The following is a 120378-nucleotide window of genomic DNA, read 5'->3' as shown; positions in this document are numbered from 1 at the left end:
GGTAAGCTTTGTTACTTTGGTCCCAGCTCTCTGCAGGTCATTCACTAGGTCCCCCCATGTGGTTCTGGGATTTTTGCTCACCGTTCTTGTGATCATTTTGACCCCACGGGGTGAGATCTTGCGTGGAGCCCCAGATCGAGGGAGATTATCAGTGGTCTTGTATGTCTTCCATTTCCTAATAATTGCTCCCACAGTTGATTTCTTCAAACCAAAATGCTTACCTATTGCAGATTCAGTCTTCCCAGCCTGGTGCAGGTCTACAATTTTGTTTCTGGTGTCCTTTGACAGCTCTTTGGTCTTGGCCATAGTGGAGTTTGGAGTGTGACTGTTTGAGGTTGTGGACAGGTGTCTTTTATACTGATAACAAGTTCAAACAGGTGCCATTAATACAGGTAATGAGTGGAGGACAGAGGAGCCTCTTAAATAAGAAGTTACAGGTCTGTGAGAGCCAGAAATCTTGCTTGTTTGTAGGTGACCAAATACTTATTTTCCACCATAATTTCAAATAAATTCATTAAAAATCCTACGATGTGATTTTCAGGATTTTTTCCCCTAATTTTGTCTGCCATAGTTGAGGTGTACCTATGAGGAAAATTACAGGCCTCTCTCATCTTTTAAGTGGGAGAACTTGCACAATTGGTGGCTGACTAAATACTTTTTTGCCCGACTGTATATATATATATAAGGATATATCTGTCTGTGGTAGAGTGGATGCTGAGAGATGTGAATGATGGAGCCAATCAACCACAACTTGTTTTCCAAGCACAAGTCAAGAATAATGAATACAGCATCTTACAAGCCAGGGGGGCTCCCCCCCCCCTACCATTACCTCAACAGTCACCATGTTCTTGGATATGGATCCTCCAAACCCTATTGCGTGTTTATATCCAACTCCCACCCCTCACACACCTCTTGGTCCTCTAAATAGACCAGAACAGACCCCAGGGACTGGCCTCTGGACCCACTATGTCGGTTATTAGTTCATTGTATGCAGTGCCCTGTATGCTCCATACCAGACTTACCAGTGCCTTTTGATTTTAGGCACTAGCTAGCCTGTCACAGTCCAAGCTGTTCTCATGTTCTGCTGCAACGCCTCAGTCCTCATCACCAACAACAACAACAACCGCAGCATCTGTTCTCTTCATGCATTAGCATTTTTGCTGAACTAACATCAAGATGATGCCATTGGGACTGAAACCATGCAGCATGTTAAAGTACCTTCTCTCTTACCTACCCAGACCTTCCAGTGAAGTGGAAGAAACCGTTTTACCAATGCTCTGCTTTGGCTGCATTTCCACCGTGCATCTTATGTTGTGAATGCCTGCATGGAGCCCTGCAACAGGAGTGGCTGAAAAGCTGTTTAAAGTGAGATGTAACGTGAAAAAGCAACACATGAGAATCCAAGTAAGCTGAACGACTGTCATGTATGAATGATTGTTGTTAGTTTGTGTTCTGCAAAACAAGCTTGTCATCCCTATGGCAATGCTCAAACCGTGCAGGGACACGTTTGCGTGGTTGTCATCGGGAACAAATGAGCTCATCCCCACCACCATGGTTGTCATGGTCACCAAAACAAGTACACACCTATCCCCATTATCTTGCCCAAAGACAAAGAGCCTCTTATATGTCCAATTCAAACTGTGGCAATTCATCTTGGATATTGTTATAACTGTTCTAATTGTACACTCCTATTACATGCCAAGACTGTTCCAGTTGAATAAGTGGGCCCAAATTGTAAATGTTCACCATGCATTGCATACTATATCTACCAGGCCATTTAAAAAACTTAAGATCGAAGCGTGATATATACAGTAAGGCCTAGATTCAAGCAGATCAAGTGTTAACCGGCGACAGCCGACACCCACATAGCTGATGTTTTGGCATCAGAAGTGGAACTGCGTTGGAGCTGTCAAATCGGTGAGCAGCTGCTCTTTATCATTGTCACGAAGCCACACCCGTCCCACTCTCGTTAAGTTCAGAACGAGAAAGTGTAGTCTATATAGAAATATTGACGCACAAATAGAAAATCATCATCAAGGTGTAGATTACATCTCACATCCCAGTGTTCTAACTTATAAACAAGGCTGCATGGGATTTCTCTTAATGTGACTCCGTGCAGCCAATGGCAATGTCCGCTTTAGCAATAATGCCAAGAGCCGCTTGTGGATTTGACAGCTCTAACGCAGTTCCGACACCGGTCAAACAACAGCTATGCGGATGTCGGCTAAAGCGGTTCTGATTGAATAGACCCTAAATATTTGAGAAACCAGATATTTTAGGAGACATTGTATGCATTAATCTCAATCCTGGGATGCTGATCTGTAGCTCCTCAATAGTGAGGTGTTTCACTGTGAAGGGGTGGCATGTGTTGGACATAGGGTGAGCCTCAGAGTTGAATTTAATATATAAAGTGTATTTTTCTTAAAGGCTATAGAGATAAACTGTTTATATAAAGAGTATATCAATATTTAGATTGCAAACTTTGTTTCGTTGCTGTAGATCACTATAAACTGGGGTTATTAAAGCTGAAAGATTTATTTTGTTATCATAATTATTGGCCTTGACTTTCACAGAATTTTACAATTGGACTTTTATCCAAAGTGACTTACATTTGACATATGTGTGGTCACAGGAATCAGACCCACTACCTTGGCCTTACAAGCGCCATTCTCTACCAACTGAGCTACAAAGAACCATGTATATTCTTTTCTTATTTGATATTTTCATTGTTTGTTTTTCTGATTGATTGTTGTGTTAGGACTGTTGAACTCGGTTTAATTTAGCATGTAGCTCTCTCAATAGAGTATCGAGTGAAGGTGATCAAGTTAACCAGGGTAATTTGGAAGGGTCTTCAGAAATGGTAGTACCAAGAGCCATATTGGGTATCCATCCCTGCCATTTATCTCAACCAGAGCTGCCTATGTAATCTGGCTATACATTGCCACCAAAACACCCACTCAGACATTGTAATCCTTCCCACAAACATACAGCCATAGACTGGACCGTTGTTACTCTTTGATTGATACAAACAAGGCTTTTAAAACCGCAACAACCATTTACTATAGCTTTTGATTTGATTCTTGAAATAGTATTTTGCAGGGAATTAGAGGATGCATGTATAATTTAAGGGTTTATGTCTCCGTGTGTAGAGTAGGATGTGTGTAATTGTTGATAGGGATCAGACATCCATTTTTTTTTGATAGGGATCAGACATCCATAGGGATCAGACATCCATTTTCATGTCCAGGTATGGCTCACTAAGAGACTCAACGGCACAGTTTCCAGTTCAGTTGACCTTACCTTTTCATTTCCATCCATCCATTAAAGATTGTCCATCAGAGTTCACATATCTGTTCTGTCAAACCTCACCAACTCCTGTTGTTTGTCTCATTCTGTACAATCAGTTTAGTTCCTTTGTTTGTTTATAAAATACAATGCTAGGGAACCTATTGGTTTTACTGTAGCATACCATAACTCAGAGACCATACGTTGTATTCTCAAACTTCACTAAAGACAGAAATATGTCATTCTGTCCCAATCGAAAGAGCACACAAAGTTCAATGCTGTTTTGAGTCCAAAATGCTGTTCTCTTGCGACGGGTTTCAGTAGTGCAAAGAGTCTTGGGTAATAGTAATAGACACTGTGTTGTCATCACAGAACACAAACCAGTTAATCAGTCAATCATCATACTGCAAGTTTAGTTCTTTGTTCAATCGATTTTCTCATTGAAGAATTGCCCAGTATTCTTTTCACTTCATAATGTTGAATTCAAACAAATAGATTTACACTTGTGATTATTTTGTGCTCAATTCATGTTTTCCTTATTAGACATTTTCATGTTTTTACATGAAAGGTTCTCTGCACGTTTTTTATATTGACATGGTTTTCATTGTCTTTTTAATTGTTGGATTTAGGGCTCTGTTCAATCTGTATTGCTGAAGTGTTACAGATTGCGTGATAGCAATTTAAAGGTCATTTCCAGATTGAGCTGACATATGCAGTGTTTACTGTGAATGCAGCCTCCGCTTACGCAGGAACATTAACTTTACATTTCAATCACGCTGTAACGCTGAACTTCTGCAACGTGGATTGAATAGAGCCCTTAGTGTACTGTAGTCACTATCATGGCTTTAAATTAATTCCAATGTTTTACAGACTATGGTATAATGTCTGATGATTGAAATAAAGCATGTTTATTCATCTAATGTGTTGTCTGGTGTCATACATTTTTTTCTTTAAGGAGTCAGCTTATTGACTCATTTAGTCAACTAATATAGTTGAGTTACAGTCAAAAGTTTGGACACCTACTCATACAAGGGTTTTTTGTTTATTTTTACTATGTTCTACATTGTTGAATAATAAGACATCAAAACGATGAAATAACACATATGGAATCATGTAGCAACCTAAAAAAGTGTTAAACAAATCAAAATATATTTTAGATTCTTCAAAGTAGCTACCCTTTGCCTTGATGACAGCTTTGCATACTTTTGAAATTGTCTCAACCAGCTTCATAAGGAATGCTTTTCCAACAGTCTTGAAGGAGTTCCCACATATGCTGAGCACTTGTTGGCTGCTTATCCTTCACTCTGCGGTCCAACTCATCCCAAACCATTTCAATTGGGTTGAGGTCGGGTGATTGTGGAGGCCAAGTTATCTAATGCAGCACTCCATCACTATCCTTGGTCAAATAGCCCTTACACAGCCTGGAGGTGTGTTGGGTCATTGTCCTGTTGAAAAACAAATGATAGTCCCACTAAGCGCAAACCAGATGGGATGCCGTATCGCTGCAGAATGCTGTGGTAGCCATGCTGGTTAAATGTGCCTTGAATTCTAAATAAATCACAGACAGTCACCAGTAAAGCACTCCCACGCCATCACACCTCCTCCATGCTTCATGGTGGGAACCACACATGCAGAGATCATCTGTTCACCTACTCTGCGTCTCGTAAATACACAGTGGTTGGAACCAAAAATCTCAAATGTGGACTAGTCTAATGTCCATTGCTCATGTTTCTCGGCCTAAGCAATTCTTCTTATTATTGGTGTCCTTTAGTAGTGGTTTCTTTGCAGCAATTTGACCATGAAGGCCTGATTCAATCAGTCTCCTCTCAACAGCTGATGTTGAGATGTGTCTGTTACTTGCACTCTGTGAAGCATTTATTTGGACTGCAATCTGAGGTGCAGTTAATTCTAATGAAGGTATCCTCTGCAGCAGAAGTAATTCTGGGTCTTCTTTTCCTGTGGCGGTCCTCTTGATAGCCAATTTCATCATAGCGCTTGATGGATTTTGCTACTGCCCTTTATGTCTTAAAGTAACGATGGACTGTCATTTCTCTTTGCTTATTTGAGCTGTTCTTGCCATAATATGTACTTGGTCTTTTACCAAATAGGGTTATGGTCTGTATATCTACCCTACCTTGCTCAAACACATGAAGAAGGAAAGAAATTCCACAAACTCACTTTTGAACATATTTTGATTTGTTTAACACTTTTTTGGTTACTACATGATTCCATATGTGTTATTTAATAGTTTTGTGTCTTCACTGTTATTCTACAATGTAGAAAATGGTAAAAACAAAGAAAAACCCTGGAATGACTCGGTGTGTCCAAACCTTTGACTGGTACTGTACTGTATGTGGATAGACAGTTCCAACATTGAGATACATGCTTAGATTATAGAGACTGACTTGATTTGATATAATGTGATTTACTCATTGAAGTGTACATACATAGCACTACCGAAGTAAATATATGTCAATTGATTACATTACATCAACAACACAATACTATACAGAAAAAGTATTGTAACACTTAACATTAATTTATGCATGTAGAAATGGTGACTTTAATAAAATCCTCAAGATCAATCATAGAATCAAGTGGCATCAACACTGGTTTTATAGAATACATATGGTTAAATATAGTACTGAAGTTAACAGCTGACACAGAATATATATATATATAGAGACTCTTTCTTTAAATATTGGATTATTAAATGGAACAAAAAAATATAGAGTTTTGAGACTTCCACGCTACATACTTTTAAATAAACTCAGCTTACTCAGTGTTTTCAGTAGTTATAATCAGGATTTTTCTATTGCACAGCGAAAAGGGATAAAACTTAAAAGTCCCGACACATTTGTGACTCCCTGGTCCTCCCATCTCCTCCCCTCCTAAGGCTCTATGGACCTTACCTCACTGGCAAGCTGGAGTGGAAAGAAAAAAACAAAGGTCAGGAATAGGACTAGTATTTAGAAATCAGCTTATTACCTGTCATGTACAATAATATAAATCAACAGTTAAAGCCAGGGTGGTGTGGGACCTACAGCCATAGCAGACTTGATGTTCTGGAGCTGGAAGAAGACCCGCCCCCCTCCTCAGGACACACTATCTTCAGCTCTTCTCTCGTCATCCCCAGGAGCATAGAGCCACTCAGCACACCCAGACAGCGCACCGTGCTGATAGACAGAGAGAGGGAGGGAAGGAGAGAAAGTGAAGGAGACATTTTTACAAATCTGGGAAAAGAGAATACTTATCCTGTCATTTCTCATACTCATTTGTGGTTGACGACAGTCGTTGTAAATTACATGTATGCCTACACTGATCACTAAGCTATAACTATTGTGATTGGGAGTTTGAGTGCTCTTACATTTTACTGAAGTCCTTATACTCCAGCCAGGCCTTCACTTGGTCAGGCTTGGACCTCTTGGTTAGGGAGGGAGGACCACTGGTTTCCTGACAGGGGGATAAGGTCTCTATAATGACATACTCATACAGTAAACACCATACACATGGAGCATACACAGCAGGCTTTCCAGTAGGAAGTTTTGCTGAGTGTTGTGGTATCTTGCCTGCTTTTCCTGCTCCTTGTCCTGTGACTCCAGTACATTGTTGGGTATGAAGCCCTCCTCTCCTCTGTCGCTCCTTACTCGCCACCATTTCTTTGACATGTCCAGTAGCTGTGGATGCACAGAGGACATACTGTACACACTCTTGTGTCAAAACCTCCTATTGGGCGGGTGGGCAGACAGACTTCAGAGTGCTGTTTTTAACATGTAGTAGTGTTGAGTAGGCTCACCTGAACCACCTCTCCCTTGGAGATGCTCAGCTCTCTGTTGTTCCTTGCCGTGAAGTCATACATCACACGCATGTAACTGGGGTTTGGCTCATCTGGACTGAAAACACATACATAGATCTATAGACGCACACAGACCAGCATGTATCCATAATCATTTCATGGCTTTTAAATTGTACATACTATTTTGATAATGCATACCGTGATGGTGGAGGCTTGAATGGGGCCGACCTCTACAGGGGAAAAGTTTGGAAGAACTTATTGAAAAAAAACTTATTGGAATTACCCAGCCGGTACAGAACTATAAGATGCAGCTCACTGGGCAAATACCTTTTCAGGGGTGGAGCGCGGACTCTGACTCTGACTCTGTTTCTGACTCTGCTGCCTTCTCTCAGGCTCTCTCCCTGGGAGAGAGTGGGTCAACTCCAGGGGCTGCCAACCATCATAGAACTCCAGAGTGTAGGTAGGGATGTCCTCATCATCCTCAAGCCATTTTGTACTGTTAAGACATCAGGGATACAGGGAGCCCTTGTCAAAATGTATGGAAGTACACAGAGCACCACTGACTGACAGTAACTCCCCATTCCCAGATACCCATTGGTGAGAGGTGTGATGCATGTGTCCCACCTGGGGACGTTCCAGGCGTCTCCCAGCGACTGCCACAGCTGGTCCTCCTCAGGAGTGGCCTCCTCACTCAGCAGACGGATACACTCAGGCTTCAGCAGGGGCGCCACGATGGTGGGGGGCAGCTCCTCAGGGCTGTGGGACAACACCTGGAGAAGGGAGGGGGTAGTGGTAGGCGGTCAGGTAACTGGGCTTGAACTGTTTTAGCAGTTGATTCTACAGCAGCACTTGCCACTAAAAGGGTGGAAACAAGTCTTCTGAACTCATTGATAGGAAGATGTATCCTGTACTGTCAATTATTTTAGGCTGGTTCAAAACACTACTTTGAAAATGGTTCATGGGTGGGTCAAGAGCTGCGTAGAAAACAAATATGGAGTAAGCAGTAGGAGTAACTTACAAATGCCAGGGTGGAGAAGAGGCAGTGGACAAATTCCGGAGCACTGGGATGACTAATCTTTCCATTGAGCTCCCCCTGTCACAGTGAACAGACCAAAGGTACTTGATTAAGCTCTCAGATTAAATGACTAGCATGTATTACATCATGAGTGTGCAACACAACAAGCAAAATAGCTGAGATATTTTGATACACACCAGAAGGTTGAACCCGCATTTGATTTTCTGGAGACAGGTTTTAAATTCCTCTGCTGGTGGCATGCCTTTAATGCCTTGGAAATTAAACAAAAAAACAAATGGCATCAAAATACAAAAACCTCAGATCAGTTTCCCCACTGCCACTGCCATGTTGCACCTGAATATGGGGTATCCCCAGGGGTTCAGGTGGGGGAGCCAAGATAAATGTTAAGGTTATTCCAAATTAAAGGCTCTGCATGGTCAATCCGGTGTCTGCAGAAATCAGTGTATTCATACCTCTTGTGCTTCACAGAGCAGAGCAGTTGAGTTTGTGTTTATACAGGACCTCCCGCCCCCAACATACTGCCCCCACCTACCGTCAACCAATCATGTCATTGCAGAGCTATACTGAGCCCTCTGCTTTGTTACAAAATGTGGGAGATCCTTACTTTGGTTTATCATACCTTTAAATGTATACCCACACGGTAGCTCTGGCTCCACTGGTGTAGCCTTCTTTGGAATAAGGAGAAACACACACCTTTATCCTTATTCTTCTTCTTTCTCTTTTTCTTCTTCTCGGCTTTGGCTGCTGCAGCAGCGACTTGGCCCATAAAGATCTCAATGTCATTGAAAATATGATTCACGATGTCCTGTAGAAAAACAAAGAACATGTTATACAATATCCATATGCAAACCACTACATTCACCTTAAAGGGCAAATCTGCAGTTGCTACATCAATTTCTGGACTTATGATATACATATCTATTGATTCTTGAAGAATATAATTTACAAATGCCTCATGAGCTTAGTTCAACTGCCGCACCCCTTCAGGACCCACAATATAAGCTTGTTACGCCAATGTTTTTAAACAAAATAAATGTAAACAAACACTGTATAGCCTCAAAACATGCTTAAAACTATTATTTTGATATCACGGATGGACAGTCCTTGCATCCATAGCTCTGTCTATGAATTTGAGAGTGGTTACTTTTCTCCCACCCCATCCATCAGCTTTTTACAGGAACAGTGGCAGGACAAATGCATTGTTATTGTTTCAACTGCTGATTGCCCCTTTAAGCTATCATCCACAGTACTGCTAACATTAATAATATAATGATAGAGGCAGAGCACTGACCACATTCCTATTAGTCTCTGTGTATGGGCGTGGAGGAGAGACAAGGCCTGGCTCAGGCTCAGGCTCCTCCTCCATAAAAAGGTTTCCTGGGGTTTCCTTCCTGTGAGGGAGGGGCTCTTCTCTGGGCATGGGCGGTGTAGGCGTAGGTACAGGTGTAGGATCTTCATCTATTGAACACATAGAAGTGAAACAGGTTGGTTTCCCACTTCCCATAGATTTAGAAATACAGTATTTATTGTTTTCAAGATATTTGACCAAACCTTGACTAAAGCTATTTATCTGTCATTAACACAGGAAACAAACCCTTGAGCTAATAGTCTCAGTTTTTTTACAGTGATCTAGGCAAGCCCTTCTGACCTCACAAGTTACAACCTTAGTCCTCTTGATCAATGGTTTCCTATAACTACTTTGGGTTGGAGTATGCCATTGATTTACCATAGTCTGGAGCGCTCCATTGAGCTGAGGGATCTTCGGGAGGAGTCCATTCTCTCTGCTCAGTTGGTGGGTCAGCATTCTGAAGATTCCTAACAATTTGATGGCCAGCCATAACTTCCAGATTGCTCCTGCTATAGATAAAAAAGAGGGTTACCCAAAGAAAATGAGCACATACTAAGGTAAGCTACACCGTTTTAAACGCACTGTTGTTGTTTTGGACTGTTTTGTTGTTACCTGTTGTTGCTGTGATTGTTAACGTCATCTCTCTGGTGAGGGAGCACTCTCTCTAGGTCCCGTTTTATGAAATCGGCCTGAAATAAATCACTAACATCCATTTGCACAGCCATTTTGAAACATGAGAGAAACATAATGGTCCTAATACCGTCTGGAGACAGGTTCAGGGATGCATAACATTCTCCTCACCCTGAGGTCTTCACACTGGAAAATGAAGACACTGGTGGTCCTCTTGCTGCGGTCCTTGACGGTCGCAGTCAGCAGGGAGTTGTACACACAGCTGTCCATCACAGCCTTTAGCTCCATGATGCTGCTCAGAGCCAGGGACTCCAGGTCCTCCTGAACCCCACACAGGAAGAGGGGAGAGGGAGAGAAAATAGTAGGTCAGGAATCAAAAAACCCTTGGATTTCTTCACGTTTTGTTGCGTTATAAAGTGGGATTGAAATAGATTTGTTGTGATTTTTTTGTCATTGATCTACGCAAATTACTCCATAATGTCCAAGTGGAAAGCAAGTTACACATACTTGTACAAATGTACAATAACTAAATAGCTCAAATATAGTAGTTGCATAAGCATTCCCCCCTTTGTTTAGGCAAGACTAAATTAGGGCTTTATTCAATACACATCGCGGAAGTTCAGCGTTACAGCGTGAGTGAAATTTAAATGCTTTAGAGTAGACTACATTTACAGTAAAAGCTGCATGTCGGCTCAAAACTAAAATTACCTGATCATATCTATTGCGGAATCTGTAATGGTTCAGCATTACAGATTAAATACAGCGCTTAGTTCAGGAATAAAATGTTCCTTAACAAATCACATAATAAGTTACATGGAGTCACTGTTTGAAATAATAGGGGTTGACATGATTTTTTGAATGACTACCGCTGCCTCTGTCCCCCATACATACAACATCTGTAAGGTCCCTCATTCAATTATTGAATTTAAAGCACAGATTCAACTACAAAGACCAGGGTGATTTTCAAAGCCTCATAAAGAAGGGCAGTGATTGGTAGATGGGTAACAATAAATATATCAAACATTGAATATCACTTTAAGCATTGGTCAAGTTAATAATTATGCTGTGAAGGATGTATTAAACCCCCCAGACACATCAAAGATACATTCAACCTTCTGAACTGAGCTGCAGGACTAGAAGGAACCTGTTCAGGGATGTCACCATTAGGCCATTGGTGATTCTAAAACAGCTACAGAGTTCATTGGCTGTAATGGGAGGAAATTATGACCTAAATGGCAGAGTGGAAAGATTCAAGAATAATGCAAATATACAGAATAAAACTGTTCCAAAATATGCCACAAGGCACAAGAGTAATACTGCAACAAAAAGAAATTGGTGCAAATCCAACTCAACAAACACATCACTGAGTAACGGCCTCAGTGATGGTGGCTACATCATGGTATGGCTATGCTTGACATTGGCAAAGACTGGGGATAAAAAATAAATGGGAAAAATAAATGGCATGGAGTGAAATGTAAAGGGCTTAATATGGTTTTATTCCAGCCACTAGGGGGTACTCGGATGAAGCCCATGGGGAAATAAAGAAGAAAATATTATAATCCCATAGAAAGGGAATACATTTGGAGGCACTGCTGAGATTTATTTTCATGTTAGCACCGGCCCATATTCTTTGAACGGACAACGAGTGAGAGACGTTGGGAGAGTAGCTATCCAGCTAACGTTAGCGGGCTGACCACCAAACGGATTGGAGCTATCTTGCCATTGCCTGCATTGTTGTTGTTGCCACGTGAGTAGGACAATATGAGTTGAGAGGGAAATGTTGTTGGATAAAATCGAACAGAGTTTATGGACTTTAAGTGAAGACAATTGTTGTTGTCGAATAGGAGGTGTAGATGACTCTGAAGTAAAAGGAAAGAGCCATTGCACATTACTGCGCAAACTGATTGAGGATTACTGTGAGAATGAGGATTTAATGGAATCAGAGGAGGAGGGAATGTCTTGGTAGCTTCAACCGAAAGAATAAATCAAATGAATATCGGACTCGGAGGATGCTGCGAAAGGTCTGCCGACAAGTTCCAGCCATTCAGTGCCAATGACGCACATGGACAGTGAACCCAGCGGAGTGAAAGGAGCTGCGGCAGGAGGAAAAGAGGTGGGAGGGCCTCCTCAACTCAGCTTCAACAGCCTAGAACATCAGATTGAACATGGACTGAGAAAAGGATACAGTGAATTAGAAATGATAGAAGCAGTAATCAAAGCTGTGAGCCCAGGGCTTAAGATGAGGAGTTATCTGGAGGGAAAAACAGACATGACACTCTACACTCTAGGGCACATCTTGAGGACACATTACACAGAGAAGGATGCTACTCAAATGTATCACAAGTTGACAAAAGCAACACAAGAGCCGGGAGAGTCTGCCCTGGACTTCCTAGTCCGAGTCTTCGACAGGAGACAGAAAGTGTTATTAGCCTCAGCTCGTGCCCAGTTAATTATGGCACAGTTAGTCAAGAGCCAATGCCTGCAGGCCATTGTTATTGGATTAACAAATGGTAACATCAGGGCAGAGATGAGCATCTCCAGAATATTAACACCAGTGATGAACTGTTGCTTGAGAAAATGCAAATGGCCAAGGGCAATGAAACCGAACGCATGCAAAAGGCCAGGATTTCACGTAAGTTCACACCCATATGAGTTAATGCAGTACAGAGTGAGGATAACGGGGAGGAATGTGCACAGGCAGAGCCCCCACAGACCACTGTCCGAAAACAACATAAATACAATCCCCTCCTGAGTAAAATTGATGCGAGCAATGAAGCAATCAAAGAACTGACCTGTCAGGTAGCATCATTAGCACAGTCAGAACAGGGACAGGGTTACAGTTCAACAGAAATCGCTCCAATAGAAAATCAAATACAACCAACAGAGAGAAAAAAAAAATGCAAAAGTTGTTATGGACTGGTCAACAGACTTGCCAGCATTGCTACAAAGACTCTATTCAATCTGCATCAGAACTCAGAGTACACAGAGGAATGCTTGCTTACAGCATGCAGACGTGACATTGTCAAACAAAATGGATTCATCCCTGTATCCCAAGAGAGGCCCCCTTCAATGATGAAATTGTGTTATTTGAACCGGACGTGAGAGTGATCTGGGGCCTGGACCTACAAAGTCAAGTCATGAAAACATCAAATTGCCCATCTTGAAAAGTTGACATTGCAGTAGTGAATACTACCAAACATGACAAACAGGGATAGGAACATTACAGAGAGTGGTAGCGTGTCACCCAGTTCCTGTGCCCAGTGGAGAAAGGGTTAATGTAGCACAGACTCATTACAGATCCCCACTGGAGCCTGGCACTGACACCAGTCACATAGAGTGGTGGGACACACAGCACTTGAGCCAAGAACAACAAGAATTATTCAGACAGATGCTCAGATAGGAATCAGCCATTTTTGCCTAAAATGACATGGACATAGGGTGCATTGAAAATCTCCAAATGCCGATAACCTTTACTGATAACATACCAGTGGCAGAGGTTCAATGGTGTGCCACGCCCCTTGAATGCTGAGGTGAAAAGCCAACTCCAGGGGCTCCTGAATAAAAACTTCATCAGGATGTCAACATCATCATTACCATCACCTCTGGTCTGTGTACGGAAAAGGATGGGTGTTTAAGACTTTGTGTTGATAACAGGGGATTGAAAAAGAAGACTGTTCTAGACAGGCATTCCATACCCCATATACAGGAAATACTTGATGGTTTAGGAGGAAACTCATGGTTTACAGTTTTAAAGGAGGAGGCTGCAAGGTGGGCCAAGGCAGTCTCTCCTGCCAAACAGGGACAGTGGACTTGATGGGACAGTGTGGAGAAGAGGAAGATCAGCTGGAAGGATCTGTGGGCCATGGAAGCGAGGCGGTTGAGCTTTTCAATCAGAGCAACATATGACGTCCTTCCAACACCAGTTAATCTTCACCAATGGTATGGTGAAGATCCGGACTGTGCCCTCTGTTCCATGCCAGCCAACCTCAGGCATATTCTCACAGGGTGTAAAACAAGCCTCATCCAAGGACGCTACACTTGGCGTCACAACCAAGTCCTTAAAAACCTTGCGTCCGCCCTGGAGGACAAGCGAGCTGCCACCAACTCCCTACCACCCACAGCAGCATCACACTCCTTACGGACAAACTTTGTCCGCGAAGGGGCTAAACCACCGAAGAGCGGCTCTACACCATTAGAGCGAGACCAGCTGCGCTTGGCCCGCGACTGGAAAATGCTAGCTGACATTGGCCGGCAACTTGATTTTCCTCCAGAGATCGCAACCACCACCCTAAGACCTGACATGGTGCTCTGGTCCCGTTCACTCAATAAGGTCTTCATCATTGAGCTCACAGTACCCTGGGAAAACTCAGTAGATGAGGCTTATGAGCGAAAACATCTGCGCTATGCTGATCTAGCTGCCGAAGCACGGCATCATGGCTGGAACACAGAAGTCCGACCAGTGGAGGTGGGCTGCAGAGGTTTTGTGGCAACATCTACAACCAGACTGCTTAGAGACCTGGGAATTAAGGGCCAGAGCCAGCGTTCGGCAATCAAAGCTGTATCAGAAGCGGCAGAAGGCAGCAGTCAGTGGCTCTGGATGAAGAGGAAAGACCCCAGCTGGGCCCCGAATTGAGAGGGCCAGGAGGTATGCGGTCAACAATGCTTGACTCAGGGAGGAGGACGCCCCTGCCATGCATAGTCCCATGGGATGTTGGCTATCAACAACAAGGCAACTCCTATGACTAATTGGGAATGGGACGCAAGCGTAGGATTGATCACCCTGTCGCTGGCCGCCTTTGGGGAGGGTGTATAGTGTGAAAGGCCGAAACACCCTAGGAACCAAAGGTACACTACTGACGATGCGCTCCCCAAATTTCACCACGCTCACTGTTCATTAACTCTTGGAAGTGCTTGCACAAAAGATAGTAACATCTCATCCTGTGTTCTTGGAATCAGCATACCACCAAGGCCTTAAGGGAGAGGAGTCCAGAAGATACACTGCTCCTTGGGCCTTATGTCAATGGAACAGAATTCCCTTTGGCTTATCAAACAGTCCCTCTGTCTTCCAACGAAGCATGGAGGAAAGTTTAGAGGGTATAAGAGATCTGTATACCATATTTGGATGATGTGCTTATTTTTAGTTATTTTCTTCAACATTTGGAAGATTTTCCTTTACGTACTCAGGCAGCAAAATCAATGGGGTATAAAACTCAGGGCTGATAAGTGTGACCTATTCAAGAATGAGGTCCATTATTTAGGAAAAATAATTTATACTAATGGTTACAGAATGGATACTAAATCAATTGTAGCAGTGCAAGAACTGGGAAACATGTGAGAGAGCTGGGGAAACTACAGGGGTTTCTAGGGTACTACATGGGCTAAAAGTAAGAACTTCTCACAACATGCAAAATGTCTCTATGACTTACTAGCAGTGAAGTTGGAGACCCCAGCATCTGGGAAGTGAAGGACCTAGATAGCTATGCAGTCGGGACAGGCTCTGCCCCCACCAGAAAGTTATATGGGAAGATGCCCACCTGGTGAGCACTTGGTGAGTGTGTTGACTAATCCATCTGCTTACCCAGATTTCAAGGACCCTTTTATCCTGCACTTTGATGCCTCTGAAGAGGGATTGGGAGGTGTGTTATACCAATGATAAAGTGGCAAACTGATTCATTGGATATTGCTCCTGCACTATCACACAAGCAGAGAGAAACCATCACCTTCACTGGAATTCTTGGCCCTAAAATGGGCAGCGACTGACAACAAGACAACAAGAGTGATGCGAAATCACAGTTACTGCAAGAGTGGAACAGGCTCCATATCTCACCAGAGGGATTACTACAAAGCACAACAACAAAAAGGACACAAATTGTTGTACCAAGTCAATACATAACACTAATTTAACGAATTTTACTTTCACACTAAAATGGCCCATCTAGGAACAGAAAGAGTGTTGAACTTAGCACGAGTACGCTTTTATTGGCCATGTGTTCAACATGACATTGAACACTTTATCACAAGTGTGTAAATGTATCAAACACAAGAAACCCAGTGTAATAACTAGGGCCCCAATGTAACATGTACAGTCTACAGCTCCTTTCCAGATGACTTCAATTGACTGTGAGCACGAGGAGAAAAGTAGAGAGGGCTATGAGTACATTTGAGTTATTTTAGATAACTTTACAAAATGTGCACAAGCCTACCCCACCAGAAATAAGTCAGGGAAAACTGCACCAAAAAACCTTGAGAACTTTTCGCCACAGTTTGGCTTCAGAATTTTGAAAAGAATAATGGGCAAATGTTGCACAATCCAGGTGTGTAAAGCGCTTAGATTTACCCAAGAAGACTCACAGCTGTTATCGCTGCCAAAGGTGATTCTAACATGTATTGACTCGGGGGTGAATCCTTAATTCATTTTCTTTTTTATATATATAGAATATTTCTTCCACTTTGACATTACAGAGTGTTTTAGGTAAAAAATGAAAATTAAATCCATTTTAATCCCACTTCGTAACACAATCAAATGTAATGAAATCCAAGGGTAGTAAATACCTGTGACACCTCCTGTATGATCTTTCTCTAATCTACAACACTCAATGTCTGTTAGTAAATTGTGGGTATAGCTATGCTCACCCAATGTTTCATTGTCAAGTATAAAGTGTGTGCACCAACCTTAGTCTCGATGTCTGTTAGCAGCAGGTTCCCATCCCGCACCTCCAGGACCATGTCCTGCCCCCAGACCCGGCCCATCCCATCCAGCAGCTTTAGCCTCTCAACACAGTCATTCACATCACGCACCTCCCTACCATCCAGGTCACAGGTGAACAGATGCTGGAGAACAGACACACGAAGGGGTTATACATGCATTTGGAATCACAGAAATAGCTGCATAGCTATTGTGATCAAATGCAGACCATTATCAATGCTAAATGATTAGCATAGTACAATCATTACATTGGATTAACCAAAACAATACCTCTACTCTGTACTGGAATTTGTTCATCATCTTGGTGATAGAGTCCGCATACTCCTTTCTCTGCACTGATGGGGCACATGGGATGATTACCATCTTATGCATAGTTACGTTTCACAAAACATTCACCTATAAAAAACAATGCTTTAGGTAATCAGTTTCAACTGCTCCAGGTCAATATTATGGTTTTCTCTTTACTTACTGTATATTGACTTGGCACTTGGTCTGGACAAATTTGATATCTGTGATAACCGATCATCCACTGAATCACCACTGCCACAAGAAAATTGAGAAAATAGCATAATAGAGATTTGATTTCAGAGGCTAAATATTCAAGAGTAAACAAGAAATAAACACATAAAAATAGGTTATAACTACAGTGCAAGCTCCAGAGAACACCTACTTGGACTGGACGGACTGGACAGATCCTGCGTAACTGCTAGTGTCCAAGCCATAGGGACGGTACATCCTGGAACCCCTGGATCACACACCTGTAACATGAGGAGACAGAGATACAGAAAACACACACAAACATTTCGGCACAAATATCAACCACAAGAGCATAATACAGTGATAACTACTGCTGCCAACATAACTGGTACATCACCTACCTTATTGGCCAGTGATACAGTAACATAATAACAATCACCTACCATTATTGTTATTATCATGAGTTATTATACAGGATGTGTTATGAATAGGGTTGCAAAGCTACCGTTTAATTGACAGGAATCTTCAGTTATTTTAGCAAATAACAGGTAATATATGGCAATCGATGGTAACTTTGGTCATTTATACTTGAATAACTTTTTAAAAATCTATTCATACATAGTATTATTTTATTTATATCTGTGTCCATACTGTCCTAGAGTTTCTAGTGGATAGACCATATGGTTAAAGAGGAAATTAGGAACCCTAATTAATGAAAAAAACATCTAATCAACAATGGCATTATTAACTCTCCAATGATTGACTTTTTTTCACAACTGCCATCAGTTTGGTGCTAAAATATTTACAACAAAGACATACTAATGTAGCAACAACAAAAAAAAGTGTGGAAAAATATATATAATGAATATTTCATGCTGAAACCCTCATATTAAACACCAATGGTATTCACTAATTTGATGGTTTATATTTTGGATGTTTGACAGCTTTCTCATTCTATTGTTATACCTTTATCATATTATTTGATTATTTGATATATTTTACATGTGATGAGACCACACCGAGGGCCAGAGATAATTGCAGACACCTGTAATAATCTGAAGTACCCAAAAAGGCCACTAGATGTCATCTGATAAAATAAGAACCTTTAAAGTTACCAAAGTTTGGTAACAAAGGTCTCCAGTAATATACCCTCCCTTTGCAACCCTAGCTATGAATGAGTAACATTAGTGTCCAGAGCTGAGCTGAACCATGACGACAAACCTCTTCGTCATCACACCTCAGAAACCATGTGCTTAGTCAGTCATTATGTTATAAAAGGCTGTATAGTGGACTGGAGTCAAACACAATGCAAAAAGCCCGGGTAGTGTTGGGGTTCGTTCCTTGTTCCTTGTCAATCATTGGCTCATAAGGAAATTAGCATTCAGTCAATATCTTTAATTAAACCAATCAAAAACCTTTATTAATGCAATTGCAAACAGAAGTTGAAAACAGGAACATAGCACGCATGTTTCCGAGTAAGTTCTGCAAAATAGTTAAAGGTCCAAGTTATTTTATTAAGCCCGAAGTCCAGCCTTAGTGATGTCACGGCCTACGTCATTACCTTCTACTCATGAGGCCAAGCCCATGCATATACACAGCAATACAAACAAGAGTTTCAGTGCTATCTAAAGGCTCAGCAGTAAATGTCCATTCTCCAAGTTGATTTATAGTGGAATGTCTGACTAGTCTCTTAACTCTTTCACTCCCCTGCAGGGTTCTTTCTCAGTCACACATCTCTCAGTTTATTTATAAGAGGCAGAGACTAGAAAAGGCTGTGGAACAATATTAAACCTTATAATGAATATATATATATATTGTTAATCTGTAGTCTAGGACCCTATAAATGTAAGGAGGGAGGGGTCTTATGACCCTTCCCCTTCTATTAATACAACATAAGCATAACCAATTATTATAATACATCAAACATTCGGTACAGCCCCTATCATGACCTCAAGGTGAACCCGACAGTAGCCATTTGACTACCTGTTCAGGAGTCTTATGGCTTGAGGGTAAAAGCTGTTGTGGTAGCAGAGAGGACAGTCTGTGACTGGGGTGACTGGGGTCTTTGACAATTTTTAGTGCCTTCCTCTGACACCGCCTGGTATAGAGGTCCTGAATGGCAGGCAGTTTAGCCCCAGTGATGTACTGGGCCATACGCACAACCTCTGTAGCACCTTGCGGTCGGAGGTCGAGCAGTTGCCGTTCCAGGCAGTGATGCAACCAGTCAGGATGCTCTCAATGTTGCAGCTGTAGAACCTTCTGAGGATCCGAGGACCCATGCCAAATATTTTCAGTCTCCTGAGGGGGAATAGGTTTGGACGTGTGATGAGAATGGGGGTGAGAATGGGGGCGTGGTCAGTCCTCCTTTTCCTGTAGTCCACAATCATCTCCTTTGTCTTGATTACGTTGAGGGATAGGTTGTTATTCTGGCACCACCCGGCCAGGTCCCTGACCTCCTCCCTATAGGCTGTCTTGTCGTTGATCAGGCCTACCACTGTTGTGTTGTCTGCAAACTTAATGATGGTGTTGGAGTCGTCACTGGCCATGCAGTCGTGGGTGAACAGGGAGTACACGAGGGGACAGAGCACGTACCCCTGAGGGGCTCCATTGTTGAGGATCAGAGTGGCAGATGTGTTGTTACCTACCCTCATCACTTGGGGGCAGCCCGTCAGGATGTCCAGGATCCAGTTGCAGAGGGAGGTGTTCAGTCCCAGGATCTATAGCTTAGTGATGAGCTTTTAGGGCACTATGGTGTTGAACACTGAGCCGTAGTCAATGAATAGCATTCTCACATAGCTGTTCCTTTTGTCCAGGTGGGAAAGGGCAGTGTACAGTGCAATAGAGATTGCATCATCTGTGGATCTGTTTGAGCTGTATGCAAATTGGAGTGGGTCTAGGGTTTCTGGGATAATGGTGTTGAAGTGAGCCATGACCAGCCTTTCAAAGCACTTTATGGCTACGGGTCTGTAGTCATTTAGGCAGGTTAACTTAGTGTTCTTGGGTACAGGGACTATGGTGGTCTGCTTAAAACATGTTGGTATTACAGACTCAATCAGGGACATGTTGAAAATGTCAGTGAAGACACCAGCCAGTTGGTCAGCACATGCCTGGAGTACACGTCCTGGTAATCCGCCTGGCCCAGCGGTCTTGTGAATGTTGACCTGTTTAAAGGTCTTACTCACATCGGCTACAGAGAGCGTGATCACACAGTCATACAGATCAGCTGATGCTCTCATGTATGCCTCAGTGTTGCTTGCCTCAAAGCGAGCATAGAAGTGATTTAGCACATCTGGTAGGCTCGTGTCACTGGGCATCTCGGGACTGTGCTTCCCTTTGTAGTCTGTAATAGTTTGCAGGCCCTTCCATATCCGACGAGTGTCGGAGCCGGTGTAGAATCTTAGTCCTGTATTGATGCTTTGCCGGTTTGATGGTTCGTCGGAGGGCATAACAGGATTTGTTATAAGCTTCCGGGTTAGAGTCCCGCACCTTAAAGGGGGCAGCTCTACCCATTAGCTCAGTGCGAATGTTGCCTGTAATCCATGGCTTCTGGTTGGGGTATGTACGTACAGTCACTGTGGGGACAACATCCTTGATGCCCTTATTGATAAAGCCAGTGACTGATGTGGTTTACTCCTCAGTGCCATCGGAAGAATCCCGGAACATATTCCAGTCTGTGCTAGCAAAACAATCCTGTAGTTTAGCATCTGCTCCATCTGACCACTTTTTTTATAGACCGAGTCACTGGTGCTTCCTGCTTTAATTTTAGCTTGTAAGCAGGAATCGGGAGGATAGAATTATGGTCAGATTTGCCCAATTGAGGGCGAGGGAGAGCTTTGTAAGCGTCTCTGTGTGTGGAGTAAAGGTGCGCATTTAACATGCTGATAGAAATTAGGATAAAACTGATTTAAGTTTCCCTGCATTAAAGTCCGACGGCCTCTAGGAGCGCTGCCTATGGGTGAGCAGTTTCCTGTTTGCTTATTTCCTTAGTCATAGCCTAAATCATGTTTAGTCATTTACAGTATATTAGTTGTGCCCTATTGCAATTTTTCCCAATGGACAACAACTTGAAACCAAAAACATCAATGCTCTTTGAACTTCTGTGATACCTTCATTTATATGATTGAGATGTGCAAACACACATGAACAGTGTAAACAACAAAACTCCATTACATTTCCCATCTGCCCCACCGGTTGAAACAAGAGCAACGCAAGCAGGTGAAAATGTTGCAAATTTGTTTTAAGTAAAGTCAATGATTGAACACTTAATCCGTGACAAATGTCAGAGGATGGTTTATCATGGTTAAACTATGGATTGACTGGAAGCAACACATCATATTTTTCAGTCATCAATTTCAATCTTTATTAGGGCAAGCTACATAGTTTCGAAATAATTCAACTTACAGCAGGGGAAAGGACCCTATAAGCAGTAGAAATAAGTATTTGAGATACTCATACCCTAGTTCAGCTAAAATAAAACAAAATGTTTCAATCAGGACCACATATTTAATCAAACTGTCCAGCTCTGCATCCTATTTGTCGGGTTAACCAGGGTCTCCCTCTAATGAATTACACACAATAATATCAAGTCAGTCTTGTAATAAAGTCGGTAATAGAATTCTAAATTCAGCTCAAAGACTTTACTTTTCAGACTAATTGCTTTTGTGTAACACTGAAAAACACTCATTGCCCTTTTCTCATGTAAACATTAGCCGATCAACCCCTCAACAGGAAGTACACTGAAAAAAACATAGGCCTACCTATGGTTTATCGATGTTCGAGGTACCTCACCTGTTGTGTCCGGCAATGTATTTTCTGTGTTATTTATGGATAAATCTATTTCTCTCTTCTCCAGATACCGTTCATATTCCAGGCCTGGGGTTGATATTGCGGAACTCTGAACAAATACTACCAAGACTTCGTCATAAAAGACAGGGGCAAAGTCCAGATTCAAAAGTGCATTGATCCATAGAACTGAAAGCATCCAATAAGGGTGTTACTGTTCAACTGAGTGTCAAATTCTTTATGGGAGAAGATGCCAAAATCGTAGTCATTTATACTCAGGTCCAGGGCAAGGGTTGTGGGTGTGCCTGGTACTCAGGACAGCATCCCCACAGAGCAAAGGACTCTGTCAAGGAGGGATCCTGGACCCTCCCATACAAAGTCCTGTAAATCACTCCTGTTATCAATCTGTTGTCAGTATGATAGCTACAAGTTATTCAGACCCATTCACTTTTTCCACATTTTGTTACGTTACAGCCTTATTCTAAAATGTATTTAAAAAAAATTTGCCTCGTCAATCTACGCACAATACCCCATAATGACAAAGCAAAAACAGGTTTGTATGACTGTTTACATATTTATTACAAATAAAAAACTGAAATACCTTATTTACATAAGTATTCAGACCCTTTGCTATGAGACTGGAAATTGAGGTCAGGAGAATCCTGTTTCCATTGATCATCCTTGAGATGTTTCTACAACTTGATTGGAGTCCACCTGCGACACATTCAATTGATTGGACATGATTTGGAAAGGCACACATTTGTCTATATAAGGTCCCACGGTTGACATGACATGTCAGAGCAAAAACCAAGCCATGAAGTCAAGGGAATTGTCCGTAGAGCTCTGAGAAAGGATTGTGTCAAGCAACAGATCTGGGGAAGGGTAACAAAATATTTCTGCAGCATTGAAGGTCCCCAAGAACACAGTGGCCTCCAACATTCTTAAATGGAAGAAGTTTGGAACCATCAAAACTCTTCCTGGAGCAGGCCGCCCATCCAAACTGAGCAATCGGACAGAGCTCCAGAGTTCCTCTGTGGAGAAGGGAGAACCTTTCAAAAGGACAACCATCTCTGCAGCACTCTACCAATCAGGCCTTTATGGTAGTGGCCAGACGGAAGTCACTCCTCAGTAAAAGGCACATGACAGCCCACTTGGAGTATGACAAAAGGCACCTAAAGAAATCAGACCATGAAAAACAAGATGAAACCAAGATTGAACGCCTGAATGCCAATTGTCATGTCTAGAGGAAACCTGGCACCATCCCTACGGTGAAGTATGGTGTTGGCAGAATCATGCTGTGGGGATGTTTTTCAGCGGCAGGGACCGAGAGACTAGTCAGGATCGAGGGAAAGATGAACAGAGCAAAGTACAGAGAGATCCTTGATGAAAACCTGCCCCAGAGCACTGAGGACCTCAGACTGGGACATCAGACTGAGGGGAAGGTTCACCTTCCAACAGGACCCTAACCATAAGCACACAGCCAAGACAACACAGGAGTGGCTTCGGGACAGATTTCAGTTTTCAATGTTTAATCTATTTGCAAAAATTTCTAAAAACCTATTTTTGCTTTGCCATTATGGGGTAATGAGGATTATTTAGTTTTTTAAATTAATTTTACAATAAATAATAATAATAAATGTGGAAAAAGTCAAGGGGTCTGAATACTTTCCAAATGCACTGTACATCAGTGTCAGTTGAGAACAATCTGGAATTGGGAAGTGTGACTCAAAGTCTGTATATATTCTAAACAAATACCTTCAAATGAAATTTTATTTGTCACATACACATGGTTAGCAGATGTTAATGCGAGTGTAGCGAAATGCTTGTGCTTCTAGTTCCGACAATGCAGTAATAACCAACGAGTAATCTAACCTAACAATTTCACAACAACTACCTTATACACACAAGTGTAAAGGGATGAAGAATATGTACATAAAAATATGTGAATGAGTGATGGTACAGAACGGCATAGGCAAGATGCAGTAGATGGTATCGAGTACAGTATATACATATGAGATGAGTAATGTAGGGTATGTAAACATATAAAGTGGCATTGTTTAAAGTGGCTAGTGATACATGTATTACATAAAGATGGCAAGATGCAGTAGATGGTATAGAGTACAGTATATACATATGATATGAGTAATGTAGGGTATGTAAACATTGTATTAAGTGGCTTTGTTTAAAGTGGCTAGTGATACATTTTCTACATACATTTTTCAATTATTAAAAGTGGCTGGATTTGAGTCAGTATGTTGGCATGTTGATGCACCTGTACTGACCTCGCCTTCTGGATGATAGCGGGTTGAACAGGCAGTGGCTCGGGTGGTTGTTGTCCTTGATGATCTTTATGGCCTTTCTGTGACATCGGGTGGTGTAGGTGTCCTGGAGGGCAGGTAGTTTGCCCCCGGTGATCCATTGTGCAGACCTCACTACCCTCTGGAGAGCCTTACGGTTGTGGGCAGAGCAGTTGCCATACCAGGCAGTGATACAGCCCGACAGGATGCTCTCGATTGTGCATCTGTAAAGGTTTGTGAGTGCATTTGGTGACAAGCCAAATTTCTTCAGCCTCCTGAGGTTGAAGAGGCGCTGCTGCGCCTTCTTCACCACGCTGTCTGTGTGGGTGGACCAATTCAGTTTGTCCGTGATGTGTACGCCGAGGAACTTAAAACTTACTACCCTCTCCACTACTGTCCCGTCGATGTGGATAGGGGGGGTGCTCCCTCTGCTGTTTCCTGAAGTCCACGATCATCTCCTTTGTTTTGTTGACGTTGAGTGTGAGGTTATTTTCCTGACACCACACTCCGAGGGCCCTCACCTCCTACCTGTAGGCCGTCTCGTCGTTGTTGGTAATCAAGCCTACCACTGTAGTCTCGTCTGCAAACTTGATGATTGAGTTGGAGGCGTGCATGGCCACGCAGTCGTGGGTGAACAGGGAGTACAGGAGAGGGCTCAGAATGCACCCCTGTGGGGCCCTAGTGTTGAGGATCAGCGGGGTGGAGATGTGGTTACCTACCCTCACCACCTGGGGGCGGCCCGTCAGGAAGTCCAGTACCCAGTTGCACAGGGCGGGGTTGAGACCCAGGGTCTCGAGCTTGATGACGAGTTTGGAGAGTGCTATATGGTTAAATGCTGAGCTGTAATCAATGAACATCATTCTCACATAGGTATTCCTCTTGTCCAGATGGGTTAGGGCAGTGTGCAGCGTGGTTGCGATTGCGTCGTCTGTGGACCTATTGGGGCGGTAAGCAAATTGGAGTGGGTCTAGGGTGTCAGGTAGGGTGGAGGTGATGTGGTCCTTGACTAGTCTCTCAAAGCACTTCATGATGATGGAAGTGAGTGCTACGGGGCGGTAGTCGTTTAGCTCAGTTACCTTAGCTTTCTTGGGAACAGGAACAATGGTGGCCCTCTTGAAGCATGTGGGGACAGCAGACTGAGATAAGGATTGATTGAATATGTCCGTAAACACACCAGCCAGCTGGTCTGCGCATGCTCTGAGGACGCGGTTGGGGATGCCGTCTGCGAGGGTTAACACGTTTAAATGTTTTCCTCATGTCGGCTGCAGTGAAGGAGAGTCCGCAGGTTTTGGTAGCGGGCTGTGTCAGTGGCACTGTATTGTCCTCAAAGCGAGCAAAGAAGTTGTTTAGTCTGTCTGGGAGCAAGACATCCTGGTCCGCAACGGGGCTGGTTTTCTTTTTGTAATCCGTGACTGTAGACCCTGCCACATACCTCTTGTGTCTGAGCCGTTGTATTGCGACTCTACTTTGTCTCTATACTGACGCTTAGCTTGTTTGATTGCCTTGCGGAGGGAATCGCTACATTGTTTGTATTCGGCCATGTTTCTGGTCACTTTGCCCTGGTTAAATGCAGTGGTTCGTGCTTTCAGTTTTGCGCGAATGCTGCCATCAATCCACGGTTTCTGGTTTGGGAATGTTTTAAGAGTTGCTGTGGGTACGACATCGCCGATGCACTTGCTAATAAACTCGCTCACCGAATCAGCGTATTCGTCAATGTTGTTGTTTTCGACGCAGTGCGGAACACATTCCAATCCACGTGATCGAAGCAATCTTGAAGCGTGGAATCAGATTGGTCGGACCAGCGTTGAACAGACCTGAGCGCGGGAGCTTCCTGTTTTAGTTTCTGTCTATAGGCAGGGAGCAACAAAATGGAGTCATGGTCAGCTTTTCCGAAAGGAGGGCGGGGGAGGGCCTTATATGCGTTGCGGAAGTTAGAATAACAATGATCCAGTGTTTTACCAGCCCTGGTAGCACAATCGATATGGTGATAGATTTAGGGAGTATTGTTTTCAGATTAGCCTTGTTAAAATTCCCAGCTACAATGAATGCAGCCTCAGGATATGTGGTTTCCAGTTTGCATAGAGTCAAATAAAGTTTGTTCAGGGCCATCAATGTGTCTGCTTGGGGGGGAATATATGCGGCTGTGATTATAATCGAAGAGAATTCTCTTGGTAGATAATGCGGTTGACATTTGATAGTGAGGAATTCTAGGTCAGGTGAACAGAAGGACTTGAGTTCCTGTATGTTGTTATGATCACACCACGTCCCGTTAATCATAAGGCATACACCCCCCCCCCCCGCCCCTTTTCTTAAGCTTGGGCTTATCACTTGCCACAGTACCACTACATTCTGCAGACCTACAACTCTCCCACACCACATCTCAAAATATGAGTTTCCTACCACTGTCACTTCTCTTATGCTTTTCCCATTTGTGATGCCAGTGTGAGGATGCAATGTGGGGGGTCATTATAGAGGAACAGCAGTGTGGTTTCTCTCATTTCCTGTCATGAAAGAGAGTCAGAAGTAACAGTTAGTGAATTCAAAGAAGACAGACGTTGAGACGATAGAGAGACAATAGGCTGTTAGCTTCATTGAATGTGTTCAGGTTTGTTTTTGCTACTCCTGTGATCACACTCACAAGGCTTCATGTTTTGTGATTTTGGTCATGTATCTGCCTCCTGGTGTTTCTTATGTTGTTAGTGATCCGTCTCTCAGCTTTGAGTCAGCAGGCTTCTCAGCAGCCTTCTCGTACACTTCAGCTAGTTTCTGATTATGGCGAAGCTTCACATACATAAAGTAGGACTTTATACCGCAGGTGTTTGAATGTCACGCTTCATTTCTTTAATTTAATTCATACTGAAAGTCATGCTTTCTTTCTTAATTTATCTCAGCTCAAAGCTGAATGCACTGCAAATATGAGAACCATATATACACATTAGCCATGTGACATAATAATACACATGACCTGTATGACATAATAATACACATGACCTGTATGACATAATAATGCACATTACCTGTATGACATAATAATACACATGACCTGTATGACATAATAATACACATTACCTGTATGACATAATAATACACATGACCTGTCTGACATAATAATACACATGACCTGTATGACATAATAATACACATGACCTGTATGACATAATAATACACATGACCTGTCTGACATAATAATACACATTACCTGTCTGACAAAGTAATACACATGACCTGTATGACATAATAATGCACATTACCTGTATGACATAATAATACACATGACCTGTCTGACATAATAATACACATTACCTGTCTAACAAAGTAATACACATTACCTGTATGACATAATAATAATACACATTACCTGTATGACATTGTGTTATTATTTGTCAAACACAAAAAAGGTGTGTCACAGTTGGAAAACTGTTTCATCAGGCATCGTGGATCACCTCACCACCACAAGGGAGAGGAGGGCAAAACAAAACAGGGCATCATCACTCTGGCTTCTCACAGACATTCTCTCACACTTCACAGAAACCAACACTAAGGAAGTGTATGGATATCAGAGATAGAGGTCAAATATAGAACTCTTATTTTGGTATTTCAATTTCAACATACGCTTTTGGCTTTGAGTTTGTTGGTGAACTTCATCGTCTTCCTCTCTCCCTGTCAGTAGTTCAACAGGAGAAGAGTGGCCTAGTAAGCAATCAGCTCCACCAAAGGAATGCTTTCTGTCAGAGTGAGCACAGTAAGCGACTGACCTTTACATGAAGGCACTAATCTGTTGAACTGCTTATCTGTCATGTATAACACTTTGACCTCTGACCCCAACTCCCTATCATTCACAGGCATGGCTATATCACAGTGAATGGGGCAGTAAGTAACTCTGATGTACTAGATCTCTGTACTAGATTTCAATGTATTTTTCTCATTCAAATATGAGCCACAGCAATGAGTCACAGTTTCCATCTACATTATATCATTCATCTTTCTGACAAAACACATCACTATCAGTTGTGTTGCATAGCAACGTACAGTTGATGTTATGATATTTGAACTCTTGTGGGTGTATGAGACATACATGGTTCACCACCCATAATAACAATATACTGTATATGATCTCCCTCCTTGCTCCACGTTGGGAATATACTTTATGAATATTGTTAAAACGCCCTCAATCTCTCTGTCCTCTATCTAGGACCTCCTTCAACTTGCAGAGTATGTACAGGTGTGGAATCCTGCTCTGCTGACTCCTTACTAATGCAAAGAAGCTAACATATTTGAATCTAGAATTGAGACATACCTTTTAGTCCGAACTTCAACCTCACTTGTATTATGGTGTATCTCTTTCCATAGGAGGCTCTGTGGCAAGAGGATTCTCTGAAACAGAAGCTGTCTCTACTGCAGCACACCACCTCTACTATACTGCTCTCACAGGACAATGTCTGGAAGGTTAGGACCTGGATCTCTTATACACTGATGTGATGTCCACAAATGTCCCTCTACCTTTGCCCATGTCACAATCATACTCATGTGTGCACATTGAATTACTGTATTTCTGTACCATATTCTGTTTCATGAAGGGACTGCCATAAAGTTTGGACAGTAGGTTAATGTTCTGGGCAACTGTTGTGTTGTAACATAGGGTCCTTAAGGTGTCTGATCCATCACTTCTCTAAATTAGGTAATACTGTGTTTGGTTCAGTGATCTAGTTTAAGACAGGCTGTGGTTTCAGAGACGAGTTCACAGCGTTTCCACCATTATTCTACTGGAGGAGCTGTGGTCTACCCTGCATCGTGTCACTGAGAAGCTGATAGAGAAACACGAGACATGTACAGAGAGAAATGAAATGTATTTTTACCACCGTCTACTAGTTGTTATCTGTTTTTCGGTCTTTCTACCTGACTGTCAGTATGTTTCATCTCTCTCACACGTCTCATCTTTCTCTACCCTCACAGATCTGTTGTAAAGAGGACAAGATGAAGGGAAAGATTTGGGCACTAGAGTCACCGCTGAGGATCTGTGGACAGGTGTGTTCAGGAACACCGTCTGTACCTATGACTTACAGTATATGGATGCTCATACAAAATCACCACCAGGCTGAAATCACAAAGAGCAATCATCATTTTGCTGACTCGTCCTCTGTTTCTCTCAGAGGCTGTCTAGGGATGGAGCCAAGATGCTGCTGCTACAGTCAGAGCAGCAGAGGCAGGAGGTGGAGGAGATGGCTGTAGCCGCGCTCCAGAGGGTCACTGACCAGACGAACAAGGCCCAGGACAGGGCTCACAGCCTGGAGGTAAGGGGTCAGACAGGGCTGCATTCTGGATCACGCAAAATAGCATAGTGTTCTACTACAGTCAATGATTAATTACATTTTTGTGACTCAATTTGAGAAATAAGAGATTCTTAGAGTTTCGAATTAATAAGAAGGGACATCTTAGGACAGTTTCACCGCATGTGTATTTTGTGTGTCCCCAGATGGCACTGCAGACAGCACAGGTTCAGTCATCACAGTGAGCAAGTCTCTGGTGCAGAACATAGACAATATAAACATATTACAGAGCCAGCTCAAGGTACACACACACACATATACAGTGCCTTGCGAAAGTATTCGGCCCCCTTGAACTTTGCGAGCTTTTGCCACATTTCAGGCTTCAAACATAAAGATATAAAACTGTATTTTTTTTGTGAAGAATCAACAACAAGTGGGACACAATCATGAAGTGGAACGACATTTATTGGATATTTCAAACTTTTTTAACAAATCAAAAACTGAAAAATTGGGCGTGCAAGAACCTCATTCTGAATGCATATAAGGGAATATATTAAATTATCTTGTGCTCATCTAATAACTACTCCTCTAGATCAGTGGTACCCAAACTGTGGGATGCGCCATGTTGTATTAGCAAAAAGGCACAAGCCCATAGTTTGTGTTACAATGTTTGAGTCACTCAAATATCACATAAATACACATTAAACATGGCAAAAGGCATGGCAAAATGTATAGAATTGCAAAATGTTCTCATAACAAAATATGGAGAATTGCAGGAAATAAGCTTTAAAACCTGGAAAAAATTTGCTTGTGCCCATGGAAATAGACGTGGGGGGTGCGGGATGTTCCCATTGCCTGATTGAAAATGTTTGGGAACTCCATGGGTGAATTTTTATTTATAGTTTTTTACAGGAACTTGAAAAAGTGTTATGGTGATGACAAATGTTCACAAACACTGTGTTTTTACATAATAAATATTCCAGTTTAATGTTATTATAGTTAAAACTACTATATAATAGTTTAATATTAAAGTTAAATTAGTATAGCCTTATTATGATTTATGGACACACTTTTTGTGTTTTATTCAAATAAGCTGGGTTTCTCTAAAGTAAAATTGCATAAAATTACACGAGAATTGAATCCAGACGCATTTTGGTAATGGTAATTTGGAGTGAAAATGTACAAACTTTAGGCAAAAATGTACCACATATTTAAAATAAGACACCGTGCCATAAACTAGGCATCTTAGTCTTTGGAATGTTAGTCTCTTTTTGCAGATGCATCATTGTTTTGTAACTCAATTTGCTACTGACATGGTTAAAACTGGTTTCATGAGAATCCCCCCCCCCCCCACACACACACACAGCACTCACCTGTTGTTAGAGTGACATAAGATATCTACATACAGTAGCATCATGTATTTCCCTGTGCATCCATCCAGGGAGTGATAGGACAGGAGGCCCCTGGAGAGCCAGCTGCTGCAGCACCAACACATCCATCTCAACATCAAATCAAATCAAAATCAAATCATCAGCTTTCTAGAGCACAACCTGCACATCTGCAGGACACAAGACACTTGGAAGACAGAAGCAGGAAGACACCAAGAAACAGCAGGAGATTGTCAAAGGACGGCAACAGAACTCCATAGGTGTAGTATATTACACACCCACTTGCAGAAAAAAACAGTTGGATTGTGTTACTGTAGTAGTAGGTAAAGGAGTTTCAACTTCTATTTTAACCATGATATTTATTGGTCCATAAATGTGTTATAAACTCATCACTAGAGCATCCCTTAGATGAGCAGATTCATCCAGCTATGTCACACCACAGCAACATAAAGCAAAGTATGATGGAAACCAACATCCATAGGAGAGGTCCGAATATGTCTACAATTCACTTTCTCATCTTAGTCATATCAAACCCAGAGCACCAGCATAGCAAATCAAATCAATTTATATAGCCCTTCTTACATCAGCTGATATCTCAAAGTGCTGTACAGAAACCCAGCCTAAAACCCCAAACAGCAAGCAATGCAGGTGTAGAAGCAAGGTGGCTAGGAAAAACTCCCTTGAAAGGCCAAAACCTAGGAAGAAACATTTATGTCCATGTTTGTCCCCACTGTCTTCATGCTGTATGTCTCCAACATGTTTATTGGCTCTGCTTGCTTTTAGTCCTATATTATCTTGATACTGATTGAATTGCTGTTGTCCCTGGTTTATCCTGAGGTCTCCGTTCCTGGTAGTCACTTGGCAGCCATTTTGACGTTGTTATTGGCCGATATCCACACAAGAAGGAAACAGCTGTGGGACCTTTATCAAGTACTACAAGAACGCACAGATAAGTATCTCTATGACATTACCTCAGCATTGCTATAGGCCCATATGACAAGACCTGGGAACTGGACAAAACTGAGGGTTTTGGGAAATATGTTTATTGCATTTTACTTTTAAATGTTTTCTGTATAGCTCAGTCAACATTATAGCAAAGGATATTTATCATCCATTGAACATGTAATCTTGAAGTAAATTTGTATTTCTAATGCATTTTATGGTTACTGCATCATGTTCATGCATACGTGTTTCATCCTTTTATAATAATCAAATACATATGGTGTCAGTATATTTGACACACAACCACTTTAATAACTAGACAGTAAAACTGACATAAAATACCAGTGAATAAAACACTTGCAGGTATAACTGTCAATTTGAGTTAAACCCTTTTTCATTACTGAATACATTTCATTGCGGATTCCCTTCATTTAAAAAAAAAATAATAATTATAACTTGCCTAGTTATGGCCGTTTTTTCAACAAAAACAATACAAATCATTAGGATAAAAGTTATTGAAAGCATTTAATTTATCTAAGCATAAGACTCCATTTAATCTCAAAAGTGCAGCGACACCACTTATATTAATTTCATGGACCAAAACAAATGGTTTAAATTCCATAAAATTATAAATGGAGGCTATACATGGTGATACGGTCTATCAGAAAATAAACAATCCATTTGGTTCACCGAATCCTCTACCTTGACCTGATCTTATCTACTAGTATTAGCATAAACAAACCAGTAAAGGGTATAGGATATATCTTGCAGGAACAGTTAGAATGGATCTCAGCAGTCATGATGAGATACAAATGTATAATAACCAATAGAAAGGAAAGATAACTATTAAAGTGTGTATCATAAAAGTTCACATAATGGATTAACCACTTGAATGTTTTTTCTCCAAAAGAAAAAATATATATAAATATCTAGCTTTAGCACTCAAACATATTCTTCATGGGTTAAAAACAGGTAGTAGACAAAATGACATGACCAACAAGGACCAGGACACAGCTTGATAACTGACTGGTATTTTGTAACATGGGGTCAAGGGTTATGCCTGTAACTCATTGACTATGTTCAATGTTGCCTTGCAGCTAACAGGACTTTTGCCCATCATGCCATCCAATGCTCCTCCAGTTCTGCCCATATTGAGTACAAGGCCACGGGGCTTTACAACTGCAGACAGACACTATCCATGTTTCACAGACTGCCACAGTAGTAGTCTTACAGTGCCTGTTTAGCAGCATTTACTTATATATATACACATGGCTCCTCTCAGAGAACATAATAGCAAAAGAAAGGGAAAAGGCTAAATTGAAGCAATCCCTCTCCCTTTTCCTATTCGGATTAACACGCCTCTACAAACATAAGTACTAGCTTGCTGACTACAGGTCTCCACATAACCCAGCAGTAGAGACAGCAGTAAGGAGACAGTGTCCAGACAGAGCTGTGTATGAGACTGACTGGCCTGGTAGGGCCATGGTGGACTGGGTAGCTTCACTGGGCGTGCAGGGCCTGGGGCAGGCTCATGCCAGCCCCCAGGGGCAGAGCCTGAGGCCAGCCCTCCTGGCCCTGGTGGGTCTGCAGCAGGCGGTACAGCTGCTTCAGGTGGGTAACGATGTTGTCCTTGATGTCCGGGATGGAGATCTGCAGGCGCACACTGCCGCTGTCGAAGGAGCGCATGCAGTCACCTGAGAACATCTCAGTGATCATACGTGCTACCACAGGGATGATCTGGGTGGGAACAGAGGGCCAAAGACGAGTCAGTTACAGTGAAGGGACTCAACAACAAAACACAAATTTTAAAATAATGAAAAACAAATGTTTCATTAGTTTTCTATGAATCATTGCCTGCACCGTCTCATACCTGCACCATGATGAGCTTCCTCTCCCTGGGTCTGCTGTCAGGCCACTCCTCTCCAAAGCACAGGTTGATGTCGAACTGAGGAAGGCTGGCAGACTGGCCCCTCTGATGGGCTATTACACCTGCACACATCAAACAATCACAATCATATCACATAGCAAATCAGTCTCATGGCATACACTGAGTGTGCAAAACTTTAAGAACACCTTCCTAATATTGAGTTGCATCCCCTTTTGCCCCCAGAACATCCTCAATTCATCAGGGCATGGACTCTACAAGGTGTCGAAAGCATTCCACAGGGATGCTGGCCCTTGTTGACTCCAATGCTTCCCACAGTTGTGTCAAGTTGGCTGGATGTCCTTTAGATGGTGGACCATTCTTGATGCACACAGGAAACTGTTGAGCATGAAAAAACCAGCAGCGTTGCAGTTCTTGACATACTCCAACCATTGTGCCTGGCACCTAATACCATACCCTGTTCAAAGGCACTTCAATATAGTGTCTTGCCCATTTACCCTCTAAATGACACACATACACAATCTTTGTCTCAATTGTCTCAAGGCTTAAAAATACTTCTTTAACCTGTCTCCTCCCCTTCATCTACACTGATTGACATGGTTTTAACAAGTGACATCAATAAGGGATCATAGCTTTCACCTGGTAAGTCTGTCAGGGAAAGTACAGGTGTTCTTAATGTTTTTTCCACTCAGTGTATGCCCTACTACCTCCTAAGGGCCCAGCCTAATAGCATATATAAATATTGATAAGCAAGAAGCTTTGAGAAGAGTGGTATAAAACATTGTTGCTGTAGGAAGGTTAGAGTCCATCTATGCTAAAATGGTCAGTAGGATCGGAGTCAGTACTTACCGCTGAGAAACGACTCCAGACAGAACATCTTAACCTTCCTCTGCCTCTCTATGAGGTTGGGTGCATTGGGGTTGGGTGCACAGGGGCCTGACCAGTACACCTTGCACTGGCAGAGGCGGACGGCATAGATGTCATGGCCACTGACCTCCAGGATGAGGCCTCGGTCCATGACGTCCAGCAGGCGGTTGGTGAAGACCCTCTGCTTGTCGTTGGCGATGTGCTCGGTAGAGGGGAACCTCAGCTGCTCCAGGCTGATAGGGCCAAACAGCTCTTCCTGGTTGACCATGGGGCCCAGGTCCCCGTAAAACAGCCTGCAGCCCTGGGGATTACTGACTGTCATGGCTGGACACACCTCCTTACCCCGGTACTGGAACTGCACCTCCAGGTCTGTCACTTAGGGAAAAAGAGACAAAAAACACATGAAGATTCAATAAGAGAGGTACTCTTATTAGTTGGTCTGTATTGGTAAACTCCTGTGATACTATATACAATCAATGTTTGCAGTCCTATATTTATCTAATGGAGGAGTTTGTGTGTAGTAGTGTACTCACTGGGCAAGGAGCTGATCCACATCTCTGGGGAGGCAAACATCATGTCAGGCATGGAAGGGGAAGGCATGTCAAGTGGAGGAGGGGGCGCCATCTCCTCAGGGGAGGGCTGCATCTCCACATCCAAAGGCTCCTCTTTTGGCCACGGCTTAACCTCCTCTTTGGGCCACACTTCAACTGATGGGGGGCAGCTGGGGGGGTGGAGGGGCGATACTGACCCCGGAGGAGACCACATTAGAGTGGGGCTGGTACCTGGTCGTTACAGGGGAAAACAAAGCATGATTAGATAACATGCCTAAAAACAATACAGGGATATTGATATCAAAACAGGGGGTAAGACAGACAAAAGGGCACTAGGCAGTTGTTTTTGGACCAAGCAAACTGGAAAACATTATCTGGATGCTAGATCTGAACTGTTGTGTGGTTTAGGACAAATGACATGGTAAACATCACAGAAAAAACAGTATTAGTGAGGGACAAATAAGAGAGATAAGGAAAAATTGACATGACTAACCATTGGATGTTGGATAAGGAGGAAGGGGCTCTGGAGTATCTGGTTCATCTTCATCACAGTCATTCAGCGTCCAGGACCCAGAGTCTGAGGATCCTGATGTGAGAGAGATGAAGAGAAAATGAAGAGAGAGCAAGGGATTCCAAATCCCAAACTAAGCTTCAAAGCTGCTACCATTGGCCATCATTTTAAATAATAATTTGTTCTTAACTGACTTGCCTAGTTAAATAAAATGTTTTTTAAAAATACATACAATTTACTAACATTATTGTTGTTAAACTGTACTTAAAAAAGTAAATTAAAGTCCAAGAAACTTTCAAATGTTTTTGACATTTTCCAGCTTGTTACCTTCATGTCTTAAAGTAATAATGGACTGTGGTTTTTATTTGCTTATTTGAGCTGTTCTAACCATAATATGGACTTGGTATTTTACCAAATAGGGCTATCTTCTATATAACAACCCTACCTTGTCACAACACAACTGATTGGCTCAAATGCATTAAGAAGGAAATAAATTCCACAAATGAACTTTTAAGAAGACACACCTGTTAATTTAAATGCATTCCAGGTGACTACCTCATGAATTTGGTTGAGAGAATGCCATGAGTGTGCAAAGCTGTCATCAAGGCAAAGGGTTGGCTACTTTGAAGAATGTCAAATCTAAAATATATTTTGATTTGTTTTTTAGGTTACTACATGATTCCATGCGTGTTACTTCATAGTTTTGATGTCTTCACTATTATTGTACAATGTAGAAAATAGTACAAATAAAGAAAAACCCTGGAATGAGTCTGTGTGTCCAAACTTTTGACTGCTACTGTATTTGTATGTCACCCATGGACATTTACCTGGGTTACTGAGGGGCTGTGGGATGTCACAGACATCGTAGATCTTCAGGGGGTTCATGGGGACTTCTTTGGTGCCATCGTAGACAAGGTTGAACTCTCTGCTCTTGTTGAGGGCACAGCGGAGCTGGGCTTTCCACTTGGCAGGGTCAGGGTCATCAATACCCTCCTGGAACTTTCCTGTCTCCACTGCCCAGGCCTGATACAAGGAGAGAAGGGACAGATGAAGAATACATTTTTTAAGCAATGTTTTACATTTTTTATTATTCTGAGCAGTAGATCTCAGCCTGCATTTTGACTCAGAAAGTGATCTCAGCTCAGAAAAGGTTGGTGACCACTGACCTACATGTATTGTTTCACAAGCTGTAACAGATATCTGCTTTACTAACCTTAAAGATTGTGTTCTCTTCCTCATGCTGGGGGGTGTGGCGCGTAGCGTGTTTCCAGGGGACCCTGAAGCGCTTGTTGTCTCGATCGATCCACACCAGACCTGGGTAGAGCCCACTGTCCACCTGGGCCACTAGCCAGGGCTTTAGCCGAACACGCCGTGGGGTCACCGCCATGCTTTCAATCTGGGGAGGAGGCCACCATGGGAGGGTTAGAGATCTACTATCCATATGGTATACTTATATGGATATCCTGACCAAGATATTTAAAAACGTAAACAGTTCTAATAAAAGCACTGTACTAAGAAGACAGTGAGCTGTACGGTCATAATTTAGCTGGCACATCTTGATTGAGGCAGGCACTCACATGATGACCAAGATTACATGGCTATCAAGATTCCAAACAGACTTGGGCCACTAAGTACATAATTATGGTTGGTTTTATGATACTCCTGGTGTGTCTGCAGGACATGTTTCACAGGTCTGTTGAGTATGGAAATAAAGCCATGTCCAATGTTGCTACATTAATTTACCCCAAAATCATAACCATAAAATGACATTTTCCCCACCAAGCAATGACTTTACTGGCTTTTGTTGTGATAAACCTTTGACTTTTGTTGATGCTTAGTTGCAACCCCTCGCTCGCTCTTACTGTAAATTTGAGCACCATATGAAAGACCAGTAAATAGGCTACTTTTCACGGATAAATTGTTAGTAATGATTTCTAATAACCATCTAGTTACGAACTTTAAACTATTTCAAGGTTGCAAACTAACTAAATGTAGGCGACCGCTGCGAAAAGTACCTGCAGTTGAATGTGACCAGGAAGTAGGCTACTTTCTATCCGGAAAAAATTAGAACCTCAATCAATTTCAGGGAAATATTATTCTCCAAAACGTTGGAATTTGTATGTCCTTAGCAATCCAGGTAAAAGTAGACTGTATGACTCACGTATACTTCTTATCATGCGAGAACAATTCTGATAATCTTGTCCCCATTAGTTCAGGCCACCCCTTTTCGACTCCCTTCCCGAAACTCAGGTAGAGCTGTGACATCACAGACGTTTCATTCCTGGCACCCGGCACACCTTTCCAGCTGGTGAAAAAACCCAGCTTACTTTCGGTGGAGCCTTCTTGTGACCAAATGACTCACAATATTTGTTATAATGTTGTTGCCATAGGTTCTTTAAATTAGCCATATAAAATCCATTAAGACTATTATGCTGTAAAATTATTTAATTATATTTGTTGTTTTCAAAAGCAATTTGAAATAAGCAGTTTGGAGCGCAGTCATTTTATTATAGCCTAATTAAAATATGTTAATTTAGCACACGCCGTGTGTGTTTTACGCATTTACACTGTCGTTGTAACAAGTACATTATGATAATTTCTACGATACACACTCGTTAATGGTGCAGTCACACCCAGAAACTGCCCACGGGCCTTTTCCCAATGTGTGCGTGCGAGCAGTCTTCACCGCACGAGGCGCTCTTGTCTTGAGGACTTCCCTGAAGCTTCCCAGTTTCCTTACGTGTGCATATATTTATAGGCCAGTGAGATCAGATAGCCTAAGTGTGTGTGTGTGTGTGTGAGTGAGAGTTTTCAAGATTAAGGATTTAAGACTGATGGTCAATTGAAAATGTAACTGAAAAAGCATTATTAGCAAAGAACACATTTTGCCATTCAATTGAAAATACGTGTTATTTACTTTATTCAAACATGTGAAGTCTATACAATACATCTTTTTGTGGTATTTTGCAATTTAGCTTTAGATGTCATTACAGTGGTCTCAACCAATGACTGATAGGCTACATTTCTTCATATGTCAGGGTTGGTGGCAGGTGAGGGACATCCCGTGTTTTTGATGTTGCTCTGCACATAGTCTCAAAGCTCCTGTCTCTCTGTAATGCATTGAAATGGCCAAACAAGGAACAGATTGTTCAGGGCCAAAACATTTCACTGACATCATAGGCAATTGAGGTTGGCCTCCAAACCAAGTCTATTGTGTACTTTAGAATTTGAGATGGTGATACAAAAAGGGGAATCTCACTGAAAAACAGGGGCAAAGTGAAGCACGGGAACTAAATATTGGATTGTGTCTCTATTAAGGAATAGGCTACTTAAAACATGAAAACCATCTACAGACTATACAAACACATTTTATCTAGATTCATGATGAAGTCAAGTCACTGAAGCCACGCACACAGTATGTCTGTTTAATTTCAGAGGTAGAATCAGAGAATTCCTCATGAATGCAATCACTCCAGACAACTCCAGACAACAGAGATGTATCATACACACATATGATATGCTTGTTCATAGACAAAATGTAATATTAGTTATTTACTTCTGATTGGTAAAGCAGTGCTACACATACTAACCATATATACAAGCAAGTGCACTTTGATTGGACATGGATGACACTTTTACAAAAGGTGTGTAGGTGACAACTGAGGCAGTCATTACTGTATGCCACATTTGGATACGCCCATGTAGGATAACGGGTTCAGCTCACGAAACAGACAAAAATGTTAAAATATACTAATATGATTGGTATACATTTTGGTTATCCCTCGCTCTCTGGGCCAAGTTTTAACATTGCAACAAGGCCTAAAGAAAGAACCAGACCCCTAATGCTTTGCTTTACTCGCTGTAGGTGATCTTTGTCTAATCAATGGATCCTCTCTCTCTATTTAATTAAAGAGCTTTATTGGCAAGGGAAACATATGTTTACATTGCCATAGAAAGTGAAATAGATAAAACAAAAGTGAAATAAACAATACAAAATGTACAGTAAACATTACACTTACAAAAGCTCCAAAATAATAAAGACATTTAAAATGTCATAAATGTCTATATACAGTGTTGTAATGATATGCAAATAGTTCAAGTACAAAAGGGAAAATAAATAAACATCTCTCTCTCTCGTTAATACTTGACATACATCTGGATGCCCTCCATGAACTCCTCCAGGGACAGCTCAACTGCCAGACACACACACACCTTATTGATAGGCACATATACCATATCTACATGAAAGTCATAAAAAGTAAACACTGTGGCACTAATAGAATGTGGAACCTGTACATTGAGGTGAAGAATCTTACCATCTCCATTGATGTCGATCTTGTCAAACACCATGTTGGTAAGGTCCTCGGCTGACATCTCATACTTTACTTCATTGATGGCACGGATGGACTAGTATGGAAGCAGGATACTCACAAAAAAAATGAAACACCTTTCTACAAAAAGGCTCCAAAACATTTATCAATGGCTAATAGGCTCATATGTACTGTATATGGCAACATGTATGCCTTTAACATTATATACTAGACTCTAGTTAGAATACTTGTGCTAAAGAGGGAGGCTTGCTCGGCTGGTGCTAGCACATGTGCAGATCAAATGCACCTCTGGAACGCCGATTAAGGTGTTTACGTGTTCTAATAATTCCGAAGATTGCTCAGAAAACCAGCTGTTTTAATCTTGATTAAGATCAGCAGAGTAAGGTGTTGACATGACTATTGCATAATCTGCCTATTGCCATAATCAGTTTAATATCAAATTATTTGTGTGCATGTAAACATACTCAATGTGTCAGTTGAGTTTGGCTCCTTACATCCATACATTTTTGGGGATTGTGAATGGATTTTCCCAAATATATTCTGATATCCATAGAACACAGGTATTGTCGCCTGTCTGTGTAAAAGGAATGTCCTCAAGCATTAGCAAGATGGTGATCCCTGGCTTTCCTTTCAGGTGGGATACGCCTGGGCAGAGTCCATCGAGGGATCTGGTTCAAACAGACACCTCCTTGACAGGCTGGGGAGCAGTATTGTGGGGGAGGGCGGCCAGTGGGACATGGAGCCCCAGCTGGTACAAACTCCACATCAACATGCTGGAGTTGAGAGCAGTTCAACTAACTCTGTTCAACTTTCTCCCACAACTGTGGGACAAACATGTGCTGGTACAGACAGCACCACAGTGGTAGAGTACATAATCCACCAAGGGGTTCTGGGTTCCATCCACTGCCACCAGATGGCACATACCCTTCTGCTGTGTCTACAGAATCTCGCCTCACTAAGAGTTGTACACCTCCCAGGGATTCTGAACACATTAAGGCGGGCATGCTGTCCAAGGAAGGCCCTCCGGAAGGAGAGTGGCGCCTACATCCCAGAATAGTGAGTTGCATGTGGGGAATCTTTGGGGAAACGGAGGTGGATCCGTTTAGCTCAGAGAGGAACCCACAGTGCCCCCTCTGGTTCTTGATATCCAACCCCCCCGGACCACTCAGTCTAGACGTCTTTGCTAACGAGTGGCTGAGAAAGAGGCTACACGCCTTCCCCCGGATCCCGCTGATTCCAGCAACTTTGGACAGAATCAGGGAAGCGAGCCACATGGTCCTTCTGATTGCCCCGAGATGCCACTGGTTTAGCACAAAACTGTCACTCCTAGTCAAATCAAATTTATTTATATAGCCCTTCGTACATCAGCTGATATCTCAAAGTGCTGTACAGAAACCCAGCCTAAAACCCCAAACAGCAAGCAATGCAGGTGTAGAAGCACGGTGGTTAGGAAAAACTCCCTAGAAAGGCCAAAACCTAGGAAGAAACCTAGAGAGGAATCAGGCTATGTGGGGTGGCCAGTCCTCTTCTGGCTGTGCCGGGTAGAGATTATAACAGAACATGGCCAAGATGTTCAAATGTTCATAAATGACCAGCATGGTTGAATAATAATAAGGCAGAACAGTTGAAACTGGAGCAGCAGCACGGCCAGGTGGACTGGGGACAGCAAGGAGTCATCATGTCAGGTAGTCCTGGGGCATGGTCCTAGGGCTCAGGTCCTCCGAGAGAGAGAAGGAGAGAATTAGAGAACGCACACTTAGATTCACACAGGACACCGAATTGGGCAGGAGAAGTACTCCAGATATAACAAACTGACCCCAGCCCCCCGACACATAAACTACTGCAGCATAAATACTGGAGGCTGAGACAGGAGGGGTCAGGAGACACTAGTGGGGACAGCATTGGAACTACCTCGGAGGCCGGGCCTATTGTCACAGGCGGAGGGCATGGGTCCTGTGTGGCTCAGTCGGTAGAGCATGGCGCTTGCAACGCCAAGCGTCATGGGTTCGATTCCCGCTGGGACCACCCATATGTAAAAGTAGTGGCCCCAGCCGACTTGTAAGTCGCTTTGGACAAAAGCGTCTGCTAAATGGGATATATTTTATATATATATATTTATATATATATTTAGGGCACATTGTGGCATCCAAATCACTCCGCCTGCAGCTGTGGGCTTGGCTGCTGAACAGCGAAAATGGTCTAATTTAGATCTTGAGCCCTCTGTTGTTAACATCTTACAGAGTGACAGGGCCCCCTCCACCACGTCAACCTATGACACGAGGTGACGGGTTCTGCCAGCGGTGTGCGGAGCAGGGGGTTGCGGCAGAATCTTGCGGCATAGGATCTTTGTTCCAGCTCTTGAGGTCTTTGTTTGATGCTGGCAGGGCTTTATCCACACTTAAGGTATATGTAGCAGCCATATCAGCATGTCATGATGAAGAGTAGGATGGGCCGCTTGGCAGCCACCCGCTCATGGCCAGGTTTCTTAAGGTAGTCCGTCGATTACGCCCCTCAAGAGCCCCCTCAGTTCCCAAATGTGATTTGAATCTGGTTCTTGGAGTACTAGCCAGACCTCCCTTCCAACCAAAAGACTTGAAACATCTCTCTTAAGACAGCATTTCTGGTGGCCATCGCCTCTACCAAGAGGGTTGGCGAGCTCCATGCTTTGCCTATTAATAATGAGTGTTATCGGCTAGAGCCGGTAAGGCGAGCGTTACCCTGCGGCCTAATCCCGCCTTCCTACCAAAGGACCTGCCCCCAGGTCATGTGAACAGGGAAATGATGCTAACAGCCTTATCCACCTCCATGCCCCCTGGGGCTCATGTTGATGTATGCACTCTGTGTCCTGTGAGATCCCTAAACAAGTACATGGAGCGGAATCAGGTGATCCGTCACTCTGATCAGCTGTTTGTGTGCTTTGTAGATACAGGGAAAGCCTCTCTCAAAGTGGATTGTAGAAATTATCCTGCAAGTTGTAGTTTTGCAAACCTTTGCTATAGTTCAGGTATTGCATTACCTATAATCAGCTTTTGAAATAACAATAACAAAACTATTAACCCGCTAGCCAGCTTGCATGCTCTCTGTTTTCCCACTCTGCTCTCCAACTTAAGCCACCCTCCTGTTAGTTCCTTGAACCAACATTTCTTAGCACTACCATAACATACTTGATTGATTACATATGTCCTGAGACCTAAACTAAGTAAGAGATGGTTTACTGTGTCATGATACTGAGAATAAAAATGATTAATAGCACAATTTTGCCACATAAATTACCCCTTTCTTTTCTATAGGTATGTTGGATGCTGCACTGGATTGAATCAAGGAGCTAGAGCCCCAAGTCCAACAGCTCTCTGTTCACCATCTCCAGCTCCAAAGATTCTGTGCACCCAATGAGGACTTCAGGTTCTATACCCGGTTCCACTCAGAGGTCTTCATGGTGTTCTGGGAGTCCATTGCCCCCTCTGCCTCTGGGTTAATCTAGGCCCAGAAGGCTGGAATGGGAAGCGCATCACCAAGCCCCAACAGAAAGCTGCCACTCATTGACAAGTTTTTATCTTTACTGCTGTCGAGTAGCAGCTGGGCTGAAGGAGGTGTTGGCGGACATCTTTGGTGTGAGTGTCCCTACAGTGCTTTACTGCCGTCGAGTAGCAGCTGGGCTGAAGGAGGTGTTGGCGGACATCTTTGGTGTGTGTCCCTACAGTGAGCTGCGTTAAAATAACCTGGACCAACTACCTATATCTTCTCTTGGGCTCTGTGCCCATTTGGATGTCCAGGAAGCAGGTGCAGGATACCATGCCTGACAAGTACAAGGTGTTCTGTCCAGAGGTCAGTTATCATGGACTGCACAGAGCTGAGATGTGCCAACCTCTCCTCTCTGACATTACAGTCAGAGACTTTTTCATCTTACAAAAACCACACCACCTTTATTAAGGGCCTAATTTGGATTGCACCAAGCTTATCACTAGATCCATCTTTGATCAGGAGATCACGTGTCTCTCTGGAATCCTCAAGCTGTTTGAGCCTGGTGATGGATGCATGGCAGACAAGGGGTACATCATAGATAGGATGCAGTCAGATGTGGGGGCAACACTCATCATTCCCCCAATCAAAAGAGCAACTGCTAACATGGAAGGACACTGAGTGAACGCAAGCTATTTCGCATCTGAGAGTGCTAGTGGAGAGAGTCATTAGGAGGGTGAAGAAGTACCATATCTGGGACATGATTATCCCACTCATTCTGGCAGGCTCTGTCAACTGTGGACGAAATGCTGCTTAATGAACTACCAGGGCCCTCTGGATCTCAAGGGTGATAAGCAAGTGTGAAAATATGCTCAAGCAAGGCAGTGCACACACACAATACAAATCAATGATTGATTTAAGTTCAATTTATTAGGTCATTATAAATAACAGCTTTATACCTACATGTACATGTTTTTTGTGATTATTATAAATTGATCTATTAGACAAGACATGAATTTGGGAAAATTTGTATATTGAATATGTCGTTTTTATGAATAAGATGGGTGTTTTGGGATTTAGTGTTTGCATAATTCATTAATCTATTAGAGAACATCCTTTTTTAATTTAAAGATTTTATTCAATAAATACATTTGATTATTCATTCAGTGACATATGTATGTATAAAATAACAAATATCAAACAATTCAATTAGTTGAATAATTGCGTACATTTACATTTTAGTCATTTAGCAGATGCTCTTATCCAGTGACTTCCAGTAGTGAGTGCATACATTTCCATTCTTTCACGACGTACTGGTCCCCTGTGGGAATCAACCCCACAACCCTAGTATTGCAAACGTCATGTTCAACCAACTGAGCCACACGGGATAGACAAACAAGATCACACAATTAATTCATTCAAATAATTTACTCTACATTCAATTTTGATTAGTTAAATACATTACATTACATGTACATTGCCTTGGGCAACAATGTTACAGTGGCCTGCCAAGTGGGATTGGCTCACCTGCTACACTACATCTTAAAGTACACATCCATGTAGGTGTAGAAGTAGTCAAGTTTCTCTCATCTCTGCTATCAAAGCATCATCTCTCAACTCTCTCTACTGTAATATCACTTCTAGTGCTTGTAACAAAGTCGCATCAATCTAAACCAGTTACAGCCAGTTGGCCCTGGACTTAAAGTGATATTTGTGGCTGTGATTGAGCTTGGCCGGGCCATTGACAAACTTAATGTGCTTCGCATCAGTTACACTCAACATCAGGGCACTTGATCTCGGCTAGCCCGAAGGGTGGCGCTGCAGAAGGGTCATAAACTATTCCGCCCCAAGATGGGGTGCATCTGGGTTCACAACGAAATCACAAGGTTTGACCGAGACATTAAACAATTCAGAGTAGTTCTATAGAACCTCTGGCTCAAACCCCTTTCTCATAGCTTCGGTTTGCAGCTCACTTTTAAGCATTCTCATGGCTAGGGCATGGCGAGATGACACCCCACGCAAGTGGTATGCCTCACTAGACAGGGTAGCAGTCACACGTGGTTTCCTAATTTCTTCCATAGTGGATGGACAGACTGCTCGACTGTGCCATTCTCAATAGCAGATGACAATGATGGTGGCTCCTTTAAGCTCTCCATGTGGTAAAACTGAGTGCAAGTAGGGACAAAGTTTCGATGACCGTTTATTTTACTGGGAGTTGGGGGAAAGCAGGAGCATCTGAATGCATTAGAATCTCTGGTGACAGTAAGGAGACACTGATATGACAGCACTGGACCAAATTTAGAGTAATTTCTTCCAATCCATGCAACACCTTGGCAATGGCAGGCTGTGGTCTCATGCTCCTCAAACTTGGTCCAGCAGACAGCACTGTCATGTCAGGAAGGGTCCCTGAAACCCAAAAAAGAAGCATAGACAGGAAATGAATGTCAGCCAAGATTGTAAACTTTAGCCAATGTGTGAGCGTAAGACAATTGTAACTCACCAGGGATTGCTTGGTAAAGAGTGGATTTTATGCCACTCCTGCCTGATGTCCTTGGCTTCCTCACAAGCATTTCATCAGTGGGCTCCGGTCAAAAAAAATAAAGATTCAGGATGAATGTAAAACAACGTGCAGTAATATGAGTTTACAAAAATGCTAAATGTGTCTTCTCTATGACGATATGAAAAATGATCTCAATTTCAAAACTTGACCTGTGCCACGACTGCAGTACCTCTGTGCAAGGCAATGGTGGTGGCACGGTCTTCAACCCCATTGTGGTGTAATGTGCAGTCTGGAAGAGTAGAGGCACCAGATTGCACAAAGCTCTCCCAGCTGCACATGAACAGAAGTGGTTTACAATGACGGGCTCCTTGGGTGCTTGCAATGTAGGGGAAAAATGTATCACATAGTTGTTCAAGAACAGTGTATGACATCTGCAGCAGCAAGGTCATGGTTCCTTCTCTTCAATTCTCACATTAAAATGGAACTGACCAAGTGTAAAAATAAGTTTACTATACTACATTTGAATGTTATGTTGACAACAATCAATTGATGTATACTAGTAAGTTAACATTGCTACTCTTAACATTACTGAGATTTGTCTAGCTAGCTAGCGAGCTACATTGCTAGCTAGAAACAAATAATAGATTACAGTGGCTGGACAAATAGTTAACGTTAATTAGTTAGCTCGCTAAGTGTCTCCTGGTGGCCATGTTGCATTAATTCTTCCGACAAACACAGCCGTGTGGATACCCCAAACTACATGATAACAGCAAAGATGTTTTAATTCTATCTGTGATAACAGTGCCTAAAACGAGTTGATTCATCACCACGGTCATTTTCCGTGGAGTATCTGGCTGCTCTAACAAGGCAGGAAAGACAACGGGAAAAAATATGTTTACAGATTCCCTGCAAACATGAAACATTATAGGTGATATGAGAAGACTCAAGAACTGTCAGAAAAGAAGAAGAAACAAGTTTGCCAGTCAAGACCTGAACCCAGACAGTTGTCAGTACAGGGTCTGCTACAATCATTTCATCACTGGTAAGTCAAGTCTGATCGATTTCGAGTTTAGTTTAGCTGTTATGCTAACCAGGTGTTAACAACAACAGTAACCTAACCAAAATTCGCTAGCTAGCTAGCTAGAGATAGCTTGTAGACCAGCTATAATCTCGTGTGTCACGAGATTATATATATTTTTACCATAGAAATGGATTGCATGCCTATCATCACATGTGCAGATGAATGTAAGGCTACTATTCCTAATGTGATGAGTACATTGGATAGTGATAAGTTAGGCTATCAATTTAAGCTATCAATAAGCAAGTAATGGCATAGGCTATATCAGAGATGTTTATTTGCTTTGCACAGGAAAAATGTGGCCTTTGATAAACATTTCATGCAAATCTACTACACTTCATATGACCGGAAACATTAACATATGCTTTCTTTTAATACGATAGAAGCCTAGGCCTACTCTACTGACACTGACAACAGATCAATAAAAACAACCTTTCCTTGAATGCAACCAATCTAGGCCGAAATGTGGACCTGGCAAGAAGGGATCCAGTTTGTGTTAAATTAAGATCAAAAGTCTTTCTGGGGGTGCATTTAAGCTAACCCTAACCCTTTTCCAAACCTAATTCTCCTAACCAGCAATGTTAATTCTCTTAATCTGCTACGAAATCTCAAATATTACTTAATTTGACAAAAGCTGGATCCCTTCTAGCCTTGACCATGAAAATGGGAGACGCAAATTGTACAATATGACATCCATATAGCCTGGAGAACATTATTGTCCAAAAAACTCCAGTGGTTATCATATATTCACATAATAACCCATTGAGAATTTGTTGAACATTTTACTCATAAGAGGGAAAATATATGGACATAGGACAACCTGCTGTGTGACTATTGGCTGTTCCAGCCCAACAATAGATTTAATCTTTACATGACACTAAAACACCTGTATGAATTAAACACAACCAAACACTTAAGTGATGGTACAGGTGCCCCGAAGAAGTGATATTTTAACAAAGTGCTTTTCATTTGTTTATGTACTAATTGAAGTTCACCAGCTGACCTATCAAGTAGAGGTGGACCGATTATGATTTTTCAAAGCCGATACCGATTATTGAAGCACCAAAAAAAAGCCGATACCGATTAATCGGACGATTTAATTTTTATTTGATTTGTAACAATGACAACAATACTGAATGAACACTTATTTTAACTTAATATAAAACATCAATAAAATCAATTTAGCCTCAAATAAATAATGAAACATGTTCAATTTGGATTAAATAATGTATAAACAAAGCATTGGAGAAGAAAGTAAAAGTGCAATATGTAACAATGCTAACGTTTAAGTTCCTTGCTCAGAACATGAGAACATATGAAAGCTGGTGGTTCCTTTTAACACGAGTCTTCAATATTCCCAGGTAAGAAGTTTTAGGTTGTAGTTGTTATAGGAATTATAGGACTATTTCGCTCTATACGATCTGCATTTCATATACCTTTTGACTATTGTATGTTCTTATAGGCACTTTAGTATTGCCAGTGTAACCGTCTACCTTCCGTCCCTCTCCTCGCCACTACCTGGGCTCAAACCAGGAACACATCGACAACAGCCACCCTCGAAGCAGCGTTACCCATGCAGAGCAAGGGGAACAACCACTCCAAGTCTCAGAGCGAGTGACGTTTGAAACGCTATTAGCGCACACCCCGCTAACTAGCTAGCCATTTCACATCGGTTACACCAGCCTAGTCTCGGGAGTTGACAGGCTTGAAGTCATAAACAGCTCAATGCTTGAAGCACAGCGAAGAGCTGCTGGCAAAACGCACAAAAGTGCTGTTTGAATGAATGCTTACGAGCCTGCTAGTGCCTACCACCGCTCAGTCAGACTGCTCTATCAAATCATAGACTTAATTATAACATAATAACGCACAGAAATACGAGCCTTAGGTCATTAAGATGGTCAAATCCGGAAACTATAATCTCGAAAACAAGACATTTATTCTGTCAGATAATATACGGAATGGTTCCATATTTCACTAACGGGTGACATCCATAAGTCTAAATATTCCTGTTACATTGCATAACCTTCAATCCTATGTCATAATTTCGTAAAATTCTGGCAAATTAGGCGGCTCAAACTGTTGCATATACACTGACTCTGCGTGCAATGAACGCAGGACAAGTGACACAATTTCACCTGGTTAATATTGCCTGCTAACGTGGATTTCTTTTAGCTAAATATGCAGGTTTAAAAATATATACTTCTGTGTATTGATTGTAAGAAATGCATTGATGTTTATGGTTAGGTACAGTCGTGCAACGATTGTGCTTTTTTCCCCAATGCGCTTTTGTTAAATCATCCCCCGTTTGGCAAAGTTGGCTGTCTTTGCTAGGAAGAAATAGTCTTCACAGTTCACAACGAGTCATGTTAGCGAGCAATATTAACTAAATATGCAGGTTTAAAAATATATACTTGTGTATTGATTTTAAGAAAGGAATTGATGTTTATGGTTAGGTACACATTGGAGCAACGACAGTCCTTTTTCGCAAATATGCACCGCATCGATTATATGCAACGCAGGACTCGCTAGATAAACTAGTAATATCATCAACCATGTGTAGTTAACTAGTGATTATGATTTATTGCTCGTTTTTATAAGATAAGTTTAATGCTAGCTAGCAACTTACCTTGGCTTCTTACTGCATTCGCGTAACAGGCAGTCTCCTCGTGGAGTGCAATGTAATCAAGTGTTTAGAGCGTTGGACTATTAAACGAAAGGTTGCAAGATCGAATCCCCGAGCTGACCAGGTAAAAAAAAAAAAATGAAATCGGCCCTAATTAATCGGCCATTACAATTAATCGGTCAACCTCTACTATCAAGACACCCATGTCGACTGTAATCCCACTGTGAAAATGAGCAATGCTGCAGAGTCATCAGCTTCTACTTCTACTACTTCGTCCATTTCCAGAAATGAAAGGAGGCATCCCTCAGTTTTACAAGATGGTTGTCATATGCTGTGCTTTGAACTTCCTGAATGATTAGGTTGTGCCATTTGAGTAGAGCACCTTGTTGTCATGACAAAAGTGCCCCCTTAAACCGTATATATAAAATGTCATTTGGAATGTGGAAACAACTATTGTTTATGATATGGTAAACATACTGTACTTTAATAAATTGGCTCTATTGTTGTATGGGTGAAATTAAAGTATGTGTAATCTCTGCTTTGCCTAGCCCCATTGAATAAAAAGTAGTTGTTATAGCCCAACTATTTTATTTATTTTACAGTTTAAACACATTTAGCATAGACAATGTAATTGTTGTGGTAGTCTTAGGCAAGCCATCTTCATTATCACATTAGCACCTCCAAGTGCCACTCAGACCTGGTAGAAATGTATCTGACATTGACCTTTGTGGTAGTAGTTGTGTTCATGTTTTAAGATAATGATCACATCATTTCACCACCTAGATTACAAGGGTTGGATTTGCACTGAACTATTTCATGTGAGCACAAGGCATGTACAAAATCCAGTATATTAATTAGACCCAAATACATTGTCTACTGGTATTGTTTTTACAGGGTTGGCCTGCTCCAGTTGTAATAGGTTTATACATTGTGTGTGACTTTTAAACTATATTTCTGTTCACAAAATATGCTTACATAGGTACACTTATAATCCATGGTATAGAAGGATGTACCCTCATTCTCTCGGACAGTCATTGGGACCTCTTCATCTGCAGACAGGGTTTTTTAAGTTTCTCTGTACCTGAGGACAGAAAACATCCCAAAGAAACAGGCTACATTATACTCTACTTAGAAAGCACTGAATAGTATGTTGCTATATATCTCTGTCCTTGTAGTTTTTCTCCCTAGAGACTGTAACTGGAGAATAGTTTCATAATGTCCTCCCACAAAGGTACCTGCCCTATCCAGAGTAGCCTACTCTCCCTTCTCCGACAGCTGGAACTGCTAGCGAATCCTTTCACCCTCTTCCATTGGCCGTTACTGTTATAGCTAGGTATCTAGCCACAATTGCATTTAGAGTTACAACGATAAATACTTAAGATAGCTGACTAACTATATACTATGAAGCTAGCAGGCGGGTGATATTTAATTAACTTAGCTAGATATACAGTATGTAAAGTTAGCTAACTAGACGAAACATACGTTACGTAGCAGCTCATTTTAGTTAGCACAATACGTTTCTGTAGCAAGCGAGCTAGCTAATAATACATATTTTTTATCATTTTAAAAATATATTTACTCACTAGAATAGGTTCTCCCACTGCCTCCGTTTTCTGGGTCCTTAGAAAAATGAATTACTATAATGGTCAATGTTTCCAGTGGTAGCACAACCCAGCCAGCCATGTGAACTGTTGAAGGGCTTCCAACAGAGTGACTTTGGGCTTCCAACATGGCGTCTGATGCGGTTGCTAGGTGATTTGTGACACAAAAGCAAGCCCTTAATAAGTAACGTTAGCGCTAACCAATTTGGTAATGTCTTAGCTACTGTTAGCTTGCTAGCAAAGTTGGCTAGTTAGCTATCTATCTCAACTGGTCGCTTCAAGTACCAACTTACATTGATAGTTGAATATATATTGTTTGTGGAAGAACTTGTATCCTTATCAAGTTTAGATCTCTTCACCTGGGAATGTTCGTAAACGATATTAGCCACATCACTCATGGCAAATTGAGCAGTGACTGGGTAAACTCGATGTTCGAAGTTCGAGACTACAGATGACAACCGGATATCGTCATACACCCCTTGTCGTGGGAGGACGTTTTCTAATGGGGGCGTGAAAAAAAGCCTCTGGATGTCGGCGGGAACTGAAACACGCTGTCGTACATGGGCAACCCAGAGCATCCCAAACATGCTCAATGGGTGGCATGTCTGGTGAGTATGCAGGCCATGGAAGAACTGGGACATTTTCAGCTTAAATGAATTGTGTACAGATCCTTGCGGGATTCATCAGTGAAGAGAACACTTCTCCCGTGTGCCAGTCATTGAAGGTGAGCAGACCCTGGTGTTGACAACTAGCATGCAGATGAGCTTCTCTGAGACGGTTTCTGACAGTTTGTGCAGATCTTCATCAGTTGCCCGATGGCTGGACTCAGACGATCCCACTGGTGCCAGATCTGGAGGTCCAGGCTAGCGTGGTTACATGTGGTCTGCGGTTGTTAAATGTAAAAATGTAAATGTAAATGTCTGCGGTTGTGAAGCCGGGTTTGACATAGTGCAAAATTCTCTAAAATGACTTTGGAGGCGGCTTATGGTACAGAAATTAACATTAAATTATCTGGCAACAGCTCTATTGGACATTGCTGCAGTCAGCATGCCAATTGCATGTTCCCTCAAAACATGAGACATCCGTAGCATTGTGTTGTGTGACAAAACAAATGCCTGTGTGAACAGAGGATAAGCTACCCCAGGGCCAGTCTTAACCTGGGGCTAAGATAACCTTAACATGGGGATAAGAACAATGCAGTGTGAAAAGGGCTTTTGGGAATGGGAATGTGGGAACTGCCAAATGAGATCTGTTTCGACCAACCTGGTCTCAGAGGATTTCGTATTATTCTGTAAGTAAATCTGAGACACGCCATAAAATGTTACGTTCCATATAGTATGCATTAATTTGTAGATGTACATCACCAATTTCGTATGATATGTTCCGAATTTCAATTGGTAATATATATTACGAATTTGCAAAACATATAATATGTTACGAATTTACAAAACATATATGATATGTTATGAATTCTAGCTAAGTAGCTAACGTTAGCTAGATGGCTAACGTTAGCTAGGCTAGGAGTTAGGGTTAAGGTTAGGTGAAGAAGCTAAAAAGTGCTAAATTCTAAAGTTATCTGTGATGAGATTAAAACTCACAACCTTTGGGTTGCTAGATATTCGTGTTATATGCCCACTCACCCACCCCGACCAACAACTCTACTTTAATTTTTAAATTAAAATTAAGTAACCATACCAAATGTAACATAATGGTTTTACTTTTACTAGTCTATGAGACCAGGCTATTTAAACACACTGCCCAAATGTCACTATGACAGAGCATCAAGGGGTTGTATAAGGTCTTGTATGCTACATTTTAATATCAGTCATAACAATGAATATTCTTATCACTCATGATATAAACATTTAACTTTGTTAGTCTATACAGGGCAGCTTCAGGCTACTGCATGTTTATTGTGAGGCCAATGCATAGCAGCTCCTCCACATGACTGGGTTGCTGGCAGGGATGCCGATGTGCCGGCGCTTGTGGTCCGTCTCCCTGGAGAAGCGGTAGCCGCAGGTGGGCTTCACCACTGTGTAAAAGGGCATCAGGGAGTTCGAGCCCACGTTGAGCTGAGGCAGGGGATCTGGGCTGCAGCGGGGACCACTGAATGGTTTGGTGGCATGGCCTGGGTGGGTCATGGGGGACAGCAGAGCCCTCCCATGCTGTCGTTGCCGCCAGGAGAAGACCAGGAGCTCCATCTGCTTAACCACCACTCTGCTCGTGCTGGTGTTGACAGACACCAGGGTTTTCAGTGGGTTGCTCAGGACCTGAGGGGATCAAAGGCACAACTATTTTTTTTAAATAGCTACAGTGCCTTGCGAAAGTATTCGGCCCTCTTGAACTTTGCGACCTTTTGCCACATTTCAGGCTTCAAACATAAAGATATAAAATTGTATTTTTTTGTGAAGAATCAACAACAAGTGGGACACAATCATGAAGTGGAACGACATTTATTGGATATTTCAAACTTTTTTAACAAATCAAAAACTGAAAAATTGGGCGTGCAAAATTATTCAGCCCCCTGAAGTTAATACTTTGGAGTGCCACCTTTTGCTGCGATTACAGCTGTAAGTCGCTTGGGGTATGTCTCTATCAGTTTTGCACATCGAGAGACTGAAATTTTTTCCAATTCCTCCTTGCAAAACAGCTCGAGCTCAGTGAGGTTGGATGGAGAGCATTTGTGAACAGCAGTTTTCAGTTCTTTCCACAGATTCTCAATTGGATTCAAGTCTGGACTTTGACTTGGCCATTCTAACACCTGGATATGTTTATTTTTGAACCATTCCATTGTAGATTTTGCTTTATGTTTTGGATCATTGTCTTGTTGGAAGACAAATCTCCGTCCCAGTCTCAGGTCTTTTGCAGACTCCATCATGTTTTCTTCCAGAATGGTCCTGTATTTGGCTCCATCCATCTTCCCATCAATTTTAACCATCTTCCCTGTCCCTGCTGAAGAAAAGCAGGCCCAAACCATGATGCTGCCACCACCATGTTTGACAGTGGGGATGGTGTGTTCATTGTGATGAGCTGTGTTGCTTTTACGCCAAACATAACGTTTTGCATTGTTGCCAAAAAGTTCAATTTTGGTTTCATCTGACCAGAGCACCTTCTTCCACATGTTTGGTGTGTCTCCCAGGTGGCTTGTGGCAAACTTTAAACAACACTTTTTATGGATATCTTTAAGAAATGGCTTTCTTCTTGCCACTTCCATAAAGGCCAGATTTGTGCAATATACGACTGATTGTTGTCCTATGGACAGAGTCTCCCACCTCAGCTGTAGATCTCTGCAGTTCATCCAGAGTGATCATGGGCCTCTTGGCTGCATCTCTGATCAGTCTTCTCCTTGTATGAGCTGAAAGTTTAGAGGGACGGCCAGGTCTTGGTAGATTTGCAGTGGTCTGATACTCCTTCCATTTCAATATTATCGCTTGCACAGTGCTCCTTGGGATGTTTAAAGCTTGGGAAATCTTTTTGTATCCAAATCCGGCTTTAAACCTCTTCACAACAGTATCTCGGACCTGCCTGGTGTGTTCCTTGTTCTTCATGATGCTCTCTGCGCTTTTAACAGACCTCTGAGACTATCACAGTGCAGGTGCATTTATACGGAGACTTGATTACACACAGGTGGATTGTATTTATCATCATTAGTCATTTAGGTCAACATTGGATCATTCAGAGATCCTCACTGAACTTCTGGAGAGAGTTTGCTGCACTGAAAGTAAAGGGGCTGAATAATTTTGCACGCCCAATTTATCAGTTTTTGATTTGTTAAAAAAGTTTGAAATATCCAATAAATGTCGTTCCACTTCATGATTGTGTCCCACTTGTTGTTGATTCTTCACAAAAAAATACAGTTTTATATCTTTATGTTTGAAGCCTGAAATGTGGCAAAAGGTCGCAAAGTTCAAGGAGGCCGAATACTTTCGCAAGGCACTGTACATTTCCAGTATGGATTTATATTAATCAGAATTTGGGGAGGGTATGGCTATCCTAAAATATTTCAGGATATAATCCGTTATTGCTGTGAAATGCTGATAAGAATGTAGTTAAGATACAGTACATTTGACATTTTAGATGGGTGTCCAACTGTTGATAGACAACATTAGTCAACATTAGTCTTCTACATAATACAGAATACGTCAGTGAGACGACTGACCAGCCCAGTATTTCAGTAAGCATTAAAGTGTTTGTGTTATTGGTCCGTCTCCCCCACAAATCCCCCTCTCTAAAGATCCTCTCAATCAGCCCTAAGTGAACCATTCAGCTGTAAGTCTACAACAGTTGTTGAGTTACCTGAGACCTCTTTAAGGCTCCTCCATCTGGTGTCAGCTCCATCACGGTGGGAGAAAGTGGCTGAACGGTGACTGGACTGAGCAGAGACCGTGATGGGCGTCTAGCCTCAACTTCCCCTTCTTCTTTCCCCCACAAACAGAGACTGCCTCCTGGTGGCCCTGCATAGAGCTAACAAGGCCTCAGAGTCAACCTCCAAAGGACTTGTTGTTCTTGGGCCCATGATATCACAATGCAGTGTGGTGGCATCACCACAGACAGAAGCCTTGGCATCAATCCAACTCCCTTTGTGCATAGAATGCATAGAATTAGTATGACTATAATTGACTAATCATTACCTAGTTCTATGGCCACAATGTTCCATACATTGAGTCAAACCACAATCCACTCTCTGTGGCCAAGTTTAAACTCCCCTACTGTGATAGTGCTTCGTTTAATCACTGGATATGTTAATTTATAGGATTATTAAATCAGACTTTTAATGTTTTGGCCACCAGATACTAATTTAATTATGAGTAATCAGTAAGATGGCTCATTCACAATTTTTACATGTCAGGACACTTCTAAAACAATCAGGGTATAAATAATCAGTAAGAATGCAGAAGTTACGCAGAAGTCATCATGCCATATCACAAACTGCCTTCCATCATCACAGATAGGGATGTATTGTGTTATGACCAATATAAACAGGCTTTATAGGTGCGGGAAATTTCAACCATAACACAGAGATTTTTATAATGTCTCTGGTGTTCATATAATTTATTATTTCAATGAATTCCATTTAACTGTATCCAGAAGATTCTATAAGATTCTACTCACAATTGTCAAACTATACTGTTCTGCAATCTATCAGAATCTGATTTATAGAATCTGACTTCATTATAGGCATAAATCTGTCATATTGTTTGGCTTTGTTTTGTTTCTGGGAAAATGTCCTTTGCATTGAGCAGTGGAGGAAAAAGTGCTAAATAAACAGTAAAGTAAAGTACAGAAACAAACGACTTCTGTAGTACTTCAAGGTAATTTTAATTAGTTACTTTACACCACTAGGATTAAGTAATTCAAAGTATGTCCGGAAACACTGCTGCTGGCGCTGCAGCTGATCCAGTGTTTCATGTCTTCCTTGATAGACTACACATAGCTGTGCTCTCAGAGCTGGGGGAGCATGGGTAGAGCCTTCCAGCACATTCTAAAAAAATGTCTCAGCATCGGTCGACATGGTGACTTCCCAGTGCGGACATAGGAACAGGACGTACCAGTCCAGTACTTGTCTCCAAGATAACCATAAGAAGGTGCTGCAGACAGTCCCTACTAATTGACTGCACTGTCTTACAAGAGAGATTAAGTTTACCTAGAGGGACAAAAATACACTGCTCAAAAAAATAAAGGGAACACTAAAATATCACATCCTAGATCTGAATGAATAAAATATTCTTATTAAATACTTTTTTCTTTACATAGTTGAATGTGCTGACAACAAAATCACACAAAAATTATCAATGGAAATCAAATTTATCAACCCATGGAGGTCTGGATTTGGAGTCACACTCAAAATTAAAGTGGAAAACCACACTACAGTCTGGTCCAACTTTGATGTAATGTCCTTAAAACAAGTCAAAATGAGGCTCAGTAGTGTGTGTGGCCTCCACGTGCCTGTGTAACCTCCCTAAAATGCCTGGGCATGCTCCTGATGAGGTGGCGGATGGTCTCCTGATGGATCTCCTCCCAGACCTGGACTAAAGCATCTGCCAACTCCTGGACAGTCTGTGGTGCAACGTGGTATTGGTGGATGGAGCGAGACATGATGTCCCAGATGTGCTCAATTGGATTCAGGTCTGGGGAACGGGCGGGCCAGTCCATAGCATCAATGCCTTCCTCTTGCAGGAACTGCTGACACACTCCAGCCACATGAGGTCTAGCATTGTCTTGCATTAGGAGGAACCAAGGGCCAACCGCACCAGCATATGGTCTCACAAGGGGTCTGAGGATCTCATCTCGGTACCTAATGGAGGTCAGGCTACCTCTGGCGAGCACATGGAGGGCTGTGCGGCCCCCCAAAGAAATGCCAGCCCACACCATGACTGACCCACCCCCAAACCGGTCATGCTGGAGGATGTTACAGGCAGCAGAACGTTCTCCACTGCGTCTCCAGACTCTGTCACGTCTGTTACATGTGCTCAGTGTGAACCTGCTTTCATCTGTGAAGAGCACAGGGCGCCAGTGGCGAATTTGCCAATCTTGGTGTTCTCTGGCAAATGCCAAACGTCCTGCACGGTGTTGGGCTGTAAGCACAACCCCCATCTGTGGACGTCGGGCCCTCTACCACCCTCATGGAGTCTGTTTCTGACCGTTTGAGCAGACACATGCACATTTGTGGCCTGTTGGAGGTCATTTTGCAGGGCTCTGGCAGTGCTCCTCCTGCTCCTCCTTGCACAAAGGCGGAGGTAGCGGTCCTGCTGCTGGGTTGTTGCCCTCCTACGGCCTCCTCCACGTCTCCTGCTGTACTGGCCTGTCTCCTGGTAGCGCCTCCATGCTCTGGACACTACGCTGACAGACACAGCAAACCGTCTTGCCACAGCTCGCATGTGATGAGCCATCCTGGATGAGCTGCACTACCTGAGCCACTTGTGTGGGTTGTAGACTCCGTCTCATGCTACCACTAGAGTGAAAGCATCGCCAGCATCCAAAAGTGACCAAAACATCAACCAGGAAGCATAGGAACTGAGAAGTGGTCTGTGGTCACCACCTGCAGAACCACTCCTTTATTGTGGGTGTCTTGCTAATTGCCTATAATTTCCACCTGTTGTCTATTCCATTTGCACAACAGCATGTGAAATTTATTGTCAATCAGTGTTGCTTCCTAAGTGGACAGTTTGATTTCACAGAAGTGTGATTGACTTGGAGTTACATTGTGTTGTTTAAGTGTTCCCTTTATTTTTTTGAGCAGTGTATATATAATGTGTTTCTGCACATTCCTGAGATTCTCAGGAGTCTTGCAAGTAGGGTTGCAAAGGGGGGGGTATTTTACAGGAAACATTCCAAGTTTACTAGTAAAATACCAGAACTTTGGTAACGCTCAAGGTTTTTGGGGAATTTTATCAAATGACATCTAGGGGCCTATTTTGGGTACTTCAGATTACCACAGGTGTCTGTAATTTTCTCTGGCGCTCTGTGTGGCCTCATCATATGTCATATATATACACAATAATCAAATGAGATGGTTTTAAAATAAACAATATAATGATAAAGCTGTAAAACATTATCCTAAATATAAACCATCAACGTAATAAATAGCATTGGTGTTTAATAGAAGGGTTTCAGCATGAATGCCATTATTGGGCTCCCGAGTGGCGCAGCGGTCTAAGGCACTGCATCTCAGTGCTAGAGACGTCACTACAGACCCTGGTTTGATTCCAGGCTGTATCACAACTGGCTGTGATTGGGAGTCCCATGGGGTGGCCCAGCGTCATTAGGGTTTTGCCTGGGTAGGCAGTCATTGTAAATAAGAATTTGTTCTTAAGTGACTTGCCTGGTTAAATAAAAATACATTTAATGCATTTTTCATTAATTAGGCTATTATATCTTGAACCATATAATCTATCTACTCGAAACTCGTGGTCAAAATATACAGATGTAAAAAAATGAATACTATACACTAATACATTTTTTAATAGTTATTCAAGTATGAATTACCAAAGTTGTCATATATTACAGTACCTGTTATTTACTAAAATTACTGAAGATTCTGGTAACGCTGGTAAATTACCGGTAGCTTTGTAACCCTACTTACAAGTGATCAGGCAACATCCTATTGGTTGTAAATTCATAAATTGATGTTCAGAATTGATACCCATGTGTGTCTCTAGACACTGATAAACTACTTTACCAGTTTTCACATACATGTGTTTGTGCATTAGTCTACTTAACTGGGCCACATGTCTCTGCAGGCTTAGGTACAGTAATTGCCATAACGGGATTTATGGAAATAACCAAACAATCAAACAATGTTACCAATTCACTGGACTGAATGTCTGCCTGTCTGTCTGTGTGTCTGTTTACCTGCCTACTTGCCTGTCTCCATGATCTAAAAATGGGAGACCCTCTGATGGAATGGTATAGCCGTCCCCATACTCAACTGCCGGACCACGGACCAGATCTGGACCCAGGACAGGGTCAATGCTAACCCTTGTTCTGACCCGACATTCCATAGTGGTTGCTACTAGCCAGCCAGCACCTAAGGTGTCTTATTACATTCATGGTCTTTTGATTCTCTACAATCCAACCCCTATTTTTCAATTATTCTACAATGTATGTTCTTAACCCTAGGAAACATGGGCTTGGGCGCATAGGGATATTGGTATTCACAGTACTCCACCAATTATCCAGTTATCAACTCAATACTTATTGTATTCCCCATTTTTAAACATAAATGCACTGTAATTTAAAGGTAAATATAAATCAAATATTTTTTTGACAGCACCCCTTTTGATTGAAACAAAACATTCCATACATGCAGTATTTGCCGACTGTACAGGTGACAGTGACTTAAAGTGAGATAAAGGTACTCAATGTTGACCCACTTTGCATACCCTACCATGAGACATCCATGTCTTAATCACTGAAAAAGATAAATGGTTGAGATTTATATCATTTAAAAGCTTACACACAGGGTTCTCAAACTATTTGATAATTTCAAAAAAAAAGAAGACATTTTTTCACCTTTAATGTAAATTACCTAAAAATGCGTAACTCCAATTTGTTTCATATGCACATATTTTGTAGCTTAGCGCCTATTTTACATCATCTAAGGTTTTTTTGTTGTGCCCGCCCTTGGTTGAGACACAACACACCCTTGAATACAGTGTGGGTGTCATGTTTTGGCTGATAAATTAACTAAAATGGAAATAAGATTGAAAATTCTACTTTCAAATGGTACTACAAAATGGTTGGAGGTTCACACATCAGAGAATGTTTACTTGAAAAATAATTTCTGTTGTTTTAGATTATACTGTCAATCCTCCATAAAAAAAAACATATTCAAATCCTAGAAACATAGATGATAGAATAGACATGATCATTTAAGTTGACATTCGACAGTGGGTGGACCCACGGGCCTCTTTGTGGTAGTAATTAGAAATTAAAGTTTCAATTAAATTAAAATGTCAATGGTGTACCAGATAAATTGGAGATATGCAAATATGAAAAAACTCGAGAATTTACACATTTTTAGATAATTTTTGTTAAATGGTTAAAAATGAATATTTTAATTAAAACAAATTCAAGTTATAATCAAATATTTTCACAACACTAAGATTTAAAGTGATTTCAAACCGTTTATCTTTTCCAGTGACAAATGCATGGATGTCTCTGGTCTGCAAAATGCGTAAACTTCAAGCACTTTTATCACCTGATAAAGGTGCTAAAAGTTTACTCATTTTGCATTCCCCACCATACCAGAGAAAAAACATTCAGGCCCAAAAAGTTACTTTTCTGACCACTTCTTCTATGGGCGTTTTGTTTAAAATTTTGTTTAAATCAGAAGGGATGCTGTCAAAAAGTTATTGAATTCAAATGGGTTTACACCTGAGCTTTAAAACAGCAAACCTTTCTCTCTGCCTCATGACAAAATGTGCAGAATTGCAAGATATTAGCTTTAAAGCTGCAACAACAAAAAATATCTCTGTCCCATGACAAAATGTGTAAAATTTCAGGACATTAGCTTGTTAACTGCAAAATGTTATTTCTGATGCCAAGAGGCAGGCCTTTCAAATGTTCCTTTCCAGAGCAGGCTGGCTATGCACTGCGAAGTCATAGTAAAACTCTCCCTAACCTGCTGCCACTCCCCCAGTGCTCTCTCCCTCGATCTCTGTGTGTATGTGATTGTGTGAGTGGAGACAGGTGTGCTGGAGGTAGAGCAGATCCCCACCAGCTGCAACCTGTTCCATAATCAAGGCCTCTACAAATACTCAGCCCTGCCACTTCCATGCTGCCAGTTCGTAGCCTCTGCTCAGTCAGTTTTTGGGTCAAGTCGGTTGTGCATGCCCTGCTCTTGTTATCCTGTTGTGCCTGTTTTTCCCCTAGCCTGACGCTGCATTTCTCTCTGCTACAGTTCCATCTGCTCTGACTCTGGTCCTTGTCAGTCCTGCTTCCCTGCACTGGAACCCGCTCTACTGCTTCCTTGGATTCCGCTCCAGACCTGCTTACCCTGCCCCTACTCCCCTTGCCTCAGCCTCAGGCCTGCACCCCAACTCCCCCCTGCTTTTCAATAAATACCTTAGTTACTTTATCCCTGTCTCCTCATCTGAGTCTGCACTTGGGTGCACCTGCTCCGACCTATGTAACACTCGAGTTTGTTCTGATTATGAGCGGGTCCCTGATGAATTTGCTATCACGAATGGGGTCCTGGGCCCCAAAATGTTTGAGAACCCTTGGCCTATGTTATACCATATATCCGAGGACAAATGTAGCAACGCTTTTGTGCCATGGGGTGTAGCAGCTGCACAGTGCCAACTTTCCAAAAAAAGTATTCCTGGAAGAAAGGAACCAGACACAGGGGGGCCCATCCTCCATTGGTTCATCATCCTCCTCTGGATACAAAACAACTGTGTTGTGGCAGTTACCAAGAGACCAAACCATGACCAATCATGCACTACTCTGATTCAGCAATGGGCCAAGGGAGGGAAATCAAATCATGGAAAAAAAGAAAAGAAAAAATCTTAGTAACCGACAGAACCTGTTCTACGGAGTTGAGCAGGAAACCAACAGGATCAGGTCAAGGAAAACCTCTTGCACTACACTAATTCTGGCCCTCAATTCACACACTCGCCTCTCACCATTGTAAAACATGTTGGGCTTTGGCTGCTAACGGCCAGCATAAATCGAATTTGAGTATAATGAAGAGCATGGTCCTTGTTACACAGCCAACTGTATCTCTATGGGGGTTTACACCTTCTCATCATGACCAGCCCTTGGCTTGAAGAGTGTAACTGACTCACACTATTCTTTTAAAAGTAATAATCATACTATTGCTATATCGAACAAGCACATCAACACCCACAATGAGACATAACAGGGGGAAGTGAGAGGACAGTTGGAAAGATTTGTATGACATTGGAATGTTGCTGTCAAACATTGTTGGCGTGCTGGCTGGGAGGCACAGGGTTGGGGCATGATGTGTTTGTTCTCTCTCTGCCTTACCTGTCGGTTAACAAAATAGGGAGGCACAGGAGAGGGGGCGGTGGCCATTTTCTCTCCCTCTCGAAGTTTTCACAGAATCAGAGGATTCAGTAATACACCTGTCGTTAAGCCGAATTAATAGTTTAATACGTTTTTGACGCCTGTCTATGGAAGCTCCTGCTTAACATCATGTGTTAACGATTCGTTTGGATAATAGGCCTACCAATAGGACATAAAAATGAAAAAGTCGTTTTTTTTGGGTCGAAAGAACCAATCACTTTTCGACACCAATATTAAAATCAAGGAGATGGGTAAGTGTTTATTGTCATATATTGAACAATTAAATAAAACGAACAATTGAATTATTAATTTATCATGTGATCAACATTCTTTCTTTGACGACTGTCCCGATCTTTGTAATTGTTATTGTGACAGATAAGTGAGTGAAAAGATGTGTCCTAAATGCACACATGAATAGGAATTACGTTTTTTCCTTGCGATTATTTTAAAACATGTCTGTATCAACAATTATTACAACATTATACATATTATTACCAGTAGGTATGCTATTGAGATGTTAAAACAGACTGCTCCCTGATCAAATACCGTATCATTTTGAGCCAGAGTCGTTATACTGAAAGGAGAACACGACGACCTGACATAAGGGTTCCCCAGGCTTTGGGGAGTTGGGACTAATTAAAACATAAATATGAATAAACCCCATAGAGTTCTGAAAACTTTGCTGAGACCTCTAACAATGGAGAGGTGGTTGGTTGCGAAGTGCAAACATGGATGGGATATTTGTATTTTTACATTATGCAGGTGTTCAATAGGAAAATGCCTATTATGCCCCATTGGGAAATGTAACCATGATGCCAAAACACTTTATACACTGGCTGTTGTTTCCATACTTGTTTTTAAGTGCTGTAGTCATATCAGTCTGAGTCTCAGTGCTTGAAGTGAGTGCAGAGCATGACCAGTGTCTCACTGACTGCAGTCGCTTTATGACATGTCTCTCATCGGTTAGTTATTTGACAGTGACATGCCTAACATTGGAATGGCTGACTGAGCCATACAGAATCACAAGTTACTCCACAGAAACCCATTTACCGCTAATGTGTTTTGTGTAGTTACAGATATGTTTTTTCCTTTATCTAGTAATGTCAAAGCCTGTTTATCTAGTAATGTCAAAGCCTGTTAACTTACAGACATTATAGACCACCTCTGGAAAAGTCACATTTCACTTGAAAATCAATCAGGTGGTGAGTGGCCTAATGTCCAAATGAGTGTGTGTCACACGCCATCTTTAATTTAGACCCATTCTATATGCCTCAATCCCACCTCAGCCCAATAACCATATCTTGAATAACCTGAGGTCAGTGTTGATGAACTGTAAACACTCATGACTCATGACCCCTGGGATTGTTATGAATGTTGCACCACACTTCTATGTCCTACCTGACATTCCATTGGTAAATAGGGATTCATGGATGCTGTGAGAAGCACTGTATTCTGTACTCTATGGAACTACATGATTTTAGGCTTCAGTGTTTGAGCAATAAGGTGACAACCTCTTCTGTTGATTAGAATCAATCATTGAACTTATTTGTATAGTTGTAACCTGAATGCTAATTTGCTGTCAACAAGAGAAACCCCCCTGACAGAGTAAACAGCATAACATTATATAATAGTTCGTCAGTAATTCTGAGAACTGCAGACAAAATGCCTTAAGCCTTAACTTGTTATTATGCACATTCCTAATTACTGAACTTTGGTTTTTATCTATACTGTAGACTAAAGTGTTGGGTTGTTTGTTTGTTTTTTTCTCAGACAATGTGGAGCTGGTGTTGGATTCATCAGCCATTCCTGAATCAGGCACTGCCAAAGTGAGGAACAGACCCACAGTAAAGCACTTCACGGTAAGTTCCAGTAACTCTGCATGATGTGTGGAAATATGAATAGCTTTCAAATCTACATTTCCACACTCAAGACGGTGTTGCATCTTTTGTTGAGACTGATCAAGCTTTGTCAATCTTCTAGATATTGTTCTCGAACACTTCAAGATGATTATCACATGGAACTTGTTTCCGGGCTTGTCTTCTTGCGAATTCTTGAGAATGCAGAAGGCCCTATATTACGTCTCATTTGCATAACTGTCTGCTAAATTGTGAATTATTTCTTAACAAGGTCTTTGTGGTGCCTGAAAGAGAATCTGCATTGCCTCATGAAGGGTGTTCCTGTAATCATTAATCTCTGTGTGACCACTGCAGAGTCAGACCCATCCATCACTCACACCCTGTCACTTTGAAAGCATACTTTTCTAACCGGCAGGTTTCACTTGCACAGGCTATTCACATGTATGACAGAAGGAGTAACCCATATGTATTTGCAAGTGGGCTATCCATGTGACAAGGATGCATGCAATTTGTTTGGGTGTTGACCCAGTCCTCTCAAGTCATTTCTGTAGAGAGTTTGTCCTCAGAAATTCACACCCTATTTACTTGAACATTCTCATGGGGACACAGTTACTATAAGAATGTTACCTTTGATTTACACAATCTTGGGTATTGTACAGTCTGGGACCTGGCATATGGCGCCTAGCTCATGTGCCTTCTATTCAAGATGGTGTCCCTGTAGTAGATCCAGAAAAGACCAGCCGTATCTGAATTCTTTAGGTTGTGTTACGTTGTCATTTTGTTGTAGGTATGAAAGCCTACCTCAAAGGGGAGTGTCCTATGTGACTGCTCCACTGGCATGTATTAGATGTGGCACACCCAGCAGCACAGGGGTTGGACTGCTCTAACTGACTGTTCGGATTGACTGCTTTGACTTTCACCCGTGAGTCACGGAAAGAAAGAAGAAATTAAGGCGGATCAGAAACCGCATTGAATGCCACACCCTTCGCTTCTTGTAAAATGTTTGTGCCGTTGCAAGGAGCTGCCTGCCCCTATAAAGTCTGCATTCATGACATATTTAAGGCATTAAACAAGGCAGGCGTTCCGTTCACATGAGCTGTTTTAAAGATACAGTGTAACTGAGGGTTCTTGAGAATGGACCACACCTGAACCTTTTCCACGAATGACTTAATATTCCCACAGCTGAATGAAAGTTATTGATGTGTCCTCTGCGTTTTGGATATAGCGTGTACCATGTGAAAGTTATTGATGTGTCCTCTGCATTTTGGATATAGCGTGTACCATGTGAAAGTTATTGATGTGTCCTCTGCATTTTGGATATAGCGGGTACCATGTGAAAGTTATTGATGTGTCCTCTGCATTTTGGATATAGCGTGTACCATGTGAAAGTTATTGATGTGTCCTCTGCATTTTGGATATAGCGTGTACCATGTGAAAGTTCTATATAAACAAACCAAGTGATTGCGGCCTGACCATAAGGCCAAGGGCAGTAAGTCGATTATAGTTTATAGTTACATGGGTGAACCGTACTTTGGATTGTTTTGCTAGATTGGAGGCCCTCAGGCCCAGTATTGGGTAATTACACTGGTCAAGGTGTGGTTAGGTCCTAAGGAGTGACTTTCATTCACTACTGTATGTAGCGTGATTCTGACCAGTCCTATCAGCTTTGGAAGGGCATATCTCTGTTCTGTCTGTAGGGCTTGTGTTGTGTCAAAACAGTCTGTGTTTATTTCTAGAGGTGTTTAGGCTGTGATGAGAACAGTCAGTCACACAAGCAGGCAGCAACATGACCACACAGCCCCTTTTCTCAAAGGTAGTCATACCCACTTAATGTTTTCTTAGGTGAAACGATGGGAGTGTTGCATGTGCCTTGCCCACACTATGCTCTGTCTGTGGATGAGCCATGACAATGAAAAGATGGGAGTGTTGCCTGTGCCTTGCCCACACTACACCCTGTCTGTGGATGAGGCGTGACAGTGGCAGCAATGTTCTGAAGAAGGCCCAGAACTGGGCCAGTAAGCTGCAGCTAGTGTCTGGAAAGGGGTTAGATACAGTATAGCAATGGAGAACATTATTGTTGAATCATTACAGGTGGGGGTGCTCAGTGGGCTTTGAGACTATGTAAGAGATCCTGTAGCCTCAAACTGCACAAGGAGGATTTTGCCATTATAGAAAAGGACACCATTTGCTGGGAAGCCCAGACTATGATTACAGTTAAAAACATGTTTTTAATGAAAAGCCCTTCATATTGAATGTGCCTGGCATTCCTCTGTCTTTGGCAATTGACACCACTGACGTACCAGTTTGTTTTCTGAGTGTTAGATTTACACTTAGTTGAGTTGTCAACTAACGTGAATTCAATGTGAAATCAACCAAAGATTTCACACTCATTGGACTTTCTTTTTTCAACTTTTAACCTGCAAATCCAATCAGTTTCCCACATTGATTCAATGTCATCACATAGAATTGTTGGGTTGAAATTATGTGGAAACAACGTTGATTCAACCAGTTTTTGCCCAGTGGGCTATCTCTACTCTCCAATCCATTCCCTTTCTTTCACATTCAGTTCCGCTTAAAATCTCTACAGCCTGACATCTGAGTGAAACGTCAACAGTCTGATGTCTTTTGTCCTTATTTCCCACAGTCCTCCTCTGATGTTGTACAAGGGTTTAATGTACCAACGCCCAAAGTTCCTGTCCTCCCCCCTTTCAACAGACCAAAGATCAACGGGGCAGGTGAGGGTCTCTGTCCTGTGTATACCGGAGTTAAGTTGTGTAGCTAAATCATTTACACTCCTGTGAATTTAAGCCTTAGTGCTGGTTTTAGACAGATGTAGTTGATCACAAATTCAAAGCAACTCTGTTTTCGTAAAGGCTGAAATATATAGAGCAGGTAAATGTTTGTCTAAGGTCTTGGACAATAACACTTTAGAAAGCATCCAAGCAGCCATGCACAAACATGTTTGCTGGGCGGGAGGGTACAGATCAGATATAATTTAATCAGTTTCACCATAACTAAAAGTTAAATAATTTACTTAAACAATAAGTTATATCAATAACAAAATACACTGAACAAAAATATGAATGCAACATGTAAAGTGTTGTTCCCATGTTTCATGAGCTGAAATAAAAAAATCCCATAAATGTTCCATACTGAGGAGTATTTACAGTGCCTTGCGAAAGTATTCGGCCCCCTTGAACTTTGCAACCTTTTGCCACATTTCAGGCTTCAAACATAAAGATATAAAACTGTATTTTTTTGTGAAGAATCAACAACAAGTGGGACACAATCATGAAGTGGAACGACATTTATTGGATATTTCAAACTTTTTTAACAAATCAAAAACTGAAAAATTGGGCGAGCAAAATTATTCAGCCCCTTTACTTTCAGTGCAGCAAACTATCTCCAGAAGTTCAGTGAGGATCTCTGAATGATCCAATGTTGACCTAAATGACTAATGATGATAAATACAATCCACCTGTGTGTAATCAAGTCTCCGTATAAATGCACCTGCACTGTGATAGTCTCAGGGGTCCGTTAAAAGCACAGAGAGCATCATGAAGAACAAGGAACACACCAGACAGGTCCGAGATACTGTTGTGAAGAAGTTTAAAGCCGGATTTGGATACAAAAAGATTTCCCAAGCTTTAAACATCCCAAGGAGCACTGTGCAAGCGATAATATTGTAATGGAAGGAGTATCAGACCACTGCAAATCTACCAAGACCTGGCCGTCCCTCTAAACTTTCAGCTCATACAAGGAGAAGACTGATCAGAGATGCAGCCAAGAGGCCCATGATCACTCTGGATGAACTGCAGAGATCTACAGCTAAGGTGGGAGACTCTGTCCATAGGACAACAATCAGTCGTATATTGCACAAATCTGGCCTTTATGGAAGAGTGGCAAGAAGAAAGCCATTTCTTAAAGATTTCCATAAAAAGTTTTGTTTAAAGTTTGCCACAAGCCACCTGGGAGACACACCAAACATGTGGAAGAAGGTGCTCTGGTCAGATGAAACCAAAATTGAACTTTTTGGCAACAATGCAAAACGTTATGTTTGGTGTAAAAGCAACACAGCTCATCACCCTGAACACACCATACCCACTGTCAAACATGGTGGTGGCAGCATCATGGTTTGGGCCTGCTTTTCTTCAGCAGGGACAGGGAAGATGGTTAAAATTGATGGGAAGATGGATGGAGCCAAATACAGGACCATTCTGGAAGAAAACCTGATGGAGTCTGCAAAAGACCTGAGACTGGGACAGAGATTTGTCTTCCAACAAGACAATGATCCAAAACATAAAGCAAAATCTACAATGGAATGGTTCAAAAATAAACATATCCAGGTGTTAGAATGGCCAAGTCAAAGTCCAGACCTGAATCCAATTGAGAATCTGTGGAAAGAACTGAAAACTGCTGTTCACAAATGCTCTCCATCCAACCTCACTGAGCTCGAGCTGTTTTGCAAGGAGGAATGGGAAAAAATTTCAGTCTCTCGATGTGCAAAACTGATAGAGACATACCCAAAGTGACTTACAGCTGTAATCGCAGCAAAAGGTGGCGCTACAAAGTATTAACTTAAGGGAGCTGAATAATTTTGCATGCCCAATTTTTCAGTTTTTGATTTGTTAAAAAAGTTTGAAATATCCAATAAATGTCGTTCCACTTCATGATTGTGTCCCACTTGTTGTTGATTCTTCACAAAAAAATACAGTTTTATATCTTTATGTTTGAAGCCTGAAATGTGGCAAAAGGTCGCAATGTTCAAGGGGGCCGAATACTTTCGCAAGGCACTGTATGTCTGTAATAAAGCCCTTTTGTGGGGAAAAACACATTCTGATTGGCTGGGCCTGGCTCCCCAGTGGGTGGGCATATGCCCTCCCAGGCACACCCATGGCTGCTCCCCTGCCCAGTCATGTGAAATCCATAGATTAGGGCCTAATGCATTCATTTTCATTGACTGATTGCCTTATATGAACTGTAACAGTAAAATCTTTGATGTTTTTGCATGTTGCGTTTCTATTTTTGTTCAGTATAGTTGTACTTTCTTGTGTCTCTGATGGTTGTTCTCTCTTTATAGTAAACGGTGAACGGTTGTCTAATGGATCTGCTGTATCTGTACCTGATTTGGTGGAGGGAGAGATATTTATTCCACCTCCACCTTCAATGGCCCCCCCTCCCCCTCCACCCATATTCAACCCTCCCCCACCAGATTTCTTGGGTGACCTCGACTCCATTCAGCCTCCCTCCATGTTCAACCCTCCCCCACCAGATTTCTTGGGTGACCTCGACTCCATTCAGCCTCCCTCCATGCCCCCTCCAAAACCCCCATCAAAACCATCATCAGTTGCCCCCTCTGAAGGGGACAAGAATGTTTTCACCTCCATGAAACTTCCACCTATGGCCCCTCCGAAGCCCCCGTCAACTTCCTCCAGTGCTTCTAGTTCCTCTTTGTCCAGTTCTACACCACCACCAACCACTGTCCCTGTTATCACAGAGCCCCCAAAGTTTGCCCCTCCACAGCCCCCTACAGACATGAGGCAAGCTGCTCTGAAAGCCCTGAAGACACCGCCTACAAAGCCAATGAGGCTGTCCTCCATCCCCATTATGTGTGAACTCCCCCAGGTTCCAGCCCCATCACCCCCTGTACAGAACCCTAGACCGTCCAGCTTCAACCCCCAGAACACAGCTAAGCTCTACAGTGTTCCTAAGACCGGCATTCTAGATAGGCAGGTGGAAGGTGAAAATAAGCACAAGCAGATCCTACTGCTGCATGACCCTGGGTCTACTGACTCCGTCCTGGTCAATGGGACAGCCCCCTCTGTGGCACCGCCAGTTAAGCCAGCCCGGAGAAACAGCTCGGGTATGCAGCTGGAACAAGACCTGAAGGAGTTAAAGGATAATTTTAAAGCCACTCTTCAAGGCCAACCCACCCCACCTGAGACTCGGAAGGAAGTGAAAGTGGGGCATTTGCCTTTATTAGCACAGCAGGCTATCAACAAACCTCCCGAAACTCCCTCTAAAGCATCACCAATGCTTCAGGTCGTCACTGCCCCTGTAACCATAGAGGCTAGCCAGGTCAAACACAAAGTGTCTCCAAACCGGAGTCGCAAGTTCAGTCCAATGCTGGACCGTAAACTGCGCAACCTAAAGTTCAGTGCGGTCACTGGGACGAGGGAGGGTCCTACCACTTCCCCCCTGGCTCTTCTCATGGCGGCTAAAGAGCGAGAGAAGCACAGGTCCACTTTGTCACGCGAAAACAGCACAAAGAGTAATGAGCCATCCACCAGCATCCAGCACAGCGAATCCAATCCCAATTCTTTCACCATCATCCCCAGGTCCACCTCATTCACTTCGGTGACCTCACAAGATAATCCACAGTCTGTAGTCCCAGTGCAGCCGCCAGTGGTGATCCAGACTCCAGCAAAACCCCAGATCATTGAGTCAGTGGTGAAAAAGAGGCCAATTGCAAATCCAGTATTTCAGGGGCTCCTGGCTATGGAGAAACAAAGTGGAGAGCAGAGGATTTCTTCCCCCTTTAGCCTTGTCAGGAATGAAGAGAACAGGGAGGACCTATGCTTGCCATTACTCCCTCCCCCTCCCGAATTTGATGACCATAATGATGTCATGGAGTCTCCCCCCAGCTCGCCTCCACCTGACCCTCCCCCAAAGAAGGTCCTGGACCCCATTCCCACCCCTGCCTTTCCAGTCCTGCCCCCCACTGCCAGCCTTATCGTTCCTGTCAAAACTCCCTCCCCTGCGCCGCCCCCTCCTCCAAAACCCAAACCTCCAAGCCCTCCCAAACTCCTGCCTCCCGTCATGGAGGTCAAACCCAAGCTACCCGTTCAGACCACACCCAAGCCACCTCCCACCCAGGCGTCCTCCTCCCTCTCAGCCAGCCAGGCCACACTCCTGACCATCCTGCAGAAGAAGATGCTGGAAATGGACCACAAAATGGACAACAAAATGCTGTCCATGAAGACAGACTCTGATGACTGGGGTTCTCCCTTGTCTGAGGAGACCATGGTCCCTGTTGTCCCCAGGGTCACCCCGAAGACCCCTGTTGTCACCGCAAAGAGCAAGAATGCCACCTTGTCAGCCAGAACACAAGGCCTGGACATGAAGGAGCTGGAGACTAAAATGGCCAAGAATTCTCAGGGTTTGTCAGCTCCATCAAAAGTACCCATCAGGTAGGCCTTGCTCTCTCTACTTCATCTTTGTCTGTTTGAGTTTTTCACAAAATTGTACAACTTTATTGTTTAAGCTTAAGGTGTTGTGACAAGTTTGGCATAATTTTGTTTTATCTAGGAGTGTCCGTAATTGCATGTTTTGACTCACAGTAAAGAATGATGCTAGCTAGATGTATTGATGAATGTGACAAGAACAACCTGATAAATGTTTAACTAATATTTTTTTCTTCCTCTACTTTCTAGCAATGGGCCACAGTCAAAGCAGGCATATGGCATGACTTTTATGGTACGACCCGGAACCAAACAACCAATAACTGTTGTCAGCAAAGGGGTCTCATCATGAGGAGCCAACTTCAAATTATACCACACATACAATTTAATTCAATTAAATTAAAGTAACTTTTATTTCCTGAGAGGGAACTATATGTGTGGTGACGGGTCTGTACAAGACAAATAACAAAATAGCAACATAGAACACAAAAACGTAGTGTAATAGATTAGGAGCAATCTATGCAATCACAGGCTATATATACACATACAGTACCAGTCAAAAGTTTGGACACCTACTCATTCAAGAGTTTATTTATTATTACTAATTTCTAAATTGTAGAATAATAGGTAAGGCATCAAAACTATGAAATAACACATATAGAATCATGTAGTAACCAAAGAAGTGTTAAACAAATCAAAATATATTTTAGATTCTTCAAAGTAACCAGCCTTTGCCTTGATGACAGCTTTGCACACTCTTGGCATTCTCTCAACCAGCTTCATGAGGTAGTCACCTGGAATGCAATTAAGTATATTATGATTTGTTTAACACTTTTTTGGTTACTACATGATTCCATGTGTTATTTCATAGTTTTGTCTTCACTATTATTCTACGATGTAGAAAATAGAACAAAGACCCTGGAATGAATAGGTGTGTCCAAACATTTGACTGGTACTGTAGGTACAAATAAAAACAATACAAAAGCTAGTTTTATGGAAGCTGCCCTCTTAGATGTGTATGCCAGAGATCTATGTCTGAAGGTAGGTGGCTATACTGGTCATGGAGTGTGTGCGTATTGTCCAAGGCTATTTGTTCCCACTTCTTCCTCACTATTTTATATTTATTTATAGACGTTACTGAGGGGTTCCTGGCTTTCTCCAATGATTTTTAGTACTCTGTTCAACAGTATCTTTGACTGCTGTAGTTTAATCAGTGTGTGATAGTATACATTGCCTTATTTATCTTAGGCAGACCTAATGGATTTAAAAACAAAAGCACAATCTGCTTTCAAACTAGCAGCTGTGAATTGCCAGTCTTAATATACACAGGATGTTATTATAAAAGGACGTACAAATTGTTTTGCTTATAGGTTGAGTGCCACAGTACCTGTATATACTGTATATGTTAACATAAACGGAATTGAAATGTAGCCTACTAGAATACATTTAGAACACACACTGTATATAGTTCACTGTACTAAACTTGTTCCATACAATGGATCACTAAATAAAAGCAAAACAGTTGTCAGGCATTTGCCACAATGACATTAAAAATGTACTTTTACATTTGTGCTGAAGTCTAGCTATTGCGTCAGTCATTATTAAAGCTGCTCATATATATCTCCATCCAAATGTAATCTAATTAAAACCACGATACTGGACGTGAAAACTTAAGGGTTGGTAAATGACATTGAGGAAGAAGTGTCCATGTCTCCTGACGAGTGTAAGTGGACATCTAATTTTGGTTGTCCTTTTAGAACGTTTTAGCAAAACAAAAACACATTCATTAACGATTGAAACTATAATTACCCTGAATTGTCTTTCATGTGGTGGTCTGTTGGATTTCTCCTTGTAACATAAAATTATGCCAAATATACCAGGGCACAGACCACTCCTTTGTTTGGTTATTTTTTGGGGTTATGTAATAAAATCTATTTTTAAAGTCATGAATTGTTTCCACCAAATTGTCTGAGAATAATTTCCTACAGAAGACTGAAAGTATAGTGAGATTCATGTGTTTGGAAAAGTAAAATCAACTCGCAAATATACAGTATTCAGACAAACTTTATTGAAGAATGGAAAAAGTTGATTATGTCAGTTAAGTTGTACTCCTCCGACTTCCAAAAAGCACCACCAGACATGTACTGTACATACAATCCAAGGAACGTCTTTGTGTGGAAGAAAACCGTTAAGGACAGCACTTTCTGTTTCTGGTACATATGTGTGAGAGAAATGAGAACATTAAACAAAAGAAACTGCCAAGGACAAGGGAGAATATGGAATGGAAGCACTGATCCAAACAAGCCCTGAAGTGAAGATTTACAGATTTTTCAAATGTACATAAATTCTTCATTAAATTTGGAAAACAAATTGCTCATGCCATTGATTGTGTGGTCACAACTTGAACCAGGTTATTCCAGACCAGTTATATCAGAATGAGCCACTGTATAATTGACTAGTAAATCCAATTCACCCACATAATCGTGTTATCCAAAGAGCCAGTGGCTCACACTTCTCAGACTGGCTTACATGCCACGTAATACAGCAACCTGGGTGGGTAAACAAAGGTTACATGGGGTTGGACTATAAACGTGATCAGATGGGTTCATTAGATTAAAGATTCCCATTTCCTTTGGCAGCATTCCCAAACCCAAGTCTTCAAGTAACCCACATGATAACTACCCCAATCCATCACTTAGTGAATTTCCCCAAGAACAAACAACTGCACACCACAGGTAACGTCCTACAAGTGGTTAATAAACCTAGAGCTGAGACTCGGCATATGACATCGCTACGAGCAACAGGATGAACCGCAAATCTGCAGCGCAAGACTTTGCTGCCACAAGACAAATGCGCATGTGCTGCCTCAACGTGATAGCTGCAGGACAAAAAAAGCTGAAATGTTTAGCTTTACTCTTAGTTGGTGGCAGAAAACATCCTGTTTGACTTGGTACATTGCTGACTCTACCTTAACACAGAATTGATTTATAAATCCGTTGGAAAGAAAAACCTGCATGAACATGGGTACTTTGAGACTAGGATTGGGGGAAACCATCAGTACACTGCCCTGTTCTCTGTTCCAGTGTGGTGGGTATTGACAACTTCTACCCTCATGCCAACCCATCAAATCCCCCCATACTTCCACCACCACCTTTCCCCTATCCCCTGACCAGGCTGGGTGGTGGGTCTACGGTGGGGACGTGGAGTCACCAGTGGCCGGTCCATCCTGTCCCGTGATGTGGTGGAGGACCTGGTGGTCCCAGCCCACGGTGGTCAGTGTGTCAGAACCACCAGGGGCCCAGCAGACACCCCGAACAAAGTCCTGGTGCCTCCTGTCTCTCAACCTGGACAGGAAGAGCAGAGCCACCTTATTAAGTGGTGAATGATGTACTATTTTAATTGAATAGGGCTGAGTTGACAAGCCAACAGGATCAGCTAGGGAGAGATTGTGAACAAAAGCCCATAGATATTGGGACTCACGTTTCCTTAAGCTCTGAGTTCATCACAGCAACAGAGCAGTCATCACTGATGGAGGCTAGCAAGGGGGCACTGTGGTGGAAGGTAAGAGATCATTGTTAGCCCAGTCTGACAAACCACTTACTGCTATGGATGTGTGTGAGGTGAGCTGGTGCTTACCTGTGTGAGGAGAAGGCTAGGCTGGAGACCCTACGGCTGTGGGTGCTCTGCGTCTGGGCAGGCTCTGTGCCCTGAAAGTCTTTCAGAGTCACGCGTCCTAGCTCGTCACCTGACCCAACACAACCGTCAACAAATATCAATCATTGAAGCCTGGAAGATTGATCTTTTAGAACAATGACGTGGTTGGACCACTATGCATTACGGTAAATGAAGTGCTAGTCCTTACCGTATGCAATTGTGGTCCTGTGGTGGGGATGCCAGGCCACTGAGGTAGGGCAACAGCTGGGCTCTACCTCTGAGACAAGATCAAATCTCCAAAGTTAGCTGGGAAAGCACCTAGCAGAGCAACATGCACTGACTGAACAAGATGGTTGTCCACACTAGACTATGTACATGCTTTCAAAAATAGACTATTCACATGCACTGAATGTGTACTTTGAACAGAGTGAATGGGTACTTTGAACAGAGTGAATGGGTACTTTGAACAGAGTGAATGGGTACTTTGGTGTGCTGCAGAAGTCAGGAAACTTTTGAGGTGTGGATGTTTACAAAATGTACACAATTATTGTCTTAACACAGCTTTATTGAAATTACGAGGATTGCTGGAAAAGTTGCTTAGGAAATATAGAAACAAGCCTCATTGATTATCAAGGACATGTTGGTGTGAGCTTCTACTGCAGTGACCTGACATGCGGATATCAGAATTGAATTGTATAATATTGCTTTACTCGTGGACGTACACTTCGACAACAGAATCAAAGGCAGCCTTAAAAACGACACTCCATAGCCAATACTGAAAAACTACAAGACCCACTGACAATCCAAGATTAACATCAGAGGTGTCAATCAACTGGCAACTGAATAGTCTACGCATCTTGGTTCAGAAAAACCCTGCTGCCTCGCTGGATGTGCAGTTCAGACTGGTTCTACTCACCTAATCTAGAAGCTGGTTTGGTGGGTTTCCTCCTGTCCCAAAGCAACAGACGGCCATCCTGAGGGAAGGGGAATGGAGAAATGAGAGACTGTGTACTAACAGTTTCATACTGTTACTAGGTTCTCCATTGTACAGTAAGTTACAACCGACTACTGTATCTAGCTTTCGTATAGGACAGCACACAATATATAAGCCACACATCATTCCAATCTGAACAAATGATTCAAACAGACAACCCTCCAATCAGTCTTGGCTCTTACCTGGCCACATGAGAGGAAGAGGGAGTCATCAGATGGATTGCAGGATACACAAGTGACTGGCTTAGAGTGAGCTGTGGAACATGAGACAGATCAGGAATGTATGAATTATACAGATTCTATAGCAAAACATTTCTTAAAATGGAACCTAGGGAGCTACCTTAATTTGTCCAATAGAAACTTGTTTTAGTTACAAAACCTTCTGCAATTGTTTGGACTAACGATTTAAAAAAAAAATTTTTAACCTTTATTTTACTAGGCAGGTCAGTTAAGAACAAATTCTTTTTTCAATGACAGCCTAGGAACAGTGGGTTAACTGCCTGTTCAGGGGCAGAACGACAGATTTCTATCTTGTCAGCTCGGGGATTTGAACTTGCAACCTTTCGGTTACTAGTCCAACGCTCTAACCACTAGGCTACCCTGCCGCCCCAGACAGGTTATATAAAACATGAGAAACATGGTAACTGACACTTTAAAAGTGGAGTCACTGTGCAGCTCAAGATACAGCGATATAAAGATGTAGTTTCCTTACCGTTATACGTGCTGACCACTTCCCCCTGACTAAGGTCCCAGACTTTGATTCTGCAGCATGAAGAAAAGAGAAAGAACTGAGCAAAACATAGGCCATTCACAGCATACAAAATTATATTAAATCTTTACCAGGAAATGTATACTAGGCTGCAAAACACTCCATAACCTGCAGCTGTTAAAACAGACTCAAAGCCAGGCTGGTCACACTGAGGGCCTAGGGTCTGTTAAGTCATATCCAAAATACAAGATGTGCGTGACACACACAAACACAATCAAAGAATGCCCCCCCCACTGACCGGCAGTCCATACTGCCGCTGACGGCGTGGTTTGACCCAGCAGGGCTCACGCTGGTGACGATGTGATCATGTTCGAGTTTAGTGAACCGATTCACCAGCAGGCTCTCATCCTCCGCTAGCTCCCACAGCTCAATAGCACCTACAAAACCCAGACACCAGTCAAACCCCATTGCACCCACACTGTTGTATACCAAGTAATCTAAGTGATAAAGTGGCCTGAAATAAATGTAATCATTGTGCTTTAAAAGATATTTCCCTCTGTGGTTGAACAACCTTATTTACAGCTGAATATGATATGCATGTGTAACAATAACTGTAATTCCTACTTACCAGAGTCAGATGCAACTAGGATGCCCTTCTCTGAAACCCACTTTGCCTCTGTGACTCCAGCCTCTGTCTGCACACCAGCCTTGCAGAAGCCCTCGTTGGGAGACTGCTTGGGGTCACTGTAGACCCAGATGGAGCCAAGCCAGCATCTGCCCGTCAGACTGGAGGCCCCCAGTAACAGGGTGCCATCTAGGGGGAGAAAATAGTGTAATGTCAATAGCTGAATCATCTGAGGTCTTGTGTGAAAGTGCCATATGATTGGGTCCCAGAAAATAACGTTTTTTGGTCCCTGCAGAAACACGGCCTGTAGCCTGGACGCCAGTGACGTCTTAATTGACAGTTGTAGCCAAGTTAGCTAGCTTGCTCTTCTCTTTTTAGGGAATCTACCATTCTAACTTGCTTAACGCCATGGTGTGTCTTTTGACAGGTCATTTTACAATCAACGCATAGCTCGCTCCAATTGTTAGACTATACTTTAGGTGGCTAGCCAGATAGCTAGCTAAATGACACAGGCGACATCTCTTCGAAGTGACTAGTTCGTTTTAGCAGCTACCTATCGATCAGGCTAGGGTCAGGGGCACAGTCATTGTTGTTGTTAATGATGCAAGCTCCATAGATACTCAAACGTTTGTGATAAGCCATCGAATATCTGATTTACACAACAGTATTCCCGCGACACCACCACGTGCTGCGGTATCTAGCTAGCTCTTTCTACATGCCAAGTGTCTGGACCTACGTTATCACACAAGGCAGGCATCACTTTACTAGCTGTGACTTTGCTTACCTGCTCTGTACTGCACCGAGTCCAAATGCTTCTCCATGCACGCAGGGGCATTTGGGGGTATGTTCCATCGGTTTTCCTTGATCATATTGGTATTTACTGTACTTTTCATCAGGCAACTCTGAGTCAGATTCACTCAAGCTAGCGTAGTCAGATTCACTCAAGTGTTTGCAATGCAAATTTGATATTTTATACAACAAATGTATTCACTTTACACTAGATAGTCAAGAAAACACAGACTAATAAACTAGCTAACTGATTTAGGTTAGACTAGGTTTTTAACTTCTAGTCTTGAATTATATTATTTTTCATTGTTCCATTGATCATGCCAGAAATGAATGAACTCAAAAACAGCACATCGCACCACGTGGATCGCACACTTCCGCTTCCAGGGCAACGTTCAGTGACGAAACGTTTCAGATAAAACCACGAATAGAGCCGAATGTGATTCGTTATTATTCGACGTCAGAGGCATGTTTGTTCTACATAGCCTATTTCCATCTGAACGTTCTAAAACGGTGCGTCTTGCAGAACGCGCACCAGGTTCCATTTTACAGTACACTGCTGGAACATGAAACGTATCTTTACTATTTGCTCAAATCCTAAAATGAAAAATAATCAAATGCATTTAAAAAACGACCATACAACAATCCCATGGTGTGCCAAAACCTCCACTGAGGTGTAATACTGCTTCATTTGAGCAGGATCATGCAGGGAAATGGATCCAGCACCTCTGTTTTTGGACTGTTTTGTTCTAGAACCTATTGTTAAATTACACACCCTATCCGGTACCTCTCGAGGCATGAAAAATAATTGTAACTTTTTGTAAAAATTATAATAAAAGCGATCAACGTTAATTCGCGTTGCTTTCTCGTTAATTATCCTGCCCCCACAAAAAAACGTAATGTGAAAAAGTAGATTTTCAGCCCGGACCTGATATTCTAAAAGTTGCTTGGGTTGGGCTGGCCCGGGTTTATGGTTAGCGCAACATTGTAACCTTTGTTTGGTGGTGGCTGTGTGAGAAGCGCGCCAGTATCTCTCACAGCAGAATGAGATATCATAAAACATGTCTCGACCCGCACTGATCGACATGAGCCTGCAACTCTCATCTCTGTAGGCTACCAAAATATTCGATCAACTTCCAAATATTGTTTTACAAGAGAAACATTTGTGCTAAAAGCCTATCCGCCATCACCAGCGGGTGAGCTGCGCATAATTGGGCGAGTCAGTGAAACTGAAAATCATTTTCAGGACTATCATTTCCACCGTAGCCTAAAATATGTCTCCACATACCTAGGCTATTGATGGATTCAAGACAAGGTCGTTTCTATTGATCTCAGTGTCAAAGTAGCCTGCCATTCCAATTATTTGTGTGATGTTTAAAATAAATAAAAAATACACCAAAACCTTCATTCATGTAAAATGACGTAGAATTGCATGAAATTAGTTTATAAAAGCCAATATTTTCCTCTGACCCCAGGCTACAATTTTCGGCCACAATGTGTGTAAATTCTGTAAGTGCCTCTTTACTGCTCTATGCCACAACGCAAATGCGATGATATATATTGAATGCTTTATAATAAAGGTTTTAAAAAAGAAGCTAATGCGTTCAGGTACCTCAGAACTCCGCAGGTCACCCGCACCTTGCGATTTGCAAATTAAGCACTGTGTTTCAGTGAACCATAGTCATTGAGCAAAATCTGAAAGACACGTGTAATATAGGATGGCACAAATGTTTTTCTCCATTCAAAATATTTGTTACAGACTTCATGTCAACAAAAATTATAATCTGAGACAATGACCAGAGGAGCCTATTTTATTATTCAAATTAACTATTGCTATAGCAACACAAGCATCAAAAACTGCTACACAGAACATAAGGTACACAAATAAATACCTACATTTCAGTTATATTTCTGCAACCCGGCTAATGAACGTAAACTGAATCAAAAATAAAGACTCACATTTTCCAGGAGAGTTTGTTACAACATTAACATTGGCTGCCCTTCACCATTGTAGTGTTGGCAGCACAAATTTAGGTTCTGCATTGTAGACTACATTTTTGTCTTTTGCCCAGTTTTATCTTGGCTCAACCCATTAACAGCTCATGCAGAATTTGTTTTCAGTAACTCAACCCCCCCCCAATCATGAAGAACCAAAGCAGACTGGTGTAAGCCCCATCTTCAACTGGTTAGGCTTTGGTGGTCCCCGACTGTGACGCTTGTTGACTCTGAAGCTGTTGGATCTTAATGTTCATCACCTCAATCACAGCTAGAAAACAGAACAAAGACAGGAAGGAATGACCAACATAAACTATACAAGTAAGGTTTTATTGCATTTAACATAAATACTTAATATAATACAAACTTGTGTGTGTTACCTTGTTTCATGCCATATTTCTCCTGCAGAGCCGGCTGAATCTTCTCTATCTGCTTGGTGAGGAAGTCTATTTTGCGCTTGAAAAACTCCTTTGTATCATTGACATTCTGCAGAGATAGTTGAAATGAGGCTCAAACTCAGATGTCCAAATATTTGTACTAACATACAATTAAAATGTACTTAGTGGTGTTAAATACTTAAGTAATTTTTTTGGTATCTGTACTTTACTATTTGACAACTTTTACTTCACTACATTCCTAAAGAAAATAAATGTACTTTTTACTCCATACATTTTCCATGACACTTGCCCAGACAGAGCAATTAAATGGAAACAAATTGAATTGGGACTGGAAAACTATAAACAGAGTACTTACCCAAACTGCAAATCACGAGTCGACTGTACAATGAAGGATATTATCAATTACTTTTCTGCCCACCTTTTCAACGTAGTATCCTGTCCCCACATCCACTAAGACATGTTCCACGTCATCAAGTGTTCCAGGGACGTACATCTAATAGCAAGTGATGTTAAGAAACACAACAGGAAACTTCAACAACAATACTAATAAATTAAATTTGTAAGTCGCTCTGGATAAGAGTGTCTGCTAAATGACTTAAATGTAAATGTAAAGCATACTGAAGATATTATAGCGAATTCTGGAGGTAGCCCCCCCCCCCCCCAAAGACTCAAACACTGGTCCAGAAACTGTCAAGCCAACACCTTAACAGCTATGTCAAGAAATCGAAACCTCTTGACGAGGTCACTAAGTGTTGGGTTAAGGTCGCTACACTACCCCCAAACTTCGGGAGAGCATGTCCCCACACTTCTCTATACCAAGTCCCTCATGTATACATGTCTACCCAGTGGCCTCACAGGCACCATCCCACCTCTTACACAAATGTAGTGAATTCGGAGCGTAGCCACGAACGGGACCTGGTTCCCAGCAAAAATCAGAAACTTTCTGTCCAAAAATGATGCAGAAAAATTAATCCACGATTTTGTCACTTCTAGGTTAGACTACTGCAATGCTCTACTTTCCGGCTACCCGGATAAAGCACTAAATAAACTTCAGTTAGTGCTAAATACGGTTGCTAGAATCCTGACTAGAACCAGAAAAATTTATCATATTACTCCAGTGCTAGCCTCCCTACACTGGCTTCCTGTCAAAGCAAGGGCTGATTTCAAGGTTTTACTGCTAACCTACAAAGCATTACATGGGCTTGCTCCTACCTATCTCTCTGATTTGGTCCTGCCGTACATACCTACACCTACGCTACGGTCACAAGACGCAGGCCTCCTAATTGTCCCTAGAATTTCTAAGCAAACAGCTGGAGGCATGGCTTTCTACTATAGAGCTCCATTTTTATGGAACAGTCTGCCTACCCATGTCAGAGACGCAAACTCGGTCTCAACCTTTAAGTCTTTACTGAAGACTCATCTCTTCAGTGGGTCATATGATTGAGTGTCGTCTGGCCCAGGAGTGGGAAGGTGAACGGAAAGGCTCTGGAGCAACGAACCGCCCTTGCTGTCTCTGCCTGGCCGGTTCCCCTCTTTCCACTGGGATTCTCTGCCTCTAACCCTATTACAGGGGCTGAGTCACTGGCTTGCTGGGGCTCTCTCATGCCGTCCCTGGAAGGGGTGCGTCACCTGAGTGGGTTGATTCACTGATGTGATCATCCTGTCTGGGTTGGCGCCCCCCCCTGGGTTGTGCCATGGCGGAGATCTTTGTGGGCTATACTCAGCCTTGTCTCAGGATGGTATGTTGGTGGTTGAAGATATCCCTCTAGTGGTGTGGGGGCTGTGCTTTGGCAAAGTGGGTGGGGTTATATCCTTCCTGTTTGGCCCTGTCCGGGGGTGTCCTCGGATGGGGCCACAGTGTCTCCTGACCCCTCCTGTCTCAGCCTCCAGTATTTAAGCTGCAGTAGTTTATGTGTCGGGGGGCTGGGTCTGTTTGTTATATCTGGAGTACTTCTCCTGTCCAATCCGGTGTCCTGTGTGAATCTAAGTGTACGTTCTCTAATTCTCTCCTTCTCTCTCTCTTTCTCGGAGGACCTGAGCCCTAGGACCATGCCCCAGGACTACCTGACATGATGAATCCTTGCTGTCCCCAGTCCACCTGGCCGTGCTGCTGCTCCAGTTTCAACTGTTCTGCCTTATTATTATTCGACCATGCTGGTAATTTATGAACATTTGAACATCTTGGCCATATTCTGTTATAATCTCCACCCGGCACAGCCAGAAGAGGACTGGCCACCCCACATAGCCTGGTTCCTCTCTAGGTTTCTTCCTAGGTTTTGGCCTTTCTAGGGAGTTTTTCCTAACCACCGTGCTTCTACACTTGCATTGCTTGCTGTTTGGGGTTTTAGGCTGGGTTTCTGTACAGCACTTTGAGATATCAGCTGATATACGAAGGGCTATATAAATACATTTGATTTGATTCTGTCAAGCCAACACCTTAACTGTTACACCAAGAGGCCCCAAACATCTCGACGTGGTCGTTTGGGATTGGGTTTCCTAAGAAAAGTCAGACTGTGATACCAATTCATGGTATACAGTCAAAGTTCTTTACCAGCCAGAATGTTGAATAAAATTACATTTGAACTTACTCTACCGGTTGTCTGTGTGGTTGGTCTTTCAATGGGTCCAAATTGTATACAATTTTCACAGGAAACTATTATTTACCCAACTTTTTAGAGTGCTGGTACTGCCATTGAAATATCCATCACCTGGCACATGAGCAAAACCATGTTAACACCTGCAAGACTTCGGTTAGTTTGCATGCATGCACTTGTCTTGTCTGTTTAATAATATTTTCCTATTTTGACAAACATTTCAGCCCACTGAAGGATCAACCCCACGGACAGTCGGGCAGAGTAAGTTCAAATATAATTTTATTCAACATTTGTGACAGACGAGGGACTTTTAGTTTTTTTTCTATGTATGTGGCTATGCTTTACAGTTAATGGAAAACATCGCCACAGAGGGACTTGGTATTGGGTTAAGTGCAGTTTCTTAAACCCGGTCCTGGGTAACCAAAGGGTGCAAATTATACACTATACAACCGATTCCACTCAGACCCAGTACCAATGGCTTGATAATAAGATTATTATTTGGATCAGGTGTGTAGTGTTAAGGAAAAAACTTAAATATGCACCACATTCGGGTCCCCAGGACTAGGATTAAGAAACACTGGGTTAAGGTTGCAACAATATAATGACAGAGAAGGTGCTGTGGTCCCATTTACATTCAAACTGTATTTAACAATGCACTTTCAATCAATCTCAAATTAGTCCTCAAGTATGTTGAATGTGAGAATGTGTTTCCTGGTATGTTTGTAGAGTAATGAAAAAGTCTAATGAAACCCTTGTTTTTTGGCATCGCCCGATCAGTAACATAAGGATACAGAGCTTGTGAGGGGCACCAGCAATTCTTTTCCTAAAAAGAGGACCAGAAAAAATAAAGGTAAAATGTAAGTTAACAATTTAAGTGTATCATACTTTCAAACACTAATGTGGAATGAGATCTGCAAAGATAATTTCAATCAATTGATTTTTGTATCTATAAAAGCTTCCATAGAAAACAAAAGGCATAGAATGCATATAAAGTTACAAAAAAAGTCCATTACAAACCAACGTAGTTTGAGCAGCTCACCTGCATTGTTTTTGTTGAGGACACTTAAACTGTCCTTAGCTTCTACATATTTCGTCTGGACAACTTTGAGCTGACCTATAGAAGAGGTCAAAAACTCTGTCTCCTGCAAAACATGGAAGAACCAGTTGATGATCCAACTTATCAGACAGACACCAGACCCATTCTTTGCAGTAATTTCATTAATGACCATTGATGAACTAAGTACGCCTGGCCCAAATATATTGCATTGAATACTTATACGAATACTGGCCTGAAATAAACTGAATGTGGAAGCTGAGATCATGCTAAGTTTGTTTCCTAATGAATGGACACTAGTTGACAGCGTTTCAAAACATTATTATTAGCAAGCGTTGTGCTGCAAACTGGCTACCAGAGCAGCAAGCATGCTGGCAATAAATGGAGACAACTTATTTACATTATGAACACTTCTCGTAAAATGTGGCAGGCACTACATAAGACCAGGCAGGCTAGTATTTTCTAGTAGGCAGCGCTTAATTTGTAAATCGAGATGTACCAGAACAAAAAGTGAGCGAGAGAGGGGGTTGACCCGGGGGAGTTCTGAGGTACCAGAAAGCACACAAAAAAAGGACCTTTATAATAAAGCATTGCATGCATATCATCGCATTTGCGTAGTGGCATAGAGCAGTAGAGGCACTTACAGAATTTACACACATTGGGAACATTTTTAGTAGCCTAGGGTCCAGGAAAAATATTGCTTCTTTATAAACGCATTTCAAGCAATTCTTCGTCATTTTACATGACTGGAGACTTTGGTATAATATTTTTTAATACCACACAAATAATTGAAATGGCAGGCTAATTTGACACTGACAAAATTAGATTAATAAAAACTACTGTGTCTTGAATCCATCAATAACCTTGGTCTAGGTGTGTGGAGACATATTGTAGGCTACGATGTAAGGAGGAAATTAGTCGTAAAAATGCTTTCAGTTTCACTGACTTGCCCAATGATGCGCAGCTCACTTGCTGGTGATGGCCTCCCTCTTTTGTAAAACAATATTTGAAAGTTGATCAAATATTTTGGTAGCCTACAACATAGATGGTCTTCTTTTTTCTGCAGGAGCCATTTACTCTCCAACCTTTCCCCTTCGATTGTATTTGAAATACTGCGAAATGCCTGTTTTGTATACATTCTTTTTTTTCACTGACAGATTTGCCACACGTTCCTGACTAGGCTATTCCTTGTTATTGGGCTACAATTCACAACTAGGCTATTTTTTTTAAGAAGCTATTGATCCTTTGTGGCTAAATTATTGGCCTTCAGGGTATAGTAGGCTTTCTGAATTATTTTATTTATGAACACAGCAGTAGCCTATAACATTGGCAAATGTATTTAAATGAATCAAGGGTGTTGCAGCTCCTCCAGGACTCTTTGCGCGGGAATGATTCTATAAGAAAATACAGTGCATACGCAAAGTATTCAGACCCCTTGACTTTTTCCACATTTTGTTACATTACAGCCTTATTCGAAAATTGATTAAAATGTTTCTTCCCCCCACTCATCTACACAATAACCCATAATGACGAAGCAAAAACAGGTTTCTAGAAATGTGTGCAAATGTATAAAAATAGAAAAAAAGAAAACATTTACATAAGTATTCAGACCCTTTACTCAGTACTTTGTTGATGCACCTTTGGCAGCGATTACAGAGTCAAGTATGATGCTACAAGCTTGGCTTACATGTATATGATTGGATTCAAGTCTCTGGCTGGGCCACTCAAGGACATTCAGAGACTTGTCCCGAAGCCACCCCCGAGTTGTCTTGGCTGTGTGCTTAGGGTTGTCGTTCTGTTGGAAGGTGAACCTTCGCTCCAGACTAAGTTTCTGAGCGCTTTGGAGCAGGTTTTCATCAAGGATCTCTGTACTTTGCTCTGTTCATCTTTCCCTCGATCCTGACTAGTCTCCCAATCCCTGCTGCTGAAAAACATCCCCACAGCATTATGCTGCCACCGCCATGCTTCACGTAGGGATGGTTCCAGGTTTCTGCCAGATGTCACAATTGGCATCCAGGCCAGAGTTCAATCTTGGTTTTATCAGACCAGATGAGTGTGCATTGGGTTCTTAAGGCCCTTCTCCCCCAATTTCTCAGTTTGGCCAGCTCCAGGAAGTCTTGGTGGTTCCAAACTTCTTCCATTTAAGAATGATGGAGGCACTGTGTTCTTGGGGACCATCAATGTTGAAATGTTTTGGTACCCTTCCCCAGATCTGTGCCATGACACAATCCTGTGTTGGAGCTCTATGGACAATTCCTTCATCCTCATGGCTTGGTTTTTGCGCTAACATGCACAGGCAACTGTGGGACCCTATATAGACCGGTGTGCCTTTCCGAATCATGTCCAATCAATTGAATATACCACATGTGGACTCCAAGTTGTAGAAACAGCTCAAGGATGATCAATGGAAATAGGATGCACCCGAGTTTGCAAAGGGTCTGAATGCTTTATGTAAATAAGGTATCTATTTTTTCTAAACTTTTTCGCATTGTCATTATGGTGTAATGTGTGTAGATCGAGTTAGATTTAATTTGATCCATTTTATAGTAAGGCTGTGACGTGTAATGTGAAAACATTCAACGGGGCCTGAATACTTTCCGATTGCACTGTAAATGAAGTGCAAAGCTGGAGAGATGAGTTGCAGGCTGCAACTCATGTCCATCAGTGCAGATATATATACACATATATATATAAAAATCTAACTCTAGTTATGAGTTACAGCCACGTGTTGGCTGTACAATGTTGCGCAAACCAGAAACCGGGGCCGGCCCAAACCGAATCAATTCTTAGAATATTAGGCCGGAGCTGAAATTGTACTTTTCACATTGTTTTTTTGTTGGTGCAGGATAATTAACAAATAACGTACTCGAATTAACTTAGATCGCATTATAATTCTTACATTGCAAAAAGTGAGAGGTACAAAACGGAGAGATGCCGGATCCTGCTCAAATTAAGCACTGCAGTAGGTAAGTAAATTAAGCACCACAAAAAAAAACTACATATGGAACCGCTAACGTAACTCAGATGGCATGACTGGCTAGCTAGCAAGCTCATCAGCTGGGCTGGGACAAGGAAACACTTGGGCTAATAGAAAATGTCCCTAGCTTGAGGTTACATTTCAACTACGACTAGAAAGAGTCAATATCGCCGTGTTACCTGCTCAAGTTGAGTCTTTAGTCCCTCCAACTGAGGAAGAGAAAGCTCTGTCAGATTCACCGCCATGTTAGAAAATGTGAGAAATGACCCTTCCAGTACAAGTATTTCCAGGTTGAGAAAACGCCCTTTCCATTACAAAGGTGAAGATGTGCCATACTGCCCCCTACCGAGCTGGAGCATACATGCAATTCCTTTCAACACCAAAGCACAGGGATTGTTTGGCAAATAGTTAATTTTATTGACAAGCATGACTTAATACATTCATGTACACAATGCATTAATTAATATATATCTAAAACGATTCACCATATCCAAAATAAAAAAAATAAAGGATCACCAACATTAGTTGACATTTAAGGCAGCAGCCCTGTGAAGCAGATAATACAGCCAAGTTTAAAATCATATCCAATTCATGTGTTGGGGATCAATGGCTTTGTGTGTGTTTGGCAAGATGTCCGCTTATCCTAGCGCAGATGGATGGGGAGGCCGTAGACCACGGGTGCTGCTCCTATGAGGTGTTTGAGGTGTGTGGCCTGGCGAGACAGGGCCATGTGGTCCAGGAGTGGAGCCCCAGGACCTGCAGACAGCCAGGACTCCAGCAGAGCCTTGGTGAAGCGGTCAATGTCCCGATCCGTCACATCCCACAGATTCCCCAGAATCAATGGGCTGCAGGCCAGAGAAGAGACAGATAGGCATGATATACATGTCAAAATCACACAGGCAAAAATCAAACAGACAGGCAAGTTAATCTAGGACTTTTAGTCAGTGTATGGCAGTAAAACAGAACACATGAAATGCCCTTACAGCATCTAACATTTGCATTTATTTCAACAACAAAAAAAGATGAAGAAAGCATGGTGTCTCAATCTTTACAGGTGTGTGTGCACCAGTCTTACCAGCCAGCCATGAGGTAGTTGAGGATGATTCCTGTCCCCTCCAGCTCCCCTCGTACAGCCAGAGCAGCGCTGCTGCAACCAAAGAGCAGGGTGGCAGCTCTCATCTCCTTCTTCAGGATCCTCTGCCCATCCAGGAACCGCGCTCCCGCCCCATGACCCACGTAACTACAGAGACAGTGAGAGGCATGTGAGCCAGACTCTTCAGCACCCAAGTAATCAGAAACAAGTGAAGATCTGGTGATTTGTGACACCAATTCAAAGCATCTCACAGCTAGCATAACGCAAGACAAGTGGACAACACACACTAAAGACAGTCAAACTTCATGTTAAACTACATTTGTTTGTGTAATAAGGCAATTCATTGACAACTAAGCCTAAAGGCATGTTGGTAGGGTATGCTTTGCTGTCATACAGGTGAACCATAACTAATATATCTTCTCCGTAACAGGACACTTCACTTCCTTCTAGACTCACATGTAGAGGTCTTTGGCAGTTACTGCATCTTGCAGTTGATCTGGGTCAGGAGCCACACCGCACACACCCTGCCAATGTTGTTCACTTAGGACAGACAGAGCGAGAGTCAGAGATTCATCAAATTCTAAAGGACACAGACGAGGAAGACAATTAAAGCCCTCAAACAGTGTCGTTGGTGCAGCACTCACCTGGTGAACGACTGTTTGAAACGTTCCTCTGTGTCTCCCAGGTTGGCGTCAGGGTTGAGCACGTAGAACACCTTCTTAGGGTCCACACCTCCATTCAGGACACCACCCAGGTCAGACTGAGGGCCAGGAGAGACATGCAGACATCAGTATTCAACTTTAACAACTAATCTTTGTGGAATAAATTTGGGCCAAATGGGTGTGTGGTCTGACCTCTTTTAGAGCACAATGGCCCAGCAGTGAGTGTAGAGAGGGCATGCGGGTGACAGAGCAAGGCCTGAGGCAGGAGATGCTCTCCCATGGCAACTTCTGGAGGTACTGCAGGAGAGGACAAGACCAACATTACACCTGGCTTTACCACAAGAGTCACACTCACAGGCAATGTGTTCACGTTATGCAAGACTCTCCCCAATCCTCCTCTACACAAAGAGTGTGCATTGTTTTGCTTTGTACGTTGATCTTGCATGGCACACGAGTCGATTTGAGTGTTGGATAGAGTGGGGAGAAAGTGTTTGTGTGCAAAGACTAGTGCGAGAGAAACCAACCTTGTCCAAGATGAGCACCACGTGGCCTTCTGGCTCGGGCCTCTCTGCCAGTACAGCCGCAGCGGTGTGCAGAAGGTCCACACACTGCTTCCCCTTCTCTACACACACTCCCTGGGCAAAACACTGCAGCTGGGACTGGGAAAGCAGAGGAGAGGCAGACAGCACAGCCTGGAACACACAGGGTTAAAATAAGTTATTTTAGTACTTCCTGGCCAATGTGCCTCTGCATGCTCTTTGGAGTCATGGCCTGGTTATGGTGAAAACACTGACAACTGCTGTTGTAAAAAGGGCTTTATAGACAAATGTGATATCTATTATATACATGGGAAGGCATGTGGAAGCAGCACCTTCAACATCTCCTCTGAGGTCTGTGCCCCCCAGGCAGCGAGGGTCTTCTGGAGGTGCTTGGCCTGGACAGACAGCTCAGGGTCAGAGGTCAGGGGTAGGAGGAGCCCTCGCCAGCAGCCCAGCAAACCCTCCATCTCCTCCAGCAGCCTCTGAGGAAAGCGAGAGAAAGTGAGGGAGAGCGAGAGAAAGTGATGTTTAGGGACATACCAAAAAGAGATGTTGTAATCAATACCACACCATTTTGCATTTACTTTATTTATCATAATCACCTTCAATCTTACCTACAGTATAAGCATACCTTCAACATATGTTTTGGAATGAATATGCTTCTTGCAGCAACATATCATGTAAAATGAGAGGTTCTCTTTTCACCCAAACCCAGATGTACTTTCCTTCCCACCAGTCTTACCTCCATGCGTGTGTCCAGGGCCCTCCTCCCCTCCCACCACTTGACCTTCTCCGACACACAGTTCACAGCCTTCTGCTCCTTCTGAACACTGTCCATCTCCTGCACCAGCCAGCTCATAGGGTGCTGATGATACACAGGGAAGACAGAAGTCACTCACAATGCATGCGTTTAAATATACTGTGTAGGAACCCAGGTTGAGAAAATTAGAAAAGGTTTAGAGAGCAAGAGGAGAGAGAAATAGAGTGTGAGAGAATACAAGGATAATAGAAATATATGTGTGCTTGGGGGGTGGGTGGGTACCCAACCTCTCGCTGGGCCGTGGGGATGCGGATGGTGACGGGATCGGAGTCCCTCTCCAGCCGGGACAGCAGGACGGTGTCCCCCATTTCCCCTGGGTGCACCCCCAGCACAGACAGCACACATACAGTCACCCCTAAAGAGGGGACAAAGTATCACCACATCACTGTTGCCACTAGAAAAACACCATACATCCATTGCAGTACATCTAATGCACAGGCTATGGACTTCAGGGTTATGGTCAATTACATTTAATCTTCCAGCACGAAAAAATCCTAATAGGGAGTATATTGCCACTTTTCAAAATACAATTTAATTTCCATCACAAAATACTGAGTTAACCCTGATAACCAATGTTATTTAACTGAAATAAATTAATAATATTTTTTCTTGCTACAATAAAACATTGAAATCTGCCTGTGGTACCGGTGGGGAGGTCTTGCAGTTGTGTGATGAACTGTTGGCAGTGTTGCTGTGGGAAGACAGAGGGCTCAGCTGTGGGGAAGGAGAAGATTTTCTCTAGCTGAGACAGCCTCTGTTCTATAGGGTTCCCAGTCTGGCTCGAGGGCTCCTCTAGACTCAGAGAACCCAGTCTGTCTGCCAGCTCAGATGAACTCTTCTTCAGCTTTCTACAGGAGGGACACAGCAAAGGAATCATTTCATCATTAAGCACACAGGATTGAAAGGGGGGGACAGAATGATGTGAGCAACATGTTGATTTCTCCACCTAGCCTCCTATAGGTTTAGACCCACATGTATCCAGTTCCTTCAGATCTGTGAATATAGTAGGGGTAACCTAGGGGTTGTTTTCAGCCTGATCCAGAGAAAGTATGATGACTTACTTGAGGCGATTGGCCAGGTGCCGTGTCACGTGATGGCGGGAGGTCACACCCAGGGATTGGACGTGGAGCATCGCCGTAGTGACAGAATCCTTTTGCCCCAGCGACAGGGCCAGCAGGCCACAGAGGCGGGGGTAGAGGGTGGGCGGGGGGAAATGCTGCAGGGCCAACCAGGCGGAGCGAAGCAAAGACTGCACTGCCTCCACAGAGAGACCGTCTATGGAGAGAACAGAGTGAGTAGAACAAGGGAAAGAGGGTTAGGTTCAAACTGAGCACTTCTATTCACCCTAAAACCATGTTCATTGTCACTGTACAATGTGCAGCCAGCAGCCTCACCAGGCCCAGTGTTAGAGTGAGGGAGTTGGGCCTGGGCTTGCAGGGCCCCTCCTGGGTGACCCTCACGCCTCAGCTCAGACAGACAGTCTCGCTGTCTATCACCACACAAGTCTCTCCTCAGGACCTCAAAGTCTGTGTCTGGGCCGTCCAACACCATGCCTGTAGACAGAGAATAAGCAAAATACCATTGGTTAAAAAGTTATTGAATTACAATAGAATACAAGTCCCTATTCCTTAGAGCCTGACTTGGATGCCCACTGCATGCGAATGCAGGCAATTCTAGTCTATGGAGTATACGAGCAACATGAAATACTCTTACTGGCTGCACCAGTCTCCTCAGTCTCGGTGTCTGACGCCCTCAGCTCCTCGATACTGGAGTCCATATTAAGTCCATCCATCTCCTCTTCAATGGTCCTCATCCTCTCTGGCGCCTCACTGTGTCCCCCTGTCCCAGGCTGTTGTCTTCTGGGTCTGCCTCTCCTGGCCGGGGCAGAGTGGGAGGAGGATGACACAGAGGCGACCAGCTCGTCCTCAGAGGAGGTGCAAGAGAGGGGGGCGGCAGCGTCCTTCTTCCTGCCCCTCTTAGGAGGGGCCTTCGCTGTAGGGGGGTCAGGGGCTGAGACTTCTTTTGGGGCACCGAGTGTCCTGGTGGAGGTGATGCGCTTTTTGGAGACCACAGGTTTCTCTTTGAGCTCCACTTTGGGGTTGGATTCAGTGTCACTCTCATCACTGAACTCCACCTATACCAGGAGACAAAAATTAGTACCTGGCTGCACCCTCTATGGCCAACACCCACACTAATAAGTACATCGCCATATCAATTTTCATCCGTGCATACAATCCATTCATTATAACTATAGATACGAATAATCTGGTCTTGCAGCCTGTCCCCTATTTGTACCTTAAAGCGAGATTTCTTGGTGCGTTTGGGGGCTGCAGGTACAGGCTGTGGTTTATCCTGAGATGGTGACAGCTCCTCATAGACCTGGAAGGGCAGATTAGCGGAGATCTTGGCTGCTCCTCGCCTAGCAGAGGAGGGAGCCTTGACCCTCTGGACGGGGGTGCATGCCACTGTGGGCACCTCTGTGTTGAATTCAAATGTTTTGAGCTCCCCCACAGACAACTTGGCCCTGGATTGTTTGACCACCACAGGTGTTTTGGGGACCAGAGACATTTGGCCCTTGGAGGAGAAACTCACTTTGATCTTGGGGATGTGGTCTTTGGTCTTCTTGGTGTCTTTAGCTTTAGCAGCTGTGACCACTGGGTCTTTGGACTTCTTAAGTGGGGTTGGAGGTGGGGGTAGTGTTTTAGGCTTGTGGTCCACCTCCACAGCTCCTTTGGGTGGAGGGTTCCAGGCCCAGGCTGCAGAAAAAAGCTCCTCAGGGGGGCAGTCTCTCTGGGTGGCCAGGGCCAGACAGGAGACCTGGGCTTTGGCCCCCAGAAGCCTGGCCCTCAAGGGCCCCAGCTCCGGAGAGGGCTTGGAGGCCACAAACGCCAAACCAGCCTCTAGGACTTTCCAGGTATCTGCAGCCTTCCCCATCCTTAGCTCCAGACCCGACATGGCAATGCGCAGGTACACCCGTGCCACTAGATCCTGGAGCAAACAGGGTTTGGGTGGGAGGGTCTTGAGGGGGAAGAGCTTGGTCAGTTTGGTGGCCAACTTGACAGTGATGCTCTTGCAGCGAGCCAGAGCGGCCAGGTGGAGGTTACGACTGGCTCGGACCTCAGTGGGGCTTAGCTGGAGGGCCAGGTCGGCCTGTGTGGTGGCCCAACGAGCAGTCACCCTTCCCAGGCTGGGCTCAGAGCAGCAGGGGCATTGGCAGTCAGCCACATGGTCCAGGGAAGAGAGCAAGCGCTGGGCCCTGGCTTTGAGGGGAGGGGAGCTGGCTAGGTCCCGCTCGATGGGTTCCTTGGGGAACCAGCGGGTGCTCAGGAAGGCCTTACAGTCCTCCTCACCACTGGGAAGGGGAGACTCTGGCTTTGGAGCCGGACGGCCTTTCCTCGGTTGGATCCTCACCTCTGCCTTCTGCGCCCCATTAGTAAAGTCTAGAGGAGTCCAGAAGAGGGTTGACAGTGGTATTGTTACAAAGAATGGCAGCAAGACTCAAACACTTCCACCAACATTATGTATAATTAACAGTCATTGGAATATGTAAGTAAAGTTGTACCAGTGCAGAGTTCCAGCAGGTTCCTGACTTTGTCCAAGTCAAAGCCACACTCCTCCCTCTCCCCCTTCATCAGCTCCAGCTCAGCCTTTATCACCAACAGCTCGGCACACCTACAAACACACACAATAGGAGTTTCTGAAACACCCAAAATGTATTGTATATTATGCACATACAAGAGGTCAAAATAACACTGAAGTTATGAAAAATACAATAATGCCTTTTTGTGTAAGAGCGGTTTGAAAAAATTCCTGGAATTTTACCCTGTTCAGGTGGGATGGAACATATCAGATCCCACATCATGATCTGATAATAGACCAATGACTGTTTGTCTGGGTAAGGTGGTGGGCTCAAACGCCATCCTATAAACCAATTAGGGCTGAGTATGGAAATATCTTCAGATTTGTTTCCTAACGCCTACACAATCAATACTGGAGGTTCAGGGAATTAAATTCTTTTTAAAAACATTTTAGAGTTATTGTCACTAAATAAACAAACATTTATTTATTAGACATACAGTGATGATAAAAAATAAAATAAAAATGACAACATGGATAGGCCTCAATTATTTCTTAGAACTTTTGAGAACTCCTCCTGTAGTGGAGGAAGTAGAGAGACACTTACTGGCTGAGAGTTTGCAGCTTGGTGGCCAGTTTGAGGGCCTCTAGACACTGGAGCTTGGCCTCATGGACGGCTCCACTGCTGCTCCTCACCGACACCATTCTCACAGAACAGCCCAGCAGCTCAGACAGCAACTGCCACTTTAACACCAGATCATCACCTTGGAGAGGAGGGTCAAAGGTCAAAGACGATAGAATGGCATCTACCTCAGATGGGGGCTGAATTGGTAGGTTATGGTGGGCGTGTGGGAAAAGTACAAAGACACGAGTAGACCAGTCTTACAGCTTTACCTGGGTCATGTTGATTTGACACCAAACGGCTATAAGGCCACTGATGGCAAGAAGTGGAGGGAACACAATCAACGCAAGTCAAGGTGCAACTCCCCAAAAATGTGATAATCTTTGAAAAAGCGCAACGCTTGTTCACCATTAAAAACATTAATTTAGGCAACTATCAAAAGCTCGAGGCCCACTGAGAAAAATGTTTAATCCTTCAGAACAAGTGGAAGTGCCAGCCGAACAGTACCTTGGTCTATGAAGCGTTTGTCAGTGCTGCTGCAGGCTCCATACAGGCCGTTTCCCACCAGAGTCACCAGCAAACTACACAGAAGCTTCAGGCTCTCATACAGGGCAGTGTCTGGGGTCTTCAGCCCTGCAACACACAGTCAAATCCAATTTTATTTGTCACAGGCGCAAAATACAACAGGTGTAGGTAGACCATACCGTGAAATGTTTACTTACAAGCCCTTAACCAAAAATGCAGTTTGAGAAATAGAGTGAAGAAAATATAAAGTAACAATAAAATGACATAATATAACGAGGCTATATACAAGGTTTCCGGTACCGAGTCAATGTACGGGGTCACACACTAACATGACAAACAGCTAAACGTAGTGCCTGTAGTGCCCAAAGAACAGTGACATTTACAAATGAAAACGTGACATGCCATCTATCAGTCGACGCTACGAGGTCCAGAGCCTGCTGTTTTTTTGTTCTACGTGATAATTAACTGCACACACATCTGGTGTCCCAGGTCTAAATCAGCCCTGATTATAGGGGAACAATGAACAAATGCAGTGGAACTGGCTTTGAGGTCCAGAGTTTGAAGGGTCTAGACTCTAGATTAGTAAAGGGTGCAGACCATGTTGGGTGATGCGTTGGCGCAGTGCCGGTGGCAGTGCGGCTGTGTCCAGACTCAGGTATGCACTACTGGTCTGTAGTGCCCGTGCACGCAGCAGGTACCAGCTCTTAGAGTGCCTTTGCTCTCCCACCTCTTTCAGAACCTCACATAGGTAAGGCACACCCTGTGCCACCTGTGGAGATATAGAGAGAAGGGGATAGAGTTTACAGATGACTATTGACAAAAAAGGCTTAGGGTAGACTCAGATGGTAGCAACACTTGTGCTGTCACTTTGTGAGCTCCCTCTGTAATGTGGCCAATACTCTGTGTGTTACCTGTCCTTTGCTGTAGCAGAGCTGAGCCCTCAGCAGTTTGGCCAGCACAAAGAGAAGGGAGGGGCCCCCGGTGTTGGGATCGGGGGTCAGACAATTCTCTGCTTCCTCCAGCTGGGCCTAAAACACACAGTATTGAAACGTTAAAAACAATAAACATACACATTACAAAGGAGCACAGTATCTTAGGGTAACATTCAGTACATGACGTTCCTACTGCTGACAATTTCAAACGTAAACATTTAATCAGCTGGTGGGTTACCTGGGCCATTTCAGGGGCACCCAGCTCCAGCAGCAGCCTGGCAGAGTGGCACAGGGAGGAGGCATGGCCTTGAGCATCACCAAGGCGACGGGAAAGGCCAGAAGCCAACTGATAGGCCTCCAGGGCCTGCAGAGGCTAGGAGAGGAAGATAAGTGTTTTCCAAAATGACGTAGAGTAGCCAGTCAAATAGAAAAAGTAGCCAGCCAGGCGCCCCCAGAGGTAAACCTATTTGGCCGAAGGAGCTCTATTTTGGTGGCTTCTGGGTCTAGGCCTATATGATCAGGATCATTTTCATAGTGAGATGACAAACCTTTCTCGTGAGATTAAAGTCTTATTTACAGTTTACTTCAAGATATGAACTGCCACGTTTTTTCTTCAAATGACGTATTATTAAAACAGAAAAAAATCACAAATAGCCTACATTCTCTTGAAAAGTAAATTCAATGTTAAACTGAAAACATTTCAAATGACTGAAGTATTACAGTGCACAAAACATTAGGAACACCTACTTTTTCCGTGACAGACTGACCAGGTGAAAGCTATGATCCCTTATTGATATCACTCATTAAATCCACTTCAAAATCAGTGTAGATGAAGGGAAGGAGACAGGTTAAAGAAGGATTTTTAAGCCTTGTGACATGGATTGTGTATGTGTGCCATTCAGAGGGTGAATGGGCAAGACAAAAGATTTAAGTTCCTTTAAAACAGTATGGCAGTAGGTGTTAAGCGCACCGGTTTGAGTGTGTCAAGAACTGCAACACCGCTGGGTTTTTCACACAACAGTTTTCAATGTGTATCAAGAATGGTCTACCACCAAAAGGACATCCAGCCAACTTCACACAACTGTGGGAACAGGCTGATTAGTCAACAGTTGGCGTTAATGGAAAACACTGGAAGATGGATATATGAAGGGCCAGTCATATGGGCTGGAACAGGAAGTAGATACTAGGAAGCTAGCCCTGTCAAGGACTACAGTGTGTAGAAGCTTCAGGTGGTAGTTACCTTGCCCATGAGTTTGTAAAGGGCAGCAGTGAGGGCGATGGAGGTGCAGGTCTGTTTAGGGTTCTTTACAGAGGGCAGCTCGTTCCTCTGCAGTAGAGAGGCCCACTCCCCAAGAGCCTTGTCAAGAGGTTGGCTCAACTCTGAGTAGAGAAACACACACACACTCAGTAATTCACTCGTTACTGAGTGAGAAACAGCAATGGGCAACCTGCCATATAGACTCATACACTGACAACTATGGGAAGTGGAATCCAGCATAGGTACATGTGGTGGATTCTAACTGCATGGTGTATGAGCCAAATACTTACAATGTAAAGAATACAGTGAACGTCAATCTAAATGAGCTCTACTGGACAAGGATGATTGGGAAGTGAAAGATCCTTACTGCTCTCAGCAGCAAGATTGAAGCGCAGGCCCTCGTACACCAGGTTGCTGTCCTGCTGCTTCTGCTTGTCCTCGTAATCTAGGTCATTGGTCTCCACAGGGTTGGTGTCGCCCCCTGCCTGCTGCCGCACATTTAGCAGCCTCTTCTCCTTATCTATGGCCTGGTCAATGGAAGAGTGGTTCATATAAAAATGGCAGCGAATCAATAAACAGGCTATCAAAACATCTAGAACCACACGTAATCTGTTCAACTGAGAATATACAAAAAACAAAAGGCTAGCAATTACAATGTCAAATTTAAGATTAAAATGTAACGGGGTGAAATCTAGATGTCATGAATAATGAGAAATTAAATCTCTTCAAACACATTACCACCCACCTCCTGCAGGTTCTTCTCCAGAGTACAGACATACAGCCACAGAGAGGCGTGGGCCTTGTCATCCTTCAGCCTATCAGCATTCTCCTCCGTCTCTGGCTCCTCCTCCAGCAGTCTCAGGGCCTCGTGGGTAAAATCAACGGCAGAGCTGCCATGGCAACGCAACAAAAATAAACTGCTGAAGAACTACTAAAGCACGTCAGTATAAGTTATATTAATAGCATTGGCATTCCACAGTTGAGTAGTATTTGTTTCCTATCAGTCCATCTGAAGCAGAATAAGTTAGTTACAGTAGTATTGCCATTCCACAGTAGAGCGTCTTTTGTCCTACCAGTCTGTCTGTTCACTGAAATCCTGAAAGCACACCACTTGGGCCATCTCACACAGGTAGACGGCACGCAGGTGTGAGTGGTGGCTGTCCTCGTGGCAGATGTCCAGCAAGTCACACAGGGTGTTGTAGCGCTCCTGAGTGCTGTCCCCTGCCACCTCCTTGTAGGCACGCAGCTCCTCCTCCAACAGGCACAGCATCACCCCCTCATCAGGGACGTCAGGCCCAAAGCCATCACGTAGGGTCCTGACAACACAACAGCACAGGGACAGTCATACTCGAATGGGGTCTCTTAAGTGGTAAAGAGGAATTTATCAAACATTCACAAGTAAATTATCCTCATCAGGCTTCCCTATGCTGAAAACATTGTGTAGAAATGGTTTTAGAGTCTGAAAGCGTATACCAGCATACAGTGCATTCGGAAAGTATTTCGACCCCTTGACTATTTCATTATGTTACAGCCTTATTCTAAAATTGACTAAATCATTTGGTTTCTCTCACAATACCACATAAAAAGGTCAAAGCGAAAACAGGTAATAATTATTTTGGGCAAACGTATTAAATAAAAAAAAAAACTGAAATTTCACATTTACAAGTATTCAGACCCTTTTACTCAGTACTTTGGTGAAGCATCTTTGGCAGGGAGCACAGCTGAGAGTATTCTTGGGTATGAAGCTACAAGCTTGGCACACCAGTATTTGGGGAGTTTCTCCCATTCTTCTCTGCAGATCCTCTAAAGTTCTGTCAAGTTGAACGGGGTGCAATGCTGCACAGCTATTTTCAGGTCTTTCCAGAGATGTTCGATTGGGTTCAAGTCCGGGTGAATCAAGGACATTCAGAGACTTGTCCCGAAGCCACTTAAGCGTTGTCTTGGCTATGTGCTTAGGGTCATTGTCCTGTTGGAAGGACTCCAGGTTTTCATCCAGGAGCTCTCTGAACCCGAGTCTCCAGTACAAGCCACTGAAAAACATCCCCACAGCATGATGCTGCCACCACGCGTCACCGTAGGGATGGTGCCAGGTTTCCTCCAGGCGTGACGCTTGGCATTCAGGTCACAGACTTCAATCTTGGTTTCATCAAACCAGATAATCTTGTTTCTCATGGTCTGAGAGTCTTTAGATGCCTTTTGGCAAACTCCAAGTGGGCTGTCATGTGCATTTTACTGAGGAGTGGCTTCCATCTGGCCACTCTACCATAAAGGCCTGATTGGTTGAGTGCTGCAGAGATGGTTGTCATTATGGAAGGTTCTCCCATCTCCACAGAGGAACTCTAGACCTCTGTTAGAGTGACCATCGGGTTCTTGGTCACCTCCTTGTTAGCAGTTGATGTTACTCTTCAATAACACAGACCCCAAAGCAAATCAGTGGGAGACAAATATGTATATTCAATGAGGACAAAAATCATAGATGTTACGCTGAGAGAAAGATGTTCATTCTCCCCTGTCCTCAGTGATTCTCTCCACAGAAGAAGTTTTATAACCCAACCCTAGACTGTGGTTGCCCAATTAGAATTCCTTGCAATAAAACTGGACCAATGCCCAAATAACAAGTATCCTATTTCAGGCTCAATGTATAGACAAATTCCTCCCATGTCTCTGACTCTTTGATCATTAATTCCCCATTACAAAAACACACCATTTCCATTCATCTTTAATTCCCTCTTAACCTTTAGTCCTCTGCGTTGTGTACTTGTCTTCAAAGTATTTTTTAAATCCCTGACCAAGGCCCTTCTCCCCCGATTGCGCAGTTTGGCCGGGCAGCCAGCTCTAGGAAGAGTCTTGGTGGGTCCCAAACTAATTCCATTTAAGAATGATGGAGGCCAGTGTGTTCTTTGGGACATTCAATGCTTCAGAAACCTTTCCCAGATCTGTGCCGACACAATCCTGTCTCAGAGCTCTACGGACAATTCCTTCGACCACATGGCTTGGTTATTGCTCTGACATGCACTGTCAACAGTAGGAACTTTTATAGACAGGATTATGTGTGCCTTTTCAAATATTGTCCAATCAATTGAATTTACCACAGGTGGTAAATCAAGTTGTAGAAACATCAACAACAATCAATGGAAACAGGATGCAATGGAGCTCAATTTTGAGTCTCATAGCAAAGGGTCTGTATACTTACGTAAATAAGAAAATGTTTATTATAAAAACCTTTTTTCGTTTTGTCATTATAGGATAGTGTGTGTAGATAATTATTTTGTGTGGAAAAAGTCAAGGGGTCTGAATACTTTCCGAAGGCACTGTATGCATGCATGCATACCACCATTCAAAAGTTTGGGGTCACTTACCCGCAAAACACCAGTCTCAGCTTCAACAGTGAAGTGGCAACTCCGGGATGCTGGCCTTCTAGGCAGAGTTCCTCTGTCCAGTGTCTGTGGTCTTTTGTCCAACTTAATCTTTTCTTTTTATTGGTCAGTATGAGATGTCTTTTTCTTTGCAACTCTGCCTAGAAGGCCAGCATAATCGAATTCACAAATGCTGATGCTCAACTAGTCTAAAGAAGGCCAGTTTAATTGCGTCTTTAATCAGCTATGCTAACAATTGCAAAAGTGTTTACTAATGGTCAATTCGGCTTTTAAAATGATAAACTTGGATTAGGTAACAACATGCCATTGGAACAAAGGAGTGATGGTTGCTGATAAAGGGCCATCCATTAAAAAAATAATGTAAAAAGCCATTCCCAGCAACAAGTAATTTACAACATATTTCTGATAAAATGTAACGTTATTTTTAAATGGACCATTTTTGCTTTTCTTTCTAAAACAAAGACACTTCTAAGTGACACCGAACACTTGAACGGTTGTGCACACACACCAAAAAAGAAACATCCTCACTGTCAACTGCATTTATTTTCAGCAAACTTAACATGTGTAAATATTTGTATGAACACAAGATTAAACAACAGACAAACTGAACAAGTTCCACAGATATGTGACTAACAGAAATGGAATAATATGTCCCTGAACAAAGGGGGGAGGAATCAAAATCAAAAGTAACAGTCAGTATCTGGTGTGGCCACCAGCTGCATTAAGTACTGCAGTGCATCTCCTCCTCATGGACTGCACCAGATTTGCTGTGAGAGGTTACCCCACTCTTCCACAAAGGTACCTGCAAGATCCCAGAAATTTCTGGGGAGGTGTATGGCCCTAACCCTTCGATCTAACAGGTCCCAGTCATGCTCAATGGGATTGAAATCCGGGCTTTTGCGGGCCATGGCAAAACACAGACATTCCTGTCTTGCAGGAAATCACACATATGAGCAGTATGGCTGGTGGCATTGTCATTAGAGGTTGACCGATTAAATCGGAATGGCCGATTATTTAGGGCCAATTTCAAGTTTTTATAACAGTCGGTAATCGTCATTTTTGGACACCGATATGGCCGATTACATTGAACTCTGAGGAGACTGCGTGGCAGGCTGACTACCTGTTACGCGAGTGCAGCAAGTTGCTAGCTAACATTACACTTAACATAATCACTAGTTAAACTAGTAATATCGTCGAACATGTGTAGTTATGTAGCTTGTCCTGTGTTACATTAACAAGCACCACATCGATTATATGCATCATTGAATCACAGCCTACTTCAACAAACGGGTGATGATTTATCAAGCGCATTCGCGAAAAACCATAAACATCAATGCTTTTAAAATCAATACACAAGTATATTTTTAAACCTGCATATTTAATTAATATTACCTGCTAACATGAATTACTTTTAACTAGGGAAATTGTGTCACTTCTCCTGCGTTCTGTGCAAGCAGAGTCAGGATATATGCAGCAGTTTAGGCCGCCTGGCTCGTTGCAAACTGTGTGAAGACCATTTCTTCCTAACAAAGGCCGTAATTAATTTGCCAGAATTTTACATAATTATGACATAACATTGAAGGCCGTGCAATGTAACAGCAATATTTAGCCTTATGGATGCCCCCCGTTCGATAAAATACGGAACAGTTCCGTATTACAAAGGATGAACGTTTTGTTTTCAAAATGATAGGTCATTTAATATGGTCAAATCCGGAAACTAAGGCTTGTATTTCTGTGTGTTTATTATATTATAATTAAGTCTAAGATTTGATATAGCAGTCTGACCGAGCGGTGGAAGGCAGCAGCAGGCTCGTAAGCATTCCTTCAAACAGCACTTTCCTGCATTTGCCAGGAGCTCGTCGCTTTGCTTGAAGCATTGCTCTGTTTATGACTTCAAGCCTATCAACTCCCGAGATTAGGCTGGCAATACTATAGTGCCTACAAGAACATCCAATAGTCAAAGGTATATGAAATACAAATGGTAGAGATAAATAGTTCTATAATCCCTACAACTTCTTACCTGGAAATATTGAAGACTCATGTTAAAAGGAACTAGAGGTCGATTATGATTTTTCAACGCCGATACCGATTATTGGAGGACAAAAAGCCGATACCGATTTAAAAAAATAATAAAAAATAGGCCAATAATTTAAATTTGTAATAACGACAATAACAATACTGAATGAACGCTTATTTTAACTTAATATAATACAGCAATAAAATCAATTTAGCCTCAAATAAATAATGAAACATGTTCAATTTGGTTTAAATAATGCAAAAACAAAGTGTTGGGGAAGAAAGTAAAAGTGCAATATGTGCCAGGTAAAAACGCTAACGTTTAAGTTCCTTACTCAGAACATATGAAAGCCGGTGGTTCCTTTTAACATGAGTCTTCAATATTCCCAGGTAAGAAGTTTTAGGTTGTAGTTATTATAGGACTATTTCTCTCTATACCATTTGTATCTCAAATTGGATGTTCTTATAGGCACTTTAGTATTGCCAGTGTAACAGTATAGCTTTCGTCCCTCTCCTCGAACCAGGAACACATCGACAACAGCCACCCTTGAAGCAGCGTTACCCATGCAGAGCGTGGGGAACAACCACTCAAAGTCTCAGAGCGAGTGACGTTTGAAACGCTATTAGCGCGCACCACGCTAACAAGCTAGCCATTTCACATCACATCGTTACACCAGCCGTATCTCGGGAGTTGATAGGCTTGAAGTCATAAACAGCAGAGCTGCTGGCAAAACGCACAAAAGTGCTGTTTGAATGAATGCTTATGAGCCTGCTGGTGCCTACCACAGCTCAATCAGACTGCTCTATCAAATCATAGACTTAATTATAACACAGAAATGCGAGCCTTTGGTCATTAATATGGTCAAATGCAGAAACTATCATCTCGAAAACAAGATGTTTATTCTTTCAGTGAAATACGGAACCGTTCCGTATTTTATCTAACAGGTGGCATCCATCAGTCTAAATATTGCTGTTACATTGCACAACCTTCAATGTTATGTCATAGTCACGTAAAATTCTGGCAAATTAGTTTGCAATGAGCCAGGTGGCCCAAACTGTTGCATATACCCTGACTCCGCGTGCAATGAACGCAAGAGAAGTGACAATTACACAAGGTTAATATTGCCTGCTCACCTGGATTTCTTTTAGCTAAATATGCAGGTTTAAAAATATATGCTTCTGTGTATTGATTTTAAGAAAGGCATGGGTGTTTATGGTTAGGTACACGTTGGAGCAAAGACAGCCCTTTTTCGCGAATGCGCACTGCATCGATTATATGCAATGCAGGACACGCTAGATAAACTAGTAATATCATCAACCATGTGTAGTTATAACTAGCGATTATGATTGATTAAGTTTAATGCTAGCTAGCAACTTACCTTGGCTTCTTACTGCATTTGTGCAACAGGCAGGCTCCACGTAAAGGCAGGTGGTTTGAATGTTGGACTAGTTAACCGCAAGGTTGCAAGATTGAATCCCTGAGCTGACAAGGTAAAAATCTGTCGTTCTGCCCCTGAACAAGGCAGTTAACCCACCGTTCCTAGGCAGTCATTGAAAATGTGTTCTTAACTGACTTGCCTAAAAAAGACAAATTGGCGTCCAAAATTACAGATTGCTATGAAAACTTGAAATCGGACCCAATTAAAGCGGCCATTCCGATTAATCGTCCGACCTCTAAAAGGAACCACCAGCTTTCATATGTTCTGAGCAAAAGGAACTTAAAAAGGTTTGTTTTTTCCCCCCCACATGGCACATATTGCACTTTTACTTCCTTCTCCAACACTTTATTTTTGCATTATGTAAACCAAATTGAACATGTTTCATTATTTACTTGAGACTAGATTGATTTTATTGATGCATTACATTAAGTTAAAATAAACGTGTTCATTCAGTATTATCGTAATTGTCATTATTACACATATACACAAAAATCGGCCAATCGGTATTGGAGTTGAAATATCATAAATCGGTCAACCACAAATTGCCATACTGGTGGGTCATGTCAGGATGAGCCTGCAGTAAGGGTAGCACGAGGGAAGAGGACGTCTTCCCCATAACGCACAGCGTTGAGATTGCCTGCAATGACAACAAGCTCAGTCCAATGCTACTGTGACACACCGCTCCAGACCATTCACCCCGCTCCAGAGTACAGGCCTCAGTGTAACGCTCATTTCTTCGACGATAAACATGAATCCGACCATCACCCCTGGTGAGACAAAACTGCGACTCATCAGTGAAGAGCACTTTTTGCCAGTCATGTCTGGTCCAGCGACGGTGGGTTTGTGCCCATAGGCGACATTGTTACCGGTGATGTCTGGTGAGGACCTGTCTTACAACAGGTCTACAAACCCTCAGTCCAGCATCTCTCAGCCAATTGTGGACAGTCTGAGCACTGATTGAGGGATTGTGCGTTCCTGGTGTAACTCGGGCAGTTGTTGTTGCCATCCCGTACCTGTCACGCAGGTGTGATGTTCAGATTGTACCGATCCTGTGCAGGTGGTCTGCCATTGCGAGGACAGACAGCGCTACAGGGAGACAGGACATAAGCAGTACAGACAATGTCTCACAGTACAGACAGTGCAATTTTATTAACTGCTGTCCTTGTGCCTCACTGCAGCATGCCTAAGGCAAGTTCACGCAGATGAGCAGGGACCCTGGGTAGCTTTCTTTTGGTGTTTTTCCAGAGTCAGTAGAAAGGCCTCTTTAGTGTCCTAATTTTCCATAACTGTGACTTTAATTGCCTATCGTATGTAAGCTGTTAGTGTCTTAATGACCATTCCACAGATGCTTGTTAAATGAACCATAAACAATTAAAGAACATGCATGGGAAACAGTGTTTAAACCCTTGACAATGAAGATCTGGGAAGTTATTTTGATATTAATGAACTATCTTTGAAAGACAGGGTCCTGAAAAAGGTATGTTTCTTTTTTTGCTGAGTAATATGAGAGAGAGCAAGCGAGAGAGCAAGAGAGATGAAGTCATAAGTTTAAATGCATTTGGCTAAAGTGTATGTAAACTCAGTTCCACAATTCCTGACATTTAATCATAGGGATTTGTACTGTCTTAGGCCACTTAGGCCACTTAGGATGACTACTTTATTTTAAGAATGTGAAATGTCAGAATAATAGTAGAGAATGATTTATTTGAGCTTTTATTTATTTCATCACATTCCCAGTGGGTCAGAAGTTTACATACACTCAATTAGTATTTGGTAGCATTGCCTTTACATTGTTTAACTTGGATCAAACGTTTTTGGTAGCCTTCCACAAGCTTCCCACAATGAATTGGATGAATTTTGGCCCATTCCTCCTGACAGAGCTGGTGTAACTGAGTCAGGTTTGTAGGCCTCCTTACTCGCACACGCTTTTTCAGTTCTGCCCACAAATTTTCCAAAGGATTGAGGTCAGGGCTTTGTGATGGCCACTCCAATACCTTGACTTTGTTATCCTTAAGCCATTTTGCCACAACTTTGGAAGCATGCATACAACCCCTTTGAGTCATTGTCCATTTGGAAGACACATTTGCAATCAAGCTTTAAATTCCTGACTGATGTCTTGAGATGTTGCGGCAATAGATCCACATACTTTTCCTGCCTCATGCTGCCATCTATTTTGTGAAGTGCACTAGACCCCCCTGCAGCAAAGCACCCCCACAACATGATGCTGCCACCCCCGTGCTTCAAGGTTGGGATGGTTTTCTTCGGCTTGCAAGCCTCCCCCTTTTCTCCAAACATAACGATGGGCATTATGGATAAACAGTTCTATTTCATCAGACCAGATGACATTTCTCCAAAAAGTACGATCTTTGTCCCCATGTGCAGTTGCAAACCGTAGTCTGGCTTTTTTAATGGAGGTTTTGGAGCAGTGGATTCCTCCTTGTGGAGCAGCCTTTCAGGTTGTGATATTGGACTCTTTTTAATGTGGATATAGATACTTTTGTACCCATTTCCTCCAGTATATTCACAAGGTCCTTTGCTGTTGTTCTGGGATTGATTTGCACTTTTCACACCGAAGTACGTGCATCTCTAGGAGACCGAAAGAGTCTCCTTCTTCAGCGGTATGACACTGTGTGGTCCCATGGTGTTTATACTTGCGTACCATTGTTTTTACAGATGAACGTGGTATGTATTGTTATGTATTATTTCTTACATTGTTAGCCCAGAAAAATCTCAAGTGTTATTACATACAGCCGGGAAGAACTATTGGATATAAAAGCGATGTCAACTTACCAACATTATGACCAGGAATACGTCTTTCCTGAAGCAGATCCTTTGTTTGGACCTCCACCCTGGACATGGGATCTTAACCCGGAGGCTGACCCAAAACATGGTCGCCACAGGAGAGGCAGATGGAGCGGCCTACTGGTCAGACTCAGAAGGCGTGCACACCATCCACCGCTTCTGAGCATATTACGCAACAATGTGCAATCTCTAGATAACAAGGTGGACGTAATTAGGGCACGAGTTGCCTTCCTGAGAGACAGAGATAGTAACATTCTGTTTCACGGAAACATGGCTCACTTGCAATGTTGTTAGTCGGTACACCCACCCGGTTTCTTCATGCATTGCGCCGACAGAAACAAACATCTTTCTGGTAAGAAAAAGGGTGGGGGTGTATGCCTGGGTGTATATGCCTGATTAACGACTCATGGTGTAATCACAACAACATACAGGAACTCAAGTTCTTTTGTTCAGTTGACCTAGAATTCCTTACAATCAAATGCAGACCGAATTATCTTCCAAGAGAATTCTCTTCTTTTGCTTACCGCCCCAATAGGTCCACTGACGATGCAATCGCCATCAAACTGCACACTGCTCTATCCTATCTGGACAAGAAGAATACCTCTGTAAAAAATGCTGTTCATTGACTCCAGCTCAGCATTTCACACCATAGTACCCTCCAAACTCATCATTAAGCTTGAGACACTGGGTCTCGACCCCGCAATGTGCAACTATATCCTGGACTTCCTGACGGGCCGCCCCCAGGTGGTGAAGGTAGGAAACATTTCCACTCCGCTGATCCTTAACACTGGGACCGCACAAGGGTGCGTTCTGAGCCCTCTCCTGTACTCCCTGTTCATCCATGACAGCGTGGCCATGCAGACCAACTCAATCATCAATTTTGCAGACAACACTACATTGGTAGGCTTGATTACCAACAACGACGAGACTGCCTACAGGGGGGGGCCCTTTGAGTGTGGTGTCTGGAAAATCACCTCTCACTCAACGTCAACAAAACAAAGGAGATGATTGTGGACTTCAGGAAACAGCAGAGGGAGCACCACATCGACGGGACAGTAGTGGAGAAGGTGAAAAGTTAATTTCCTCTGTGTACACGTTACAGACAAACTGAAATGATCCACACACACAAGACAGCGTAGTGAAGGCACAAAATTGCCTCTTCAACCTCAGGAGGCTGAAGAAATTTGGATTGTCACCTAAAAACAAACTTTTACAGATGCACAATCGAGAGGATCCTGTCGGGCTGTATCACCGCCTGGTACGGCAACTGCACCGCCCTCAAACGCAAGGCTCTCCAGAGGGTAGCACAGCACATCATCGGGGGCAATATACCTGCCCTGGAGGACACAAAGCACACGATGTCACAGGAAGGCTAAAAAGATGTTTACATATTATATTTCTCATCTCTATATACTGTATTCTATACCATCCAACACTGGATTCATTAAAAATCCTACAATGTGATTTTCTGGATTTTTTTTCTCATTTTGTCTGTCATAGTTGAAGTGTACCTATAATGAAAATTACAGGCCTCATCTTTTTAAGTGGGAGAATTTGCACAATTGGTGGCTGACTAAATACTTTTGATGATCCAGAAGAAGGTTGGGAGAATGTCATATGGTCAGATGAAACCAAAATAGAACACTTTGGTAAAACTCAACTCGTCGTGTTTGGAGGATAAAGAATGCTGAGTTGCATCCAAAGAACACCATACCTACTGTGAAGCATGGGGGTGGAAACATCATGCTTTGGGGCTGTTTTTCTGCAAAGGGACCAGGACGACTGATCCGTGTAAAGGAAAGAATGAATGCGACCATGTATCATGAGATTTTGAGTGAAAACCTCCTTCCATCAGCAAGGGCATTGAAGATGAAACGTGGCTGGGTCTTTCAGCACGACAATGATCCCAAACACACCGCCCGGGCAACGGAGTGGCTTCTTAAGAAGCATTTCAAGGTCCTGGAGTGGCCTAGCCAGTCTCTAGATCTTAACCCCATAGAAAATCTTTGGAGGGAGTTGAAAGTCCGTGTTGCCCAGCAACAGCCCCCAAAACATCACTGCTCTAGAGGAAATCTGCATGCAGGAATGGGCCAAAATACCAGCAACAGTGTGAAAACCTTGTGAAGACTTACAGAAAACATTTGACCTCTGTCATTGCCAACAAAGGGTATATAACAAAGTATTGAGATAAACTTTTGTTATTGACCAAATACTTATTTTCCACCGTAATTTGCAAATAAATTAATTTTAAAAAATCCTACAATCCTGGATTTTTTTCTTCTCATTTTGTCATAGTTGAAGTGTACCTTATGATGAAAATTACAGGCCTCTCATCTTTTTAAGTGGGAGAACTTGCACAATTGGTGGCTGACGAAATACTTTTTTGCCCCACAGTAACTTCTGTATGACTGATGCCTTTAGTGAGAGGTCTAATGCTTTAATATTTAATCATTTCTGCCCTCCGAATTCATATTCGTTATATAAATAGGCCCTTTTAATTTTGTATGGCTTGCCGTTACAAATAAAATATTATATTTTTTTGTTCATACAATTTAAAAAGCAGGTCATTAGGTGTAGGCAAAACCAAAAGCAAATAGGTAAACTGTGATAAGACTAAAGAGTTAGTCAGGGTGATTTTTCCACAAATACAGGTAAATTTAAGATTTTTGGTTCCAACCACCGTGTCCTTGTGAGATGCAGAGTAAGTGAAAGGATGATCTCCGCATGTGTGGTTCCCACAGTGAAACATGGAGGTGTGACGGTGCTTCGCTGGTTACACTGTCTGATTTACTTAGAATTCAAGGCACACTTAATCAGCATGGCTACCACAGCATTCTGCAGCTTTATGCCATCCCATCTGGTTTACGCTTAATGGGACAATAATTTGTTTTTCAACAGGACAATGACCCAACACACCTCCAGGCTGTTTAAGGGCTACCAAGAAGGAGGCTGATGTGTTGCATCAGATGACCAGGCCTCCAAAAAAATAAAAATAAAAGATTTGGGATGAGTTGGACTGCATAGTGAAGGAAAAGCAGTCAACAAGTGATCAGCATCTGGGAACTCCTTCAAAACTGTTGGAAAAGCAAGGCCTCCCGGGTGGCGCAGTGGTTAAGGGCCACCAGACTCTGGGTTTGTGCCCAGGCTCTGTCGCAACCGGGAAGTCCGTGGGGCGACACACAATTGGCCTAGCGTCGTCCGGGTTAGGGAGGGCTTGGCCGGTAGGGATATCCTTGTCTCATTTTTTAAAGACTGTTGGAAAAGCATTCCAGGTGAAGCTGGTTGAGAGAATGCTAAGAGTGTGCAAAGCTGTCAAGGCAAAGGGTGGCTACTTTGAAGAATCTAAAATATTTTGATTTGTTCAATACTTATGGTTACTACATGCTTCCATATCATATTTCATAGTTTTGACATCCTCACTATTATTCTACAATGTAGAAAATAGTAAAAATAAAGAAAAACCCTTGAATGAGCAGGTTCTGAAACCTTTGACCGGTAGTTTGAGAAAGATATACTTGTCAGAGTACTCAGAAAGAGGAAAATTCATGTTTTTAAATGAGACAAATAATATTGTTTTTTAAATTGTGTGGCAATGGCAGAAAAAGCCTTCAACGTAAGCTCATATATGCATAGAAAATGCAAAAGCGGTTATGCTATTTAGCAGCAGCCCAGTGAAGGATGAGGAAAATCTGATGTGAAGACGAGAGCTCATGGCTCGGTCACGTCTCTGAGTGTAGCCTACCTGAGGCGTGTGTCCTCCTGACCAGCCCGGGCGGCGTCAGCCTTGGTCCTGACCCACAGGGACACAGGTTTCGTCATGTGCTGAGTGAGCCGCTCCCCCGGCCCCAAGGTCTGCAGCCACAGGATGACCCAGTCCAGCGCCCGCTCCAGATGACTACCACGCCTCGAGCTCTGCACCGCCAGCATGAAGGCCCGGCTCAACTAAAGGGGAAATAGATGACTATTCAGATTACATAATAGAAACAAATTACATTTGTAATAAATAGTGCTTTTTATAGCACCTTTTGCAATTCTCCAAGCACTTTATATGAAAGCCATCCACCCACCAAAAACTATATTGAACAAAAATAAAACGCAACAGTTTCAACTATTTTACTGAGTTAGTTCATATAAGGGAAATCTGTCAATTGAAATAAAATATATTAGGCCCTAATCTATGGATATCACATGACTGGGCAAGGGTAGGCCCACCCACTTGGGAGCCAGACCCAGCCCATCAGAATGAGTTTTTCCCCACAAAAGGGCTTTATTCCAGATAGAAAAACTCCTGTTTCAATCGCATGTCTGGGTGGCTGGTCTCAGACGATCCCACAAGTTTAGAAGCCAGAAGTGGAGGTCCTGGGCTGGTGTGGTTACACGTGGTCTGTGAGGCTGGTTGGACGTACTGCAAAATCCTCTAAAACGATGTAGGTGACTTATGGTAGAGAAATTTACACTACATTCTCTGGCAACTGCTCTGGTGGACATTCCTGCAGTCAGCATGCCAATCACACACGCCATCAAACTTGAGACATCTGTGGCATTGTGTTGTGTGACAACTGCACATTTCAGAGTGGGCTTTTATTGTCCCCAGCACAAGGTGTACCTGCATAATGATAATGCGGTTTAATCAGTTTATTGATATGCCACACCTGTCAGGTAGATGGATTATCTTGGCAAAGGAAAAATGCTCACTAACAGGGATGTAAACAAATTTGTGTACAACATTTGAGAGAAATAAGCTTTTTGTTTGCATGGAACATTTCTGGGATCTTTTATTTCAGCTCACGAAACATGGGACTAACACTTTACACACAGTGAACCAATTAGATAGCGGGTGGGTATCTTACCCTGTCCACAGACAGAGAGGGGGGGCAGTTCTTGCATAGCTCTTGGCACAGGATCTCCACCAGGGTGAAGGCTTGGTCATATAGCCGACGGTTATAAAGACCACACACCAGGTTACTGACCGCAGTCACTGCAGAGATGAAGTGACACAGAGTCAGATAGGGAAGCAAGAGGGAGAATATTATTATAATAATCGTTAATGTAGATTTAATGTAAAAGGCACAAATTCACAAGAGCGTACAATGATATGGTGAGCATTTAACGGTTATCACAACATCTGCAGTGCACTCTGGGGAGAAGCCTGTAAAAATGAGAAATCAGAGCTATCAGTTAGTATACCTGCTTTGATGAGGATGTTGTCACTGGGCAGCTTGCGTAGCTCAGTCATCATCCGGCCAGCTGTTGCCTGGCAGTACAGCAGTACTCTGTCCAGTGTCTCAGTATTTTCCAGCTACAATACATTTAATATATTGTGTCAACAGTCAAATAATGCACCTGTCAAATCTAAATATATTTAATAGCTGCACTGACAGACCAGGGCTAAACCTGAGATAAATGTGTACACCCGATGACTAGCAGCTACTGAAACAGTACTTCTCTAACTTCAGGATAAAAGTAGTTTGGGGTGAAACCCTCCTTACCTGTAAGGCCAGCATGCTCTCATAAGAAAACACAAAGCCTTGGTACATGCTGAAGCATAGGGACTGCTGAAGTCGGCTCTCCTCAGACTGTGATCCCAAGTCATGTCCGGGGTGACACACACACACACACAATGTAACATTTATCAAACATCATTGACAGCAGAGATGTTCCCGAATGTTTTTTTCTGGTCAATGATAAGTGAATGACACTAACCTTCTGTAATCTCTTCTGCATGAGTTCCTGATGCTCTTCCAGAAATGAGAACCAGGCCAGGAGCACAGTGCCACTTAGCCCCTTGCTCTGCCCTGCCTCCACTGCCCATACCACCAGACTGCACCCCTCCAGAATCACATGGGCCTCCCGGTCCCCAAGGGTGTTAGGGAGAGACCGGAGGGTCCGGGCACACTCTGTAAAAGCCTGTCCACTCTCCTCTCCGGAGCTCATGGAACGGTGGATGTCTACTGCCAGCCTGCCAAGCACCAGAGCTGGGCTGAGGCCGTCTGTTGAGTTCCTGACCTTTCCCAGGGCTCCACCCACCAGCCCTGCAGCCAGGCTCCAGAAACCTGCCTTAGACAGAAGCTTAGAGGTGATCAGCACTACCTCACAGAGTGTAGAGAGGCAGGGCCGCCCCGAAGGCTGCCCATCCCTGCCCTGTCCCCCAGCCCAGGGGGACAGGAGATGACGATGGGTCTCCTCCAAGATCAAGGAGGCATCCTCCTTAGTCAGGGTCCCACAGCCCTTCTCAAACTCAGTCAGGGCATCTTCCACATATATGGGGGTTTTGGAGCAGGATGGGGGTGAGGTTCTCTCCCTGTCCAGCAGCAGCAGGAAGCTCAGGGCCTGCAACTGGCAGCAGAATTTGTCCCTGGGGTTAAGGCAGGTGCCATCTTGTGCTGCAGAAAGTCCATTCCACAGTACAGCAAAGCAGCTGCGTACAAGCACACAGTAGTCTTCTGTCTATGGGGCACACAAGAGGAAGGAAGACACATACAAAAAGAGATTGAGAAGACACAATCAAAGATGTAAAAACAGCTGACTACAGTTACTATAATAGGAAGTACTGTACTAATACTCTATCATCCATCCTTTACCTGTGGAGCTGGAGCCAACCTCTGGTAGAGTAGGCTTCCCAAGTAACTACATGGATGGTACACTCCCAAGGAGGCCAGTTTCTTGAGTACGTGAAAGGTGATTTTCTCCATATACAAAGGGGTGCTTTGCACACCGAGCCCCCCTGAGATGTCATACCCTCTGAGTGCAAGCTCCACCAGCTTTATGAGTCCAGCAACATGGTCACTGTCCGGGGGCCCAACTCCAAGTTGGTGATTACAGGCCCTGACAACTCGGTCATACAATGTTCGACCTTGTGGCCCAGGTCCATTTCTCATGTAAGTCTGTAGGAAATACAGGACAAAGTATGCAAATGAAACTTTTGGCCACAGCCGAGGCATTTATTATCCATAGTCAGAACATTGCTAGGTGGATATTTTACACCTACCAAACTAACTAAATTTAACTGATGAGAGATGACGAATGGTGACGGAGTGCACTGAGACCAAGCAGGCGCTAGCTAGTAGCCACACTGCAGGGCAAGGTCAGTTGCAAAGATTAACTAGCTACAATGGTTAGTAAACTAGCTAACATTAACAGTTAACGTTAGCTAGGTAGCCAATTGTCCTAACGCTAGCTAAAACACACTCACCTCTAATTCTTCATGTAGAACTTTTGTCTCTTTTGGACACGCTGTCCGTTTGATGTATTCGTCAACCTTTAAGCACTTCATTTTCATATCTGCAAAACAAATGAATGCGTATTTTCGCTATTGAATAACGTTGGCTAGTTTTGCAGTTCAGTTAACGGTAACGTTAGCTACTTACCACGTTAAACCGACAATTTATCCTCTTCTTATACTACAGTTCTAACGAGTTTGTAAAATATTACATATAACATTTATCTTAAAAGGTAAAAAAAAAGTCAAATGACAACCACAACACTCAAAGGCGAAAACTCGCGCACTGTATTTTAAAATAAGTATATAGCCAATCAGATTGCACATCCGCATACTTACTGAAGTCTCGCTGGGTAATGTAGTTCAAGAAATGTAAATCAGTATAACGTCTACAGATTTGTCATTGACCAATCACATTATGCTTTGCATTCCCATTGTGATTTGTCCCTACCTGACTAGTTACCATAGCCACAAAGTCATAAACCCCGTCCATTTCTTCCATTTAATCACTTTTTTGTTTTAATACATTTTTACAATATCGCAAATGTTGACTTTGTGGCTGTGGTAACTCGTGGAAACCCTGCCTGAATCCATAGGAGGTACTGTAGTTTAAATGAGGGAGTTATATTAATGCTTTGGGTATGTGTTGATTACATTTGTTTTGAGAAGATGGACATAACCTACTGCAATCATTCTGGTTGAACACATTAAAATACTTTTTTTTGCACACAGTGATTTTGTGTGTGTGTGAGAGAGGGAGAAGGACACCTTTGGCCTTTACAGTCTTAGTATTCATCCCTGGTGAGACAGTCTTTACAAATAGTGTTGGTTGTCATCTCTGCCAGTGTGCAACGTCAGGGTATTAGGAGATAGGAAGCCCACCTTCCTGCTCTGCCCCTCCAGCACTGTGACATCATATTTTCTGAAACAGTAAAGCTGTTGCTTGACTCAATACTGTGAAAGCTGCTAGCCATAGGTATTGCTATACTGCATATTGACTTCTTCCTTGCCAATGACGACTGGAATTTGAGGCATAATAGCCAATAACAGAGTTTAATTAGTTCATTGATTTGTCATGCCCAAGCCATAGCAATCAGTCTGCACAATTAACAAATTATTTCATTAGCGACCTGTGATAGAGATATTGTCATACAGGTAGCACAGTTATACTTGTCCTGAGAATCACCGATGTTCAAGAAACATGTTACAATTCACACAAAGTATTCCACTAGGTTTCCTTGATAATAGTTTCCAACATACGGTTGGCAGAACTTCACTGAGGAGTAAGAACATTTTTGTACTGTAATTCTATTTGCAGAATACCTTATTGAACATGTGAATAGTTTCTGGTAACAAAGTGGCACTGTCAATTTGACTGAACATAGTTTAGCAACAACGGATAAGTCTGCCCTTTTCTTCTTCATCAGTACAGATTGAAACATTAGTAGCAGCATTGGGGACAAAGTGATATTCCTCCTCGGTTTCTCTCAGATATGGTGTCAGGTCATCAGCTGGAACCACCTGCGAAAAAGTAGTGCATATTATGCAATGGTTAACATGTGTGGAAGCCTAAAACGGATTATGTACAACTCATATCAATTGCACTAGTCACAATTAAAATACCCTACTTTTTTATTGTTTGCAATAACTGTACGCTCCAAGCATTAATTCACTTATTTAGTAGTTATAGCACAGGTCAGGATGACAATTAACACACTGTTTCCCACTAGGACCAAGAATTAGGAACACTGAGCTTGACAGGCAGGACTGAGTTTGGGAAAGTGTGAACTAGACTAAAGATTATTGGCACAACTATTCCAGAAGAGGTCAGTCTAATGCACTAAGAGGGTCAAGGGCAAATGAAGGGTGAATATGACTATCTGCTTCCCGATTCACCACCCTTTATAAACATTTGATTTGTGTAGTCATTGGCTATAAAGGGAGCTTCCATCGTTTTAAAATCCATGGCAGTGCACACTTTGGGAGAAGGGTAGACAATCAGGACACAAGCCTACCCTTGACCCCTAAGTCGAAGTAAGCTCTCATACAATCACCCTCATGGGCTTAAAAATATTAAAATGAATGGACTGATGGTGTAAGGAATATGGTGGAACTGCCTCCAGCCATGATTATACCATTGCTCTTAAGTCAATGAAAGGGAGTAACTAACGACCAATGGAAGAAGGGGGTTTAAGAAAAGGAGGATACCTAGTTAGTTATACAACTGAATGCATCTTCCACATTTAACACATTTAACCCCCACACCTCTCTGAATCACACTGTATATAGACTTTCTTTTTTACTATTGTGTTATTGACTGTACACATGTTTATTCCATGTGTAATTTTGTGTTGTTGTTTGTGTCGCACTGTTTTGCTTTATCTTGGCCAGGTCGCAGTTGTAAATGAGAATTTGTTCTCAACTAGCCTACCTGGATAAATAAAGGTGAAAGAAAAGGTTCTGGGCAAACTGCAAAATTACAGAAGATTTGTTCAATCAGTCACTTCCATGAACACAGAAAACGGTTATTAGAGAAGCACAAACATAGTGTCACGTTCTGACCATCGTTCGTGTGTGTTTTCCTTGTTTTAGTGTTGGTCAGGACGTGAGCTGGGTGGGCATTCTATGTTGTGTGTCTGGTTTGTCCATTTCTATGTTAGGCCTGATATGGTTCTCAATCAGAGGCAGGTGTTAGTCATTGTCTCTGATTGGGAACCATATTTAGGTAGCCTGTGTTTCACTGTGTGTTTGTGGGTGATTGTTCCTGTCTCTGTGTAGTTTCACCAGATAGGCTCGGTCACTTTGGTTTTTCTTTTGACTTGTTTTGGAAGAGAAGCGAACGAGCGCCATTCTCCTTGCGGAGAATACATCAACACGGTCGGTCCCTGGGATTGGGCTGGCCAACACGATTCGTTTTGCTTGGAAGGAAAAGGAGTTGGAGCCTTTAGGACGGGAATCTTTTGGAAGGATAATATTGATAGAGATTCTAAAGCTGACGGTGAAGGACATGTTTTGTTTCCAAGGCAACTCGTTGGAGGGAGCATATGACGTCGCGCTATATACAGAAGAAAAACACGATGATATCCTGAGAAGGGCAAGAGCAGTGGGAGGTGAGAGGCCGATGTGCCACTACGAAATATCAAGCCTGGCGAAGAATAACTTTAGGGTTGTAACTGTCAACATTTACAACCCTTACGTTAAGGACGAAGAGGTGAGGGCTTTTCTGGGGCGATACATGGATAACGTCTCCTCAGCTAGGCACCTCAAAGACTCCCTTGGGTTTTGGAATGGGAGGAGAGGTTTCCAGGCCCTCCTCAGGGAGGACCCAAAGGGACATGGTGGCTACCTCCATCCTCTTGCTATGTTCTCCCTTGGGGCTGACAGGGGGACATTGTTTTATGCACGTCAGCCCCCATTTTGCAGGCGCTGTATGGCCTACGGACACATTTTCGCCTCGTGCAGCATGAGAAAATGCAGATTTTGTGGATCTGAGGATCACGAGGCGAGGGATTGTGACAAGCCTAAGACATGCCATGGGTGTGGCTCGTCAGCACACCTGTGGCGGGGGTGCCTGGCCCGTCAGAGGTCATATGCGTCTACGGCTGGGGGGGAGCAGGAGCAGGGGATGGGGGAAGAAGAGGAGGAGAAGGAAGCACGCCTCATGACAAGAGTACAAGTCCAGAGGGGAAGGCCACAAGGAAGGAAGAGGAGCAAGAAGCAGCGGATGGAAGAGAGAAGGAAACGGAAGGCACGGGAGTAGGAGAACCAGGAAAAGTGGCGGAAGAAGGCAACCGAGTGGAGGAGCATGAGAGAGAAGAAAGCGAGGGAGGAGTGGTGGAGAAGGAGACGGTGGAAGAGCAAGTGGACTGGGGTAAAGTGACATGGTGGAAGAGATGAGGGGTATGGTGCAGGAGCTGGCGGGGGGGGAGGGTGGTATCTCTCCACTGCCGCCATCACCAAAGAAGAGAATGAAGAGCAGGGTGCGATTGGCTGACAGTGAGGGGGAGGGGATGGCCAAGAGAGTGATGGGGGTGGGAGAAACCTCTGGGTTGCTGCTGGTTTCCCCAGGCTCTCAACTTCATTTGGGTGGGGACACACCTAACAAGACTCAGGACTGGGTACAGGAGGAGGTGGGGAGTTTTTTGTTTGGGGACTCAGCCTCCCCAATTTTTTTCCAAACCAGCTGCAACACTGGGGAGGGGGAGGATTGTGGGGGTAGACCCAGGGTGCAGGGCACCCCGGAGCCAAACACTATTCCTGCATCCTGGGATGGTGTGATGGAGGAAGAGGGGGGATGTCGGGATTACAGATGGTGTTCTCACCGGTAGATATGGAGCAGGGGAGCATCGGGTGAGTCTCCTGTTTTTGTTTTTTTTCTGTCTGGGTTTGGAATTTGAGTGTATTACATGTTTTTAATTTTTCATGGAGTCTAATTTTACTTTTGTAAGTTTAAATGTAAGGGGTTTAAGGGATGTTGTTAAGAGGAGGGCGGTTTTTAGTTATTTGGAGGGTGTGGGGTTTGATTTTTGTTTTTTACAGGAGGTTCACCTGAGAGATGGAGGGGATGTTAGTAGGTTTAAGAGGGAGTGGGACAAGGGGGAGTCGGTTTGGGGTGTTGGGGGGGGTGCACTCATCGGGAGTAGGGATTTTGTGTGGGCACAGGGAGGTAAAAGTGGAGGATTCTTTTGTGGTAATGCAGGGGAGGGTTATAGGGGTGGATGTCACGATAAGGGATTGTAAATTTAGATTAGTGGTGGTGTATGGGCCACAGGTGGTGGCAGACAGGAGGGAGATGGTGGACTGTCTGACGCCCCTGTGTGTCACAAATAGGAAATTAGTGATAGGGGGGGATTTTAATACAGATTTAGGAAGAGGGGGGGATAGCAGTGCAGGCGCCATTACCAGGCTAATGGCTTGCCATGGTCTGGTAGATGGTGGTCTGCACAGTACTCCGAAAATGGACGGTCCTACATGGCGTAACTCCAGGGGGGTTGAGCGGAGGCTCGATTATATTTTTGTACCCAGGTCTTTGGGTAATTTGTCTGGGCGGCTGTTGCCTGTTTTCTTTTCGGATCACGACGGGGTGCTCCTGCAGGTGGGGTCGCCAGTCTGCCTCTTTGGTAGGGGGTACTGGAAGCTAGATCGGGATGTGCTGGAGGAGCAGGCTTTTGTTGACGGGTTTTATGGTTTCTTTAGGAGGCTTGAGGGCCTCCGGTCCATGTGCGAGGGGGTGTTATAGAGTGGTGGGAATTAGTTAAGGTGAGGATTAGGGCTTTTATAATAGGGTATTGCAAGAGGAAAAAAAGGGAGGAGAGGAGGGAGGTGGATCGTATCCAAAGGTTAATTGAACTCGAATATGAGGCAGGTAACCTCGGCGGGTCGTTTGACTGGGAGAGATCCGCAACCCTAAAGGCGCAGCTCAGGGAGTTGCAGGAGCGGAAGGCTCGAGCTTTCCTGGAGCGTGCGCATAGTGGCTTTCTATAACATAATGAGACTTGTTCTGCTATGTTCTTTAAGTTGGTTAGGGCAAGACAGAGTAGGAAGGTAATGCATGGTGTTAGGGAAGAAAATGGTAGTATAGTTACAGAACCAGAGGATATGGTCAGGGTGACAACTGATCATTTCCAAGGTTTATTTAAGGAAAGTGAAATAGATGTAGAGCAGGGAAATGTGATTTTAGAACACTTGTCCAGGCGGTTGCCGAAGGACATTAGAGAAGTGATGGAGGCCCAGATCTCTCTAGAAGAGGTTGAGAGCGCTCTTAGGAGGATGGGAAAAGGGAAGGTG

The 120378-nt window shown here is 42.9% G+C and overlaps 6 protein-coding genes and 1 long non-coding RNA gene across 14 annotated transcripts; 1 reads left to right on the top strand and 6 right to left on the bottom strand.

Moving 5' to 3' along the window:
* Positions 1–3696: 3696 nt before the first annotated feature.
* Positions 3697–22309, bottom strand: LOC135540004 (epidermal growth factor receptor kinase substrate 8-like protein 3). The gene is given in 21 exon segments (XM_064966296.1): positions 3697–6209; positions 6330–6379; positions 6382–6461; positions 6653–6738; positions 6855–6962; positions 7082–7178; positions 7280–7311; positions 7409–7577; positions 7706–7851; positions 8100–8174; positions 8294–8367; positions 8811–8922; positions 9409–9575; positions 9844–9974; positions 10078–10154; positions 10267–10416; positions 16768–16926; positions 17072–17136; positions 17271–17341; positions 17472–17559; positions 22067–22309. Coding segments are annotated over 20 exon segments (1947 nt in total). The 5' UTR covers positions 17537–17559; positions 22067–22309; the 3' UTR covers positions 3697–6176.
* A 9042-nt stretch (positions 22310–31351) lies between these two features.
* Positions 31352–38022, bottom strand: LOC135540002 (interferon regulatory factor 6-like). 2 transcript variants are annotated; one of them, XM_064966291.1, is made up of 9 exons: positions 37930–38022; positions 37784–37818; positions 36982–37164; positions 36596–36791; positions 35751–35843; positions 35240–35488; positions 34689–35081; positions 33825–33943; positions 31352–33691 (listed from the first exon to the last, which is right to left on the bottom strand). In XM_064966291.1, exons 1-9 carry the CDS (start codon positions 37943–37945, stop codon positions 33455–33457), a joined length of 1521 nt encoding a protein of 506 aa, XP_064822363.1. In that variant the 5' UTR covers positions 37946–38022; the 3' UTR covers positions 31352–33454. The 2 variants fall into 2 exon arrangements, with proteins under 2 accessions (XP_064822363.1, XP_064822364.1); XM_064966292.1 differs by lacking the exon at positions 37784–37818 and having other exon boundaries at positions 37930–38014.
* A 6649-nt stretch (positions 38023–44671) lies between these two features.
* On the bottom strand, positions 44672–51805 carry LOC135540001 (uncharacterized). Of its 6 annotated transcripts, none has more exons than XR_010455700.1 (4): positions 51343–51805; positions 46288–50840; positions 46059–46140; positions 44672–45964 (listed from the first exon to the last, which is right to left on the bottom strand). It is a non-coding gene; the product is annotated as an uncharacterized LOC135540001 (long non-coding RNA). The 6 variants fall into 6 exon arrangements; XR_010455697.1 differs by having other exon boundaries at positions 46059–46433; positions 50735–50840; XR_010455698.1 differs by having other exon boundaries at positions 46059–46388; positions 50735–50840.
* Positions 51806–62816: 11011 nt separating this feature from the next.
* On the top strand, positions 62817–73876 carry LOC135539998 (uncharacterized protein C6orf132 homolog). Of its 2 annotated transcripts, XM_064966288.1 has the most exons (6): positions 62817–63140; positions 64660–64748; positions 67390–67480; positions 69826–69971; positions 70032–71935; positions 72179–73876. In XM_064966288.1, exons 1-6 carry the CDS (start codon positions 63068–63070, stop codon positions 72276–72278), a joined length of 2403 nt encoding a protein of 800 aa, XP_064822360.1. In that variant the 5' UTR covers positions 62817–63067; the 3' UTR covers positions 72279–73876. The 2 variants fall into 2 exon arrangements, with proteins under 2 accessions (XP_064822360.1, XP_064822359.1); XM_064966287.1 differs by having other exon boundaries at positions 69826–71935.
* Positions 73877–73972: 96 nt separating this feature from the next.
* On the bottom strand, positions 73973–79081 carry wdr77 (WD repeat domain 77). The gene is made up of 10 exons (XM_064966289.1): positions 78692–79081; positions 77911–78096; positions 77581–77719; positions 77286–77335; positions 76757–76827; positions 76497–76554; positions 75789–75857; positions 75563–75671; positions 75407–75475; positions 73973–75270 (listed from the first exon to the last, which is right to left on the bottom strand). The coding sequence occupies exons 1-10, from the start codon at positions 78798–78800 to the stop codon at positions 75114–75116; spliced, it is 1017 nt and encodes a 338-aa protein (XP_064822361.1). The 5' UTR covers positions 78801–79081; the 3' UTR covers positions 73973–75113.
* Positions 79082–80488: 1407 nt separating this feature from the next.
* pfdn5 (prefoldin 5) lies at positions 80489–87986 on the bottom strand. The gene is made up of 6 exons (XM_064966286.1): positions 87891–87986; positions 84720–84822; positions 84472–84503; positions 81505–81579; positions 81069–81174; positions 80489–80959 (listed from the first exon to the last, which is right to left on the bottom strand). The coding sequence occupies exons 1-6, from the start codon at positions 87954–87956 to the stop codon at positions 80880–80882; spliced, it is 462 nt and encodes a 153-aa protein (XP_064822358.1). The 5' UTR covers positions 87957–87986; the 3' UTR covers positions 80489–80879.
* A 118-nt stretch (positions 87987–88104) lies between these two features.
* Positions 88105–114888, bottom strand: espl1 (extra spindle pole bodies like 1, separase). Its single transcript, XM_064966283.1, has 32 exons — positions 114740–114888; positions 114565–114653; positions 113954–114256; positions 113076–113819; positions 112862–112948; positions 112560–112671; positions 112223–112350; positions 111115–111314; positions 98812–99054; positions 98484–98628; positions 98106–98265; positions 97721–97860; positions 96719–96853; positions 96460–96576; positions 96146–96317; positions 95531–95656; positions 95009–95165; positions 94388–94497; positions 93121–94265; positions 92539–92959; positions 92220–92378; positions 91887–92100; positions 91471–91673; positions 91053–91180; positions 90748–90870; positions 90338–90487; positions 89991–90158; positions 89659–89763; positions 89449–89564; positions 89261–89344; positions 88787–88951; positions 88105–88556 (listed from the first exon to the last, which is right to left on the bottom strand). The coding sequence occupies exons 2-32, from the start codon at positions 114649–114651 to the stop codon at positions 88355–88357; spliced, it is 6549 nt and encodes a 2182-aa protein (XP_064822355.1). The 5' UTR covers positions 114652–114653; positions 114740–114888; the 3' UTR covers positions 88105–88354.
* Between the last annotated feature and the right edge of the window lie 5490 nt (positions 114889–120378).

Source organism: Oncorhynchus masou, chromosome 5, assembly GCF_036934945.1.
Source record: "Oncorhynchus masou masou isolate Uvic2021 chromosome 5, UVic_Omas_1.1, whole genome shotgun sequence".
NCBI classification, from domain to species: Eukaryota; Metazoa; Chordata; class Actinopteri; order Salmoniformes; family Salmonidae; genus Oncorhynchus; species Oncorhynchus masou.
This window is presented reverse-complemented; position numbering and strand designations above follow the sequence as displayed.

Excerpts from the sequence above, each read along its gene's own strand:
- LOC135540002 (XM_064966291.1), bottom strand. Across the intron at positions 35,844-36,595 it reads ACAGCCCCTCAGTAACCCAG|GATCCTCAGACTCTGGGTCC; the intron begins GTAAATGTCCAT and ends CTCTCACATCAG. Across the intron at positions 33,944-34,688 it reads TCTGGAGTCGTTTCTCAGCG|GTGTAATAGCCCATCAGAGG; the intron begins GTAAGTACTGAC and ends TGATGTGTGCAG.
- LOC135539998 (XM_064966287.1), top strand. The coding sequence starts at position 63,068 with ATGAAAAAGTCGTTTTTTTTGGGTCGAAAGAACCAATCACTTTTCGAC. Across the intron at positions 63,141-64,659 it reads TATTAAAATCAAGGAGATGG|ACAATGTGGAGCTGGTGTTG; the intron begins GTAAGTGTTTAT and ends TTTTTTTCTCAG. Across the intron at positions 67,481-69,825 it reads ACCAAAGATCAACGGGGCAG|TAAACGGTGAACGGTTGTCT; the intron begins GTGAGGGTCTCT and ends CTCTCTTTATAG.
- wdr77 (XM_064966289.1), bottom strand. The coding sequence starts at position 78,800 with ATGAAAAGTACAGTAAATACCAATATGATCAAGGAAAACCGATGGAAC. Across the intron at positions 77,336-77,580 it reads AGCGGCAGTATGGACTGCCG|AATCAAAGTCTGGGACCTTA; the intron begins GTCAGTGGGGGG and ends TTCATGCTGCAG. Across the intron at positions 75,476-75,562 it reads CTAGCCTTCTCCTCACACAG|TGCCCCCTTGCTAGCCTCCA; the intron begins GTAAGCACCAGC and ends CTTCCACCACAG.
- pfdn5 (XM_064966286.1), bottom strand. The coding sequence starts at position 87,956 with ATGGCGGTGAATCTGACAGAGCTTTCTCTTCCTCAGTTGGAGGGACTA. Across the intron at positions 81,580-84,471 it reads TGGTGCCCCTCACAAGCTCT|ATGTACGTCCCTGGAACACT; the intron begins GTATCCTTATGT and ends ACTTGCTATTAG. Across the intron at positions 81,175-81,504 it reads CAGGATACTACGTTGAAAAG|AATGTCAATGATACAAAGGA; the intron begins GTGGGCAGAAAA and ends CTATCTCTGCAG.
- espl1 (XM_064966283.1), bottom strand. The coding sequence starts at position 114,651 with ATGAAAATGAAGTGCTTAAAGGTTGACGAATACATCAAACGGACAGCG. Across the intron at positions 113,820-113,953 it reads GGTTGGCTCCAGCTCCACAG|ACAGAAGACTACTGTGTGCT; the intron begins GTAAAGGATGGA and ends TGTGCCCCATAG. Across the intron at positions 90,871-91,052 it reads TCCCCACGGCCCAGCGAGAG|CACCCTATGAGCTGGCTGGT; the intron begins GTTGGGTACCCA and ends GTGTATCATCAG.